We start from the raw sequence: 140,537 nt of genomic DNA, 5'->3' as shown, positions 1-140,537 counted from the left end.
CCCGTGTACAGCCCTGAGCCTGCGGTGGAAACTCCACGTTCCTGTGGCACGAGAGAGAGAGAGAGAGTCCTAATCTTGGGACAACGATTGTTCGACTTCCCCACAACGTGGTACGCATTTGTATCGATCCTGGAGGAATTGTGGGCTGAGCCGACCCCCATCCACCTGGGGTTGTGGGATTCACATCGGGCCTTGTTCCCTGCCCGGAACTTTGCTTGAATAAAATGAAAATAAAATAAAATGAAAGTGTCGTTTTACACAACATTTCGATACTTTGCTAGGTTATTTAATTTTAGTGTGTCTCTTTCTCCCCCTAAGCCTGCTCACTCCTTTTTGTTGTACTCATTGACATGTAAATTTTGTCTCTACCCCTCCCTCTCTCTGCCTCCGCCCCCCTCTGTCTATTTAAGGCCACCCCACAGAGACGATCACCCCTCTCTGTACCTGTGTTGCCCGCTGTGTGTATCTTGGTGATATCTGTCTGCTTATATGTCTGTCTATAATTTTTTCTGGTTAGATTTTATGTCGCTATTTCATTATACCTGATGATGATTGCTTGTGTTGCAATCGAAACGTCGTATGCTATTATTTTATTTATTATTTTTTCTTTATACGTGACTTTACCGAAAGAACCAAAGAATAAAATGAAAATAGCCGACGTGAAAATAAATAAGTAGCGTCAACACGAATTGACTTTTTAGTGAACTCGATTGGAATCTCCAGAGATTTTGTGATCTGAAAACAAAAATGTCAGGACAAATATTTTATATTTCGATTTTATTTTCTATAATGTTTATTCCGAACTTATGCGCAACGGTGAATGTAGCTATTCCAAAATGTGCTTCTGTATGTTACTCAACGATATACGGGAGAATGATTGCATATTTACTGTCCATAAGTCTTAACTCTAGACTTACAATAATAGCTGCTGTCACAGTGATTATGAAGGAGACGTCAGAGAAATATTAAATTCTCCAAAATGCAGTAGCAGAACACGCGTGCCAACAAGGACACTCAATTGATTGTGATAATGTTGAAGTTTCGTGCAAAACTAGCTACTACTGGCCATCACTAATGAGATAATCTATCGAAATTAAAATAAATCAAAATAACTTTCACCATTCGGATAGCTACCGCCTTAGTGCTGCGTGGAAGCGAATCATCAAACAATACATTATATACATACATGCCTACAAAGGGCAGCGTACTTCAATAGGGATTACCGTTGGTAGGGCTATTTTAACAAACACAATAGACAGGAAGGACAAGTTCAAAGGGCTCGCATGATGCACATGCATAATGTACGTTGACTCATTAATCCCCCCCACCCCACATTGTGCAAGAGCGCAGAAGGGTGGTCAACACATTTACGACTCTATATAAGGAACTAACCAGGAAGACTTCTCCACAAATCTGGCTGTCGCCTGATGAAGCTGGTTGTAATTACTGGCTAAACGTCGTACTCAGATTGTAAATGTTGTGGCTTGGCTGTCCAACACATCGGTTAGTGCTGTACTAGTATACTACAATATACACTACTATACACTACACTATACACTACACTATACACTACTATACACTACACTATACTATACACTACACTATACACTAGTGCTGTACTAGTGACGACTTGGCCACGTTCTGTTTACGTGACAACCCTAATAGTTGGCTGTGTCGGGTGGTGGCGGGTTTTTTCCACACATTTATATATTTACGCGATCTAACCCAAAAAAACCTCTATTATGGCCAAATTGCCATCAGGCGCCAGGGTCGGGATCGAGCCCCCGACCTCCTGCACACCAGGCGAGGAAGCTAACATCTCACCACCGTGACACCAGCTACATTGCGTATCGCGTGTGAGTCATGTCGCGAAGCATCAACATAAGCGTAACACTTTGCGAGGAACCCAATGGGGTGGTTAACAGAGTCGCCAACATGGGTTTTCTACTTGCTGTGAGTCGCTCGCCCCAATAAGCACGTGCAGGAGTAACGTTGCTTCTGCTGCACCATTCATTCACTTACGTTGAGTCCCATGCTCACGAAGCGTGCACGTACAAAACGCCCGCCCTCGTGTGTTTGTGAGAATCGATGTCCTTGTGTCCGACCGCGTGCGTCGTGATGCGATGGGCACCTGACATACGGCAGCCGTAATTAGCATCTGCGCGTGACGAGAATTTCCCCCTCCTCCCCAATCACGAATAGCGGCAGGCCAGAAAAAAAACCCAGATTTAACAAAACACGCAAAGCCCTCTCCATACACGGGGCCTCCCGGAGATGCGTGACAGCAACTGATGAGCCTTCTCCTTGGTTCTTTCGGTGAAGTCACGTAGAAGGGAAGTAATAAAATAATAAAAATAAAACATAATAAAATAATATAATATATATTATATTATTTTATTTTGTTATTTTATTATGTTTTATTTTTATTATTTTATTACTTCCCTTCTACGTGACTTTACCGAAAGAACCAAGAAGATGAATCCCTGCAGTCACGAAAGCTTTAAATTGATGAGCCCTCGTTAGGAGGAAACTGCCCCACGGTCGAGTTCCGAGTGGTCACCGCTGCCCGAAGTTGTTGGGATGCGGCCACAGGTGTCTCGACTCCTCCTGGGGTGGCCGGCGGCTCCAAACGAACTCCGATCGCCCGCGCCGCTCGCTTCTTGGCGAGGGTGGCGGTCTGCGTGGGGGGCCCGCGAGCTTTCGCGCGTGCAGCCACGCACGCCTTTTGCGTGTTGTGATATTCTTTGGGTTCTAGATTTGAAGCTTTCGTGACTGCAAGGATTCATACTCTTAGGTTTTTTTCGGTAAAGTCACGTAGGTAAAAATAATAATGAAGTCAAATAATAATAAATTAAAATAACTAAATTAAATCACGACGTTTCGGAAGCAACACAAGCCTCCATCATCAGGTGTAACTGCTCCAGTAAAATGACTGTAGCGTGTGGGCAGTCACACCTGATGACGGAGGCTTGTGTTGCTTCCGAAACGTCGTGATTTAATTTATCTATTTGCATTTTTTATTTTATTATTTTATTATTATTATTATTTCCTACGTGACTTTACCAAAACAACCGAAGCGAGTTTATTATTTGGGTCTTTCGATAAAGTCACGCCGAGAGGTGCAAAGAAAATGACAAAACGACGACGTTTCGATCGCAACGTGGTGACTTTACCGACAGACCCAAAGAATAGGAATTCCTGCAGTCACGAAAGTTTTGAGTCAAGATTTGCGTTGTTAATTATACCCCCCTTCCCCCCACGAGCCACTTGATTGAACGCAGCAAGATGCCTCGGCTCGTCTGGTACGCAGCGCCGGATGAAACTAGTGCGGGGCCTTTGGCACATGTTATAAAGGGGCCCTAAATAAAAAAAATGTACAGTGGTACCTCGGTATACGTCGTTAATTCGTTCCAGAAGGTAGGACTTATACCGAAAATGACGTATACCAAACGAATTTTTCCCATAATAAATCAAGGGAAAGTAAATAAGAAATGATATTTTATATGGCAGATTATACGTTAATGGGGTTGTATAAAATAATTTAGACACTACTTATTATTAAAATGCATACATAAATTAAAATACAATTTACGTCACTTTAACTTGCTGAGAGGAATTGAATGAATTCGCAAAAAATTCACGTTAAAATTACACAAAACTCGTGAAAATTCACAGAGAGTTATAGCAAGGGTTGTGCACTGAACGAGATCTACAGGCAGACTGAGGAGCAGCGCTTTGTTTCAGTCGTGAACGGGATATACGCGGGTACGCGGTGACTCATCCCGACCCATACAAGTTCTAGCAAGCGCGTCGTATCCCAAGCAAGGCGTCGTATCACAAGACATTTTTTTCTCGTCAAAACACGACGTGTACCAAATTCGACGTATTCCAAAGCAGTCGTATACCGAGGTATGACTATATTAAAACACATACGTTTTTAACTTGCATAGTAGAGTACTTGTATTTTTTTCATTTGCTATACAGCCAGATAATACGACACATCGCTAACCTTAAACACCCAGTCGTTTGTAAAAGTCGAAGGCGGTATAGTACTATTGTAATAGAGCAAGTGCAGAATCACTGAACCGGAATTGATAGCTTGAAAGCTTTTAGCGTGGGGTCCTTGCAAGTGCGGGTAGCTACTATACGTGTAGCCACTACTTATGTAGCTATTACTTATGTAGTTACTACTTATATAGCTACTACTCGTGCAGCTACTACACATGCAGCTACTACATATGTAGCTACTACTTATGTAGCTACTACTTATGTAGCTACTACACATGTAGCTACTACATGTGTAGCTACTACTTATGCAGCTACCACATGTGTACCTACTACTTGTGTAGCTACTACTTATTTAGCTACTACTTATGTACCTACTACACGTGTAGCTACTACTTATTTAGCTACTTCATGTGTAGCTACTACACGTGTAGCTACTACTTATGTAGCTACTACTTATGTAGCTACTACTTATGTACCTACTACTTGTGTAGCTACTACATGTGTAGCTACTACTTATTTAGCTACTTCATGTGTAGCTACTACACGTGTAGCTACTACACTACACATGTAGCTGCTACTACACTACATGTGTAGTAGCTACTACACGTGTTGTAGCTACTTTTGCTCTTAGGACAATCCGGCACTGCTGGCACTGCATTTTTTAGCTATCCCAAAGGCCAGGGACCAAAACCTGGGGAGAAGCGGCTGAAAGTGTCTCAGTCTTCGCCTGTGGAACAGCCTGCCAGGGGGTCTGAGGGCTTCAGAACCATTGAGCACTTTTAAAGAAATCTTAAAAACTTTTCATTAGGATTCTCTTGTGTTCTTTTTACGATGCCTTTGCTAGACATTTATTACGTGATTTGATTTAGCCTAGAATTTCATTTTTATTGTTCATGCCTGTAAAGCACTATGTATTGCAATTGATTGATTTCAATATCGTTGAAATGGCCACGGACCGAGCGAATCATTCACCTCCACTGCACGGATGCTCGTGGAATTGCCGCGTTAAGAACAATTGGTGTGCGGAAAAAAAACCGAAACTGTAAAACTAAACTATTTAAAAAAAATCAGTGGCTGACGGTGCAAGGCGCCCCTTGTGAGGATTGATCCACGTTAGAGTGATCTGTGCTGTGCGTGTGTTGAACTTCTTTCGCACCGTACGAAGCCAACCTCGCTAATCGGAGGTGCTGCGGTGTTCATTGCTTTGAGGGCACAGCAAGGCTGCAGGGGTCTCTATCGGAAGTAAAATTGTTTTTCTGCCACGTGTCATTTTTGTTGTTGTTGTGTACATAAATGTTATTTAAGAACAAAGCTCCCTTTGTGCGGTCGTTTTAATGTTTGTTTCAATTTAGAGTCAGCTCGTCATCTCGTGCACACACAGGGGCTGAGGCCAGATGCTCGAAAATGTTATCCGAGATATAATAAGATATACCTGGCCAGTTTTTGTATCTCAAATACTCAAATCAATTCATCTGGAAGTTGTATCTTGACACGAGGAACCACACACGTTGGGCGCAGTGGTCGTTGCGGTTCAATTGACATTGTGCATTGCGCTTGCCCCAAGGTCACTCCAACATTTGGGGTCGGTGAAGAGTTGGCGGAGGTGATTTGAGAGAGGATCTGGTCATTCGTGTGCTTTTTTTTAAAGTTAGAAATTTTTGCTTTTACGGAAGAATTTTTTTTCCCATCGGGTGACATTTCTGAGTGAGCGAAAATTCTCAAATCTTCAGTTGTTGGTGAAAATTTAGCCGGCAGTCAGAACGGATGTGGCGTAATTCCACCACATCAGACGCGGCAGTCAAATCAGCAGCTGGGGGAGGGATATTTACCGCGGGCCTCTCAAAGTCACCAACCCTCCTCGTCACCTCGCCCACAGACGGAGTCAACCAGTCAGGCTCTGATCGGTGTCACGCATGTGTCCATACGTGTGCAGTGCGTGAATTAGACGCAGACTTGTAGTTGGAGGCAACACTTTTATTTAACACAACGGGTAAATCTTTAACAGGTTTGTAACATAGGGTGGTGACCACCACGGCTAACTACACTAATACTTGCGGCTATTCTATAACTGGACCCGGACAGCCAACGGGCTTCCTGGCCCACACGTGGAGACTGAAGATCGAGGATGGAGGATGGCGACTTCATTCCCAGGGCTGACCCCGCCTCTATCTCCCCTGGCCTGGCTGGCTCCGTCCCTCGCCACGCCTCCCTTCCAGAACCCTCGTGGGGAGTCTGGATCCCCACCACGTGATCCTCTCACCCCCGACTGGGGCCCCCCTGCTCCCTCTTGTCCGGTCACGTGTCCCCTCGGGTTCACCTCCCGGTCACGTCCTGGTGCGACCCCCTTCACGGCAACACCACACACACGTGTATGTATGCATTGCTCCAACCAGAACTGGGAAGTGGAATAAGTTAAAACTGAAAGAAAACTATAGGTACGCATCTACTTACAAACACCCAACTTACGAAATTTCAGAGATACGAACAAGCATCTACATCTGCAGAACGCGAAGAACCAGTGGCATCTACAGAACGTGAAGACCCAGTGCCATCTACATCTGCAGAACGTGAAGAACCAGTGGCATCTAAATCTGTAGAACGTGAAGAACCAGTGGCATCTACATCTGCAGAACGTGAAGAGCCAGTGGCATCTACATCTGCAGAACGTGAAGAACCAGTGGCATCTACATCTGCAGAACGTGAAGAACCAGTGGCATCTACATCTGCAGAACGTGAAGAACCAGTGGCATCTACATCTGCAGAACGTGAAGAACCAATGGCATCTACATCTACAGAACGTGACGAACCAGTGGCATCTACATCTACGGAACGTGACGAATCCGTGGCATCTACATCTGCAGAACGTGAAGAACCAGTGGCATCTACATCTGCAGAACGTGAAGAACCAGTGGCATCTACATCTGCAGAACGTGAAGAACCAGTGGCATCTACATCTGCAAAACGTGAAGAACCAATGGCATCTACATCTGCAGAACGTGAAGAACCAGTGGCATCTACATCTGCAGAACGTGAAGAACCAGTGGCATCTACATCTGCAGAACGTGAAGAACCAGTGGCATCTACATCTGCAAAACGTGAAGAATCAGTGGCATCTACGTCTACAGAACATGAAGAACCAGTGGCATCTACATCTGCAGAACGTGAGAACCAGTGACATCTACATCTGCAGAACATGAAGTACCAGTGGCATCTACGTCTACAGAACATGAAGAACCAGTGGCATCTACATCTGCAGAACATGAAGGACCAGTGGCATCTACATCTGCAGAACGTGAAGAACCAGTGGCATTTACATCTGCAGAACGTGAAGAACCAGTGGCATCTACATCTGCAAAACGTGAAGAACCAATGGCATCTACATCTGCAGAACGTGAAGAACCAGTGGCATCTACATCTGCAGAACGTGAAGAACCAGTGGCATCTACATCTGCAGAACGTGAAGAACCAGTGGCATCTACAATCTGCAAAACGTGAAGAATCAGTGGCATCTACGTCTACAGAACATGAAGAACCAGTGGCATCTACATCTGCAGAACGTGAAGAACCAGTGACATCTACATCTGCAGAACATGAAGTACCAGTGGCATCTACGTCTACAGAACATGAAGAACCAGTGGCATCTACATCTGCAGAACATGAAGGACCAGTGGCATCTACATCTGCAGAACGTGAAGAACCAGTGGCATTTACATCTGCAGAACGTGAAGAACCAGTGGCATCTACATCTGCAGAACGCGAAGAACCAGTGACATCTACATCTGCAGAACGTGAAGAACCAGTGACACCTATACCTACAGAACGTGAAGAACCAGTGGCATCTACATCTACAGAACGTGAAGAACCAGTGGCATCTACATCTACAGAACGTGACGAACCAGTGGCATCTACATCTGCAGAACGTGAAGAACCAATGGCATCTACATCTGCAGAACGTGAAGAACCAGTGGCATCTACATCTGCAGAACGTGAAGAACCAGTGGCATCTACATCTGCAGAACGTGAAGAACTAGTGGCATCTACATCTGCAAAACGCGAAGAACCAGTGGTATCTACGTCTGCAGAACGTGAAGAACCAGTGGCATCTACATCTGCAAAACGTGAAGAACCAGTGGTATCTACGTCTACAGAACATGAAGAACCAGTGGCATCTACATCTGCAGAACGTGAAGAACCAGTGACATCTACATCTGCAGAACATGAAGAACCAGTGGCATCTACGTCTACAGAGATTATTTAAGTTGTATAATAATTATAGAACGTTTGAAGTCATTCCCCGTGTTTAGTGTGACATGGCCGTAAAACGTGTTTGGAATCGACAGGAGTAAAGTTGTATGTAGGAACAAATCAAATTACTAACAAACATCTGGAATCTAACTCGTTCGTAAGTAGAGGATCCATGTATATAATATATTTTTACGCAAAAAAGGCCCACTGAGCTATGTAGCTTTTTTTCAGAAGCGATCTGGCCACAAATGATAGCCAAACTAAGTGGCTTATCCTGTAGAAATGTAATTTAACATAATTATTTGACAGCCCCAAATCCACTGCTGGTTGAGGGCCTTGCCCACGCATGCACGCTATAAGCCAGATTTCGAATTTGTGTCCGGACCCCATCATTGTTGGAAATAAAATATTTAAAAATACTTTAAAAAACACGCTTTAATAAAATGTACTGTCCGAGCTGCCCCTCCCCCTGCCCCCTTCCCCCATCGCCCCTCCCCTCCTTCCACACCCCCCGCCCCTCGGCGTGGCTCCCCGAGGCTTGCCGTGACGTCAGGGACCACGTGGTGATTTACAGGCAACGTGAGTTGAACGTGGACAATTTGAGCCGTACAAAATATTGTTTAAGAATATTTATTTTTAATTTTCAATGATAGAATATAGCATTGTCATCAGTATGACAAAGCTATACCAAGTTTGCAGTCGATACGGCATTGGGAATACGGTTGAAATTGAGTTACAAGATTTTTGGATTACAACACACACAGTAAGTTAAATAAAAGCGTGTAAAAAGTTTAAAAATATATACTCTTAGGTTTTTTATTTTTTACCTACGTGACTTTATCGAAAAAACCTAAGAGTATGAATCGTTGCAGTCACGAAAGCTTCAAATCTAGAATTTTTAAATATGTTTTGGATCTTTTTATGATAGAATATCGTGTTGTCATCAGTTTAACATACCTATACGAAGTTTGCAGTCGATATCACATTGGGAAGTGTGTAAAAATTGAGTTACAATATTTATTGTTTGAGGATACAACAGACGAAATGAGTTAAATAAAAGTGTGTAATAATAAAAAATAATAAACAAAATATCGAAATCGATCCACGCAGCCTCCAGCGCCATCTCGAGGCTGCCGCTGCTGCTGCTGCTGCAGTGCCCCGCTGGGCCGTCACGTGGCTCTGCAGCGTCACAATCTGGCCTCCCAATATTTGGGGCCGTCCATAAATGACGTCACGCACCTGGGGGGGGGGGGGGGGGGTGAGACATTTGTGACGATGTGTGACGAGGGGGGGTGGGGGGGGGTTGAGAAATGTGACGTCACATCAAAATGCGCGACTTTAAATAAATATAGACAACACGTTCTATTTAATTCAATGCACTTTTTAATAAATGTTTTCTTCTACAACATCAGAGTGCAGCGCCACATTAACTACGCACTACAGTGACAATAGTTTAAAGCGATTTGAAGCATTTTTTTTTATATTTTTTTGGGGGGGGGGGGGGGCAGAGCTTTGTGACGTCATATTTGAGGGGGGGGTCTGACTTTTTGTGACGCCGTGTGACGAGGGGGGGGGTCAAAAATCGTCCAAAATCGCGTGACGTCATTTATGGACGGCCCCTTAGCCGGACCAAGTGCTGGCCCCTATGGTTTCGGCTATTCGCGGTTTGCACTGGGATTTTTGCACACAGCGTTGGTGTAAAGTGCTTTTTCTGCAATATTTTGCCGTCTTTTCTTGGATTTTCTGATTGCACTCAGTCACTTAGTCGCTTTAAGATGTTTTCTTGTTCATGTTTTAGTTTTTTGTTTGTTGCGGTTGCACCCGGTTCAAGAGCCGAATGGCTCACAGGGCGAAACCAAATAAATGAAACTGGATAACTGGTCCAGCTCAGAGGTAAAACCTCCAACTTGGCATCCCCGCTAGACCCCCCCATCCCCTGCCGCTTCGGGTCAAACCAACTCCTCTTTGGAGGGTGGGGAAATCTTAAGTAAATAAAACCACTTTGTACAACATTCCGCGAAAGAATTACATACGATGCTCGTTTTATACCGTATATTAATACTTAACACCGCGTTCAACTTAGCGTTTTACGGTGTTTAAAGTCTATTCGGTAATTATTTTTGCGGCTAAGTTAAATCTCTTTGATCGCCTCCCCCCCCCCCTAGTTATCGAGTGGTGTCGCCCGAGGTTTTAAAAAGCGGCGCCGAGTTCCTGCAAAGAGACAAAACTAAATCCCCGTCGCGTCAAAACGTTTGAAGGTAACAAAAAAACGTCGCTGAAGTTTCGTTTGCAACGAGCGGGTGTCTATTTTGTCTCTCTCTCTCTGCCAGCTCTTTTGTTACAAAAAAACCACAAAGTTGCGTTTGTGCGCGTTTTTGTGTGGTGTCACGTCCAAAGATCTGGACAAAGTCCCATCGGTGAGCTCCTCCGGCAGGCGAGGCTGCGCTGGCTGGGTCATGTAGCCCGCATGCCCAGCCACCGCATGCCGGGCTGGAGAAGAGATGGAGTGATGTGGTGCAGGAGGCACGGGCTGGAGAAGAGATGGAGTGATGTGGTACAGGAGGCACGGGCTAGAGAAGAGATGGAGTGATGTGGTGCAAGAGGCACGGGCTGGAGAAGAGATGGAGTGATGTGGTACAGGAGGCACGGGCTGGAGAAGAGATGGAGTGATGTGGTACAGGAGGCACGGGATAGAAAAGAGATGGAGTGATGTGGTGCAGGAGGCACGGGCTAGAGAAGAGATGGAGTGATGTGGTGCAGGAGGCACGGGCTGGAGAAGAGATGGAGTGATGTGGTACAGGAGGCACGGGCTAGAGAAGAGATGGAGTGATGTGGTGCAGGAGGCACGGGCTGGAGAGAGATGGAGTGATGTGGTACAGGAGGCACGGGCTGGAGAAGAGATGGAGTGATGTGGTACAGGAGGCACGGGCTGGAGAAGAGATGGAGTGATGTGGTACAGGAGGCACGGGCTAGAGAAGAGATGGAGTGATGTGGTGCAGGAGGCACGGGCTGGAGAGAGATGGAGTGATGTGGTACAGGAGGCACGGGCTAGAGAAGAGATGGAGTGATGTGGTGCAGGAGGCACGGGCTAGAGAAGAGATGGAGTGATGTGGTACAGGAGGCACGGGCTAGAGAAGAGATGGAGTGATGTGGTGCAGGAGGCACGGGCTAGAGAGGAGATGGAGTGATGTGGTACAGGAGGCACGGGCTGGAGAGAGATGGAGTGATGTGGTGCAGGAGGCACGGGCTGGAGAGAGATGGAGTGATGTGGTATAGGAGGCACGGGATAGAAAAGAGATGGAGTGATGTGGTACAGGAGGCACGGGCTAGAGAGGAGATGGAGTGATGTGGTACAGGAGGCACGGGATAGAAAAGAGATGGAGTGATGTGGTGCAGGAGGCACGGGCTAGAGAGGAGATGGAGTGATGTGGTACAGGAGGCACGGGATAGAAAAGAGATGGAGTGATGTGGTACAGGAGGCACGGGCTAGAGAGGAGATGGAGTGATGTGGTGCAGGAGGCACGGGCTGGAGAGAGATGGAGTGATGTGGTGCAGGAGGCACGGGCTGGAGAGAGATGGAGTGATGTGGTACGGGAGGCACGGGCTGGAGAGAGATGGAGTGATGTGGTATAGGAGGCACGGGCTGGAGAGAGATGGAGTGATGTGGTGCAGGAGGCACGGGCTGGAGAGAGATGGAGTGATGTGGTATAGGAGGCACGGGCTGGAGAGAGATGGAGTGATGTGGTGCAGGAGGCACGGGCTGGAGAGAGATGAGTGTGGTTGGAGGCACGGGCTGGAGAGATGGAGTGATGTTGCAGTAGGCACGGGCTGGAGAAGATGGAGTGATGTGGTATAGGAGGCACGGGCTGGAGAGAGATGGAGTGATGTGGTGCAGGAGACACGGCTGGAGAGAGAGTGATTTGTGGTGCAGGAGGCACGGGCTGAGAAAGATGGAGTGATTTGGTGCAGGCACGGGCTAGAGAAGAGAGGAGTGATGTGTTGCAGGAGGCACGGGCTGGAGAAGATGGAGTGATGTGGTTGCAGGAGGCACGGGGAGAAAAGAGATGGAGTGATGTTGGTGCAGGAGGCACGGGCTGGAGAGAGATGGAGTGATGTGGTACAGGAGGCACGGCTAGAGAGGATGGAGTGATGTGGTGCAGGAGGCACGGGCTAGAGAGAGATGGAGTGATGTGCAGGAGGCACGGGCTGGAGAGAGATGGAGTGATGTGGTACAGGAGGCACGGGCTAGAGAGGAGATGGAGTGATGTGGTGCAGGAGGCACGGGCTGGAGAAGAGATGGAGTGATGTGGTACAGGAGGCACGGGCTAGAGAAGAGATGGAGTGATGTGGTATAGGAGGCACGGGCTGGAGAGAGATGGAGTGATGTGGTGCAGGAGGCACGGGCTGGAGAAGAGATGGAGTGATGTGGTGCAGGAGGCACGGGCTAGAGAAAAGATGGAGTGATGTGGTGCAGGAGGCACGGGCTGGAGAGAGATGGAGTGATGTGGTGCAGGAGGCACGGGCTGGAGAGAGATGGAGTGATGTGGTGCAGGAGGCACGGGCTGGAGAGAGATGGAGTGATGTGGTGCAGGAGGCACGGGCTGGAGAGATGTGGTGCAGGAGGCACGGGCTGGAGAGAGATGGAGTGATGTGGTACAGGAGGCACGGGCTAGAGAAAAGATGGAGTGATGTGGTGCAGGAGGCACGGGCTGGAGAGATGTGGTGCAGGAGGCACGGGCTGGAGAGAGATGGAGTGATGTGGTGCAGGAGGCACGGGCTGGAGAGATGTGGTGCAGGAGGCACGGGCTGGAGAGAGATGGAGTGATGTGGTACAGGAGGCACGGGCTGGAGAGAGATGGAGTGATGTGGTACAGGAGGCACGGGCTGGAGAGAGATGGAGTGATGTGGTACAGGAGGCACGGGCTGGAGAGAGATGGAGTGATGTGGTACAGGAGGCACGGGCTGGAGAGAGATGGAGTGATGTGGTACAGGAGGCACGGGCTGGAGAGAGATGGAGTGATGGGGTACAGGAGGCACGGGCTGGAGAGAGATGGAGTGATGTGGTACAGGAGGCACGGGCTGGAGAGAGATGGAGTGATGGGGTACAGGAGGCACGGGCTGGAGAGAGATGGAGTGATGTGGTGCAGGAGGACGTGGAGCTGAGTGGACTTGCCGATGACTGGTGCCAGCGGTGTCAAGATCGGCCTCTGTGGAGGAGGCTCGTGAAGGACGCTACTGGGCAGTGCCAGGCTAGGTGCACCTTGATGCTACTGGGCAGTGCCAGGCTAGGTGCACTGCGAGGCTACTGGGCAATCGGAGGCAGTCGCCCTCCAGCAACAACGGAGGGCGGAGGAGCGATGCTCACAACAACGAGCGGAGCGCCGGGTGGCTAAAGCACAGCAAGTTGGCACAGTAGGGGGCACAGGTGGTGCATGAGCCAGTCATCTCGGTCATCTCAGTCAGTCGACCCGTGGCACCTGCTGGGTCTGCCCTGTGACCTCCTGCCAGCGGGCGATCGACACTTCACGTGGCCTCAAGGTGCACCTAGCCTGGCACAAGCGTCGTGGTGACGTCACCGCCACTTAGTGGCGAATGGCGCTTGTTGTTGGCACGTCCAAAGTGGAGATGGAGCGGCAGTGTAGCCGCGGTGAGCCGCTACGAACCCGCTCACCGGGTCCCAGGGCTCGTCCCCTAGGTCGACTCAGCCTCGAATAAGTAGCCTGGGCGGTGTGTAGTAAACACTGGGGGAGACAAAGGCGGCCGAGCGTGGTTGCCGCAGTGCCCCAAGGCCGTAATTATAATAGATATTGGGGGGGACATCCCCACCCAATATTCAAATATGCTCAAAATGTCCCCCCCAATATATTGCTAAAAAATGTTTTTTTAATAATAAATGCTATGCTATGTAAATAAAAACAATTTGCTAAACCTTGGCCACAATATCTGGTCTTGTCTTCATATAACAATGAATCGATTTCTGTTTCTATGATTGTGGTTATGGTTGTACTTTATTAATCCCTAATCTCTGCCATTACATACAATGAATCAAGAAAATGTAAAAAAGAAAAAACAGCAATGTAATACAATACACTATTAGACATTATTGTAAAAAATAAATAAAAAGTCCATCCCATGTGTTAGTGAATTTTTTAAATATTTTAGGCAGGAAATGAATTTTCAAATTTAGAATTTTTTTCTGGGGGGTGACCCCAGACCCCCTGGAAGATTTGGTCCCCCCAATGTTGACTCCATGGCTACGGCCTTGGTATATGATATGATAAGGTATTGGGCCTCCCCTAGGTCGACTCAGCCTCAAATGAGAACCCAGTGCGGTGTGTAGTAAGCATCGTCACTTGGGGAGACAAAGGCGGCCGAGCGTGGTGCTGGCCACCCACCCCCTCGTGTGCCACAGTGCCGCCCTTCATAGGTGCTGCTACTCGCTAACAGCACTTGCCCCGACAGTCTGTTGAGGCTACACAGGGGGATCTTCGTCTTTGTTTTGCATCGGCCAAAGTGGAGATGGAGCGTTGAAATCGGCTCGCGTGCAGCCGCATGCATGTGGATCGTTAGAATCGCGGGATTGGTGATCGTCATAATCGATGGCTGGAGGACTCCGATGAGTTGTAAAGCTCTTTTTGTTTTTCGATTTAAAGCTTTCGTGGCTGCAGGGATTCATATTCTTGGTTCTTTCGGTAAAGTCACGTAGAAGTGAAATAATAAAATAATAAAAATAAAACATAACATTTTATTCTCACCACGTTTCAGCCACAACGCAAGCAGCCGTCCTCAGGTGAAGAACAGGTCTGTCGGAAAGAAAGACGCTGACCTGTTCTTCACCTGAGGACGGCTGCTTGCGTTGTGGCCGAAACGTCGTGAGAATTGTATTTTATTATGTTTTATTTTATTATTTCCCTTCTACGTGACTTTACCGAAAGAACCAAGAATATCTTTTTGTTTTTTTCAACAAAATGTCCAGTTAGGGGAGGGTCAGGAAGTTACTGCAAACAAACGCACGCACACACGATAGGAGCTAAAAATAAACTCATTTGTTAGTTTCATTTGATCAGGTAAAGCCTACTGAGCCGTGTAGCTTCTTATTCATGGCCACCACAAATGACAGCTCAACCAAGAGCCTTTACGATGACGAGGATTTATTTGACACTATAGCCTATAGCCCGTCCAAGGACGGGTGTATTGCAGTAAATCTGACACATTCAAGCGAAAAGCAGTGAAATCATATTCAGTGCATCCATTGGTGTGCCATCTGTAAGGCCGGTAACACAGACTTTGTTTTTATCTCACGGCTATATCCCATGTTCATCAAGACGCCCTTTTTCCTTCACGTCTCAATAGGATTGCAGAGTTCAAGTGGCATGAGGGTTCTGGCTTTTTAATGAGGGTTAAGTTCTCGGTAAAGAGCCCCCCCCCCCACCCATGTTGAGGGACGTCAACCGATCACGATTATTAATGACGGCGTTACGGAGTGAGCGTGATATCAAGGCTCTGGCTTTTTATACATTAATGATTTCTTTATTCGCTTTACTTTCCATAAAGAAAGGACAAAATGAAAGCTCATTTGCGTAAACAAATGTTGGTTTCCGCTCCACCTTCATGCGTAGTGACGTCACCCGTTCATGATTATTAATGAGGGGGGGGGGTCCTTGTGGAGGACCCCACCTGTTCATCATCATTCATTAGGGGGGCTGGTCGACTTGGAGTGACGTCACGCGCGTTACACACAGACATTCTTGGCTCATGATGTTAGTGATTGCACTGATGCGAGGAAGGGGGGGGGGGTGCCTATTGCGCACGGCGCTATTGACCAGAGTGGTGAAGAATGGTCATATAACACACCGCCCCACCACCACCACCCAGGGATTTGAGAGGCTCTCATCCAGCAGTGGATGAGCAACTGTACGTGGACACACGCGCGGGTGAAGCCCCAATTGAATAGGTTGTGGAGAGTGGCTTGCAAGTTAAAACTGAGTTAAAGAAAAAAACTTGCGTTATCTGTTCTTGATTTAAGCTGAAAGTGCCATTCATCATCGACGCGATTCGCAACAAACAAAAACAAACTCAAACTCCCCAACCACACTGGGTGAGAGTGTGGCCTATAGCCAAGCATGTGCTGAGCATTACAGCGTTTGCAACGCGCGGAATTTTCCAGCGCTTGCCATGAGATTTGATGATGATGACATTTCATCATTGCCCCTTCCGCCTCGCTGCTGTGTAAAGTGGACTGACTGCCAGGGGCCGCGTTATCCAATCGGCCACAGTGGGCACTGTGCCTTGGGCCTACTCACCCACTCACCCACCCACCCACCCACTCACCCACCCACCCACCTACCCAGCCACTCACCCACCCACCCACTCACCCACTCACCCACCCAGCCACCCACTCACCCACCCACCCACTCACCTACCCACCCACTCACCCACCCACCCACTCACCCATCCACCCACCCACTCACCCACCCACTCACCCATCCACCCACCCACCTACCCTGCCACTCACCCACCCACTCACTTACCCACTCACCCACCCACTCACCCACCCACTCACACATCCACCCACCCACTCACCAACCCACCCACTCACCCACCCACTCACCCACTCACCCACGCACCCACTCACCCACCCACCAGGGCCGCATTATCCAATAGGTTACAGTAGGCACTGTGCCTTGGGCAAAATTAAAGGGCTTTTAAAAACAACATTTGACCATTATTGTCTGTATGATAAAAAATCTAACCAAGATATATTCTTGAATAAATATAGTTATACATAGCAAGGCAGTTTTTATACAAAGAGGCAGAGTCATGTAAATGTCAGTAGTTTTTTTTTCATGAGGTGAGAGAGAAATGAACACCGGAGATGAACTTTTCGAGATTTTTTTCATTGCAAAAATAGCGAATAACATCTTGAAATGGTGTCTTTCGCACAATCTCATTCTCAATAGAGAGCGCTGCAAGGAAAGACAAGGCGGCGTTGTTCTGCTACGCGTGAAACGAGCAGAGTGACAGCGGCAGTAGTACCAACTTTAGAAAGTTATCACTGAAGGCCTACGAAACAAATTGCCTCGGGCCTACAGGAACATTAATTCGGGCCCTGCTGACTGCATGTTGTTAGGTTGCGCTATTGCCACGCAAACCCAACCCGGATATCGCCGTGGCCAGAGATGTTGAGATGCCGCCACCACCACACCTCTGCTTTGTGCCAGAACCTGCAGCTGTTATGTGTATGTATGTATGTTTATGTATGTTGAACTTTTTACTGGTAGGAACCTCCTGGTTACACCAGCCCACAGGGGATTATTGTGTCTGTCCGTCGTGCATCCAAAAATAGGAGGGGTGGGGCTGGGTGGAGAGGGGAGGGTGGGGAGGGGCTGGCTGGGGAGGGGCTGGGTGGGAAGGGTGGGGCTGGGTGGGGGGTGGGAGGGGTGGGGCTGGGTGGGGAGGGGCTGGTCACCCCGTGGTGCCCTGATAAAACTCAACGTTTAACCTACTCACGCCGGCTTGTGCCCGCCCTCACAGTCGGGCATATTTGCGGAATACACCACGCCGCCGTTGACCCTGGCCATTGACCGAGCAACCCAACGTTCCTACCAGCTACCTTTGCAGGAATGTGTTCTTCGCGCCGTACGTAGCCAACCGTGCATATCGGAGGTGTGGGGGAGGACAGCAGACTAAGCCCAACAAGAAGCAGTTCTGAAGAAATCAATTTTCAATATAGATGTAAAAGTGCATAAGCTCCAGTGCCTTCCTAATATTGGAAGGAAGAGTGTTTCAGATGGCCGCAGAAGCGCATCTCGAAGCGCTGCGCGATGCGGTGACCACCGTCTTTGTCCGATGGCCAGCCAAAAGCCGCCTGTGCTGCCAGGATGACGACCAGATTTCGCGTGATGGTGGTTTATGCTCCTAGACGAGATCGGCAAGGCATTGTGGTTCATTGCTAGCAAGCGCTTTGTGCGTGTAATGAGTGCGACCTTATGACGCGTTCCTTCGGCTACTGAAAGCCCATGCAGCTCGGCGAGTACCGGACGGACACGCTCAGATCTTGCAGCACCCCCGTCATGGCACGCGCCAGAGGGTGTTGTAACATGCTGCAGCAGTTTCTTGCTTTAGCCCAGGGGTCGGCAACCTACGGCTCCGGAGCCGCATGCGGCTCTTTACGGGCTGCTTCTTGACGATATGTACGTATATACAGTATGTACATAGATGCATTGCGGCTCTTGAAATACTGAATTTTGTACCGAATTGGAAAGAAATGGCTCTTCTTGTTATTTTGGTTGCCGACCCTTGCTTTAGCCAGACACGCTGCGACCTCCACGATCTGCCCTTAGAGTCTCCCACGATCTGCCCTCACTTTTATACTCTGTGACCGTTGAGACCGCTGTTTTCAACTCTCATATAGCCAAGCCAAAGGACGTCTGTCCCGAGCAAATCGGCCTTCCTCCTCCTCCACCATCCTCCTCCATCCTGCACAGAGGCCCTCCCACCACAGCGCAACCGCTGTTGTTTCATTTACCAAACAATATCTACGACGCTCACAACCTGCCCCGTCTTCCCTTGCGGTCTTCTGCACGACGGATTCTGTTCTCACCACGACGTTTCCCAGCGACCGTTTCAGACACCTCTGCTCCGATTCGCTTGTACAGTTTAGGGAGGAGATAGATTCATTGAGAGGTACCTGTCAATGGAGATCTGGGGTCAACTATGAGCACGTACTCATAAGCGATGACAATTATTTATTCGGGAAAGTCTCAAGATTATCTTTCCAGGAGGGTCCTGCATCGGGATGTTTGCCAATGTCAACATTCGCATCTGGGGGGAGGGGGGGAACCAGAGTTACCGAAGAAAACACGTGCAGGGAGATAACACACCACATCGCCTGGCAACTTCTCAGCCCCACACTTAAAACACCTGGCAAGCCCTGGTGATCCACCCATCCTAAGTCCAGTAGAACCCCTCTTGGCAGTCGGTGTCTATTTGGCATGTGAACATCTTAACACCTTCTGTGTTATTGCCGGCAAAGATGAAGCCGATTCTTACAGCGTTGGTGTACGGTGCTTTTTGCTGGAATTTTTGCAGTTTTTTTCCCTGGATTTTCAGTTTGCACATAGTCACTTTAAGATGTTTTCTTGTTCATGTTTTTTGTTTGTTGCGGTTGCACCCGATTCAAGAGCCGAATGGCTCACAGGGCTCTATCAAATAAATTAACTTAAACTTATTAAATACAACCTATAAACCACCTACACATTGTCCCAAAACCGGCTCGTGAGTGTGGTTGGTTTTTCTCAGATGATTCTATTTACAAATTAGATTCACAATCAGCAGTACGTGCATGTGATAAGACACTGAATAAAGTAACGGCCGAGGCACTATCCTATGATTGAGGCATTCCATGTAAGCATCGAGTAAAGAATAATAATTCCGACAATTTTGCGCGTTTCATCCAGGATCTCAGAGCGCTGTACTGGACACAGTAGCAGACGCTCAGCATGAAAATAATTATATTATAAACACATTTCAAGAATCCATTTGCTAAATGAACTAAAAGTTTAACAAGCGGAAGCGTATATAAATAGGCTTTAAGACGCATTTTAAAAACGTCCACATACTCAAAGATCCATGATATCTCATGGAAGAGCATTCCCTTCGCCAATTCGGTCTCGACTAAATAGGTCTCTGCCAATTCTGTATGGAGTAAATAGGTCTCTGCCAATTCTCATCCAGCGGCTGGTCCTGCTTCTCTGACAATGTCCACCGTTGCCATCTGCTGTCAGAGCTTCCTCTCTTTCACGCACCGTGGAGGACGCTGTTTCCTACGTGTGGCATCTTGAACTCCCTCTTCACCCGAAAAGCAGTTTTCATTCCTGGCTTTTATTTGTACTCATCCTTCGAAGATCTGCATAGAGTCGCCTAATATTTCTCATGTTTGTTTTGTGTATCGCGAGTTCTGTTTCACATCTCCCAGGTTAAACTCATCCCTGTGATGGGCCACCACCACCACCACCCACCCACCACCCGCTCACCCTCGTGGAGAGAGACATCACTGGAGGCACGAGGAACCACAGACCCAGCGGCAACGTAGCAGCCAGGCGGTGAGCTGGCATAAAATTCCCCTCCCCCCGAGATCTGTGGTCCTCTATATATAAAGGTGTTCCTGGCCAATTAATGAGTGTTTATCTGTGGGGTTTGTGAATTTCCTCTTCACGCTCTCCCATTGCTTTGGTGCTGCGACGTCTCCAGCTTTCTCCAGGCAGCGTTCCCGATTCCTTAATCTCATTTCCTCGTCGTGTGTCCAGGCCAACGTGCAGCTGCCGCCGCTCCGCTGAGCCCGCGCGCTTCCGGTCTTGCGTCCCCTGCCGCCCGCCCCCCCTCCACACGCTCCCACTCCCCGTGCTCCCATTCACTCGATTTCGTTTTTTGCTGTCGCCGGAACGAACGTCGGGGGTGAGGACGCTCCCCGGGCCGGGCGCGGTTGCCCCGACTCTCGGAGAGGCTTGGGATGCGTAGAGAACTACGAGCAGATTCAGCCGCCCGCAGCTCTCCCTCCCACCCGGAGCGGCCGCTGACCTCTCAAGCTTAAAAAAAAAGGATATTTTGTCGATTGGATTTTCTCCCCAAACAAGAAGTGAAAAAAAAACCCCGAGCGTCCCCACCGTTTGTCCGGATGGGCTCTCAAGTGCGGCGATTCCCACGGCTTGGGACGGTTTTAAACTCGTCCACTCGCCTCCTGAGGGGAGCGGTCGGAGATTGATGCGCGTGCGTGGGATGGGCAAGGAGAGGGGGCCCCACCATGGAGGTGGTGAGGTGCGGTGAGTGCCGGCGCGACGAGGATTTGCCGTCTCAAACGGGGGAGGAGTGGCGCGGGCTGATGCGTGGGGTAGAGAGGCGCGCCCTGGCTCACAGTGCGACGAGAAGGCCATTGCCTCGATTTGAGTTCTGCACTCACCCGTTGAGTTCTGGCTCGGCACCTGTTGATGGTCCACCTCCCGCGTGATTGGCCGCGTCCGCCGCTTTATTCCTTTTTTGTCCACGGCGGGGGAGTTGGATCGTCCGGTGTGTCGACGCGCTCGTGTTGAGGTTGGGGCGAACCGCGGTGAACGGCTTCAATGGTGTCCGGCGAGCGATGGCAGCGGACGACGACGTTACGATGCTGCCCACTAATTGCGATTGTTGTGGCCCCAGTCGCACTGTGGTCTGTTATGAAACTGGCATCAGCATACGATCAACAATGTGCCCTATTAAATACCCTTTTCTGCCGGCACAACTGAGCCGAGCTGAGCTGGGACTATTTTCTGTGCCAGGCTGGAACCAAACCCGAGGTGCTTTGGCCTCGAGATATCAGCATCTGGCTCTGGGCCAAGCTGTGTGACCTCACAGCTTAACAGTCATTGCCCCTTTGTTTAACCATGGCGGTAGTCATTGAAATTACTTTCATTTCCTCTGGAGCATTTGTATAACTTGTGGCCGGTTTCACAAAATACCCTAAGTGAAGTTACTCTACATGATGCACTCGTTACACACAAAGCCACTGCCACAAATGAACCGCAATACCGCCTCGCTGATCTCGTCAAGGAGCACAAACCACCATCGCGTGAACTCCGGTCGTCATCCTCGCAGCAGCAGCAGCAGCGGCTTCTGGCTGGCCGTCGAGCAAAGACGGCGGTCACCGCATCGAGCTGCGCTATCAGATGCGCCTCTGCGGCCGTCTGGAACGCTCTTCCCTTCCGATGTTAGGAAGCTACTGGAGCTTCGCACTTTTAAATCATCATCTCGATTGACAAACTCATTTCTTACGACTGCTTTCTGTGTCTGGCTTGTTGTCCTTCCCCACACCTCCGACTGGCACGGTTGGCTATGTACGGTGCGAGAGAAGTTCAACATACATTGGTCCATCTTGGATACATTAAATGTCCTCTCTTCCCTCAGATTTTCATTTAACTCGGTATAAATCCAAGGGAGCCTCGGAACACGTTCACCCGGAATGCACGGAGGAGCCTGCATAGTGCTTGGATGAGCGACAGCTATCCATAACAGGCGCTATAGGTAGCGATATGATGCGTGGTCGGCAGTGGAGAGCAGTGCAAGCTGAGTGCATCTCAATGCTGTTGATTCAATCACTGGTGGAGCCAGTGGGGGGGGGGGGGGGGGGGCACGTGCCCCCCAAATGATCCGATCGAAATCCCTAATTTCAATCGGATCATTGGGGTTTATTAGTAATAAATCGGCATTTTGCGACCCCCACTGCCACTGTGTAGCATATTATTACGTGCCAGGGACTGTATGAGATGATAGGACAATAGTCTGAGTCCATAATTGGCAATAATTAACAGCAAAGCAGTTATAAGTGACTCAGAATTGTGCGCAGCTGCGTACACAGCACACGACTTCCCTGAAGGCATCAACACCTTCAGCGAGCGCGATGCCTATCACACAACGCGGTTCGAATTCGACACTCGATCGATGGCTGCATCATCGCCGCACACGCGTCGAATAAAAAGCAAGGGACAAGTCTTTACTTACTAACAACTCCGATATAATTTTTCATTGCTGGAGGGGTTGCCCTCCTTACCTGAAAATCCTGGCTCCACCATTGGATTCAATGCTGCTCCTACTTCTGCGTCGCCCAATTTCGCCAACGCGCGCCTGAACGGCGTGGTGAAGTATGGTCAAACGACCCCCACACCCCCCCCCCTCCCCCCCGTCGAGACGCATACGACGTGGGTGTGGGGGGGCGGAGCCCCCTCCTCGTCCGGATGAACACGAATGGCTCCATGCAAACCGACACTCGCCGCCGGGCTATTGATTTCACGACGCGTCCCTTCACCGTAATCGTCCGGCACGGATCTCGCGGCGCCGTTTGGGAACGCTCGGCCCGTTGCTCTCCCCGCGAAGAAAAAAGCCGACGGACGAATGGGTTTCAGTTGGCTTTCGGCATGCCGAGTCGGCACTTTCACATTTTCTCATGGGGGTTTTATTATTTTTTATTTTCTCACGTGAGTGGGCTGCCACAAAAAAATCGAATGTAAAGGTAAAACGAGTTTACCATTAACTCGCCCCGTTTAATGATCGCAGTCCGATGATCGGTTTTGCCCGACTTGGAACTTTAAATTACGCTCGAATAGCAAAGAGGCAATCTCCTTGGCAGACTCTGAACTCGTGACTGACACTCCAAAAGCCTGTACGCCTTTGCACTTTTTTCGATCGTCGTCGTTTATATCCTCGTGCAGTCATCTGTTCATTGATGATTGGTTTCGAGCAGCAGTTGGAAAGCCTTCCGCGGGTGGCACAGGGTTGTGATGTTGTGCCGGGAATATCGACGTCACATTTCGGCGCAAAACAACACCGAGCACACAACGTGAAATGCGTGCGTGACGAACACAAAACGCCAATACACAACATGAAGCACATGCCTTACCAATACATCAATACACAACATGAAGCTATTGCCTTACTCATACAAAACACACTAATACACAACATGAAACGCATGCCTTACTCATACAAAACACACTAATACACAACATGAAGCACATGCCTTACCAATACAAAACACACCAATAAACAACATGAAGCTCTTGCCTTACTCATACAAAACACACCAATAAACAACATGAAGCTCTTGCCTTACTCATACAAAACACACCGATACACAACATGAATCACATGCCTTACTCATACAAAACACACCAATAAACAACATGAAGCTCTTGCCTTACTCATACAAAACACACCAATAAACAACATGAAGCTCTTGCCTTACTCATACAAAACACACCAATACACAACATTAAACACATGCCTTACTGACACAAAACACACCGATACACAACATGAAACCCTTGCGCGTCGCTGACACAATGATATCCCCAACACGTGCCTTAAATCCACCGTGTTGACTGGAGGGCGTGGACTTTTGACCTTGGTGAGCTGTGGAGCCAGTGGTCTGGACTGGGGTGTGGGTCACCATCCCTGAGAGGTTGAGACGGAGCGGTTAAGTGCCAGTGCCGGGTGGTTGAAGAACTCCCCTTACGTTCCACTTATTACCTGTCCTGGACTTAATGAAACTGTGAAGAAACGCTTTATTATTACCCATTCTGGACATACAACAGGAGGTGTGTTCAGATGTTCAACCACCAAATAAGATGCCTTTTGCAAGGCATCAAGTCTGCATTAACCACACACACAAACATGCAAACACACGTGCTCTGATAATTAATTGTTGTGTGATCCAGTCCTCTTCCCGTGATGTATCCCAGTTTCATATTGTAGAGGTGGTAACCGTAGTTGGACCTGACATATGTACATGTTATCAGAGTTTCTTGGCATGTTCACCACATGTACTCTGTGTGTGGTTAACGCAGACTTGACTCCTTGCAAAAAGGTTTCTATTTGGTGTTAATAATGAATCATACAAAAAGCAACATGGTTTTTTTCTGAAAAAATAATAATAGGTTTTAATCTTTCTGGCAATAACACAGGAGTTGTGGTCATGTGTTCGAAATAACAAATAGATGCCTTTTGCAAGGCACTAACCACACTTGATGCAAAAACATGCCAACACACGTGCTCTGTGTTGTCTCTCTAGTAATTCCTGCAGTCACGAAAGCTCCAAATCTTTCATTGACATGCAAATTTCTCTACCCCCCCCCCCCCTCTCTCTGCCCCCCTCTCTCTCTATTTAAGGCCTCGACACAGAGGCGTTGTTTCTCTGTGTGCCTATGTGTGTACCTCTCTGTCTGTGTGAGTCTCTCTCTGCTTGTGTGTCTGTGTTTTGTGTCTCTCTCAAATTTAGCAATCTCTGAAAGAACGTAATCAACCAGGTGGGGTGTTGACTGTTATGTTAGCCGACTCTCTGTGTTGTATTGCATTATATTTTCAAGTTTACTCGGTTTGTTTTCTCATTCATTCGTACCTGAAGACGATTGCTTGTGTTGCAATCGAAACGTCGTATGCTATTATGTAATTTACTTTCTTTCTACGTGACTTCACCGAAAGAACCAAAAAGTAATGCTCTGATCATTAAAGATGTCTGCATTGTCTTTGAAACTGATTGGCCTACACCAGAGACAGCAGCCTTCTTCATGGCCTCGTCTCACCACCAGTGGTAGAACAGAGAACGCCACCAGCACAGAGGCAGTTGCACGTGTCAGAGCACTTATAGCTCGGGCCGAGCAGTTATATCCATGGGAACTTTCTATCAGTATCCAAGATGAATAAAAAATTATAATGGGTTTGTACCCTTTCTGGCAATAAAACAGGAGTCGTGTTAAGATATTCAAACACCAAATGGAAACCTTTTGCACGGCATCAAGTCTGCATCGACGTCACTGACGCGTCCATAACTCCAGCGGGGTCCCCCGCTCCGTATGGACTACACGAGTCAACGGAGCGACCGTCCTGAGTGGTCGTCACTGGCGCGTCCATAACTCCAGTGGGCCCCCCTCTAAATATGGACTACGCTGGTCAACGGAGCGACCGTCTTGAGTGGTCATCACTGGCGCGTCCATAACTCCAGCGGGGTCCCCCGCTCCGTATGGACTACACGGGTCAACGGAGCGACCGTCTTGAGTGGTCATCACTGGCGCGTCCATAACTCCAGCGGGGTCCCCCGCTCCGTATGGACTACACGGGTCAACGGAGCGACCGTCTTGAGTGGTCGTCACTGACGCGTCCATAACTCCAGCGGGGTCCCCCACTCCGTATGGACTACACGGGTCAACGGAGCGACCGTCTTGAGTGGTCGTCACTGACGCGTCCATAACTCCAGCGGGGTCTCCCGCTCCGTATGGACTACACGGGTCAACGGAGCGACCGTCTTGAGTGGTTGTCACTGACGCGTCCATAACTCCAGCGGGGTCCCCCGCTCTGTATGGACTACACGGGTCAACGGAGCGACCGTCTTGAGTGGTCGTCACTGACGCGTCCATAACTCCAGCGTGGTCCCCCGCTCCGTATGGACTACACGGGTCAACGGAGCGACCGTCTTGAGTGGTCGTCCGTAACTCCAGCGGCCCCCCCCCGCGCGCGCGAGCACGGGCGCGAGGGTTCCCAGAAAACATTAGCATGGGGGTGAAAGGTTGACACTGGGTGATTTAATTGCGTGCAGGGTAGTGATTAATGTAATAATTAACTTAATTAATAATGGGAAGAGAGACTCCAGTATAAAATGGTTCATGTCTGTTTTCCTCTCTCCCCAGATTCTGCTGAAAACTTCGTTGGGTTTGAGTCGCCAGACCACCGCCGGGGCGTCCTGCGTTGCTGGCTCGCGCTCGTTATTGACCAAGGTGAGACCTCAATAAACTCGTTCACTTTCATTGTTCTACGTGGCCATCGGTGGTGTGGCTCTTGAGTGTGCAGGAGGTGCACCAGCCGTGTGTGCGACGTCCCCCCCTCACTCACCCACCGTGTGTGCGACGTCCCCCCCTCACCCACCGTGTGTGCGACGTCCCCTCCTCACTCACCCACCGTGTGTGCGACGTCCCCCCCCTCACTCACCCACCGTGTGTGCGACGTCCCCTCCTCACTCACCCACCGTGTGTGCGACGTCCCCTCCTCCCCCCACTCACCAGCCGTGTGTGCGACGTCCCCCCCTCACTCACCCACCGTGTGTGCGACGTCCCCCCCTCACTCACCCACCGTGTGTGCGACGTCCCCCCTTCACTCACCAACCGTGTGTGCGACGTCCCCCCCTCACTCACCCACCGTGTGTGCGACGTCCCCTCCTCACTCACCCACCGTGTGTGCGACGTCCCCTCCTCACTCACCCGCCGTGTGTGCGACGTCCCCTCCTCACTCACCAACCGTGTGTGCGACGTCCCCCCCTCACTCACCCACCGTGTGTGCGACGTCCCCCCTTCACTCACCAACCGTGTGTGCGACGTCCCCCCTTCACTCACCCGCCGTGTGTGCGACGTCCCCTCCTCACTCACCCACCGTGTGTGCGACGTCCCCCCCTCACTCACCAACCGTGTGTGCGACGTCCCCCCCTCACTCACCCGCCGTGTGTGCGACGTCCCCCCCCCTCACTCACCCACTGTGTGTGCGACGTCCCCCCCTCACTCACCCACCGTGTGTGCGACGTCCCCTCCTCACTCACCCACCGTGTGTGCGACGTCCCCCCCTCACCCACCCGCCGTGTGTGCGACGTCCCCCCCCTCACTCACCCACCGTGTGTGCGACGTCCCCTCCTCACTCACCCACCGTGTGTGCGACGTCCCCTCCTCACTCACCCACCGTGTGTGCGACGTCCCCCCCTCACCCACCGTGTGTGCGACGTCCCCCCCTCACTCACCCGCCGTGTGTGCGACGTCTCCCCCTCACTCACCCGCCCGTGTGTGCGACGTCCCCCCCCTCACTCACCCACTGTGTGTGCGACGTCCCCCCCTCACTCACCCGCCGTGTGTGCGGACGTCCCCCCCCTCACTCACCCGCCGTGTGTGCGACGTCCCCCCCTCACTCACCCACCGTAGGTGTGCGACGTCCCCCCCTCAACTCACCCGCCCGTGTGTGCGACGTCCCCCCCCCTCACTCACCCACCGTGTGTGCGACGTCCCACCCCTCACTCACACCACCGTGTGGTGCGACGTCCCCCCCTCACTCACTCCACCGTGTGTGCGACGTTCCCCCCTCACTCACCCGACCGTGTGTGCAACGTCCCCCCCTCACTCACACACCTGTGTGGCGAACGTCCCCCCACTCACTCAACCCACCGTGTGTGCGGACGGTCCCCTCCTCACTCACCACGGCTGGACGTCCCCCCCTCACCCACCCGGTGGTGCGACGTCCCCCCCCTCACTCACCCAGCCGTGGTTGCGACGTCCCCCACCCCTCACTCACCCACCGGTGTGGCGACGTCCCCCTCCTCACTCCCACCCACCGTGTGTGCGACGTCCCCCCCTCACTCACCCACCGTGTGTGCGACGTCCCCCCCTCACTCACCCACCGTGTGTGCGACGTCCCCCCCTCACTCACCCACCAGTGTGTGCGACGTCCCCCCCTCACTCACCCACCGTGTGTGCGACGTCCCCCCCTCACTCACCCACCGTGAGTGCGACGTCCCCCCCTCACTCACCAGCCGTGTGTGCGACGTCCCCCCCTCACTCACCCACCATGTGTGCGACGTCCCCTCCCCCCTCACTCACCCACCGTGTGGTGCGACGTCCCCCCCCCTCACTCACCCACCGTGAGTGCGACGTCCCCCCCTCACTCACCCACCGTGAGTGCGACGTCCCCCCCTCACTCACCCACCGTGTGTGCGACGTCCCCCCCTCACTCACCCACCGTGTGTGCGACGTCCCCCCCCTCACTCACCCGCCATGTGTGCGACGTCCCCCCCTCACTCACCCACCGTGTGTGCGACGTCCCCCCCTCACTCACCCACCGTGAGTGCGACGTCCCCCCCTCACTCACCCACCGTGTGTGCGACGTCCCCCCCTCACTCACCCACCGTGTGTGCGACGTCCCCCCCTCACTCACCCACCGTGTGTGCGACGTCCCCCCCTCACTCACCCACCGTGTGTGCGACGTCCCCCCCTCACTCACCCACCGTGTGTGCGACGTCCCCTCCTCACTCACCCACCGTGTGTGCGACGTCCCCCCCTCACTCACCAACCGTGTGTGCGACGTCTCCCCCTCACTCACCCGCCGTGTGTGCGACGTCCCCCCCTCACTCACCCGCCGTGTGTGCGACGTCCCCCCCTCACTCACCCGCCGTGTGTGCGACGTCCCCCCCTCACTCACCCGCCGTGTGTGCGACGTCCCCCCCCTCACTCACCCACCGTGTGTGCGACGTCCCCCCCTCACTCACCCACCGTGTGTGCGACGTCCCCCCCTCACTCACCCACCGTGTGTGCGACGTCCCCCCCCTCACTCACCAGCCGTGTGTGCGACGTCCCCTTCCCACTCACCATCCGTGTGTGTGACGTCCCCTTCCCACTCACCAGCCGTGTGTGCGACGTCCCCTCCCCACTCACCAACCGGGTGCGTGCGGCGTATTTTAAAGCTCACGTATTGATTCAAGGTGACCCCGTGGCGTGCGGTGCCCAGGCGGCATGTCAGGGGGTGCAGGTGCAGAGCGTGGTGGGCGAGGCGTGCCGCGTGGGCGAGGGCCCCGTGTGGGAGGGCGCGACGGGCACGCTGCTCTACGTGGACGTGCTGGCGCAGGACGTGTGCAGGTGGCACCCGCATACGGGCACCGTGGAGAAGGTGCACCTGGGTAGGCGGCTGATCGCACGCTACAACGCACCCCGCACGCACGCCTGTACGTGCACGCACGTGCCTGTACGTCTGTGCAGACATGCACACACGCCCGTTTACACACGTACCCACACACCTGTATTTGTACGCGCGCACACGCATGCTGATTCGTGTACACACACATGCCTCTATGTGTTCGCTTACATTAAGAGATGTTCCAACTCACGCGTAACACCGTGGGCATTCTCAGCATCGCCAAAGGCAGACGTTTCTCCTGTAGTGACAATGACATCACGGCAGGGCATTGTGGGTAATGTAGAGGGGTCTCCTGTAGAGACATTGACATCACCACAGGGCATTGTGGGTAATGTAGAGGGGTCTCCTGTAGTGACAATGACATCACCGCAGGGCACTGTGGGTAATGCAGCTGAGTTTCCTGTAGAGACAATGACATCACCACAGGGCATTGTGGGTAATGTAGAGGGGTCTCCTGTAGTGACAATGACATCACCGCATGGCATTGTGGGTAAGGCTCCATGAGCACTGGAAGGGGAGAGGCTACCGCTCGGTGTGCTCTCAGTCACCTACAAAGACAAAGATCCCCCGTATAACCTCGGGGCAACTGCTGTTAGGGAGCACCTGTGAAGGCCGGCACGGGACACGCAGACACACGCAGACGTGCGCAGATGCGCAGTCACCGCACTACGCACGCACGGTGAGTTATATCCGCTCACCGCTGCTGTTGACGCTTCTCGTGCCGCCGGCGCGGGGCCGAAGACGAGACGGTGGGGTGCGCGGTGCCGCGGCGCGGCCGGGCGGGCTACGCGGTGGCGTGCGGCACCACGTTCGGCCTGCTGGACTGGGACGAGCGGCGCTTCACCCCGGTGGTAACCGTCGACAAGGACCGCCCCAACAACCGCTTCAACGACGGCAAGGTGGACCCAGCGGGGCGCTTCTTTGCCGGTGAGAAGCGGGGTCGCTAAGCGCCCTTACACCCCCCTCCCGAGTTGAATCGCCATCATCGCCATCAGCGTCACATCATCATCATCATCGTCGTCACATCATCGTCGTCGTTGTCATCAAAGGTAATAAAATAAAATAAAACGTAATCTATGGGACCGATTTTTGCCAGTATTAAGAAACACGCCCTTTGGCGTTCTCTGGTCTGACACTGGTGAGACTGGGCCATGAAGAAGGCTGCTGTCTCTGGTGTAGGCCAATGAGTTTCTAAGACAATGCAGACATCATTAATGATGTGTGGTTAGTGCCTTGCAAAAGGTATCTATTTGTTATTTCGAACACAGCACAACTCCTGTTTAACACCTATTGTTATTTTTTCAGAAAAAAAACACGTTTTTTGTATGATTCATTATTAACACCAAATAGAAACCTTTTGTAAGGGATCAAGTCTGCGTTAACCACACACAGAGTACATGCGGTGAACATGCCAACAAACTCTGATAACATGTACATATGTCAGGTCCAACTACGGTTACCACCTCTACATCACGGGAAGAGGACTGTATCACACAACTAGGAGCACAGAGAGCCACACGCACCTCCGATTAGCTCATTTGGGCTGCGTAACGGTGATAAAGAAGTCCAAAGTGCCTAATTGCATTGCCCCTCCCTCGGGATGCGAGGAGCTGGTGAGGGGCTCTCTGTGCTTTGTATGTTGTATGTATGTTGTATGTATGTTGTATGTATGTTGTATGTATGTTGTATGTATGTTGTTTGCATGTTGTGTGTATGTTGTATGTCCAGGGACTCCTCTACTTACGAACGAGTTAGGTTCCAGAGGTCCGTTCGTAAGTCGATTTGTTCGCGAGTTCAACTTTACTCCTGTCGATTCCAAACACGTTGTACGGCGTGTACACTAAACACGGGGAATGGCTTTAAAAGTAGCATGATGACCTGCAGATGTAGATGCCACTGGCTCTTCACATTCTGCAGATGTAGATGCCACTGGTTCTTCACGTTCTGTATACGTAGATGCCACTGGTTCTTCACGTTCTGTAGACGTAGATGCCACTGGTTCTTCACGTTCTGTATATGTAGATGCCACTGGTTCTTTACGTTCTGCAGATGTAGATGCCACTGGTTCTTCACGTTCTGCAGATGTAGATGCCACTGGTTCTTCACGTTCTGCAGATGTAGATGCCACTGGTTTTTCACGTTCTGTAGATGTAGAAGCCACTGGTTCTTCACGTTCTGCAGATGTAGATGCCACTGGTTCTTCACGTTCTGTAGACGTAGATGCCACTGGTTCTTCACGTTCTGCAGATGTAGATGCCACTGGCTCTTCACGTTCTGCAGATGTAGATGCCACTGTGTCTTCACGTTCTGCAGATGTAGATGCCACTGGTTCTTCACCTTCTGCAGATGTAGATGCCACTGGTTCTTCACGTTCTGTATACGTAGATGCCACTGGTTCTTCACGTTCTGTAGACGTAGATGCCACTGGTTCTTCACGTTCTGTATATGTAGATGCCACTGGTTCTTCACGTTCTGCAGATGTAGATGCCACTGGTTCTTCACGTTCTGCAGATGTAGATGCCACTGGTTCTTCACGTTCTGCAGATGTAGAAGCCACTGGTTCTTCACGTTCTGTATATGTAGATGCCACTGGTTCTTCACGTTCTGTATATGTAGATGCCACTGGCTCTTCAAGTTCTGCAGATGTAGATGCCACTGGTTCTTCACATTCTGCAGATGTAAATGCCACTGGTTCTTCACGTTCTGTAGATGTAGATGCCACTGGTTCTTCACGTTCTGCAGATGTAGATGCCACTGGTTTTTCACGTTCTGTAGATGTAGAAGCCACTGGTTCTTCACGTTCTGCAGATGTAGATGCCACTGGTTCTTCACGTTCTGTAGACGTAGATGCCACTGGTTCTTCACGTTCTGCAGATGTAGATGCCACTGGCTCTTCACGTTCTGCAGATGTAGATGCCACTGTGTCTTCACGTTCTGCAGATGTAGATGCCACTGGTTCTTCACCTTCTGCAGATGTAGATGCCACAACCGCCATCTATTGCGCAGCGGTTGAACTTACAGCTGTCGGTCCGAACAGCTGTAACTGGACGTACAGACAGGTTTGTTCGTATCTCTGAAAGTTGGTAAATAGAGGAGTCCCTGTATACTCTTTGGTTCTTTCGGTAAAGTCACGTAGGTAGAAAAAAAAATCACGACGTTTCGAACGCAACACCAAAGAGTATGGATTCCTGCAGTCATGAAATCTTCAAATCGAGATTGAGTCCCTGTATGTTGTATGTATGTTGTATGTATGAGGAGCGGTAGTGTAGCAGTTAGCGCGCTGTGCTACGAACCTGGCGAACTGGGTTCGATTCCCTCTAGGCCGACACCAGTGACGATTATCTGAACCCATTCTGGGCCTGCCCTAGGTCGACTCAGCCTCAAATGAGTACCTGGTGCGGTGTGTAAACATCATCATTGGGGAGACAAAGGCGGCCGGGCGTGGTGTTGGCCACCCACCCCCTCATGTGCCGTGCCGGCCTTCATAGTTGCTCGCGAACAGCACTTGCCCCAACAATCTGTTGAGGCTATACGGGGGATCTTTGTCTCTCTTTGTATGTTGAACTTCTGCCATTTCGCAGCGGACATAGCCATCCGTGCTAATGAGAGGTGCGGGAAGGATGTGCACATTAAAGTCACAGTGACTCGGCAGGGTCCGAGTGTGGTGGGTTAGAGTGTGGGTAACCCTCCCCCCCCCCCCCCCCCCACGTCTCCCAAGAATTCTGTCTGGCGTGGGAAGCATTGGCCAGACGTTCTCTTCTAGAGCAGCGGTGGCCGACCGGCGTCTCTGGAGCTGCTTGTGGCTCTTTAAATCCTCTGCACGTGGCTCTATCCAAGGGGGATGACGAACACACGGTCACAGTCGTGGCAAAGAGAAAATGAATGTCTCCCGTGCTGTGCCGAAAACCGTCAATACATATATACACTTATGTGTATGAATTGACAGTTATGTGTATATATATATTATATACACTTGGCTCTTCCAAGATGTCTGGCCAGCGTGGAAGAGTAGGCCAAAGTAACCTGCTAAGGAGGACGTGAGGAAACAATTAAAACTAAACAATTTCTTTTATTTTACCAGGTAAGGCCCACTGAGCCATACAGCAGGCATCGTCAGGGTCGGGATCGAACCCACGACCTCCTGCACACCAGGCGAGGTAGTTAACGTCTTGCAGGGCTGCACCTTGATTTTGACTCTCGCTTTATCACCCCGGGCATCTCTCTTCCCCCGCCACCCGCCTCCCGCAAAGGCACCATGGGCCACGAGACGGCACCGGCCGTGCTGGAGCGGAAGCAGGGCTCGCTCTACAGCCTGCACGCCGCGGGCAGCGACGGCAGCGACGCCACCGCCACGCGCCACTTCCGCGACGTCGACATCTCCAATGGCCTCGACTGGTCGCTCGACAACGCCACCTTCTTCTACATCGACAGCCTCGCCTACAGCGTGTTCGCCTTCAAGTACGACGTCACCACCGGCGCCCTCTGTGAGCCTCCCGCGCGCATCCCCCCTCCCCCCGTGTGGCCCCCCCCCCGCGTGGCCCCCCCCGCCCACCCCTGACGGTTGCCGATGCCACTGCCGATTTTACGGAGCCGGCCTGCGTGCGTGTGCCGGCTCCCTAGCATTTGCCGCGCCGCCAAGGCCGGAGCCAAAACCGCGGTGCTGCTGGCCTAAAAACTATTCAAATAATTTACTCGATTTTAATTTAACCAGGCGAGGCCCCACTGAGCTACGTGGCTCTTTTTCAGCAGCGAGTCGCCTACCGCAAATGATAGCTCAGCGAAGTGGCTCATCACGTGGTGAGAATGTACCGGATGTGTGTTGAACTTCTTTCGCACCGTACGTAGCCAACCGCGCCAATCGCCGCCGAGTGGCGGACACCCGGAGTTTCCTCTTCTAGGCCTCAGGATCTCAATTAGCTAAGAGGATTTTTGCGTCTTAATGAGTTGTCGCACGGTTCCACAAAAGGACATTAAGTGAAAGAAAAAAGAAAGAAAAAAAGAAAGAAAGAAGAAAGGAAAAGGAATAAAAAAAGACAAAAGAAAGAAAAAAGAACGACAAGTGAAAGACATAAAAAAATCCAAAGTGCTCGGTGCAGATGCAAGCGCCACAATCCTCCATTCCTTCATCCATCCGTCCGTCCGTTTTTTCGCCACGACGTTCGAGGCCCCCTTTTGTGAGACTCTCCCCCACCGGCGAGGCGTCTTTGATCTCCGTGGGCCCACAGTAATCGCTGCTGGCACCCCGGGGGGGGGGGGATCGGGGGGTGAGCGGGGGGCGGGAGGCGGGAGCTGCCCCAGAATGTCCTTTTTCTGCTCATGGAGAACAACTCAAAAGGGGAGCCGTTAATCTACTTGGTTTGCTTTGCGAGCCGAGGGGCGTTGTTCGTAGAACCTTTTCATGGCCGACCCGCTGCTACCCGCAGGCGCCGTTCGTGGCGCTACGCGGAACGGCTTGGGGGCGACGGGCCTCAGAGTCCTGTTGCCGCTCATGAATTTCCACGCGGGCTTTGGCCTCCTTCCTCTTCGTCTCTGTCGGTCTCTCTCCCATCCATTCCTGTCCGTGAACACCAGAAGCAAGTGTGCGTGTTGTTAGTAGGGAGTCAATGCCCTCCGTATTGCTGCGCCCATTCATTATCGTCTGCGGTGTCTCGTCTTGTCTGTCTGTCCTCCCATTCATCCGCGGACGCTCTGATTGGCCGGATGGGGATCTTGCTTTGATCTGCCAATCGCTACCGCTGTGTCCAATGTTACGTGCAGGAACGTTGCTCCGTTTCACTTCCAGCTTAGGGCCTCCGTCTGCCTCCTGCTTCACTCAGCCACGCTCTGACTGAACACCAAAGACAAAGATCCCCCGTGTAGCCTTAACAGGCTGAATGCCGTCCCACGCTCTCGGGGCAGCAGACGAGAATGAGGGACCTCCCACTGATTATAATCAGTGGGAGGTCAGTAATTATTGTTTATTGTTTAATCGTAATGAGCAATTCAGCATTTTTATGCAGCGCCGTTTCTGCGAATTGCATCTCAATTGTAAGGCACAGAGTTTTAGGGGGATTTTTGTTCTGTGTGTGTGTGTCCCAGCAGACTGCAGGGCAGTGTACCGCTGTGTGTGTGTGTGTCCCATCAGGGCAGTGTACCGCTGTGTGTGTGTATGTCCTGCTCTGTGTGTGTCCCAGCAGGGCGGTGTACCGCTGTGTGTGTGTGTGTGTCCCAGCAGGGCGGTGTACCGCTGTGTGTGTGCGTGTGTCCAGCAGGGCAGTGTACCGCTGTGTGTGTGCGTGTGTCCAGCAGGGCGGTGTACCGCTGTGTGTGTGTGTCCCAGCAGGGCGGTGTACCGCTGTGTGTGTGTGTGTCCCAGCAGGGCAGTGTACCGCTGTGTGTGTGTGTGTCCCAGCAGGACAGTGTACCGCTGTGTGTGTGTGTACTGCTCTGTGTGTGTCCAGCAGGGCAGTGTACCGCTGTGTGTGTGTGTCCCAGCAGGGCGGTGTACCGCTGTGTGTGTGTGTGTCCCAGCAGGGCAGTGTACCGCTGTGTGTGTGTCCCAGCAGGGCGGTGTACCGCTGTGTGTGTGTGTGTTCCAGCAGGGCAGTGTACCGCTGTGTGTGTGTGTGTCCCAGCAGGGCGGTGTACCGCTGTGTGTGTGTGTCCCATCAGGGCAGTGTACCGCTGTGTGTGTGCGTGTGTCCCAGCAGGGCGGTGTACCGCTGTGTGTGTGTCCCATCAGGGCAGTGTACCGCTGTGTGTGTGCGTGTGTCCAGCAGGGCAGTGTACCGCTGTGTGTGTGTCCCAGCAGGGCAGTGTACTGCTGTGTGTGTGTCCAGCAGGGCGGTGTACCGCTGTGTGTGTGTGTCCCAGCAGGGTTATGTACCACTGTGTGTGTGTGTGTGTGTCCCAGCAGGCTGCAGGGTAGTGTACCGCTGTGTGTGTGTACCGCTGTGTGTGTGTCCCCCAGCGGATCGCAGGGTGGTGTACCGCTTTGAGCCAGGATGAGGCGATCCCTGATGGGCAGTGCCTGGATGCGGAGGGCCGCCTCTGGGTGGCCTGCTACAACGGGGGCCGTGTCATTCGCATCGATCCCGAAACCGGTCAGCGGCGTCGGCGTCGGCGTCACGATCGTGATCATCAGCAGCATCGACGTCATCAGCATTGACGTCATCAGCATCATCGACGTCACCAGTACTGACGTCATCACCAGCATGACGTCATCAGCATCATCAACGTCATCAGCAGCATCGTCGTCATCAGCAGCATCGTCGTCATCAGCATCATTGTCGTCACCAGCATCATCGACGTCACCGGCATTGACGTCATCAGCATCATCGACATCACCAGCATCATCGTCGTCACCAGCATCGCCAGCATGGTGATCGTAGAAATTCCGTCGTGCCTAGAGTCCTAGTCGTCGGAGTAATAGTCTTCAGCAGCACCCACATCAGCATCATTGTCATCAGCATCATTGACATCATCATCGTCATCGTTATCATCATGTTTCCTGCAGCAGCGCCATCACATCATCCTCAGCGTCATCGTCATTAGCATCCTCGTCGGTAACAGCGTGGAAACGGCAAGCCTCCTATGGCCGCGTGTGGTGTGGATGTTGACGTTATTCTGTCAATGATATTGATCATTCTAGATTTGAAGCTGATATTGATCATGCCTTGACGATGATGACAATGATGATTCTGACATTGATGCTCATGGTAGTGACCTTGACACTGATCATAACTATGATTCTGTCGACCTTGACACTGGCGGTGGTGATGGTGAGGATGCTGATAATTCCGCTCTTCTTGATGGTGGTGATGGTGGTGATGATGACGCTGGTTGTGATGATGATGATGATGACGATGTTATGCCGATCTTGACGCTCGTGCTGGTGGTGATGACAACGACGATGGTTCTGCTAACCTTGACACTGGTGGTGATGATGACGACGCTGGTGATGATGATGGTGATGATGACGATGCTGGTGATGATGATGGTGATGGTGGTGATGATGATGGTGATGATGATGATGACGATGATGGTGGTGATGATGACGATGATGATGGTGGTGATGATGGTGGTGATGATGGTGGAGATGATGGTGGTGATGATGGTGGAGATGATGATGGTGATGATGATGGTGGTGATGATGACGATGATGATGATGGTGATGATGGTGGAGATGATGGTAGTGATGATGATGGTGATGATGATGATGGTGGTGATGATGGTGATGATGATTGTGATGATGATGGTGATGATGATGGTGATGATGATGATGGTGGTGATGATGGTGATGATAATGATGGTGATGATGATAATGATGATGACGATGCTGGTGATGATGATGACGATGCTGATGCTGTTGGCGGTGCACAGGCAAGCGCCTGCAGGTGGTGAAGCTGCCCGTGTCCAAGACGACCTCCTGCTGCTTCGGGGGCCCCGACTACGCGGAGCTCTTCGTCACGTCGGCCTGCGAGGGGCTGGACGCCGCCGGGCTGGCGCGCGAGCCCCAGGCCGGGAACGTCTTCAAGGTGCCGCTACCGCCACCGCTGCTGCTCTCTCTCTCTCGATGCCGTGTGAACGTACCGGCGTGGGAAAATGTGTAAATGCTTAATCATTTATTTCCCCTTTCGCAACCCCGGTTAGAAAATCGTGCGGATTGGTGGTGGTGGTAAATGTATAAACGTGTGTCGTTAAACCCGCCACCGCCCGACACGGCCAACTAGTAAGGTTTGTCAGGTAAACAGAACGTGGCCAATTCGTTACTAGTACAGCACTAGTGTGTAGTGTATAGTGTAGTGTATAGTGTAGTAGTGTATAGTGTAGTGTATAGTAGCGTATAGTGTAGTAGTGTATAGTGTAGTGTATAGTAGTGTAGTGTATAGTAGTATATAGTGTAGTGTATAGTGTAGTGTATAGTAGTGTAGTGTATAGTAGTGTAGTGTATAGTAGTGTATAGTGTAGTGTATAATAGTGTGTAGTGTAGTGTATAGTGTAGTGTATAGTGTCGTGTATAGTGTCGTGTATAGTGTAGTATACTAGTACAGCACACCGGTGTGTCGGAGAGCAAAGCCACAACATTTACAATCGGAGTACGACGTTTCGCCGGTAATTACAACCAGCTTCATCAGGCGACAGCCAGATTTGTGGAGAAATCCTCCTCCTGTTTCGTTCCTTAAATAGAGGCGTAGATGTGATTCTGTCACTTGCGTATTATGGATGATATCGGTCGCGAACGCCTACTGTTAAACTGGTGGTTCTGGTGGTGCGAGTCAAAATCAGTTGTCGTGATGTCGGAGCAGTCTACAGAGACGAACGTTGATACGAGCGGTCTGTTGCCGTACAACAGCACCCAGCCCTGTTGGCGATGGGCTGGCTCCGTTATTCCAGAGGCAAGATTTCACTACTTGTGCCCTACCTCGACTTGGTCGGGCAGTTCCTCGATTCAACAAACTGAATAAACCTTCGAATTGCGTCAAACTTGGCGACAGGGTCAATTAAAGACTGATAGACAGATTTCGTTTTAAAGCTTTCGTGACTGCAGGGATTCATATGCTTGGTTCTTTCGGTAAAGTCACGTAGAAGGAAAATAATAAAATAAAACAATAAAATAAAACAACACAAGCAATCACCATCATCAGGTGTGATGATGATTGCTTGTGTTGCAATCGAAACGTCGTGAGAATTTTATTGTTTTATTTTTATTTTTTTATTACTTCCCTTCTACGTGACTTTACCGAAAGAACCAAGAATACTGATAGACAGATTTGCCGATTCAAATTTTAGATTTTTGACTGTTTTACGAGGACCGGTGTGTTATGCTGCACCGGTTTGTACCACCAATATGTCCATTTGCTACTTTTTTGTTTACCAGTTGAGGCCCCACCGAGCTACATAGCTCTTTTTCAGGAGCGTCCTGGCTATCACAAATGACAGCTCAACGAAGTGGCTTATCGTCATCGTGCGGAAATGTATAAGCAGCCAAATACTCTAGGGGAACACCGAACACGGGAAGAGAGACACGCAAACTCCAAATATACAGCAGGCGGCGTCAGGGTCAGGATCGAACCCACGACTTCCTGTGTATCAGGCGAGTTAGTTACATCTCCTAGCTACCGTGATGATGATGAGAGAGAGAAAGACGCAGATTCCACATATACAGCAGGCGTCGTCAGGGTTGGGATAGAACTCACGACCTCCTGCACACCAGGCGAGGTAGTTAACATCTCATCGCCGCGTAAGTCCTCTCGATGTCCACAACACCCGACTTATCGGCTGCCTACGCAAGAGAGCCCATCCGTCCTTGAGACCTCCGCGAGCCAAGCGTCGGGGAAAACGTGGACCCGGGTGACGCCGACGACGATCCATCCGTCATCAAGTCACGATCAATCTGCTGACGATGTTGGAGGCATCCACCTTCCCACGGCCCTGCGTTGACACGACCAAACGCGCGGCCAAACACAATCCGATTCCACCGCTCCGTCTCCGTCCGTGTGCGGTGGACGCCGTCTCTTCCGAGACCACGCCCGTCGGTGTGGCCTCCACCGCTCGGCCAGCGTTCCTTCGGCACCTCTGCGCTGCCCGTCGTGTTTTTTTGTTGTTGTAACGTCCTGACCCCGTGCCCCTCACTGGACGACGTCTGTGAATAAAGAGCTGTGTGGCTCATCGGATTCCTCCTGCAGTATAAATACAACATTCTGATTCTAGAAGCCCACTTTGTTTAATGGTCGCTCCGATGTTCCCTCACATCCGTAATGCCGTCCAACGCATCCGTGTCCTCTTTCCGCCTCTGGTCGCGATTCCAGTTATCCCAGGCGTGCATCTCTCCCCACTTCTTTGCGCACCGTTTCAGCACTTGTTCTTGCAAGACGGCTCGGATTGGGGGGGTAAGGGGGGGGGGGTCATCCAGCAGTGGATTGGTCGAAGTGATGATGACGATGATTATGTGGAGATGATTCATTTGTTTCGCCCCCCCCCCCCCCCGTGTTCTTTTTGCAGATCACCGGACTGGGTGTCAAAGGTCGCGCGCCCTTTGAGTACGCGGGTTGACGCCCATCTCCTGGCGTCTTGCGATGGGATGGCAGCAGTGATGATTCGCATGAATAATGATTATTTATGATTATTATAATAATGATAAACCTCGATCCGTGACGATTGTAGCACTACATATTTTAATTAGGATTAAAGCAATGATGGCTTACGATGATGACTGGTGTAATGATGTGTGATTTATATATACATACAATGGCGGGGAAGTAAAAATTTACGTAAAAAAATAGTTGCGTCCTTCGTGTTTATTGCAACCAGTTACAACCTTGCCCTACCCGGGCCGGTGAAGGAGAGAGCATAGAAGTACAGAACAATATTTGATTTGGCAGCAATGCCCTGTGCTCCGCACAACCTAGCTCTGAATGGTTCGTGTAGTTCGTATGGTCGCAGGAAGTGGTAGTGCAGTGATTAGCGTGCTACGCTACGAACCCGCAAACCTGAGTTTGATTCCCGCTCACGGCCAAGGCCAGTGACGATTATCTGAACCGGTCTTGGGCCTCCTCTAGGCAACTCGACCTTAAATGAGAACCTGGTGCGGTGTGTAAACAATAGCATTGGAAGAGACAAACACGAGTGGGAGTGGTACTGGCCACCCACCCCCTCGTGTGCCGTTCCAGCCTTCACGGGGGTTCGCTAACAACACTTGCCCCAACAGGCTGTTAAAGCCTTTACAGGGGATCTTTGTAGGTGACTGATAGCACACTGAGCGGTAGCCTCTCCAGTGCTCGTGGAGCCGTGGCTCTTTAGAAGACCCCTCTACATTACCCACAATGCCTTGCGGTGATGTCATTGTCACTACAGGAGACTCTACATTACCCACAATGCCCTGCGGTGATGTCATTGTCACTACAGGAGACTCTACATTACCCACAATGCCCTGCGGTGATGTCATTGTCACTACAGGAGACTCTACATTACCCACAATGCCCTGCGGTGATGTCATTGTCACTACAGGAGACTCTACATTACCCACAATGCCCTGTGGTGAAGTCATTGTCACTACAGCAGACTGCTCTACATTACCACTTCCGTCCGCGCTTGTCTCAGTCACAGTGTTGGTAAGCCTACGAGTAAAAAAAAAGCTTTGAAAAGGGGGAAAGACCCAATGATGACCCCCCCCCCCCCGTCCGTGAAAACATTGTCTTCCACGAAACCGGTCTCTGGTGCCAAAAAGGTTGTGGACTGCTGTTCAGTCGTGGTGGTGCCACAGTGGCACCACCACGACTGGAGAGTTTGTTACAATTTGTCCGTTCGCGCAGCAGCTATCACCTGCATTTACTGCCCACGGTTCGTGTAGTGGATGCGGTTGAGGGTCGACCCTTGATGAGCCAAAAATCGCATCCGCTGCACAAACCCCTGGCAGGTGGCGCGGATACCCCAGGGCACAGACTGAGAAAGCGCCGCGGTCTGCGGCTACAGCGGAGTCGTGATGATGAACAACACTCCACTTGACACCCGTCGACTTTAAAGAGTCATTAGAATCGTCGCGCAGAATGTAAATAACAACATACATCAGCCGACAGTGTGTGTCATTTGCATATCTCCGACTCGGCACACGTATGTTGAACTTCTTTCGTACCGTATGTAGCCAACCGTGCTCATCGGAGGCGCAGTGTTGAGTCTATGGGCAGTGTTGAGTCTATGGGCAGTGTTAGTCTATGGGCAGTGTTGAGTCTATGGGCAGTGTTGAGTCTATGGGCAGTGTTAGTCTACGGGCAGTGTTAGTCTATGGGCAGTGTTGAGTCTATGGGCAGTGTTAGTCTACGGGCAGTGTTAGTCTATGGGCAGTGTTGAGTCTATGGGCAGTGTTGAGTCTATGGGCAGTGTTAGTCTATGGGCAGTGTTGAGTCTATGGGCAGTGTTAGTCTATGGGCAGTGTTGAGTCTATGGGCAGTGTTAGTCTATGGGCAGTGTTAGTCTACGGGCAGTGTTAGTCTATGGGCAGTGTTGAGTCTATGGGCAGTGTTAGTCTATGGGCAGTGTTGAGTCTATGGGCAGTGTTAGTCTACGGGCAGTGTTAGTCTATGGGCAGTGTTGAGTCTATGGGCAGTGTTGAGTCTATGGGCAGTGTTGAGTCTATGGGCAGTGTTAGTCTATGGGCAGTGTTGAGTCTATGGGCAGTGTTAGTCTATGGGCAGTGTTGAGTCTATGGGCAGTGTTGAGTCTATGGGCAGTGTTAGTCTACGGGCAGTGTTAGTCTATGGGCAGTGTTGAGTCTATGGGCAGTGTTGAGTCTATGGGCAGTGTTAGTCTATGGGCAGTGTTGAGTCTATGGGCAGTGTTAGTCTATGGGCAGTGTTAGTCTATGGGCAGTGTTAGTCTATGGGCAGTGTTAGTCTATGGGCAGTGTTAGTCTATGGGCAGTGTTGAGTCTATGGGCAGTGTTGAGTCTATGGGCAGTGTTGAGTCTATGGGCAGTGTTGAGTCTATGGGCAGTGTTAGTCTACGGGCAGTGTTAGTCTATGGGCAGTGTTGAGTCTATGGGCAGTGTTGAGTCTATGGGCAGTGTTAGTCTATGGGCAGTGTTGAGTCTATGGGCAGTGTTAGTCTATGGGCAGTGTTAGTCTATGGGCAGTGTTAGTCTATGGGCAGTGTTAGTCTATGGGCAGTGTTAGTCTACGGGCAGTGTTAGTCTATGGGCAGTGTTGAGTCTATGGGCAGTGTTAGTCTATGGGCAGTGTTGAGTCTATGGGCAGTGTTAGTCTATGGGCAGTGTTGAGTCTATGGGCAGTGTTGAGTCTATGGGCAGTGTTGAGTCTATGGGCAGTGTTGAGTCTATGGGCAGTGTTGAGTCTATGGGCAGTGTTGAGTCTATGGGTAGTGTTGAGTCTATGGGCAGTGTTGAGTCTATGGGCAGTGTTGAGTCTATGGTTCAGTGTTGAGTCTATGGGCAGTGTTAGTCTATGGGCAGTGTTGAGTCTATGGGCAGTGTTGAGTCTACGGGCAGTGTTGAGTCTATGGGCAGTGTTGAGTCTATGGGCAGTGTGTATGTTGAAGTTCTTTCGCACGTTACGTAGCCCACCGTGCTAACTGGAGCCGCAGGTGGCCCTGCGAGCTGCGGGAAGCCCCCGTGTTTCAAGGGAGCATTCCCAGCGTTGTTCTGTCTCTGGGTTGCGATGTTGCTACTCCGCTAGGGGTCTCCCCATCGCCGTGGTGGTGGTGACCCCGTTAACGACGATGGGTGGCGGCGGCGGTGGTGGTGAATGAAGACCCGGTTCAGTGCTGCCCTGCGACCTTGCCACTGGAGATTCTTCAAAGCAGCGGTTCTTCTTCTTATATAACCTCTACTGCAGCCTTGCACCCCTTTGGTTCTCAATAGTTATACAAAATGTACAATGTTGACACAGACGTATAGGGCAGTGTCGGATCGAGCTCGTGCGGGACCTGTAGCATATGTTACAAAGGGTCCCTAAATAAATAAAAAACTCGTAATTTTTTTAGTTGAATAGTGAAGTAATTGTATTTTTTCATTTGCTATACAGCCAGATAATACGACAAATCGCTAACCTTAAACACGCAGTCGTTCATCAAAGTTGAAGGCGGTGTAGTACTATAGTAATAGAGCAAGTGCAGAGTCACTGAACCGGAATTTATAGCTTGAAAGCATTTTTAGCGCGGGGTTCTTGAAAGTTCGGGGCTCGTATCTACTACTTATGTAGCTACTACTTATGTAGCTACTACTTTTGTAGCTACTACCTATGTAGCTACTACTTATGTAGCTACTACTTTTGTAGCTACTACTTTTGTAGCTACTACTTATGTAGCTACTACTTATGTAGCTACTACTTATGTAGCTACTACACGTGCAGCTACTACTTTTGTAGCTACTACACGTGCAGCTACTACACGTGTAGTTACTAGTTACGTGTAGCTACTTTTGCTCCTAGGATATTCCGGCACTGGTATAGGTTTTGATGAAACCAAGTAGTTGTTGCACTTCACGTGCCCGTACTTAATTTGCGATTGAATAACAAAAAAATTGTAAAAAAGAAAACTATTTTTGCAATGCGCACACTTTTATTTGCACTCGAAAGTTGAAAATAAATTACTGTGACCCCAGGATGTATTACATTTTATGTGCTGAATACAAGTGGGTGGCTTCCAATCGATGTCGTTAATTTCCATTAATGCAAGCCCCCCCCCCCCCCCACTTTAAACAGCACATCAAACGCGATTAATTCTGGAGTGAAAATAATTCATTTTCTACTTTTGAGTGGTAATAAAAGTGTGTGCATTGACAAAACTTGGTGTGGATCACGTATTTATTTTAATTAATTGTTAATCTTGTAAAGAAATAAATTGTATACATACATATTAATTCTAAGATCTCAATCCCGACAACGACACTTGTTCATTATTGTGTGGATAGTTGTAATATATTCCACATAGTGCAACACAAAATGAGTTTTAAAAAAAGCATCGGCCCAGGATCGGCGGTATCTGGACCGGTTCTTTAAACGCAATCTTGAATCGCCACGTGAGACGAAGATATGAAGCGTCAAAGAGTTAAAAAATAAATAATAAATAAACCCCAGCAGAGAACAGGGCAAGTTAAATAAAGTGTGTCATTAATATCGAAATAAAATCCAAGCCAACTCCCGCTCGCGCTATTGTTGTGTGCGTGCGCGCTGGGGGATGGTGAATAGCGGGCAGTGTTGCCAGGAGACCAGCACCACCACCACCCCTTGCTCCTGCCTGAGTTTGTGTGCGTGAGTGACAGAGTGGGGGCAGAGAGGGAGCGGAGGGGAGGGAGGGGGGACGTAGACATGGAGTAGAGAGAGAGGGGGTAGAGAGAGAGGGGGTAGAATAGAGAGAGGGGTTAGAGAAAGGGGGTAGAGAGAGGGGGTAGAGAGAGGGGGTAGAGAGAGGGGGTAGAGAGAGAGAGGGGGTAGAGAGAGAGAGAGGGGTTAGAGAAAGGGGGTAGAGAGAGGGGGTAGACAGAGGGGGGTAGAGAAGAGAGAGGGGGGTAGAGAGAGATGGCGTAGAGAGAGGGGGTAGAGAGAGAGAGGGGGGTAGAGAGAGAGAGGGGGTAGAGAGAGAGAGAGGGGGTAGAGAGAGATGGCGTAGAGAGAGGGGGTAGAGAGAGAGAGGGGGTAGAGAGAGAGAGGGGGTAGAGAGAGAGAGGGGGTAGAGAGAGAGAGGGGGTAGAGAGAGGGGGAAGGGGTAAGAAGGAGGAGGAGAGAAGAGCGTGAAATATTTCGTGAAATATTTCATTTAAAATGGGGGGGGGGGGGGGCACATAAAGCAAAGCATTGAAAAAAAAACTAACGAAGCAAAGTGCCGACTACACCGAGCATCTTCTTGTTTCCACTGATCGTAAAAAAAAGAGAGAGGGAGAGAAGGAAGGGAGAGGGAGGGAGGGAGAGGGTGCAGAGCGAGGGAGGTTGCTCACTACGGAGAAAGAACCGCGCGGGCTGGATGCTGATGCACCAACCCCGAGCCATTCGATCTCCCCCCGTCCCCTCCCCGTGAGCGGTGACGGGGCCAGGTGGCCTCCCCTGTAAGCGATAGCCGCAGCCGCAGCCGCCGTCGTTTCCCTGCGTTCAGGCTTCGCCGCTCTCGCTCCGTCTCCCCAGCGCAGCCCCCCTCGTGGAAGACCCCCGGGAGGAGGAGGTGGGTGGGGTGGGGTGTTGGGGGTGTTACGCAGTCTTGCTCCTCTCCCAACGAGGAGCGCATCGTCATCAGCACCACCACCACCGCCACCACCGCCATCCCGTGCCCTCTCTCGCACCGGCAAGGGTCACCACCAACAACAAGAAGTAGAAGAAGCGCGCTCACTCCCCTCCCCGGCGGCCTCTCTCTTTTGCGCGCGTCAAGTTGCTTTGAACTCCACCTCGCTCGCAGCTTTACCCACGGCGCACTTGGAACGGATTGACCCCCCCCCCCCCCGGTCTGGCCCGCTTTGGCATTTTGTTTGTTTGTCGGTGTTGTTCAGTGTCTTCGCGCGGGTTACGCTCTCTTGCGATCGATTTAAATTAATCAACAACAACAACGACACAAATAGTTGGCGTCTCGATGAATGAATGGACGGTGGCGGTCACAAGAGGCTCGTTTGAGGAGTTCCACAGCGAACCTCGTCGCCTCTCGCTCGCCACGCCGATGGGGAGCCGCTCGCCGCTCACCTGGCTCGCCGCTCTGCTGCTGATGCCGCTGCTGCTGGTGGTGAGTTCTCACCCAGCCACTCGCTCACTCATTCACCCACTCGCTCACCCAGCCAGCCAGCCACCCACTGATTCATTCACCCACTCACTCACCCAGCCAGCCAGCCACCCACTCATTCATTCACCCACTCACTCACCCAGCCAGTCACCCACTCCCTCATTCACCCACTCGCTCACCCAGCCAGCCAGCTACCCACTCATTCATTCATTCACCCACCCACTCATTCTTTCACCCACTCACTCACCCAGCCAGCCACTCGTTCTCTTACCCAGTCACCCGCTCACTCAGCCAGCCACTCGCTCACTCACCCAGTCACCCGCTCACTCATTCACCCACTCGCTCACTCACCCAGTCACCCGCTCATTCATTCACCCACTCACTCACCCAGTCACCCGCTCACTCACCCAGCCACCCGCTCATTCATTCACCCACTCACTCAGCCAGCCACTCGCTCACCCAGCCAGCCACCCGCTCATTCATTCACCCACTCACTCAGCCAGCCACTCGCTCACCCAGCCAGCCACCCGCTCATTCATTCACCCACTCACTCAGCCAGCCACTCGCTCACTCACCCAGTCACCCGCTCACTCACCCAGCCACTCGCTCACTCACCCAGTCACCCGCTCACTCACCCAGCCACCCGCTCATTCATTCACCCACTCACTCAGCCAGCCACTCGCTCACCCAGCCAGCCACCCGCTCATTCATTCACCCACTCACTCAGCCAGCCACTCGCTCACTCACCCAGTCACCCGCTCACTCATTCACCCACTCGCTCAGCCAGCCACTCGCTCACCCAGCCAGCCACCCGCTCATTCATTCACCCACTCACTCACCCAGTCACCCGCTCACTCACCCAGCCACCCGCTCATTCATTCACCCACTCACTCAGCCAGCCACTCGCTCACCCAGCCAGCCACCCGCGCATTCATTCACCCACTCACTCAGCCAGCCACTCGCTCACCCAGCCAGCCACCCGCTCATTCATTCACCCACTCACTCAGCCAGCCACTCGCTCACTCACCCAGTCACCCGCTCACTTACCCAGCCACTCGCTCACTCACCCAGTCACCCGCTCACTCACCCAGCCACCCGCTCATTCATTCACCCACTCACTCAGCCAGCCACTCGCTCACCCAGCCAGCCACCCGCTCATTCATTCACCCACTCACTCAGCCAGCCACTCGCTCACTCACCCAGTCACCCGCTCACTCATTCACCCACTCGCTCAGCCAGCCACTCGCTCACCCAGCCAGCCACCCGCTCATTCATTCACCCACTCGCTCACCCAGTCACCCGCTCACCCAGCCAGCCATCCGCTCATTCATTCACCCACTCACTCAGCCAGCCATTCGCCCACCCAGTCAGTCACCCGCTCACTCACCCAGCCACCCGCTCACCCATTCACCCACTCGCTCAGCCAGCCACCCGCTCACTCAGCCAGCCACTCGCTCACTCATTCACACACTCGCTCACCCAGTCACCCGCTCATTCATTCACCCACCCACTCACTCACTCACCCAGTCATCCACTTACTCATTCACCCACCCACCCACTCACTCACCCAGCCACCCATTCTTTCATTCACCCACTCACTCACCCAGCCACTCGCTCACTCACTCAGTCACCGACTCACTCATTCACCCACCCACCCACTCACTCACCCAGCCACCCACTTTTTCATTCACCCACTCATGTACTCACACACTCACCCAGCCACCCACTCACTCATTTACCCACTCATTCACCCACCCACTCACTCATTCACCCACTCACCCAGCCAGTCACCCACTCACCCTCTCACCCACCCACCAGGGCCGTTATCTAATAGGCCACATAGTGCACTGTGCCTAGGGCCTGCGGAAACTAAAGGGCCTACGAATGTTTTTAACCACGTTTTTTTTTTTTAATTATATAAAAATAAACAAACTATCGTCTTAAATGCATACATTTATATATGGCAAGGATTGGCACAGTCTAGATACAAAGAGGCAGCGTCACATGAATCTTTTTTTTCATGAGGTGAAGTTGAACATCGGAGATTGACCTTTTGAGATCATCACCAACTCGCTCCAAAGAAAGCTGTCTCTGGTGTGGACCAATCAGTTTCAAACACAATGCATACATTATCAGAGTATGGTTTTTGTTTGCATTCTGACCACAAGCATTGTGGTCAATGCAGACATGATTCCTTGTAAAAGGTTTCAGTTTGGTGTTTTAACATCTTAACACCTGTTTTGTTGCCAGAAAAAGGGGGAAAGCCCTATTATCATTTTTGGAGATCAGTTTGTTTATTGCCAAATTATCAAATAACATCTTCAAACAGTGTCTTTCGCACAGTCTCATTCTCGAGAGAGAGAGAGAGCAGTACAAGGGAAGACACGGCGGCGTCGTCGTTGCTTACGCGTGAAACAAGCGGTGACAGCGGCGGTTACCCAGATGGTGTCATCGGGGTAACTGATGACTTGTACACAGACATATGTAGACTCGTATAGACCCAGTTGAGATTAAAGTGGGTTCTCATGTGCGGAGAGTTGATGGTGTCATCTGGGTAACTGATGACTTGTACACAGACATATGTAGACTCGCACAGACCGAGTTAAGATTAAAGTGGGTTCCCATGCGCAGAGAGTTGATCATTTTAGCCAGGATACCAGTGGCTGCACCAACATAAACCCGTAATTAAATGTTTTTTTTCTCACTCAATTTGTTATAATCCATGTCTGGGGGATAAAAAAAGTTTACGTTTTGTAACCGTGTGACACAACACAGGGTCGCGACGGTGGCTGGGAGATGTTAACTACCTCGCCTGGTATGCAGGAGGACGTGGGTTCGATCCTGACCCAGACGCCTGTTGTATATTTGGAGTTTGCATGTCTCTCTCCCCGGGGTTGCGTGGATTTTTCTCCGGGTCCTCTGGTCTTTCCCCACATTTAGAGTGAACGTGCCTTTAGAGTATTTAGATTTCCACGTGATGAGCCACTTCGTTGAGCTATCATTTTTATAGCAAGTTTGCTTTTGATAAAAGAGCTACAGAGCATCTCACTGGGCCTTACCTGCTAGAATTTACAAAAAATGTTCATGCAAAAAAAAATATTTTTAGGTTATCTGCAGCAGGGCGTGTGGCAAGGTGCCCTTGATCACCGTGGCTCAGAGGGCAACGAATGGACCCCAGAAGTAGTTCTCTGAGGTCAACTGTGTCATCAACCACCTGGCATTCTGTCACTCAAGGAGATGCACTGCTCGCAGCCAGAGTTCTCAATGAGATGAAATTCCCATGAGGATGAAATTCCCACTGAGAACTCAGCGACTGAGCTTCGAGGAGTGTTTTTTAGGAGCGCCCTGGAACGTTCTGGATGTATGTATGCGCGGAACTTCTTTCGCACCGTACGTAGCCAACCGCGCTAATCGTAGTTGCGGGACGAGGACAAGAAACAAAGCATAACAAGCAGTTCTAGAGAAGTTCGTTTTTAATCTAGAGGATTTACAAATGGATAGCTCCAGTGACAACGAATATCGGAAGGGAAGAGCGTTCCAGACGGCCGCAGAAGCGCATCTGAAAGCTCCGCGCGATGATGCGGTGACCGCCGTCTTTCTTCGACGGTTCAGCCAAAAGCCGCTAACTGCGACAGTGGCCGGAGTTCGCGCGGTGGTGGTTTAGGCTCCTTGACGAAATCGGCGAGGTCTTGTGGTTCCTTTGTGGCGAGCGCTTTGTGTGGAACGAGCGCGACCGTCGTCGTGGTATTTGTTCAGCAACCGGAAGCCAGATGCAGCTCGACGAGTACTGGACGGACGTGGCCAGACCTTGCAGTACAACTAAACAATGTGTTTTATGTTACCGGGCAAGGCTCACTCAGCCATACGTAGCTCTGTTTGAGAAGCGACCTGGTGGGAATGATAGCTCGCCCAAGTGGCTGATCGCGTGGACATTCATCGCAGCCAAATACTCTAAACACGTGATGTTGATTCTAAATGTGGAGGAGAAAAACCGGAGGACGCCGGAGAAAAATCCACGCGACCACGGAGAGAGAGAGACACACAAACTCCAAATATACAACAGGAGTCAAGGGTCGGGATCGAACCCAAGACCTCCTGTATACCAGGTGAGGCAGTTAACATCTCCGAGCCACCGCGTTACCCACTTTACATGTCACGACGCGCGCCTGGACACGTGGGGGAGGGTGGAGGCATCTGGCAGCTGCGGGAGCAACGGGAGCTCAGCAACGAGACGTCGTGCAGGCGGGCGGGCGGGCGAGGGGGGACGATGACGCTCGGAGCCGCGGGCACGGCGACCTGGTGGGCTGCTCGTGCCGTGCCATGCCGTGCCGTGCCGTGCCACTTTACAGCGCTGCCCGTGGGGGAATCTCGCGCTCTTGCGCTCTCTCGTTGGGCCACTGCTCGTCGACTCCGATGACGCCAACGGATCTAAGACTCTCGTTATATCCAGAGTGTTCTCATTGGTCGATTGAAACACCCAAGGCAGAAGATCCTCTGGGGTTTGATCTTCCACGAAGCTGCACACGGCATGATGGATGCGAATACCTGGTGCACAAACGGAACGTTGGAAATTCTCCAGTAGGCGTGGTACGACTGTGGTCACATCCTGGACAGACCGAAGTGCAACGCACGACGACGCAATGCCCCGATCCACACATTCGAAGGAGACATCGCAGCGGTGATCTGGGTTTGGCCACCGGAATGTGAAATTGTCATCTACATCAGCAGCCGTACAAAAGAAGAAGAGGTTCACGAAAAACACTGCAACTTGAAGGAATATGCCAAGAGCGGGAGCGGTGGCGCGGTGGTTACTGCCCTTGACTCTGAAAGCGGTGGCCCCAGTTCAAGGCCAGGCCACGCGGTTAACGTCAGTCAGTAGTGGGAGATGTCTGATCTTCGTGCTTTCACGGCGTAGTGCTCAAACACCCCACCCCCCCCGCTCCCCCATGACCGACGCGGTTTGGGAGAGGGCCCAGCAGCTGATTGACGGATGACCGAATCAGATTTCAAATAATTCACGTTTCATCTCCACCTGCCGTCTGGCAGTCCAACCAAAAGCCATCGGGTGTGTGCCAGTGACTGTGAGTGTCTTGTCTTCAGCCATCCTCGAGCCGAGCGGTTGGCCGCTCCGTGGGCAATCCTTCGCCCCTGACTATCCTCGCTGTCTGTTCCAGAGCCTCGAAGATGCTTTGATGTTGTCCCATCCATTGTCGCCCGTTGGTCCTCCTCGCGCACGGCACGAAGTCGTGCGTCGGCAGCTGGACTTGTTTGTCAAGAACAACAACAACAACTAAAAACCCCTTTGCCGTCTCCACGGTTATATTTTCAATGTGTTGGGTTATTGTGACGACAACAAAGACATTCACACTTGAGTTTGCGCTTTCGTGACTGCAGGAATTACTCTTGGGTTCTTTCGGTAAAGTCACGTAGAAAGAGAAAATAACAAATTAAATAATAGCATACGACGTTTCGATTGATGATGATTGCTTGTGTTGCAATCGAAACATCTGTGCTCGCATAATGCACATCATGTACGTTGCCTCAGTAATCCCCCCCCCCCCCCACATTGTGCAAGAGCGCAGAAGGGTGGTCAACACATCTACGTCTCTATATGAGGAACGAAACGGTAAGACTTCTCCACAAATCTGGCTGTCGCCTAAGGAAGCTGGTTGTAATTACTGGCGAAACGTCACGGCCCTCAGATTGTAAATGTTGTGGCTTGGCTCTCCAACACACCGGTGTGCTGTACTAGTATACTGCACTATACACTACTATACACTACATTATATACTACACTACCATACACTACAGTATAGACTACACTATACACTACACTACTATACACTACACTATACACTACACTATACACTACTATACACTACACTATACACTACTGTACACTACACTCTACACGACACTATACACTACACGATACACTACTATACACTACACTATACACTACACTATACACTAGTGCTGTACTAGTGACGAATTGGCATGTTCTGTTTACGTGACAACCCTTACTAGTTGGCTGTGTCGGGTGGTGGCGGGTTTTAACGACACATTTAAATATTTACGCGATCTAACCCAAAAAACCTGTATTTGCTTCTGAAATGTTGTCTTGTTCAAGGGGCTTCACCTTTAATACACCAACATTGTTAAGTATCAGGGCTGAAATGTATCTACGTTCAGCAATTTTATTTGATGTTGGGTTTAATTATAGTGGTGACCAGGTTGCCATCATCAACTCGCTACACTGGGAACGCAGTTTAATGATGGGCCGCTTCCCAGGATTCGAACCCAGGATCTTTGCGGTGGCTGCCAAGCACTCTGGCCCGTGTGGCGTCTGGAAACGTCTCGGTTTGAGCGTTTTGCGGGTTCCATAATCTATCGTCGACAGGCAATATTTTTGGACGTTGAGAACGTGGATTCATTTGAATGAAATCTCGCTTGATCTTTGAGAACCTGGTTTGAAAATCTGGTTTAATCACGCGGCGCGACCTCAAGCCCGGCTTCAAACCCACAGTCGTCGATGCAACGCTCATTTTATAAATTGAGTTGTACAAAGTGTAATGTGTTAGAGTGTTGTCGTACCGGTAAAAATACAAAAATTTTGAATAAAAAACAACAACCCATATCTGGTCAAAGTAATGAAATGCAAATGTGGGATTGGTTGAGCGGCATCTTGCCTTCTTCCCCACCGCCAATGTCCGCTCCCCACGCGCCACATAAATCGACTCCTTCTCCTCCTCCAAGCCCGCCGAGTGTTTGCCGTGCGCGCCGCTCCGTCCCCGTTGCGCGAGCGATGGAGGGGGGGGGGGGCAGTGGGGCTGTGGAAGGCCCGCTGAGCAAACAGAAAAAGCCCCGCACGGTCACTAACCCCCCCCCCCCCCCCCCGGGCGAGCCCTGCGTGGCCACACCAACAGGGCCCGTCGACATCGATCTCGAGAGGTCTCCGCGGCTGTTGAGGCGTAAAGATTCCGCCACCATGGCTGAGCCCACATCCCACCGCCGCATCCCCCCCCCCCCTTCCCACCCTCCACCTCCAAGCGGCTTCTTAACTCTCAGCCGGATCTCGAATCTCGTTTACCGGCGGGTTGCCAATCTGTGGGTCGCCAGGCAGTCCGCAAGGCCGCGGGAGACGGAGCAGGCCGGTGTGGGGTGGACAGTTAGGCCACGGTGGGTCCGCTAGGTGGAGCAGGCCAGGGTGGAATCAACAGGTCGCTTGGGCCACGAGGGGTCCGCTAGGTGGAGCAGGCCAGGGTGGAATCAACAGGTCGCTTGGGCCACGAGGGGTCCGCTAGGTGGAGCAGGCCAGGGTGGAATCAACTGGTCGCGTGGGCCACGAGGGGTCCGCTAAGTGGAGCAGGCTAGTGTGGAATCAACAGGTCGCTTGGGCAGCAGAGGGTGGAGTGGGCCAGTGTGGGGTAGACAGCGTGGACAGGGAGGGAACGCGAGGACGCGTATGGCTCCCCGTGTACTTTGAAGAAGGGTCATTGCTTGAAACGTCGCCTATTAAGGCCACATTGTCATTGAGGTTTTGTTGTTGTTTGTGGTTGCGCACTACTGCCAACACAGCAGCAACATCACTGCCACCAAACTCAGTTGCCCCAACAATCTGTTAAAGGCTACACGGGGGAAACGTGTGTGTATGTGTCTGTCTGTCGTGTGTGTGTGTGTATATACAGGGTGGCCCAAAAGTCAGGACACAGGGTTATTATATTTATTTGACGAAATCATGAAGGGTTATTTTCATTTATTTTCGCAAACACTGACTTCCGTGGACATTAATATGTGCGTGAATTCTCCCTTACGGGTAGAATAATGTTTGAATGTTCACGAATTATTTTGATGAACTGTCTTTACATTCTTAAACGTCATCTGAATAGGAAGAAGGAAAAAAATATTTAAAAAATTTAACAGATAAAAAATATATGAACTTAAAGACCAAACTATTAAAATGTATTCATGTTGAACTTCTTTCGCACCGTACGTAGCCAACGGTGCTAATCGGAGGTGCGGGGGGAGAACGAAAAACTCAACGCACGCAATCTTTTTTTAATGCCAGTGTTAAATAAATATAATAACGCTGTGTGTCCTCACTATTGACCCACTAAGTTTCTATGAGATGCTAAGCCAAGCTTTCCGTATCTTGAACCGGTGGCCTCGTGTATGCTTGTGCGTGCCTCTGCGTGTGTGCGACCCTGTGGGGAGCGGCAGTGTAGTAGCGGTGAGCGCTGCGCTGCGAACCCGGCCACCCGAGTTCGACTCCCGCTCACGGCCACCACCAATACCGGTGACGATTATCTGAACCGGTCACGGGCCTTCCCTAGGTCGACTCAGCCTCAAACGAGGACCCGGTGCGGTGTGCGGTAAACATCGCCACCGGGGAGACAAAGGCGGCCGGGCGTGGTTGCTGGCCACCCTACCTTCTCGTGCGCCGTGCCGGCCTTCATAGGTGCTACTCGCTAACAGCACTTGCCCCTGCAGTCTGTTACAGGCTACACGGGGGGCACCTTTGTCTGTGTCTTTTTGTCAAGCCTCTCGAAGCCGTTTGTTTTTCCTCCCACTCCTCGCCTCTTGACCTGCTCGCTCCGCCGGTGCGCGTTCTGCCGCCGCTCGACTCGAGGGGCGATGAACACCATCACTTTGTCTCCACCGGTCCCGTTCCTGCCATCTCTCTCTCTCCCAAAGGGGCGGTCACAAAGCGACCGCGGCACATGCTTCGCGATTACAACGGATTAGGGGCGAAGTTTGATCACTTGGCACGCGAACCGGACTTTGTAATCGGCGTGTGTGTGTGTGCAGGCAGTCCCCGGGTTACGGAAGGGTTAGGTTCTCCAGAATGATCCGTAACCCGAATTTTCAGTATGTCGGAAACTGAACAAAATTTCCCCCCCAAAAATCAAGATAAAATCCCATAGCCGGAAATAGTCGTAGCCTTCCCTAGCCGATTGCGAGTTGCTTTTCTCTCAGTACCGCATCATATGGTATTGCAGCATACAGTCCTGTACGATACGAAAGTAAAATAATTAGGTAACGCTACAAAAAAATAAATTTACTTTAACTCTAGTGGTGAAGCTCAGGCTTGGTCAAGGCGGCGTTCTGGCGGTGTTCGTGCGCAACATCGCCGCGCCACACTCACCTCGCGCTTACGTAACTCGCGCGTACATTTCCGTACGTTTTCCGTGAGGTCCTACTTCCGTAAGCCAGGTCTTCCGCAACCCGGGGACATGCTGTATGCTCAACTTTTTTCGCACCGTACGTAGCAAACCGTGCTAATCAGAGGTGCGGTGATGAGTCTATGAGCAGTGTTAGTCTATGAGCAGTATGTATGTTGAACTTCTTTCGCACCCCACGTAGCCAAACGTGCTCATTGGAGGCGCGGGGGAAGGACGACAAGAATCCGATGAGATACGAAGTTTTTTTTTCCCCCACAGACACGATAGGAGCGCTAAACGCAAATTGCATGACTGCTGAAACGATAGGGCAAGTTTCTGCAATACTCTTCCCCAACCGCTCACCACTCAGCGGCATCGTGAGTGAGTAGACCACGGAGTGAGTCGACTGGCAGCGCCACGTGTGCTTGGGGCAAAGTGCGGGTAACCCCCCACGTCTTCCAAGAAGTCTGTCCGGCGTGGAAGGAATCGGCCAAACGCTCCTTTCGAGAGCAGCGGTTCTTCAATTTTGCTGCTAATAAATACATAGGGTTTGATGAAACAAAGTAAGTTCAACTTAAGTGCCCATGCTTAAATTTCGATTTAAAGCTTTCGTGACTGCAGGGATTCATCTTCTTGGTTCTTTCGGCAAAGTCAGGTAGAAGGGAAATAATAAAAAATATATAATAAAATACAATTCTCACGACGTTTCGGCCTCAACGCAAGCAGCCGTCTTCAGGTGAAGAACAGGTCTGTCGGAAAGACAGCGTCTGCTGCTTCTTCTGTCGGAAAGACAGCGTCAGACGCTTCTTCGTCAGACGCTGTCTTTCCGACAGACCTGTTCTTCACCTGAAGACGGCTGCTTGCGTTGTGGCCGAAACGTCGTGAGAATTGTATTTTGTTATGTTTAATTTTTATTATTTTATTATTTCCCTTCCACGTGACTTTACCGAAAGAACCAAGAAGATGCGCATGCTTAATTTGTGTTTTCGACGATTTACCTTCGAAAAGAAATCTGTCCATGTCTCGCTACGCCCCAGAAAGGGCATCTCGCTTCCCCAGGGGGCTCAGTGTGCACCCAGGTGAAGAATCACTGCCCCAGAGCAGCGGTGGCCAAGCGGCATCTCCCGATTCGAGTGCGGATCTTTAAATCCACAATGCGCGCCTCTACCCAAGGGGCATAACGTAGAACGCGCGATCACAGCAGTAGCAACAAGAGATCATGGAGGTCTCCCGTGCTGTGCTGTGCTGTGCCTCTACTTATGAACGAGTTCGGTTCCAGAGGTCTGTTCATAAGTCGATCTATTCGTAAATCCAACTTTACTCCCTTCGATTCCAAACATGTTGTAATGCATGCACACTAAGCACGGGGGATGGATTTAAAGGTTGTATAATCTCCTGTAGATGTAGATGCCACTGGTTCATCGCGTTCTGCAGATGTAGATGCCACCACCACCATCTATTGATTATCTTGAGGCGCCACGGTGGCTAGGAGATGTTAACTCTCTCGCCTGGTATGCAGGAGGTTGTGGGGTTCAATCATGACCCTGACGCCTGCTGTATATTTGTAGTTTGCGTGTCTCTCTCTCTCCCTGTGGTCGTGTGGGTTTTTCTCCGGGTCCTCCGGTTTTCCTCCCCACATTCAGAATCAACATCACGCGCTTAGAGTCTTTGGCTGCGGTACATTTCCACGCGACGACGATGACGTGAAGCCACTTCGTTGGGCGATCATTTGTGGCCAGGTCGCTTCTGAACAAGAGCTACGTAGCAGCTCACTGGGCCTTACCTGGTAAAATAAAATGAAAAAATGTAATAAAAATAATATAAATGTTTATTTTTCTACCTACGTGACTTTACCGAAAGAACCAAAGAGTATGGATTCCTGCAGTCACGAAAGCCTCAAATCAAGATTTTAAAAATAAGTTTTAGTTTATTTTCTAACATCACGGAACTGTGATAGATGGGGACAGCTTGGGAAGGGCTTCTTCCAGCAGTGGATAGAACATGGCTGATTCGTTTAAAATTTAGTTTAGTTTTAGTTAATGCGAGGAACGACTTTTGCATTTAAATCTGTGACCTGCGTATCGCAATGCGTGTCGAAGTGTGCTCAGCGCGCATGTGTGCGTGTGTGTGTGTGCGTGGCCGTGTGTGCGTCCGTGTGTGCGTGTGTGTGCGTGTGTGCGTGCGTGTGTGAGCGCGTGTGTGCTTGCGTTCGTGTGTGCGTGCGTGTGCGAGCGCGTGCGTGCGTGTGTGTGCGTGTGTGTGCGTGTGTGCGTGTGTGCGTGCCTGTGTGAGCGCGTGTGTGCGTGCGTTCGTGATGTGCGTGCATGCGTGTGCGTGCGCGTGCGTGCGTGTGTGCTTGTGTGCGTGCGTGTGTGCGTGCGTTTGTGCAAGTGTGCGTGTGTGCAAGTGTGTGCAAGTGTGCGTGCATGTGTGTGTGTGCGTCCGTGTGTGTGTGCGTGCGTGCGTGTGTGTGCGTCGTTGTCATTGTGACGCTTGATTTGTTGTCCTTCCCCTGCACCTCCGATTTGCACGGTTGCCTATGTACGGTGCGAAAGAAGTTAAACGTACATATTGCCCATTGACTAACACTGCCCATAGACTCAACACTACCCATAGACTCAACACTGCCCATAGACTCAACACTACCCATAGACTCAACATTACCCATAGACTCAACACTGCCCGTAGACTCAACACTACCCATAGACTCACACTGCCCATAGACTAAAAACTGCCCATAGACTCAACACTGCCCATAGACGTAACACTGCCCATAGACTCAACACTACCCATAGACTCACACTGCCCATAGACTCAAAACTGCCCATAGACTCAACACTGCCCATAGACTTAACACTGCCCATAGACTCAACACTACCCATAGACTCAACACTACCCATAGACTCAACACTGCCCATAGACTCAACACTGCCCATAGACTCAACACTGCACCATAGACTCAACACTACCCATAGACTCAACACTGCCCATAGACTCAACACTGCCCATAGACTCAACACTGCCCATAGACTCAACACTGCCCATAGACTCAACACTGCCCATAGACTCAACACTGCCCATAGACTCAACACTACCCATAGACTCAACACTACCCATAGACTCAACACTACCCATAGACTCAACACTGCCCATAGACTCAACACTACCCATAGACTCAACACTGCCCATAGACTCAACACTACCCATAGACTCAACACTACCCATAGACTCAACACTGCCCATAGACTCAACACTGCCCATAGACTCAACACTGCCCATAGACTCAACACTGCCCATAGACTCAACACTGCCCATAGACTCAACACTGCCCATAGACTCAACACTGCCCATAGACTCAACACTACCCATAGACTCAACACTGCCCATAGACTCAACACTGCCCATAGACTCAACACTGCCCATAGACTCAACACTGCCCATAGACTCAACACTACCCATAGACTCAACACTACCCATAGACTCAACACTGCCCATAGACTCAACACTGCCCATAGACTCAACACTGCCCATAGACTCAACACTGCCCATAGACTCAACACTGCCCATAGACTCAACACTGCCCATAGACTCAACACTGCCCATAGACTCAACACTGCCCATAGACTCAACACTGCCCATAGACTCAACACTGCCCATAGACTCAACACTGCCCATAGACTCAACACTGCACCTCCAATGAGCACGGTAGGCTACGTACGATGCGAAAGAAGTTCAACGTAAAGTGCATACCACCCGCTGAGTCTCCTTGCCAAGTCTGTTTTCGCAACAGAGGGCAATAATCCCTACTACGTACGTCCCAACTGAGTAAGTTGACGGTGTAATTTTGAAAAATTCGGGGGCCATGACGCTGGCGCCCCTTGCGAATTATGTCACGGGAACTTTAAAAATTCACTGCGAATTATGCAAAAAAAAACAATCAATCGTTCTTGAAGAACTGCATCGCGGTTTTAAAGAAAGGTTTTTAAATGAATATTTTGATGACGATTTCCTGAATATTCACTTGTTTATGCTTGTATTTGTTGTTTGCTTATTTGCAGTGCCGGATTAAGGTAGTGCGGGGCCTGGAGAATATGTTATAAATAAACCCTTAAATTAAAACAAAAATGCAAAAATATAAAAACACACATTTTTTTTACTTTCATAGTAAAGAAATTGTATTCTTTTTTACTTGCTATACAGCCAGATAATACAACAAATCGCTAACATTAAACGCCCAGTCGTTCGTAAAAGTTTAATGCGGTATAGTACTGTAGTAATAGAGTAAGTGCAGAATAGCTTGAAAGCATTTAGCGCGGGGCCCGTAGCATATGCAGCTACTTTTGCTACGAGGATAATAATCCGGCACTGCTTGTTTGTTGGACCAGGCAGCGCCTTGGGCACTGTGTCAGCCATGCCATCAAAATCTAAGTTGTCTTGTGGTTGTTGTTGTTGTTTGACTTGCATCCCACTGGGATTTTTGCACACAGCGTTGGTGTACGGTGTTTTTTCTGCAATATTTTGCTGTCTTTTCTTGGATTTTCTGTTTGCACTTAGTCACATAGTCACTTTAAGATGTTTTCTTTATCATGTTTTTGTTTGTTGTGGTTGCACCCGATTCAAGAGCCGAATGGCTCACAGGGCTCTACCTAATAAATGAACTTGAACTTGAATTTGAAGAGAATGTGGACCGCTTTGAAACTCACGTGTTTTTTTTTACCGGCCTGCACTAATCCGTCACGACGCATTTTCTCCGAAAGAGACGGACGCGTAAGTGTTTGACCGTATTCTTCATCAGGGGCAGCCGCCGGATAATCCGAACCCATGAAACCTCTGTAGTGGCCCGGCGGCGCATCACCCCGGCGCTGTCGCCCCGCCTTTGGCGTCACCGCCGTGTTTCCGTTTTGCTCTCCGTGGCAGTGCCGCTGCGCGTGCCAGACGGGCGGAGGCGATGGGCGGGCGGCCGTGTCCCTGGCGCGGTTCGAGCGGCGGGCGTTCGTCTTCACGGTGCCCGAGGACTCGGCCCCAGGTACCAGCAGCAGCAGCAGCGGCGGCAGCAGGATAAGGAAATGCCTCCCTGATGTCGTCGAGATCACCGATTCTGGTCTTCAGGCCTTCAAATGCCCCGAGCTCACACACGAGATGTCTCCTAACTTCACCACGTGCCTTGTAGGTGGCTGAGTTTTTGAGTTGCAGTGAACCCAATGATGATGCAGATTCGATGTACTCATGTCTGATATGGCTCTTATTCACAATTGCACCCAAGTAACAAACAAAAAATACCGGTAACCACATGAATATCTGTGAAAAAACAATTGGAACAAAAATCTGTGAAAAAATTGCTGCATGGCACATCGGGTTTCTCCAGTATAAATACATACTCTGATTCTGAAAACAATAAATGTCCAGAGTCAAAATAAACACTATGTGTTTGGCTTTTTTACTGAAAAACAAAGACAGCTGCCACACACAATGCTGTCACAATCAGCAGCACACCACCGGACCTCCAATCCAGCTGTTCGCCAGTTCGATTTCATCTCTGGCACGGCAGTTGAATGAATGCATGGGGGTTGTTTGACCATACTTCACCACGCTGGTCAGTGCAGGTTGGTGAACGGCAGGCACAGGACAGGTTCAGATATCACTCGCTGCTGATGTGACCCGTGGCCATGAATTGAACTCAGGTCGCCAAGTTCCGTGCACTCCGAGCCACTGCTCCACCTCTGCATCACACCCTCCCGAAACCCCACCTCCGATTAGCACGGATGGCTACGTACGGTGCAAAAACAGGTCCCTGCGGGGTGGGCTGGTAGGAACGAATAACTAAAGAATATAAACATAATGTATTATTACACTTGTTTAGCCAGGAAAGCCTCACTGAGTCTAAAGGTTTTTGTAGGGTCCTTGCAGTAGGGGGCGATGTTGCTACACCTAATCGGACGATACGAACGGAGAGTTTGAGGCCTAGTTCTAGGCTTTAGGCCTAGCTGTAGGCTTTAGGCCGTTGTGAGTTAATTTGTAATTTAAATGTTTTAATTATTTATGTAAACGCTTTAAATGTAAATGTTTCTATTTAAAAACATTAGGGAATGTAACATTGTTAAACATTAACTCCCTTTCACACACGCGGGGGTACGATACGAAGGGAGAGTTTGAGGAGTAGGGTCCTGCCAAGTGTTTGCAGTAGGGGGCGATGTTGCTACACCTAATCGGACATCGGACGGACGGACGGACGATATAATCTATTGTAGGCTGGTTCACTTCGTTCCTACCAGTATAAGTTCAACGTACCTTAGCTGCGTACTACTGGAAAATTGCATTCGTGTGTCAAACATTACCCTGAGTTGTTGTTAATCGCTGTTCAGTGCTTTATGTGGAAGGGTTGAATATGTGTCATCTGCGGATCATTGCAATTGGAAAACAAAACTTTCAGTCTCGGCAGTCCCAATGCCTGGCTCTGAATAAAGATTTAAATACGACCTGCCGAGTATAATTGAGTTAATTCTGCGTATTGTTTGTGTCGTTATCTGTTTGACCAGGCAGCACTGTGGGCACTGTGTCAGCCGCGTCGCCAGAGCCGGGGCTTCTCGCGGATTTCTCGCTCGCGGATGACGACGACGCGGGGGGGGACACGTTCCTCGTGGACCGGCGCAGCGGCGCCATCCGCCTGCTCCGCTCGCTCGACCGCGAGGCTCGCCCCTTTTACGCGCTCACGCTCAGCGTCACCGCCGTTCCCGCCGGGGACTCGCGGAACCCCCCGAGCGGCGGCGGCGATGGCGGCGAATCGGGGGTCGCTTCCGGGAGCTCGGCACCGCTGGGGAATCCGCCCGACGCTTCTGCCGGCGACGGAGACACCCCCCGAGTCGTCGGCAACGCTGGGAATTCCGACGGCAGCGGGACGCTCGCGCGGGTCTACGTCAGCGTGCTCGACGTCAACGATAACGCGCCGGCGTTCGCGAGCTCGCGGCTGGAGGTGGAAGTGTGCGAGGACGTGGCGCTGGGAGCCGCCGTCGTCAGCCTCAACGCCAGCGACCCAGACGAAGGTGAGGACTCGCGGGTTCCCCTCGTCCACGGGAGCTCCCCCCGCCTAGGCGCCCCCCTCCCCTAGGCGCCCCCCCCCCCAAGCCGGGTCCGCCGCGTGAAGTCATTGCGATGGTGATGCGGAGTGGGTTCAGGTGGGTAAGGACTCAGTGTGTGCGGCTAAGGCTTCCAAATGTCTTGACTGGCTAAAGCCAGGACTCGCGTGCGGCTGGCAGCCCATTCCTCCGTGAGCGCCGCCCACTTTGTACATGGCCACACCCACTACACCGCTAGCCCCGCCTACTTCTGAGGTAGCTCCGCCTATTTCCTCGCATCATCTACAACTAAACTATATTTTAAATGAATCAGCCATTGTCTATCCACTGCTGGAAGAAGCCCTCCCCAAGCTGAGCTACATATATATTTGTCAGAAGCGACCTGGCTATCACAAATGATAGCTCAACAAAGTGGCCAAAAGCTGCCTCTGCAAGCATGACCGGAGTTCGCATGATGATGGTTTATGGTCCTTGATGAGATCAGCCAAGATATCGTGGTTAATCTGTGGAAAGCACTCTGTGTGTAATGAGTGCCACCTTAGAATGTATTCGTTTGGCAACTGGAAGCCAATGCAGCTCGGCGAGCACTGGACGGACACGGTGGGACCTTGTAGTAAAACTAAACTATGTTTTATTTTACCAAGTAAGGCCCTCTGAGCTGCATAGATCGTTTTCAGACGCCACCTGGCAACAAATGATAGCTCAGCAAAGTGGTCGTTCACGTGGAAAGGGAATGTGGCCAAATACTCTAAAGGCGTGATGTTGATTCTAAATGTGGAGGGAAAAACCGGAGGACCCGGAGAAAAATCCACACGGGGAGAGAGGGAGACACGCAAACTCCAAATATACAGCAGGCGTCAGGGTGGGGATCGAACCCACAATCTCCTGCATACCAGGCGAGGTAGTTAACATCTCGCCCATCGAGCATGAGGCCAGGAAACTTGAGACCTGGCGCCGAGACCCCTCCCCGACTGGTGCCAGGCTGCAGGGCACGAGGTGGCACGCTCACTTCAGCGCCTGCTCCCCGTACTTCCATGAGCCCAGTCCTGATATTCACGAATGCTGTGGGACATCCATTCTGAGACTTGCACCACACCGGAGGAAACAAAGAAACTCTGGTAGCATTACTCCCAGGGCCTGAGTTGGACTTGAGCTGCCATAGTGAGATTAAGATTCCTCCCCAGGACTTGCTGGGGTCATGCCACGCTGGGGTCATGCCACGCTGGGGTCATGCCACGCTGAGAGCAGAATTAATTACGTGATCGCCCTTTGGGGTTTTCCATGCAGCTTTTTAAGGGTGTACGCCGGTGGTGCTGAGGCCCTCTCCCAATCTGCTAGCGCTGGGGTTGTCCTATGGCTCCTAAAAGACGCGGTCCACGTGCGCCGTGGGAATCACCGTGAGCGCCGTGGGTCCCTTTTTTTGTCCCGTCACTGCTCGACTTGCTGAGCCCGTTTCCTGGCTAGTGCTTGGATGTTGTTATTTTTTTATACTTTACATTCATTGCCTCTCCCCCACCCCCACGCTTATCCTGTTATCCTGATTGTGCTATCGGCGTCGGGTCATGAGAAACATAATCCATTCATCCATAACAGTGGTTTGTTTGGGTTAGATGGCGGAAATATAAATGTGCCGTTAAACCCGCCACCACCCGACACAGCCAATTAGTAGGGTTTGTCTCGTAAACAAAACGTATCAATTCGTTATTAGTTCAGCACTACAGCGGTTGTGTGTTGGAGAGTAAACCCACCACAACATTTACAATTCGAGTGCCGATAATTACAACAACTAGTATCATCAGGCGACAGACAGAGTTGTGGAGAAATCCTCCTCCTCCTGTTTCGGTCTTAAATAATATTCATAATAATACATTCAGACCTCGCACTGAACATTGCAACCCTTGGTGTTCATAGAACGGGCCCACAGAAATGGATATCACAGAGCTACCTCCGAGATCTCTTCAGGCAACCTCTGTTGCGCACAAAAGGGGGCAGAACTTGCCCAAATGCTCTGCTTCAGAGACAAATCATAATCTTTAACACTTTCAAAATGAGAATATTTTATTCATAATGGAGAAATTCGATGAGCTATAAAGCTATTTTAACTGGGTAAGAACGTCACAACAACAAACACAAAAACACGATCGGAGTCTAAAGTACAAGAAAGGTAAACAAATCACCCAAACACAGGCAACAAAAAAACATCCTCATCCTGCCAGGCAAAGCCCACCGAGGTATGAACTTGTTTTTCAGAAGCGACCTGCCCACAAAACATAGCTCAACAAAGTGGACCATCGTTCGGACATTTACAAAGAGCTAGAATTAATCAAACTGAGGTGTAAATGTAATGTTTTTGATATTAAAAAAATGCGGTCATTCGTCGCTGGGCTGAGACCACCAACTCACTGCGCTTGAGTACGCGGTTTAGCCACGGGCAGGATTCGAACCCAGGCTCTCGGCTACCCGGCCCACTCCACCCACGTGTAGCCCATCGTAACTGCGCGACTGCCCTTTTGTGGGATCTGCGGAAGGTTGTGGGATTGGTGGCGCATGTGCACGCGCGTGTATTGCTTTGTGTGCACGTTGAACTTCTTTGGCACCGTACGTAGCCGACCGTGCTCGTCGGAGGTGCGGGGGAAGGACAACAAACTAAACACAAAAAGCAGCTCTAAGGGAATGAGTTTCCAATTTAGTATGGTAGTGTTGTGTATCGTAGTGAAGTGTATAGTATTGCAAGATATCGTAGTGTAGTGTGTGTAGTGTAGTATATAGTCGTATTGTAATATATTGTAGTGTATAGTGTAGTGTGTGTAGTGTAGTGTATGGTAGTGTAGTGTATAGTATTGCAGTGTATAGTGTAGTGTGTGTAGTGTATTGTATGGTAGTGTAGTGTATAGTATTGTAGTGTATAGTGTAGTGTATGGTAGTGTAGTGTATAGTATTGTAATATATTGTAGTGTATAGTGTAGTTGTGTAGTGTATAGTATTGTAGTGTATAATAGTGTAGCGTATAGTGTAGTATACAGTAGTGTAGTGTGTAGTGTATAATAGTGTAGTAAGTATTCAGGAGGCTTTGACGACGGGGTCTGAGGCACACTTATTTATTAACACCAACTTGTGCACAGTAACGGGTACACACAGTACTTAAGAGGGTATCGTCCCCTTCACTCGGCTACAGGGAGACACAACATCTAACCCCGCTAACCTGCGCCCAAGTCCTCCACTACGGAGCTAGGGGAGGCTACCTATCCCAGCCCTGGTCAAGCTGGGATCCCGGCACCCTGAGTCTCCAGACCGGCTCTTACAAGAACGTCAGTCTGGGCTCTCGAGGCCACGCCACCGGCTTGCCCTGGTCGGCCCTGACAAGGACAGCGAGCCAGGGGAGTTCCGGGGCCTATTCTAGCTGGTCTTCACTCTTCGCTGGTTTAAGCTAATACTCGACCTCGAGCCCTCCGGCTCACCACCTTTTATAGTACTCGGCCCCCGGGAGGGGCCCGTGGGGGATGCAGGTGCGGACGTCGGTGTGAGCACCTCCTCTGTGTACGGCTCTAACCACGCCCCTTGTGTTTGTTAGCTATCCGTGCCCATGCACAAATACACCTCTACAATAGTGTAGTGTATAGTGTAGTATAAAGTAGTGTGCAGTGTATTGTAGTGTGTATGTATGTATGTTGAACTTCTTTCGCACCGTACATAGCCAACCATGCCAATCGGAGGTGCGGGGGAATGACAATTAAACGGACACCACCTAAAGGCGCTCTAAATAAAAGAGTGATCGGCGTTGCCTGAGGTGCTCCGTGGTCTCGGACCGACACTTCGATTTGCTGTCTGTGCCGCGCTCTTCCCACGAGCCCGTCGCTGCGTTCCGCTGGTGGCTTGGGAGACGGCGATTGAGCCTCTGAGCAGGGCGTTTTTCTTCCACAGCTACCCCACGTCTCCCCCACATCTACCCCACACCTCCCCCACGTCTACCCCACATCTCCCCCACATCTCCCCCACGTCTACCCCACATCTCCCCCACATCTACCCCACGTCTCCCCCACATCTACCCCACACCTCCCCCACATCTCCCCCACATCTCTCCCACATCTCCCCCACATCTCCCCCACATCTCCCCCACATCTCCCCCACATCTACCCCACACCTCCCCCACATCTCCCCCACATCTCCCCCACATCTCCCCCACGTCTCCCCCACATCTCCCCCACATCTCCCCCACGTCTCCCCCACGTCTACCCCACGTCTCCCCCACATCTCCCCCACATCTCCCCCACGTCTCCCCCACATCTCCCCCACATCTCCCCCACGTCTCCCCCACGTCTACCCCACACCTCCCCCACATCTCCCCCACATCTCTCCAACATCTCTCCCACATCTCTCCCCCCCATCTCCCTCCAAAGCAATTATTCCTCTGCCGATATTCTTATTACTTCTGCAGCATTTTGTCGAAGTACTTTTGGGTGCGGGGCGAAAGTTGCATGTGAGTGCTAAATACATGCAAATCTCTTTTTTCGTATTCAGACCAGTGATTCACTCCGTCAGCCCGAGGAGTCTTGGCAGGGCTATAGAAGCATCGGGACACAACAGAGCAACGTGATGTGACTTTCTGCGATGATAATAATAACAATGCCATTTATGTACCCACAATGTCCTTCCCAAGTCTCAAAACCCCGTTTTGGGAGGCTTATGCTTGGTGATGCGTCGACCAATTCCATGTATGAACGTTTAGAGAATCTCCACACATACGAGGCAGTGATATTTAAAGATCCGCACAGATGAATTCACCAATCGCTGTATCGCCACCGCTTGGCCAGTTCCTAGCCCAAGCCTACAACACCTGGTGTACTCCCAGCCCACCAATGGTTACTCAGGCTCCAACGCGAACTTAGCTTCCAACATTTGATGAGTTTTGGGTGCCGAGGCAACGTGCTGTGATGTAACTTTCCGTCGCGGGCTTGCCGATTCAATGAGCCCATCGCTGAGGGGATAGGATGTTGAGCCAGAGATGACTTTGTAAGATGCCATTTTATTCTTCTCAATCACACCGTTAGCCTTTGAGTGCTGAACGCAGCCTCATGCTAAACGATGCTGTCATGCACTACAGCTGTTGACATTGCAGTTGGTTTTCCAATGTCTTCTGCCACGTGCTAAATAACGGCGCAACGCAGACCAAGGCTCTTTTGCAAAGGCCCACTGAGCTACGGCCTACGGAGCGATCAGAATCGCAACCTTTGTTTCGACTGCAGGAGGAATCCGATGAGCTAGGAAGCTCTTGTTCGCAGATGTCCAGTCGGGGCAGAGATGCAGCCCAAAGAGAGACGTCAACAGAGGAAGCCGACGAGCGAGATAAGAGATGGAGACGAGAGAGAGAGAGACTTTTGACTTTTAAACAACTTTTATTGCCGCCAGCAGCAAAAGCACTGGAGGCGATTCCGATATGAAATACACAAAATCACCAGCAAACAAATTAAATTTAAAGCTACAAATCCACGCGCTGTGGCGCTAAAAGCACCGCGCACAACACGAAAGAAAAGTCACGTGGTTGTGGTGGTCATCGCGCACGCCACGGTGACGAGCGAGCGCTTCAGAAGGTGAACACGAGGGTGCCATCCACGCTGGTACAGAGGGCTTGTCCGGCTCCCCAGCGTTCGAAGAATACGGAGAGAGAGAGATATGTACAGACGGCAAAAGCTATCAACAAAAGCCAATCCACTCTGACTTTCAACTCGTCGACCCCGTGGTTCAATAACCTCCACAGAGCCACCCGGCCCATGCTGAGGGCCTCCATTGCCCGGTGCGTTTAGCACGAGGAGTCAATTGGTGCCATATTTTTCCCCGACGGCCGACAGAGTGGGCGGTGTTCAGAGCCCCCTGGTCGCACGGCACAAGAGCCCCAGACCCATGCCTTCCCTGACCCTCTGTTGTCATTAAAGAAAAAGCACAGCATTTTATAATTGTTATGATACAAATGTGCAAAATAAAAAATAAAAATTCTAAATTGAAGATAACTGCTTGTAAACAATAAACCAATTATCATACAAGTTGCTTGGCAGTATGGAACCTCTGACCTGGCCGCCCAGCCTCACAGACCACAACAAGCAAAATCAGCAGTGGCTTTAACCGAGTGCATAAAAAGAAACCGCGGTGCACAAAACAAAGATCCCTCGTGTAGCCTTAACTGATTGTAGGGGCAAGTGCTGTTAGCGAGCACCTATGAAGGCCGGCACGGCACACGAAGGGGTGGGTGGTCAACACCACGCCCGGCCACCTTTGTTTCCCTAGTGACGATGTTTACACATCACACCAAGTACTCATTTGAGGCTGAGTCGACCTAGGGGAGGCCCAGGACCGGTTTTAGATACTCGTGAGGCCATGTGACTCATCAGCACACTCCAGTTTTAAATGTGAAGCACGCATGCCTATCCGGATTACAAGTAGCGGCTTAAGAAGATAAAACACAATTATACACGTAAGATCTTGCAGATCTACACTCGATCTTTAGTGGAGCGATTCCATTAGGAACTGATTCTAAATGAAAGGAAAACAACCGAACGAAAATTACTTAAATTAGTACCTTGTGTAAGTTATTTTTGACTTAAATGTTTATTTTTTTAAACTACATTGTCTGGAAATTATTGTTACAATATTCAGCAGATACTTAAGTAGGGCAGCGCCCCAACTCCCCAAACAGAATCAAAATATGTATTTATTCTGGAGTAATCCGATGAGCTATGAAGTTCTATTTCACGGATGTCCAGTAGAGGCACTGGGTAAGAACGCTACAACGACAAACACAATGCAATTGTCCACCCAATCACTGGCTTTGTACCAACAGTGTCAGACCAGAGAACGCCAAAAGGCGAAGAGCACACAGACAATGCAAGGATCAGAACACGTATAGCTCGGGTCGAGCAGCTATATCTTTGGAAACTTTTTGCCAGTATCCAAAATGATGAAAAATAATTAATATTTAAAAATATTTATTTTTAAACACACTTTCATGAAATGTACTCGTAATGGCAAACCTTCACGACTCCAGGAAGTGGCCCCGAAGTTTGCCATCACATAAGGGGTCCTGGTGATTTACAGAACAACGTCAGTTGACCGTGGACAATTAGAGCCAAGCCGAAACATAACATAGAAAAATTAATGTTTACAATTTTTTTTTAAATAAAATATAGTACAGTATTGTCATCAGTATGACATAAGTATACCAAGTTTGCAGTCGATACCACATTGGGAAGTGGGTTAAAATTGAGTTACAAGATTTGAGGATACGACAACAACAGCAACAGACAGAGTGAGTTAATAGAAAGCGTGAAATAAGAATGGGTTTGTACCCTTTCTGGCAATAAAACAGGAGTCGTGTTAAGATATTCAGACACCAAATGGATACCTTTTTGCACGGCATCAAGTCTGCATTAACCACGCACACTTGTGGCGAACATGCTCTGATAATTAATCATTATAATTAATATCTACAATGTCCTTGAAACTGGTCTAACACTGGTGGTGAGGGGGCCAGAAGAGGCCTCTGTACCAGCGTGGAACGCCACCCTCCTTGTCACCTTCTCACGTGCTCCGTCGCCGGGCGTGACGAGCACCACCACGTGACTTTTTTGCGTTGCGCGTAGCGCGCCAATCGCCACGGCGCGTGTTTTTATAGTGTTTGTGTTATTTGTCACTGGTGACTTTGTATTTCGCATCGAAATCGCCCCCAGTGCTGTTGCTGCTAGCGGCAATAAAAGTAGTTTGAAAGTCAAAAGTATCTCACCATCATCACGGTGGCCAGGAGATGTTAACTACCTCGCCTGGTATACAGGAGGTCGTGGGTTCCATCCCGACCCTGACGCCTGCTGTAAAGAAGGTTGCTGTCTCTGTTATAGGCCAATCGGCTTCAAAGACAATGCGTGTATCATCATCAGAGCATGTTCGTTTGCATGTTTTGCCACAAGCACGTGTGGTTCATGCGAGCGTGATGCCTTGCAAAAGGGTTCTATTTGGTGTTTGAACAGCTTAACACCTCCTGCTTTATTGCCTGAAAGGGTAAAACATATTCTTGTTTTTCATCATTTCCCATACTGCCAAAAAGGTCCCGTAGATGTAACCACGGTCGGTCGCTCGGCATGCCGCGTGCGGTCGTGGTGGCGGGGTAAAGTACGGGTACTCTCAACTCTCCCAAGACGTCTGGCCAGGCGTGGGAAGAGTAGGCCAAATTCACATTTTTGAGGAGCCTAAAAAGTGGCGCTCCCCAGAGCTCGCCCTTCCGCCAGCACGCAATCGCAGGGCTGCGCTTTTACCGACGTTAAAGGCCAGCGAAAGTTTGTCGAAACTTAAATGTTGAAAAATATAAATCATTGCGACCCTTAGGGGTCACGAGTTGCACTTTTTCTTCTTCTCTTTCTTGTCGCCGAGCGAGGCTTTGTGCTGCCGCCACCGCATGGCACCACCCGTAAGCCCTGGGTGGAGGGAAGAGGGCACAGGGGTCAAAGATGGGGGCAGGTGCCAGGCCTCTGACCCCGCGCTCCGCATGACGAGTTCAGCGGGAAGCCCTCGTGAAGGCCCCCCGGTGGTGGTGGGCGGGGGGCACTACTACGGTCACCACAACCACGGTCACCACCACCACCGCCTTGGAGTGCGTGGATCGTGGGGCCTCGCCTGCCATGGGAGAGGCATTGATCTTCATTATTCGAGGTTGTTGCTGCTGCTGCTGTTGTTATTAGTGGTATGCATTTATATGCATTCATTAATCTCCTCCCCTTCCCACCACTTCGCTCAAGGGTACACAAGTGACGCCACCACATCTACGCCTATATTTAAGGAACGCAACAGGAGGATTTCTTCAAAAATCTGGCCGTCGCCTGATGAAGCTATGTGTAATTACCGACGAAACGTCGTGCTAAGATTGTAAATGTGGCGGCTTTGCTCTCGTACTGTACTAGTGACGAATTGGCATGTTCTGTCTACGTGACAAACCATACTAATTGGCTGTGTGGGGTGGTGGCGGGTTTATCGACACATTTATATATTTACGCGATCTAACCCAAAAAACCCTCTTATGGATACTGTTGTTATATCACCGGTAACCGAATGAAAACCACCGGTGTAAAAACTTGTAACCGTATTTATTTTGCGGCAGGCATAGATAGACTTCTTCTTTCGTTCGCTCGTTCGTACGTACGGCTGATGATGATGATGATGTAGATGCGGAGCAACAACTAACAGTATCACATTCAGCTGGTTCAAGCCCAGACAGTGGCGTGGGGCATCGCTGCGATTATCGGGGGGCATTGAGTCATTACAAGGCCGTAGCCATGGAGTCAACATTGGGGGGGACCAAATCGTCCAGGGGGTCTGGGGGTCCCCCCCCCCAGAAAAAAGTCTAAATTTGAAACTTATTTCTTGCCATTTCCTCCCTAAAATATAAATACATTCACTAACACATCGGATGTACTTTTTTTGTACAATAATATCTAATAGTGTATTGTATTACATTGCTCTGTTTTTCTTTTTTACCTTTTCTTGTTTCATTGTATGTAATGGCAGAGATTAGGGATTAATAAAGTACAACCATAACCACAATCATATATATTCTTAGGTTTTTTCGGTAAAGTCACGTAGGTAAAACATCAAAATTAATGAAAATAAAATAAAATAAAACAAAAATCACGACGTTTCGGAGGCCTCCGAAACCTAAGAATATGAATCATTGCAGTCACGAAAGCTTCAAATCTACACAATCATATAAACAGAATTCTATTTTATAGCAATATATTGGGGGGGACAGTTTGAGCATATTTGAATATTGGGGGGGGGGATGTGCCCCCCCCCCCCAATATATATTATAATTTCGGCCTTGAGTCTATGGGTAGTGTTGAGTCTATGGGTAGTGTTGAGTCTATGGGTAGTGTTGAGTCTATGGGCAGTGTTGAGTCTATGGGTAGTGATAGTTAATGGGCAGTGTTGAGTCTATGGGCAGTGTTGAGTCTATGAGCAGTGTTGAGTCTATGGGTAGTGTTGAGTCTATGAGCAGTGTTGAGTCTATGGCTAGTGATAGTTAATGGGCAGTGTTGAGTCTATGGGCAGTGTTGAGTCTATGAGCAGTGTTGAGTCTATGGGTAGTGTTGAGTCTATGGGTAGTGATAGTTAATGGGCAGTGTTGAGTCTAGGGGTAGTGTTAGTCTATGGGCAGTGCTGAGTCTATGGGCAGTGTTGAGTCTATGGGCAGTGTTGAGTCTATGGGTAGTGTTGAGTCTATGAGCAGTGTTGAGTCTATGGGCAGTGTTGAGTCTATGGGTAGTGATAGTTAATGGGCAGTGTTGAGTCTAGGGGTAGTGTTAGTCTATGGGCAGTGCTGAGTCTATGGGCAGTGTTGAGTCTATGGGCAGTGTTGAGTCTATGGGTAGTGTTGAGTCTATGAGCAGTGTTGAGTCTATGGGCAGTGTTGAGTCTATGGGTAGTGATAGTCAATGGGCAGTGTTGAGTCTAGGGGTAGTGTTAGTCTATGGGCAGTGCTGAGTCTATGGGCAGTGTTGAGTCTATGGGTAGTGTTGAGTCTATGGGCAGTGTTGAGTCTATGGGCAGTGTTGAGTCTATGGGCAGTGTTGAGTCTATGGGTAGTGTTGAGTCTATGGGTAATGTTAGTCTATGGGCAGTGTTGAGTCTATGGGCAGTGTTGAGTCTATGGGTAGTGTTGAGTCTATGGGTAGTGATAGTTAATGGGCAGTGTTGAGTCTAGGGGTAGTGTTAGTCTATGGACAGTGCTGAGTCTATGGGCAGTGTTGAGTCTATGGGCAGTGTTGAGTCTATGGGTAGTGTTGAGTCTATGAGCAGTGTTGAGTCTATGGGCAGTGTTGAGTCTATGGGTAGTGATAGTTAATGGGCAGTGTTGAGTCTAGGGGCAGTGTTAGTCTATGGGCAGTGCTGAGTCTATGGGCAGTGTTGAGTCTATGGGCAGTGTTGAGTCTATGGGTAGTGTTGAGTCTATGAGCAGTGTTGAGTCTATGGGCAGTGTTGAGTCTATGGGTAGTGATAGTCAATGGGCAGTGTTGAGTCTAGGGGTAGTGTTAGTCTATGGGCAGTGCTGAGTCAATGGGCAGTGTTGAGTCTAGGGGTAGTGTTAGTCTATGGGCAGTGCTGAGTCTATGGGCAGTGTTGAGTCTATGGGTAGTGTTGAGTCTATGGGCAGTGTTGAGTCTATGAGCAGTGTTGAGTCTATGGGCAGTGTTGAGTCTATGGGTAGTGATAGTCAATGGGCAGTGTTGAGTCTAGGGGTAGTGTTAGTCTATGGGCAGTGCTGAGTCTATGGGCAGTGTTGAGTCTATGGGTAGTGTTGAGTCTATGGGTAGTGTTGAGTCTATGGGCAGTGTTGAGTCTATGGACAGTGTTGAGTCTATGGGCAGTGTTGAGTCTATGGGCAGTGTTGAGTCTATGGGCAGTGTTGAGTCTATGGACAGTGTTGAGTCTATGGGCAGTGTTGAGTCTATGGGCAGTGTTGAGTCTATGGGTAATGTTACTCTATGGGCAGTATGAATGTATGTATATGTTGAACTTCTTTTGCACCGTTCGTATTCAACCGTGCGAATCGAAGGTGCGGGGGGGGGGGTGAAGGACAACAAATTAAACACAAAAATCAGTTTTAAAGAAATTAGTTTGTCAATCGAGATGATTAAAAGTGCATGGCTCCAATCGGCTTCCTAATATTGGAAAGGAAGAGCGTTCCAGACGGCCGCAGAAGCGCGTCTGAAAGCGCCTCGCGATGCGGTGACCACCGTCTCTGTCCGACGGTGAGCCAAAAGCCGCTGCTGACCCGCATAACAAAAGTATCTTCTTCAAACAACCCACCGGGCCTCACAGCAAGCCCGACTGCTGATGAGACACTGGTACGTCAAAGCCTGTTTCTCCCCAGTGCTGATGTTTTCGTTCCAGATGACCGCTGCAAAGTATGATCTTGTGTTTTGATTTAGTGTGCTGATCTAAAAGGTGCATTGAAAAATGTTGATACTCCTACTGATGCTCCTGCTGTTGTGGAATGACTCATGCAGCCAGCTATGGCTACAGGGTTTTGGTGGCACATGTTGTTTATGTCGTTCATTGTGAAAATTCGGTCATAGTTCCTATGATCACTGTTACATTGCTTATGGCTTTATTTTGGTGATTTCGAAAAGTTTTTTGGTTTGGCCATGTTTGTTTGTTGTAGTAGGGAGTTTTACTGATGGCTTGAATTTAAGTTGTTTTGTGGTTGTTGTTGTTTGACTTGCATCCCACTGGGATTTTTGCACACAGCATTGATATACGGTGCTTTTTCTGGAAGACTTTGCAGTTTTTTTCTGGATTTTTCTGTCACTTTAAGTTGTTTTCTTGTTCATGTTTTAATTTTTAGTTTGTTGCGGTTGCACCCGATTCAAGAGCCGAATGGCTCACAGGGCTATACCTAATGAATTAAACTGAAAACTGAAATTGTTACACGCGGCGCCAGATGTTGGCTGTGACCAGGAATGAAACTGGGTTCACCAGGTTCCTAGCGTAGTTCGCTCACCACCACGCCTCACCTCCCCCACACAAAGATGCCCCGTGTAGCCTTTACAGACTGTCGGAGCAAGTGCTGTTAGCGAGCACCTATGAAGGCCGCCACGGCGCACAGTAGGTGGGTGGCCAGCACCACGCCCGGCCGCCTTTGTCTCCCTAGTTGCGATGTTTACACGCCGCACCAGGTACTCATTTGAGGCTGAGTCGACCTCGGGGAGGCCCAGGACCCAGTTCAGATAATCGTCACCGGCGTTGGCCGAACTCGGATCGCCGGGTTCGTAGCACGGCATGCTAACCGCTACACCACCGCTCCCCCACACATGCATGCACGCGCACACACACACACAACTATAAGCACACTGTGTATGTAGAAGCATTTTATTATTTCATTAACGCGTGATATTTTTTTCCGAGTAATTTTATGCTCCGGCGACTGCACGGAATTTCTTTTGTGGGGTCAAAGCTCTAGAGAATGCTGTGTTTTCCCAAGCAAAAAAAATATGGGCACGGTATTGGCCAAATTAGGTTTGAAGAGACGCTCATGTAGTTGTTTTAGTCCCGGACGATTTTACACTGTGCGTCCGCGTAAGCTGAGCTGAATGTGCGAGTCACAATTTTGACCAAAACATCGCAACTGTGGACTCATATTTGACCCTCCATCACTCGGGCGTGTTGCGTGCCTCCGATCAGCGCGGTGGGCCACGTGCGGTTGCGAAAGAAGTTCAGCACACGGACAGACGTACGTAGCGAGGTCCACAACCGCTGGGTTATGCTGCCCCCCCCCCCTTTCAGTGAGATAATAGAGGGTTTTTTGGGTTAGAGTGCATAAACATATGTGTCGTTAAAACCCGCCACCACCCGACACAGCCAACTAGTAAGGGTTGTCACGTAAAAAGAACATGCCAATTCGTCACTAGTACAGCACTAGTGTATAGTGTAGTGTATAGTGTAGTCTATAGTATAGTGTAGTGTATAGTGTAGTGTATAGTAGTGTATAGTGTAGTATACTAGTACAGCACACCTGTGTGTGTTGGAGAGCCAAGCCACAACATTTACAATCTGAGTACGACGTTTCGCCAGTAATTACAGCTAGCTTCATCAGGCGACAGCCAGATTTTTTCCCCTTATATTACAGAAGAAATGTGAACAAGAGATGCAGTGAGATAAGGGATGTAGCAGCCAAGGAAACGAATTGTTTGGTGATGCCGCTGCTGCTGCATTGGCAGAGGTAAAAAATAAAATAAATATTCGTCATTTGAAAAATGTGCTGCCGTAAAATTAAAAGGATACAGTGACCGACGTTTTGGGCAACGAACCTTTGTGTTGTAGCGCGTAAAAAGGTGTGTAAAGCATCACTCATCATAAACTTTTCCTTCCCAAAGGCCACGGTGTGATCGACTAACGTGTGGAGAATTAATTTTGTTTAACAGAAGGGGTAGCAGCGATATCTCGAGACAGATTCAGGCAGAGAAGACTGAAGCAGGCGAGATAGAAATGAGATTAAAATGTTCTGAGCTCCAAATCTCTCAATGTAGAGATTTGACACCTTGACAGCGTAAAATCAATCAGCTTCCTAACTCTGTCATTTTTGGGGTGGCTCAATTTTTTGTTATTCAGGAGTGCTGGAAAAATACACAAATCTACTACTTGTAGATTAGAAAAGGCGCGATCTTGACCGTTTGATGAATCCTCCCATCGTGCCGTGCATGTCACGTGACAGTCGCCATTCTGAGCGGGCAGAGAAAAGGTGTTTGGATATTTTGAGCCGTAAGCTGAGACTTGGCCATAATTGTGCCGAATGATATGACAGTATGTGCAAAATAGTGCAGCAAACTCGTCCTTTTATTGAAGCAACGTTTGAAAAATAACATGTTTTACCCTTTCTGGCAAAATAACAACAACAGGTGTTAAGATCTTCTTGGTTCTTTCGGTAAAGTCACGTAGAAGGGATGTTTTATTTTTATTATTTTATTACTTCCCTTCTACGTGACTTTACCGAAAGAACCAAGAAGATGAATCCCTGCAGTCACGAAAGCTTTAAATCGAAAGGTGTTAAGATGTTCAAACACCAAAATGGATGCCTTTTGTGAGGCATCGTGTACTGCATTAACCACACACCGTACTTGTGAACATGCAAACAAACACGCTCTGATAAGATATGCGTTGTCTTTGAAACCGATTGGCCAGAAAGGCTAAACGCCTGTTATTATATTTCACACTTTGATGCTGGTAACAAGTTCCCGTGGTGCCGTCCCCGTTTGTCAAGAGTCACTCACGGACGGTGGTCGACACGCAGCGGGCACGCGGGGGGACCACGCTCCTGACCCCAACGAGTCACATTCTCCATGGGACCTCTCTTGCCACGATCAAAATATTATAATATCTGGCAATAAAACAGCTGTGTTAAGATCTTGATTTGAAGCTTTCGTGACTGCAGGAATTCATACTCTTTGGTTCTTTTGGTAAAGTCACGTAGGTTTTTAATAATTTTTGCGATATGAAATATTTTTTTATTTTATACCTACGTGACTTTACCGAAAGAACCAAAGAGTATAGGTGTTAAGATGTTAAAACACCAAACTGAAACCCTTTGCAAGAAATCATGCACCCCATTAACCACACATACTTGTGGTGAACATGCAAACAAAACAAACATACTCTGATAATATACGCATCGTCTTTTAATCTGATTGGTCCACACCAGAGACAGCTTTCTTTAGAGCTGAGTCTCAAACAGTGTTAGACCAGAGGACGCCAAAAGGCGAACAGCACAAAGACAACGCACTATCAGGACATTGAGAGCTCGGGGTGAGCAGCTACATCACGGGACCTCCCTTGCCACTATCAAAGTATAAGAAGATGTTTTACCCTTTCTGGCAATAAAACAGCTGTGTGAAGATTTTAAAACACCAAACTGAAACCTTTTGCAAGGAATCATGTTACCGCATGAACCACATATACTTGTGGTGAACATGCAAACAAAACACGTGCTCTGGTACAGTCTCAAATCTTCAATCGGGGGCCCAGAGTCACGAGACCCATATGAACAGAATTGGGGGTACGTCGGTTGTTACCCGGTATATAAAGAAATAAAAAAATAAAAATAAATTTCCGCGATTATTATTTCCGTCCTCGCGATTCGCAACCCCGGTCAGAAAATTATTGCGGGGTGCGAGCGCAGAATTAAGTTGTAAGCAAGAGATGAGCGTTTGTTTAGTGTCGAGATGAACGTGTGCCCGTGTAGAGGAGGAGTAAGCAGGACACAATCTCGCCCTCGTTCAAGAATGCCTTGCCCAGTCTCACGAGACTCGTTTTCAGGAGAGTCCTGCGGTAGGATATTTGAACGTGTCGGGCAGTACACTGGTGATGCTCGGCATATAAAAAAGTCACACAAACGTTTGCGATAATTATTCACGTTCCCGCGATTTGCTACCCCGGTCAGAAAATCTTGCGGGTGGTGGTGGTGCGAGTTAAAATCAGTTGCGATGTCGAAGCGGTCGCAAGACGGAACGTTGCTACGAGCGGCTGAACGCGAAGCTTCGCGTTCTGTTGCCGTACAGCAGCACCCGGCCCTGATGGCGATTGGCTGGCTCCGTGTTCCAGAGGCAAGATGTGACTGCTCGTGCCCTACCCAGACTTGGTCGGACGGTTCCTCGATTCGTTTCCGCAATTGTTTCTTAGCGGGACGGTGGCATCACAAAGATTATGACTCGTGGTGGTGTCACCACCGCACGTTCGAATGGGAAAGCGGCCGCCGAATCTAAGTGGCAACTTTTGATGGACAGTTCTGCAGCTCCACTCAACAAGGGGGGCAACAGCGACATCGTTGGACTGTTTCACGAGGACCCGGTGTGTTGTTGTCACGCTGCACCAGTGTGGTGCCGCCTATACGCCCGAATTCAACTGGGCCAGCCACGCGGAGTGGTCACACGGCGCGGTCACGTGACCACTTCGCTCGCAGCTTGTCGGCTTGCGGATTCTGGAAATTTTGGAATTTCGTGGGAGTGCCGCGTGGGTGGGTTTTAGGGGGGGCCAGGGGTTACTCGTGTCAGGGCCGTCCCCGCGTTGCCAAAGATACTTTCCTGTTTCAAGGGAACTTTAATGAAACGCTAAAACGTTTCGCTGGCGTCTCCGTCGAGCCGCCCTCGCACTGTGCGGCGAGCTCCGCACCCCGGACCCCGCGAGCGGCGATTTGGCCGCTTGCTCGCCAATTGGTTGGTTTGTGCACATGGAGGATGGGCTCATGAGAGAGAGACAGAGACAGAGAGAGAGGGACTTTTGACTTTTAAACAACTTTTATTGCCGCCAGCAGCAAAACCACTGGAGGCGATTTCAATATGAAATACACAAAGTCACCAGCAACAAATAACACAAACACTATAAATCCACGCGCTGTGGCGCTAAATGCGCCGCGCACAACACAAAAAAGCCACGTGGTTGTGGTGGTCATCGCGCACGCCATGCCGACGAGCGAGCACTTCAGAAGGTGAACACGAGGGTGCCGTCCACGCTGGTACAGAGGGCCCTTCCGGCCCCCCAGCGTTCGAAGAAGACGCGCTGCACATCACCGACATGTGTGTGGTACGCGTGCTGCAGCCGGAGCCACACTTAGAGCAGGCCCCTGAACACTGGAAGCACAGAGCAGCCGTCAGTGTCACCTAGCAGCATATTTTTCCTCGTCTTGTACACCGCCAACTTCGCCTGAGCACAGGCGAAGTTGGCGAGGTCATGGCGCTTGTTAGCCAGGTAAGGCACCATCCCATATACGAAGCTGCTGTTGTAGAAGGGCACCCCCAGTTTCCTGAAGATGTTCCCCAAAAGGTGGAACATTGGGTTGAGCCGCTGGCAGCCTAAGTACTGGTGGGGCAGATCCTAGACAGAGACAGAGACGGAGAGAGACAGACGGAGAGAGACAGACGGAGAGAGACAGAGATGGGGAGAGAGAGTCACTCTTCCACTCAAGAATAACTCATTTGTGTTCTCAGGGCAACGACCGTTCATTGGCTCGAGGCGAACGAAAACAGTTTCGGTAACATTCGTGTGGGCAACTTTCAAATAATATTTCTATAAACGAGAAAAGCCCCCCCCTCCCCCCTCCTCTCCCTGCCAATGCTGGAACTGAACTAATCCTTGAGAGGGTGGGCTCATGAGAGAGCGACAGAGGGATAGAGAGTCACTCATCCGCTCAAGAGTAACTCATTTGTATTCTCAGAGCCACGGTCCATTCGATTGGCTCGAGGCGAATGAAAACAGTTTCGGTAACAGTCGCGTGGGCACTTTAAAAGAATATTTCTATAAACGAGAACGTCCGCCTGCCAATACTGGAACTGAAGTAATCCTTGAGAGGGGTGGGCTTCGCGACCAGTGAAGTGAATCATCCCACCACGTTGCCATTGGCTGGGAAAGTTTCGATGTTGTTTTTGCTTTCTCCCTTTCTCTCTCTCCCCCTCGGGGCCGCGTTTCGCCTTTTCATTCGCAACGCTTCGCCGCTAATGGAGCGGGACTGGACGGTGGCAGCGTGTTTACTGGAAGCGCCGACGGGGGCGTTCGTGCGTTCGTGCGTTCGTGCGTTCGTGCGTTCGTGCGTTCGTGCGTTCGTGCGTTCGTGCGTTCGTGCGTTCGTGCGTTCGTGCGTTCGTGCGTTCGTGCGTTCGTGCGTTCGTGCGTTCGTGCGTTCGTGCGAGCCCCGGCCACCCGGGTTCGATTCCCTCTCAAGGGCCCCCAACACCGGCGACGATTATCTGAACCGGCCTCACATGAGCACCTGGTGCGGTGCGTAAACATCGTCACTGGGGGAGACAAAGGCGGCCGGGCGTGGTTGCTGGCCACCCACTCCCTCGTGTGCCACAGTGCCGGCCATCATAGGTGATGCTCGCTAGCAGCACTTGCCCCAACAGTCTGTTAAGGCTACACGGGGGAGCTTTGATCTTCGTCTTTGTGTGCCCTTCACACCACCGACTCCTTAGAACTGTACTCTTTGGTTCTTTCGGTAAAGTCACGTAGGTAGAAAAAACAATAGATCACGACGTTTCGATCGCAACACAAGCAATCGTCATCAGGTGGGACAACCATAGCAAGAAAATACTGCTGAAGTAGGCGAGTGATCTGCCGTGGCACGAGGTTATATAAGCCTCGGCAGTTGCTGAGGATTGTACGCTCCTTAATTGTTTGACTAAAAGGGCATTTGTGTGCGTGTCTGCATGTCTTGCTTGCCTACTCGGCGGCATTTCTGTCTGCCAAATCGTACGTTTTGCCTCTCCGTCTGCATATCCGTCTGTCTGTCTGACTGTTGGTCTGTCTCTGCACAGCTGTCACATGGAGGCTGTGCCTGCCTCCTGTGTACATGCTCATTTAGTAGATAGTCTACCTGTGTGTATGTCTGTCTGACTGTTTATTTGTTTGACCGTCAAGTGTTCAAGTGCTGCTGTGTCAGTCCGACTGTTTGTTGGGCTGTCTGTCTGCCTGACTCAAGAAAACGACTACCCCTACGATCATTATTATTTTTATGAGTTGGCTCCTTTCACAATAACATCACCAAAGTGAATGCACAGAAAACGACACAAGCAATAAACAACACATCATGGACACAGCAACTTTACGGATTAACTATATTTAAAAAAAAGTGCAAAATTAAAATGTGGAAAAATAGTTTCATTTTTTTTATTCTTAAACTTTTTTCTCCCCCAGGAAAGCCCCGACGAGCCACGAGACTTTTTCAGGAGGTTGCTGCCAAAGTTTTTTTTCTGTGTCACAGCAGGTTGGCGATGTTGCAGCCGCGTGATCCCAGATTTAGCAAATTGCGAGTGGTCTCTCTCGGCCATTGGGATGCGTGGCCAATACCAGTCACGTTGTGTTGAGTGGTTTATTTTTTAAATCCTTTATATTAAGTTCGCTTGCTTGCTTGCGTGCTTGCTTGCTTGCTTACGACCGTGCAAATCTTTCGGTCGTTTTTTAACCCACTTCCCGTGATCCAATCGAGCTGACATTTTGCACACAGACTCGTTGTGCGAGACAATTAATGTTCGTGAAAAATTTTTTCCGAAATTTTACACTGTTTAGGGAATTTTTGTAAAATATTTAATTACCAATTGCTTAATGCTGGCAGACAATCATCTGACCCATAGGTGGCAGCCATCTCAAGCCAGAGGACGAGACGACTCTAGCCGCCACGCATATAAAGGATTTCGAATGAAAAACTTTGTTTTTACGGGTTAATTTTTATTTCTTGGCCTGACACAGGAAATCAGAGCACCTTGCGGAGACCCACGCAGAACAGGCGCAGAACACACGGACTCTGCACAGAAAGGCGCCCGAGTTGGGAATTGAACTCAGGCCCTTCATGCTGCGAGGCACGAGTGTGTTATCGCTGGTGACACCCTACTCTGCCACAATAGCTACACATGCAGCAACTGGGTCGATCGTACAGACGTCGTTCAATTCCCTTTCCCCGGAGCGTCGAGGTGCCATATCCTGGCTCGCCAGCAGAAGGCAGTACAGCAAGTGGACCAATCGCAATCTGTCGACATTTTGTGCGGGGATTGAGTGTTGCCCCCTCGCACGTGTTAGGTTTTCTCTGGGTGCTCTGGTTTCCTCCCACTTGCAAAAGCGCTCATCATCTCATCATCAATTGATGGCAAGACATTTTAAAATGAAATACCAAAGCAAGACCCTCCTGATTTTAGAGTTCTAGACTCATTGTGACTTTCCTCGATAGATAATTACAATTTTACGTAACTTAAAGAAACAGGATCGGAAACATCTGAAAGCACTGCACAAACATTAAATTGACGTAGTACGTAGCATATACTCTTTGGTTATTTCGGTAAAGTCACGTAGATGATTTAAAAAAAAAGAACTAAATTAAATCACGACGTTTCGGAGGTAACACAAGCCTCCGTCATCAGGTGGAACAGCCACAGCAAAAATACTATTTTCATTTTATTATTTTTTATTAATATTTTTATTTTTCATCTACGTGACTTTACCTAAAGAACCAAAGAGTATGGATCCTTGCTGTCACGAAAACTTAAGATCTAGATTGACATAGTACGTAGCACATTACAAACGCCGTTGGTGCCTCTCTCGGTATTCTTGGTCGTGTCGGTATTTGTTGGTTTGTCTGTATTCTGAGTTTGGAGCAACCTTGACATCCCATAGTTGTACTCTACCCTAGTGTCAAACAAATCTGTCTCTCTGTGCCTGTCGGTATGTCTGTCTCTGTGTCTGTCTGCCTGTCTTCCTGCCTGTCTGCTTATCTGCGCGTCTGCGCATTTGAAGGCACCGACGCTTCCCGGAGCACGAAGGTTACCCCAATAAGCGGCTGTACAGGGACGCTTCGTCGCCGCTCGCTCGCTCGCTCGCCGAGCACAGCGTGGCACTTGTCGCTCGGCAGGAAAACTTTGGCAAATTGTGGACCCCCTGCCAGAAGCTTTGGCATCTCCGAGACCCCTATTAATAATAATGCCAGCAGCTCCGTATGGGTCCCTGGGACCCCTCCTGGTGAATCCTCTGCTCAGCCGTCGCATGGCCCCTGATTAACGAACAAAGTTCCTCGGACTCGGCGTCCCGTGGTCTCCCGTGTTTCACCCGCGGCGTTATTTTTCATTAAGCGGGGCTTTAAGAGCCGGCCCCTCGCTGCTGCGTGACCGCTCCGCACCGCGTCGCATCGCATTCTTTGACTTTTACAATCACCGTATTCTACAGATTATGAGAGTTATTTACCCCCCTCGCCCCTTCCCCCCGTATTATAAAGAAAAAGTTGCGGGGGGTGCATCTTAAAAGGGCGCCAGGGTGGCGAGATGTTAACTACCTCGCGTGGGTTCGATCCCGACCCTTACGACGCCTGCTGCTGCTGTATATTTGGAGTCTGCGTTTCTCCTTCTCTCATCATCACCACAGTGGCTAGGAAATGTCGACTACCTCGCCTGGTTTACAGGAGGTCGTGGGTTTTATCCCGACGCTGACGCCTTCTGTATCTTTGGAGTTGGCGTGTCTTTCTCCCCGTGCGTGTGTGTGTGTGAGCGGTAGCGTAGCGGTTCGCGCGCGCTGCGCTACGAACCCGGCGACCCGAGTTAGATTCCCGCTCACGGCCAACACCGGTGACGATTATCTCTGAGCCGGTCCCGGGCCTCCTCTAGGTCGACTCAGCTTCAAATGAGTAACTGGTGCGGTGTATAGTAAACATCGCCACTGGGGAGTCTAAGGCGGTCGGGCGTGGTGCTGGCCACCCACCCCCTCGTGTACCGTGCCGGCCTTCATAGGTGCTACTCGCTAACAGCATTTGCCCCTTCAGTCTGTTAAGGCTATACAGGGGATCCTTGTGAGACTAGATTTGTGAACACCAACCAGGTGGCTCAGTGGTGGGAGTGAGTGGCTCGCAATCGCCAAGGTTGCGAGTTCAACTCCTGGTTGGGAGCTTTACTCAGCCCACCATCTCATCATCCCCCAGGGTCGATAAAAATGAGAACGAATTTGCGGGGAAGTCAAGAGCGGGCCCGCGGAGAGAGACTTGGCCTCGCCATCAGAATATGGAATTTCCACCACTGGCTGTGCGCAGGAGATGATTCTGTCTTCAATGCGGAATTCAACAGAAAGTCACTCTCTACTTTTTATTTCACTTTAAAAAGTTCCGGGGGTGCGCCCTGTCCTTCCCCGTCGTGCCCTTAGCAAGTACGTTGCGAAAGAAGTTCAAGATGCGTACATACGTACGTACGTAATTCGGTGGCTGCGTGCGTGCGACCAGATGTGTGCAACTTTATTGACACCAGGCACAAGTTTGCGATGCGTCTCATAATTAGTTGAACACGTTTTAACACGTTGGTTTTCCATAATATAGTTTTTTTTTGGGTTAGATCCCGTAAATATAAATGTGTCGTTCAACCCGTCACCACCCGACACAGCCAACTAGTAAGATTTGTCACGTAAACAGAACGTGGCCAATTCGTTACTAGTACAGCACTAGTGTGTAGTGTATAGTGTAGTGTATAGTAGTGTATAGTGTAGTGTATAGTAGTGTATAGTGTAGTGTATAGTGTAGTATACTAGTACAGCACGCCGGTGTGTTGGAGAGCGAATCCACAACATTTGCAAACTGAGTACGATATTTCGCCAGTAATCACAACAAGCATCATCAGGCGGAGAGCACGATTTGTGGAGAAATCCTCCTCGTGTTTCGTTCTTTAAATAAAAGGGTAGATGTGATGTCGTTACTTGTGAGCACTTCACGTGCGAAGAGGTGGGGGGATTTCGCGAACCAATATTACAATTGTAAATTGTAAACGTTGTAGTCGGTTTACTTTCCAACACACCGGTGTGCTGAACTAGTCACGAATTGGCACGTTTTGTTCACGTGATGCAACATTACTGAATTGGCTGTGTCGGGTGGTGGCGGGTTTAACAACACATATTTTCGCGAGGTAACCCAACAAAACCTCTATTATTGATTGTTAAACGCGGTGCGCGAAAATATAGACACACACGCAAACATGTAATGTCTTTTTTTGTTGCAGGGTTTAAAGTCAAACTAATTCGCACGGATTAGTGAAGAGTGAAGGGATATTATTTTTTTTATCTGTATCCCATTTAATTGTATTCATTTTTCTGGCTTTTGCCACCAAATCCCACTGTGGCCAGCGTGGTGAAGGAGAGACAAGAGGACTCGGCTAGGTTTGAGGTTTGAGAGCCTGGACAAATGTTGAGAGTGCTGGCTGCCTTCCCGCTTATCTGTGGCCTCATGTGCCTCGAAATAATTATCTCTCTCTCTTTTTTTTACGATCAGAGGAAACAAGAAGATGCTCGGTGTAGTCGGCACTTTGCTTCGTTCACCATTTCGGTTTTTTTTCAATGCTTTGCTTTATGTGCTCCACCCCCCCCCCCCCTTTTAAATGAAACATTTAACAAAATATTTTACGCTCTTCTTACTCCTTTCCTCTCTCTGTACCCCCTCTCTCTACCCCCCTCCCCCTCTTTCTCCCGGAGAGTGAGAGCGAAAACTGACCGTGTGCGCGTTCCGAATTATAAAATGACTATTGTCGTCATGATTATGATCATCACGACTCTCATAATTCTGTGAGACACAAGCGGACGTCGTCTGGTTGACATTTCACGGTCGTGGTCATCGCTGTGGGAGAGCCGGTGGGAGCTTCGAGCAGCGGAGGCAACGGACGCGCGACGACGACGTCGACGTCGCGTGTCGCGCCGGAGCGGCATCGCTCGCAAAAAAAAAAGAACCGCGGGAAAGGAAGGGGGAGATCGGCGGAGGAATGCCGGGGTCCACGCGTTAACAATCCCCGCCATTGATGGGGCAGGTGATTCTGGCCCGCTTGTGCCTCGGGTAAAGTGACTGCTAAGTATCCCGTCTCTCGGCGGAGGCGTTTGCGGCCCGCTTTGCCCGTCGTATTTGTGTCGAGCGCTCGCTCAATCGCCCAGTGTTTGTCGCACAATGCCGCCAACATTTCTCGGGCTCCTGCTCTGCGCCGGAGGAGCGTGACCCCGAGGCGTCTCGGCTTTCGGCCTTGATTGCGACGATACGATTCCGAGTTAACAGCGCAGTTTGTATTGCTTATTTTATTTATTTAGCACAACACGCGTGCATTTATATATTACGTATATATGTTTTAAAATGTGAGTTTGTTACCCTAAACTCATTCTGGATCGCGTTGCGTCGTACCGGCGTTCATTTCGCGAACGAAACCGGTGACGAGGAACTTTCGCCAACGCAAGCGAGTTTCCGTTTTCCATCGGTCCAACGGGTGATAGAAGAAGAATAATAATGATAATTTTAATTCGTAAAGCGCCCTCAAACAATCGCTCTCAGGGCTACGATGAGCGCACGAGAATCATCGAGCGCCGGCCGGAGGGCGAAGCGAGAGACCCGTCCGTGATGACGCGAGACGGATTCGGGTCTGAACACGGACACGTACACACCGAGGTGTCCGTGCAGTACGTTGAATTTCCTTCGCGCCGTACGTAGCCGACCATGCTAATCGGAGGTGCACTACTCTGGAATGCGAATTGGTTGGATACGTAAGTCTTTTTTTTTTACTTAGTTCACCGATTGGCTGAGCTTATAATATTATGAGGATGGGCAGGGAGGATTTCGCACCTCCAATTAGCACGGTTGGCTATGTACAGTGCGAAAGAAGTTCAACATACATTTTGTCCATAGACTCAACACTACTCCTAGACTCAACACTGCCCATAGACTCAACACTACCCATAGACTCAACACTGCCCATAGACTCAACACTGCCCATAGACTAACATTACCCATAGACTCAACACTGCCCATAGACTCAACACTGCCCATAGACTCAACATTACCCATAGACTCAACACTACCCATAGACTCAACACTGCCCATAGACTCAACACTACCCATAGACTCAACATTACCCATAGACTCAACACTACCCATAGACTCAACACTGCCCATAGACTCAACACTGCCCATAGACTAACATTACCCATAGACTCAACACTGCCCATAGACTCAACACTGCCCATAGACTCAACACTACCCATAGACTCAACACTACCCATAGACTCAACACTACCCATAGACTCAACACTGCCCATAGACTCAACACTACCCATAGACTCAACACTACCCATAGACTCAACACTGCACCATAGACTCAACACTACCCATAGACTCAACACTGCCCATAGACTCAACACTGCCCATAGACTCAACACTACCCATAGACTCAACACTGCCCATAGACTCAACACTACCCATAGACTCAACACTACCCATAGACTCAACACTACCCATAGACTCAACACTGCACATAGACTCAACACTACCCATAGACTCAACACTACCCATAGAATCAACACTACCCATAGACTCAACACTACCCATAGACTCAACACTGCCCATAGACTCAACACTGCCCATAGACTCAACACTACCCATAGACTCAACACTACCCATAGACTCAACACTGCCCATAGACTCAACACTGCCCATAGACTCAACACTATCCATAGACTCAACACTACCCATAGACTCAACACTACCCATAGACTCAACACTGCCCATAGACTCAACACTGCCCATAGACTCAACACTACCCATAGACTCAACACTGCCCATAGACTCAACACTACCCATAGACTCAACACTGCCCATAGACGCAACACTGCCCATAGACTCAACACTGCCCATAGACTCAACACTGCCCATAGACTCAACACTACCCATAGACTCAACACTGCCCATAGACTCAACACTACCCATAGACTCAACACTACCCATAGACTCAACACTGCCCATAGACTCAACACTACCCATAGACTCAACACTGCACCTCCGATTCCGCAGTTGGCTACGTATGGTGCGAAAGAAGTTCAACATATATACACACTACCCAGAGACTAACACTACCCATAGACTCAATCTTTGTATTTAAAGTCAGCTCGTCATCCCGTGTACATACAAAAAGCAGTTGGAAAGAAATTCGTTTTCAATTTAGTATGGTTGTGAAGTGTATAGTAGTGATAGTGTAGTGTATAGCGTAGTGTGTGCAGTGTAGTGTATAGCGTAGTGGATAATAGTGTAGTGTATAGTGCGGTATGTATGCTGAACTTCTTTCGCATTGTACGTAGCCAACCGTGCTAAGTGAAGGGAGAAAGGACAACAAACTAAACACAACAACAACAACAACAAGCAGTTCTAAAGAAATTCTTTTCAAGTGAGCCCATTTTTTCTCTCCACCGCCAGGCGTCGGCCCTTTCCCACACGCCCTCCACTGCGTTTGCGACGGACACTTTAGATTTCAATGTGTCGTTTAACCCGCCACCCCCAGACACAGCCAACTAGTAAGAGTTGTCACGTACACAGAACGTGCCAAATCGTCACTAGAACAGCACACCTGTGTGTGTTGGAGAGCCAAGCCACAACATTTACAATCGGAGTACGACGTTTCGCCAGTAATTACAACAATCAGGCGACGGCCAGATTTGTGGAGAAATCCTTCTGTAAATAGAGGTAGATGTGATGACGTCACTTGTGTGCTCTTCTTGCACGAAGTGGGGGAGGGATTAATGAATGCATATAAATGACTATCGGTATCCATTGCCGTTTGGGTTATTGAATTGGTAATCAACTCACGTTATGCATATGCATGTTGTAAGCCCATTGTTCTTATACTTCCTGTCGATTGTGCATACTAATATACATAGCTGTACCAATGCTAATCCCTATTGAAGTATGTTGAGGTGTATAGGCATGCATTTAAACAATGTATTATTTGATAATTCGCTTCCAAGCAGCACGAAGTCTGCAGCTATCCGAATGGTTAAAATCACTCTTTACATTTTGTCCGCGCAGGGGAAAACGCGGCGCTGGATTTCGAGATCACGTCGGGCGACCCCGAGCGCCGTTTCTCCGTGGACGCCCGCGGGGTCCTCCGTGTGGCCCGGCCGCTGGACCGCGAGTCGCGGCCCTCCCACGATCTCCTCGTGACGGCCGCGGACCGAGCGGCCCCCCCAGCCCCCCGTTTCACCGCCACGGCCGCCGTCCTCGTCCGGGTCCTCGACGCCAACGACAACGGGCCGGCCATCGTGGCCCTGCGGGTGTCCGGCCGCGGATTGGTCCCACGGGAGGAGCCGGCGGAAGGCGGGGCCTGGCCGGCCTTCACGCTGACCGTGCCGGAGGACGTGGCCCCTGGGTCCACGGTGGCCACCGTCGTCGCATTGGACCCAGACGAAGGAGAGAATGCGGAGGTGGAGTTCTCCCTGTCGTGGTCGCGGCCGGAGGTGAGGCTCGGTGTTGTAGCGTTCTTATTTACGTGGACTTGCGGGAAATGTTAAAGCCCGGCATGCGACGTTGCTGCGAGGTCGCGAGTCGTTCTGTGCTCTCGCCCCCGATCTTCTTGTTTCGTATCAATTAATAGCAGCGAGAATGAAAGATATAATTTTAGATGTTATTTTATCAAAGGCGTTTCTATTCTTCGTTTTGCTATATTTTATCGAATCTTATTCCTCACTCTCGATGCACTATTTTTCAATATGTTTCTGTAATCTTAATGTTCAGTTTAGTTAAATATTAAATTTATAATTAAGTAATATATTGTAAAAAAAATAATTTGTTGACTTTTTTCATTGCTGTATTTATTGTGTTTATAATTTTTATGCGACCTGCAAACGTTTCACTTCACGTGCCAGAAGCTTCTTCGAGAATCCACTTCCTGTAGCTCACAGCAAACAATCGCCGGTATCACCTGAAATCACACCAGCGAGCTGTACAACACAATCGAATAACTATTCAGAGTCGCATCCTTTTCACCTTTTCGGTGTTCCCAGTTCCTCCTCCCCGCCACCCCCTCCTCATCGATCAATCAAACAGGAATCCCCTCTTCTCACCCCCCCCACCCCGGCCCCAAGGGATCACGACCGCCGCCGCCGTTCACGATCGGCAGCTCGCGACGGCGTCATCCGCACGTCGGCTGACCTCGACCGGGAGTCGAACCTGACGTCGGCGGCGTCCTCGGGGCGCTACGAGCTGATGGTGCTCGCGAGCGACCGGGCGGGCACGCAGGCGGCGGCGACGCCGCAGCCGCCACCGGTAGGCGCGGCGACGGTACTCGTCATCGCCGAGGACGTGAACGACAACCGGCCGCGCTTCGCCGCGCCGGCGTACCGCGTCCGTGTCCCGGAGGACGCCCGTGTCGGCGCCGTCGTGGCGCACCTGTCGGCCGCGGACTGCGGACGCGGGTCCTCAACGGACGGGTCCGATACCGGATCGTGCCGCGTCGACAGCGACACGAGGTAGCTCCGCGGCGGGGGCGTGAGGTTTATTGGCGAATATCGCGTTGTCGAAATTCATATGTTTATATTTTTGTTTTTAAATCTCCCCACGCCCTGTCCACCCGATAGTGTAAATGGCCACGCCACAGTTAGTTGATCAGCAAAACATTGTGTGGCGGTAGGGCAAAGCGTGGGAACTCTCACGGAGTGGTGGCGTAGCAGTTAGCGCTTCTCTGCGCTACGAACCCGGTGGCCCGAGTTTGATTCCCGCTCACGGCCAACGCCGGTGACGATTCTCTGAACCGGTCCCGGGCTTCCCCTAGGTCGACTCAGCCTCAAATAAGTTCCTGGTGCGGTGCGTTAACATTATCACTGGTGAGACAAAGGTGGCTGGGCGTGGTACTGACCACCGACCCCCTCGTGTGCCGTGCCAGCCTACGTAAGTGCTTGCTAACAGCACTTGCCCCAACAGTCTGTTACAGGCTGTAGGGAGTCTTTGTCTGAGACATCTGGCCAGTGTTGAGGGAGCAGCAGCAGGCCCTCGCGGTCGCGCTGCCGCGTGTTTTGTGGGTCGTGCCCCGCGCCATACGGCGTCGCGCTCCGCGTGCCGGTTTTGGCGTTCGGTATGGCCGGGAAGCGGCGACAACACCGATGACAACTCGAGGCCGTGTGACCGGCGGCAGCTCTGTGCGCGCGACGACTGCGCCGGGACCGGAGCGGAGGGCTCACGCCGCGGGGACACGGAAGAGAACGACGACGACGAAGAGGAGGAGCGGGACGACGACGCCGCGTTCCGTATCGACCCGGTGACGGGAGAGCTGCGAGTCGCTCGCGGCCTGGACCGCGAGCGCAGGGACGCGTACCGCCTCGTCGTGGAGGCGCGCGACGGGGGCTCGCCGGCGCCGCTCGCTTCCGCCGTCGCCGTGGCGGTCTCCGTCACTGACGTCAACGACCGCGTCCCGTCGTTCGGGAGCGACGGCGTCGTGGCCGGGGTCCCGGAGGGCCTTGGCGGGCCCGCGGGCGGCCGCTCCAGATCGCCCAGGTGAGAGCCCTTTCCCCCCGACCGTCGACCGCTCGCGGGGCAACGGCGACGACGCCAGCTGATATTGAATCCCTCCGCCCGCGTTTTCCTGCCCCCCCCCCCCCCGTCTACAGCTGTCGGCGCGCGACGACGACCTGGGCCCGGCGGGCGTGGTGTCGTACGCCGTGGTAGGGGGAGACTACGAGCGCGACGCATTCTCACTGTCGGCCTCGGGGAGGCTCGACCTGCTGCGCCCGCTCGATCGCGAGGCACGGCCCCGCCACCTGCTGCTCGTCACGGCCACCGACGCCGGTACATGAGAGCGGATGCCTCGGTTCACGAGCCAGGCGATCGCCGGCCTCGCCGACTCCGAGTGGGCCGTGTGGCCCACTCGTTAAAATTTTTTACTTTTTTTTACCAGTGAAAGGCCCATTGAGCTGCTATGTGTCTCTTTTTCAGAAGCGACCTGACTACCACAAATAATAGTTCAACGAACTGGGCTTATCAGGTGGAAATTTACAGTAGCTGAATACTCTAAACATACGACGTTGATTCTAAATGTGGAGGAAAAACCCGAAGGACCCGGAGAGAAATCCACACGACCACAGGGAGAGAGATAGACAAACTCCAAATATACAGCAGGCGTGAGGGTCGGGATTGAACCCACGACCTCCTGCATACCAAGCGAGGTAGTTAACATCTCCTAGCCACCGTGATGTTGATGAGACAGAGAGAGACATGCAGACTCCAAATATACAGCAGGCATCATCACGGCCGGGATCGTACCCATGACCCCCTGTATACCAGGCGAGGTAGTTAACATCTCACTATTGTGGTGCCCTCTTTAAGCTGAGCCACCTGCCCTAGGTCGACTCGGCCTAAACGGACCACCCGGTGCCGCTTGGAAATGTCGGCTGGCGAGACCAAGGTGACCAGGCGCGGCACTGGCCATGCCACCCCTAACGTGTGCCGTGCCGGCCCTGGTAGGCGCCACTCGCTCACGGCACTCATGCCCCCGGCAGAGCCGAGTAGGCTGCACGGGGGAACTTAGTAGGCGACTGGCAGCACGCTGAGCGAGTCGCTTTGCGTTTCATTTTCATCAGCTCCGTCTCTCCGCACCGCAGGCTCCCCGCCTCTCACCGGCACCGCCACGCTCACTGTGCTCGTGGGCGATGCCAACGACAATGCTCCGCGCTTCCCGGGCCGCGACGTGCGCCTGCAGGTGGAGGAGGGTGCCGCGGCCGGCACCGTGCTGTGGACGGCGCGAGCGGAGGACCCGGACGAGGGCCCTAACGGCACCGTCACGTACGCTCACTCGCCCGCCCGCTCGCACAGCCACTCGCTCGCTCACCCGCTCACTCACTCACTCACTCGCTCACTCAATCACTCATGCACTCACCTGCCTGCTCACTCGCCCGCTCACTCACCCGCTGTCTCGCCCGCCCGCCCACTCACTCACTCGCTCACCCGCTCACGCACTTGCACGCTCACTGACCCGCTCACTCACCAGCTCGGTCACCCGCTCACTCGCCCGCTCATTCACTCATTCACTCACTCACCCGCTCACTCACAGCTCCCCAACGTTTGTGTCTATGACATCCGTTTGATATCTGCCGTGAGGTTCCTGAGACAGAGAGATGACAACAGGGAGACAGGGAGACAGAAGGACACGGAGAGAGATAGAGAGGCACTTACAGAGACAGCTGCATTACACAAACCCACCTTGTGTTACTTCTCCTTCGCCCGTTCGAGCCTTCGCGTGTCTCCGAGTCAACGTCCGTGTGTCTCCCGCGACCGACGGCGTCGTCACAGGTACCGCCTGGAAGGGGGTGAGGGGGCCCTCGAGATCGATGCCGCGACGGGCGAGCTGCGGACGCTCGCGCCACTCGACCGCGAGTCGCGCGACGGCTACCCGCTGCTCGTGTGGGCCACGGACGGGGGTGCCCGCACCGGCGGCGCCCTCTCCACGTCCGTCTCCGTGCTCGTCACCGTCACGGACGTCAACGACAATGGGCCGGCGTTCCTCAACGCGCCGTACGTGGCGAGCGTCCCCACGCCAACGCCGAGCGGTAAGCGGGCGGGCGGACGGGTGGACGGGCGGCTGCTCGTGAGAATAAATGCTGCCGAGCCTGGTTCCGAGACCCGGTGTTGCAGACCGCAGTGGTGGTGCAGTGCCGTGGTACGAAATGAACGCCACTGCTCAGAAGGGTATTGCCGCTGCAGCCAGCCGCTCTCCTTGCGTGCGGCGAGATGGATGGTGAACTCGTAAGTCCGTGTCCAGATTCCAGGTATTTGTGCAGCAACACACCCAGTGTTTTACAGCAACACACCCAGTGCTTTACAGCAACACACCCAGTGCTTTACAGCAACACACCCAGTGCTTTACAGCAACACACCCAGTGCTTTACAGCAACACACCCAGTGCTTTACAGCAACACACCCAGTGCTTTACAGCAACACACCCAGTGCTTTACAGCAACACACCCAGTGCTTTACAGCAACACACCCAGTGCTTTACAGCAACACACCCAGTGCTTCACAGCAACACACCCACTGCTTTACAGCAACACACCCAGTGCTTTACAGCAACACACCCACTGCTTTACAGCAACACACCCAGTGCTTTACAGCAACACACCCAGTGCTTTACAGCAACACACCCAGTGCTTTACAGCAACACACCCAGTGCTTTACAGCAACACACCCAGTGCTTTACAGCAACACACCCACTGCTTTACAGCAACACACCCAGTGCTTTACAGCAACACACCCAGTGCTTTACAGCAACACACCCAGTGCTTTACAGCAACACACCCAGTGCTTCACAGCAACACACCCAGTGCTTTACAGCAACACACCCAGTGCTTTACAGCAACACACCCAGTGCTTTACAGCAACACACCCAGTGCTTTACAGCAACACACCCAGTGCTTTACAGCAACACACCCAGTGCTTTACAGCAACACACCCAGTGCTTTACAGCAACACACCCAGTGCTTTACAGCAACACACCCAGTGCTTTACAGCAACACACCCAGTGCTTTACAGCAACACACCCAGTGCTTTACAGCAACACACCCACTGCTTTACAGCAACACACCCAGTGCTTTACAGCAACACACCCAGTGCTTTACAGCAACACACCCAGTGCTTCACAGCAACACACCCAGTGCTTTACAGCAACACACCCAGTGCTTCACAGCAACACACCCAGTGCTTCACAGCAACACACCCAGTGCTTCACAGCAACACACCCAGTGCTTTACAGCAACACACCCAGTGCTTCACAGCAACACACCCAGTGCTTTACAGCAACACACCCAGTGCTTTACAGCAACACACCCAGTGCTTCACAGCAACACACCCACTGCTTTACAGCAACACACCCAGTGCTTCACAGCAACACACCCAGTGTTTTACAGCAACACACCCAGTGCTTTACAGCAACACACCCAGTGCTTTACAGCAACACACCCAGTGCTTACAGCAACACACCCAGTGCTTTACAGCAACACACCCAGTGCTTTACAGCAACACACCCAGTGCTTTACAGCAACACACCCAGTGCTTTACAGCAACACACCCAGTGCTTTACAGCAACACACCCAGTGCTTCACAGCAACACACCCAGTGCTTTACAGCAACACACCCAGTGCTTTACAGCAACACACCCAGTGCTTTACAGCAACACACCCAGTGCTTACAGCAACACACCCAGTGCTTCACAGCAACACACCCAGTGCTTTACAGCAACACCCCCAGTGCTTTACAGCAACACACCCAGTGCTTCACAGCAACACACCCAGTGCTTACAGCAACACACCCAGTGCTTCACAGCAACACACCCAGTGCTTTCACAGCAACACACCCAGTGCTTCACAGCAACACACCCAGTGCTTTACAGCAACACACCCAGTGCTTCACAGCAACACACCCAGTGCTTTACAGCAACACACCCAGTGCTTTACAGCAACACACCCAGTGCTTCACAGCAACACACCCAGTGCTTCACAGCAACACACCCAGTGCTTTACAGCAACACACCCAGTGCTTTACAGCAACACACCCAGTGCTTTACAGCAACACACCCAGTGCTTTACAGCAACACACCCAGTGCTTCACAGCAACACACCCAGTGCTTCACAGCAACACACCCAGTGCTTTACAGCAACACCCCCAGTGCTTTACAGCAACACCCCCAGTGCTTCACAGCAACACACCCAGTGCTTTACAGCAACACACCCAGTGCTTTACAGCAACACACCCAGTGCTTCACAGCAACACACCCAGTGCTTCACAGCAACACACCCAGTGCTTCACAGCAACACACCCAGTGCTTTACAGCAACACACCCAGTGCTTTACAGCAACACACCCAGTGCTTTACAGCAACACACCCAGTGCTTTACAGCAACACACCCAGTGCTTCACAGCAACACACCCAGTGCTTTACAGCAACACACCCAGTGCTTTACAGCAACACACCCACTGCTTTACAGCAACACACCCAGTGCTTCACGTCGGGGATGCGTCCCCGAAGGGTGCAACGACGAATATCGAAACGACGTCAATCAAAGCGATTCACACGGTAATCGTAGTAGGTGCTGGTAGTGGTGGTGGAGGAGGGGGAGGCGAAGGCTAAGAGGCGACAGATAACAAGACAGGACGGACGACGACGATGCTGTGAGTGGGGTTGAGGTGACGCTACTCGGGGTAGCCGCGTTGATAATAACGTGACGAGAGTATTTGCGAAATGACGTTAAAGGGAAAGACGTAATTCGGGGTGTTACTGGTTACGTATAAAACCTGAAAGGCGAAATTCAGATTTGGTTTAACACGTAGTAAGGCTTCCGCGACCAATATAGAGGTTTGGATTAGATCGCGTAAATATAAATGTCATTAAACCAGCCACCATCCGACACAGCCAATCAGTAAGGTTTGTCAACGTGAACAAAAACGTGCCAATTCGTTACCGGTACAGCGCACCGGTGGTGTGTTTGGGAGTAAATCCACAACATTTACAATTCGAGTGCTGTGACGTTTCGCCAGTGATTACAACCAGCATCGTCAGGTGACAGCCAGCGTTGTGGAAAAATCCTCCTGTTTCAGTCTTAAATGGAGGGATAAATGTGATGTCATTACCTGTGAGCCAATCAGGTGCAAAGGCCGGAGGGGGTGGGGGGGGGGGTTTAATGCTTCATATAAATTGTTAGCCAGGACGTGGCTTCAGTTGAAGTTCGTTTGGAGGGCTTCGAGTTCACAGTGCGGTCACACACAACGTGTCTCATCGACTTACATCGCACAGAAACCCATAGACTCGCATAGAGACCTTTAAACTCGCACATAAACCCGTAGACTCGCATAGAGACCTTTAGACTCGCACATAAACCCGTAGACTCGTATAGAGACCCCTAGACTCGCACATAAACCCGTAGATTCGTATAGAAACTTGCATAATGGTTCACTGCTGTGTGGTCAGTGTTCCCACGTTCACACTCTGATTGTGACGGTCGCTGTGGGTGGATCTGTCGAGAGACGCACGGATTCCATTGAGTGCGTTGAACGTGTGTGTGTATATGTACGTTGAACTTCTTTCGCGCTGTACGTAGCCAACCGTGCTAATCAGAGGTGCGGGGAAGGACAACAAACTAACGCACAAAAATTTGTTCTAAAGAGAGTCGTTTTCAATATAGGTGATTTAATAGCGCACAGCCCCAGTGGCTTCCTGATATCCGAAGGAAGATCATTGCAGACGTCCGCAGAAGCGCATCTGAAAGCGTCACACTATGCGGCGTTGGTCTTTGTTCGACGGCCGAGCCAAAAAAGCCGCCGCTGCGAGGGTGACCATAGGAGTCCACGTGATGGTCGCGCGTACGGTAGAGATTCACCCCCGGCGGTTCTATTTCGTGAAGCCGCGGAAGCCCCAATTTGCCAGGCGACCTTGCTGTGCCAAAGAGCAATCTGCACGACTAATAGGCGGTGGCGGTTGATTTAATTGGTCGTGGTGTATGAGCCAATGGGGTGAGGATGTGACAATCGTCACTGCCGGTGACACCTGGCGGTCACCTGTCCCAGGCCTCACCTGGCTCACCAACCAACCCTGGCTGGCTGGCGATGCGACGGTGTGCATTTACTACGGGGAAAAAAACAACTTGTTAAAAAAACGATGGTGAGTGATGCGAGACCCATGCATCCTCTCCAGCGTGACCTCTGCCTGCCGGCCATGACCTCTTCTCCTGTGATCAGGGTCAACGGACAAAGAGGCCAGGCACGCGTGGCTGCCGCACCGCCACCTCCCCGCGTGCCGGGCCGGGTCCTTTCATTGTCGCTCATTAAACGTACTTGCCCTCGCTCGCTTTCCGTGGCCTTCACGGTGAAACTGGGTCTGGTGGGGGTGAGTGCGTGTGTGTGTGCAGAGCGGTAGTGTAGTAGCGGTTAGCGCGCTGCGCTACGAATCTGGCGACCCGGGTTTGATTCCCACTCACGGCCAACATCAGTAACGATTATCTGAACTGGTCCTGGGCCTCCCCTAGGTCGACTCAGCCTGAAATGAGTACCGAGTGAGGTGTGTAAACATCGCCACTAGGGAGACAAAGGCGGCCGGGCGTGGTGCTGGCCACCCACCCACCCCCGCGTGTGCCACAGTGCTGGCCTTCATAGGTGCTGCTACTCGCTCACAGCACTTGCCCCAACACTATATTACAGACTATACAGGGGATCTTTGTCTGTACATGTGTGTGCCTGTCTGTCCATGTGTGTGTAAGTGCGAGTCTGTGGCCGTGTGCCCATATGTCTCTTGTCTATGTGCTGTTCGAATCTGGCAGGCTGCCCTGGTTATCACGGTGGCGTGCATTCACTCTAAAATACCGCGCACCGTCACAGTCGACGCGAGACATCCGGTGACGTCATTCACAAAACCAGCAGGACACCGTGTGCCGACGTCATCGTCCACATTTCACCAAATAAACAAAAAAGTTACCGGCAACTTGCTCGATTTTAATTGCACGGAATGACGTCGCCCCCGACGGGGCAAATGACCGCAGATCGCGTCTAACCTTTGTGACGATCGCCCGATGTGACGAGAACAGCACGGACACCAAACGTACTCAGTTATTACGACCGCGGTGGCTAGGAGATGTTAACTACCTCGCCTGGTATACAGAAGGTCGGGGGTTCAATCCTGACCCTCACGCCTGCTGTATATTTGGAGTTTGCGTGTCTCTCATCATCATCACAGGTGGCTAGAGATGTTAACTACCTCGCCTGGTATACAGAAGGTCGGGGGTTCAATCCTGACCCTCACGCCTGCTGTATATTTGAAGTTTGCGTGTCTCTCATCATCATCACGGTGGCTAGGAGATGTTAACTACCTCGCCTGGTATACAGAAGGTCGTGGGTTCAATCCTGACCCTCACGCCTGCTGTATATTTGGAGTTTGCGTGTCTCTCATCATCATCACGGTGGCTAGATGTTAACTACCTCGCCTGGTATACAGAAGGTCGTGGGTTCAATCCTGACCCTCACGCCTGCTGTATATTTGGAGTTTGCGTGTCTCTCATCATCATCACGGTGGCTAGGAGATGTTAACTACCTCGCCTGGTATACAGAAGGTCGTGGGTTCAATCCTGACCCTCACGCCTGCTGTATATTTGGAGTTTGCGTGTCTCTCATCATCATCACGGTGGCTAGGAGATGTTAACTACCTCGCCTGGTATACAGAAGGTCGTGGGTTCAATCCTGACCCTCACGCCTGCTGTATATTTGGAGTCTGCGTGTCTCTCTCCCTGTGGTCGCGTAAATTTTTCTCCGGTTCCACTTTTTTCCTCCACTTTTTTCTTCCACGTTCAAATCAACATCATGCTTCTCGAGTATTTGGCTGCTTATAAATTTCGTTGAGCTATCATTTGGCAGATCGCTTCTAAAAAATAGCTACATACCTTAGACGGACCTCACCTGCTAAACCAAAAAATACTAAATGGACGTATTGGCAGTCCACCAGTGCAGCATAAAACACCGGTCCTCATAAAACCGTCTAAAATCTATATTTGAATCAGCAAATCTGTTTATCAGTGTTTAATGGACCCTGTTACCAATTTTGATGCAATTATAATGTCTAATCAGTCTTCTGAGACTTCAAAATAAAGGTGATCAGTCATGGGACCTCCTTTGCCAGTACCAAAATATGATAATAGGTTTTCCCCTTTTTTCTGGCAACAAAACAGGTGTTAAGATGTTAAAACACCAAACTGAAACTTTTTACAAGGAATCATGTCTGCATTAACCACAATACTTGCAGACATGATTCCTTGTAAAAGGTTTCAGTTTGGTGTTTTAACATCTTAACACATCTGTTTGAATTCCTGCCGTGACCTGCTTTGTTGCCAGAAAAAAGGGGAAAACCTCTTCTCATATTTTGGTACTGGCAAAGGAGGTCCCATGATATAGCTGCTCACCCCTGATAGTGCGTTGTCATTGTGCTGTACGCCTTTTGGCGTTCTCTAGTCTAACACCGTTTGAGACGAGGCTCCAAAGAAAGCTGTCTCTGGTGTGGACCAGTCCGTTTCAAAGACAATTCATATATTATCAGAGTATGTTTTTTGTTTGTATTCTGACCACCAAGTATTGTGGTTAATGCAGACATGATTCCTTGTAAAAGGTTTCAGTTTGGTGTTTTAACATCTTAACACAGCTGTTTTGTTGCCAGAAAAAAGTGGAAAACCTATTCTCAAGGTGATCAGTATTGACAATATTGATTTGGGTCCGTCGCAGCCATCCATTTCCACACAATGAAGTGCCGCTTTGTTTGCCTATCGCTTGCTGTCCAGGCCTACAGCAACCTGTTGGTACAATCCAAGCGCTATCCAGAATAAAATTTGCTTAGCTTCCGAGAACTAACGGGTTCGCAAGCGTGACATCTTGGATTATGTTGCTGCTATACATTTACCCGTTATCATCTACTTTGTTGAACTATCGTTCGCTGTCCAGATTGCTTCAGAAAAAGAGCTACGTAGCTCAGTGGGCCTTACCTGGTAACAAAGAGTTGATGGTAAATGGTTCAACCGAGTGTGCCGTAATTGCGTGCGTGCGCTCACCTCTCCAGGCGCCCTCATCTTCGTCCCCACCGCCGTCGACGCCGACTATGGCGCCAACGCGTCCCTGCGCTTCTCGCTGTCGGGCGACGATGCTCACCTCCTGGCGCTCGATCCCTCGCTGGGCTCGCTGAGCGCCGCCGCACCGCTCCGCGGCCCCGCCGACTTCACCGTGCACCTCGCGGCCACCGAGCTCGCCCCTCCGCACCGCAGCGCCGCCACCACCATCACGGTCCGCTTCCGGGACGCGGCCTCGTTCCCGCGTCCCCGCGTGCGCCTTCGGTCGCCGCCGCCCATCGCGCTGCCGGAAGACGCGCCGGCGGGGACGACCGTGGCCGGGGTGGAGGCCGAGACATCCCGGCCCGGCGCGGCCCCCGTGTGGTTCTACGCGGCGGGCGGAGGGGACGGCCCGTTCGAGGTGGAGCGGGCGAGCGGGGCCGTGTCGCTGGCTAGGCCGCTGGACTTCGAGGAGCGGGCGAGCGTGGCCGTGTTCGTGGAGTGCCGCGACGCGGGCTTCCCGCCGTTCTCCAGCTACGTGAGGGTGGACGTGGCCGTCACGGACGTCAACGACAACGTGCCGCGCTTCGAGCGCGACCCCGTCACGTGCCAGGTGACGAGCGGAGAGATGCGCCGCTGATATTAGGAGAAGGTGGTACAGCGGTGGTTTCGTTTTTATTTTCCACCCCAAAGTGTTATTCTCGTCGTGTTATTGTTATTGGGTGGAAAAGTCACGTTTATGAGATGCACGGTTACATTTTTCATGCCGTGAGACACATAATCTGTCCGTAACTTGTCTGTTTGAAAACGGCCTGCAGAAGTGGCTATTTCAAAGTCCACGCAAAATGAGTCGATGCGTTCACACCCACTCCACCACCATCATCAGGCACATGACAAGTCAAACGGAAATTTGTTAATGTTAAGAGCTGGATTTTGCCCACGTTCAGTGCACAATGCAATGAATGCGGTGTTTTTGTGCGCACGGTCATTTGCGCCCAGGCTGAGACAATCAACTCGCTGCACTCAAGAAGCCAGTTTTAATGCCTTCAAGTGAAGATACTTATCATCGTCAATCAACAACCCTTGGTGTGTTGGTGGTGGTGGCGGCATAGACACAACGTACATTACAACGTGTAAACGAGTTTTTCTGCACGTGTGTGGACCAGGTCCCGGAGAACTCTCCCGCGGGCCCCATCCCGGGCTGTGTCCTGCAAGCGTCCGACGCTGACGCCGGCCCCGGCGGCGCCGTGCGCTACTCGCTCACGCCGCCCCCGGGCGGCCTCCCGGCCTTCGCCGTCGACCCCGCCAGCGGGCAGCTCAGCACCCTGCACCCACTGGACCGCGAGACGGGCGCCACGCACGAGCTGCTGGCGCTGGCGGAGGACGGCGACGGCGTCACCGCCGCCGCCGTCATCGCGGTGACGGTGCTCGATGCGGACGACAACCCCCCGCGCTTCCCGCGCATCTTCACCGGCGCGGTGCCGGAGGACGCCGCCCCGGGGACGGTCGTGCTGCGCACATGGGCCGAGGACGAGGACGAGGGTGACAATGCCGCCATGTCCTACTCCCTGGTGCCGACGGCGACGCCGGCGCCGTTCTCCGTCGAGCCGGAAACCGGCGTGGTGCGGGTGGCCGCGCCGCTCGACCGGGAGGCTGCGGGGGGCAGGCGGCACGCGCTGCGCCTGCTGGCGCGCGGCGCCGCGTTCGCGGTCAACACGGACGTGGTGGTGGTCGTGACGGACGTCAACGACAATGCGCCGGCGTTCGTCGGGGTGCCGTCATCACCGCTGGCAGTGCCCGAGTGCCTGCTGGAGGGTGGCTGCCTGGTGGCGCGCGTGGCCGCGGCGGACCCCGACGATGGGGAGAACGGGGAGGTGTTTTACTCGCTCGGCGGCGACAACGACATCCTGGAGGTGAGTGAACATCGGCGGGGAGAATTTGTTGGAGCCGCGTGGTCCAGCAAGCGCCGACGCGTCCTCCGTCACTCGCGAATGATTCTCCTGCATCTGACCTGAAATGCCGACCGCCCCTTTCAGGAATTCTGCGTCGATGCCTCCACGGGCGAGATCTCGACGCGCGGCCGCCTCCTCCTGCCGCGACCCCCGACCTCGGCCCTCCTCGGCCACCGTGTCCTCCTGACGCTCGTGGCCTCGGACCGCGGCCGCCCCGAGCCGCTCACCTCCGAGACGACGCTCGCCGTGGACCTCGTCTACGCCAACGAGCACCCGCCCGTCTTCTCGGCACCGCTCTACGTCACCACCGTGGCGACCTCAGCACCCGTCGGCTCCCGCGTGCTCCGCGTCTCAGCTTCTGACGACCGCGACCTCGGCCCCGCCGCCGAAGTCGTTTTCTCCATCGTCGACGGAAATGGCAGCGCCGGGCCTACGCTGTTCACGGTGGACCCTGCCGGCGGGTGGCTGACGCTCCGCTCTGCGTTGCGCGGTCGCGCTGGCACCACCCTCTCGCTCGCCGTGCGGGCGCAGGACCGCGGCCTGCCGCGGCCGCTCTCCGCTGAGGCAGCGGTGCTCATGAGGGTCGTCGAGGATGGCTGGGCAGCCCGGGGGCCGGCGTTCGCGAGAGCCGAGTTCGTTGCCACCGTGCCCGAGTGCACACCGCTCGGCTCCGCGGTGCTGCTCGCGGTGGCGGAGGCGGCGGAGGACGCGGCCGGGCCGCCGCTGGTCTACTCGCTGTTGGGCGCCGGCGCGGCGCCCTTCTCGGTGGATGCCGGCGTCGTGCGCCTGGCCGCGCCGCTCGACTTCGAGATGACCCGCTCCTATCGGTACGTCGTGTCGGCGCGCGACGGCTGGGGGAGCGCCGCCGCCACGGCCGCAGTTACCGTGACCGTCGCCGACTGCAACGACAACACGCCGGCATTCGAACGTGCTGAGTACCGCGCCGAGCTGAGCGAGGCCGCGCCGGCGGGGACGTTCGTGGCAGAGGTGCACGCACGCGACGCCGACGGCGATGGTGACGGCACCCCGCGCTACTCGCTGGCCGACCCCGCGCTGCCGTTCGCCGTCGACGCGGACACCGGCGTCGTCGTCACGGCGGGGCGGCTCGACTACGAGGCGCGGCCTCGCTACCGCTTCGCGGTGATCGCTGCGGATGGGCTGCCCGGTGCAGCGGCGCGGCTGAGCGGCACGGCGCTGGTGCGCGTCGAGTTGCTCGACGAGAATGAGTTCCCGCCGAGGTTTTCCACCGCCGGCTTCGTGCACCGCGTCTCCGAGACGGCCGCACCGGGCACTCACGTCGGCGCCGTCTCAGCCACCGACCGTGACGCCGGGCGCGCCGGGCGGGTGGAGTTCCACCTCGTGGGCGCCGAGTCGGCGGCGCGGAGGCACGGCCTGGGGTTGGACTCGCTCTCGGGCGAGGTGGTCGTGGTGGGGAGGCTCGCGTCCGGCTCGGCACCCTCTTCCGCCGTCCCAGACTCCCCACTGGACACCGTGGCTCGCGTGACTCTGACCGTGGTCGCCAAAAACCCCGGCGCCGTGACGAGCGCCGAGCGGCTGGACGAGGCGACGGTGACGGTGATCATTACGGATGCCAACGAGGCGCCCCGCTTCTCGCGCGATGTCTACCGGGCGCGAGTGCGCGAGGACGCCCCCCCGGGGACGCCCGTGATCGCCGTGATGGCTCACGATCCCGACCGCGTCCCGCAATTCGCTCGCTTCTCCTTCCGGCTCGGCGACGATCCGGCGCCGGCGGCGGTGCCGGCGTCGCGCCCGGCGTTCGCCATCGACGCGGCCTCGGGCCTCGTGACGTCGGCGTCGCCGCTCGACCGGGAGACGCGGGACGCCTACGCGCTGCTCGTCCTCGCCGTGGACGAGGGGAGCCCCGCGGCCACGGGCACGGCGCTCCTGCGGGTCGACGTCGACGACGCCAACGACAACGCGCCCGCGCTGACGTCCGTCCGGTGGCGCGTCGACGAGGGCCGTCCGCCCGGCACGCCCGTGGCCCGGCTGAGCGGCCGCGACGCCGACGCCGAGGAGAACGGGCCGCCTTTTTCCTACCGCCTGGCGCGGCCGTCGCGGTTCTTCACCCTGAGCGGCGACGGGGTGTTGCGCACGACCGCCAAGCTGGACCGCGAGGAGACGGGGGAGGTGGCGCTCGCGGTGGCGGTGTCCGACTCGGGGACGCCCCGGCTCACGTCGGTGGTGGAGATCACGGTGGAGGTGGGCGACGTGAACGACAACGCGCCTTCACCGCGCCGCCTCGACATCCTCGTCAGCTTCTTTGGTACGACCTTCCCCGGTGGTTTCCTCGGAGACGTGCGGCCGATCGACCTTGACTCGGATGACGAATTCACGTGCCGGATCGTGGGGACCGCAGAGGGCACCGATCCATCGTCGGCGCCGCCGCCGTGGCCATCCACGTCCTTGGTTCAGTCGCCGCCGTCGTCCGCATCGTCGCAATCGCGGTCACCATCTCATTTGTCGCCGTCGTCATCCGGAGCTTTCAGCATCACGCCAGGTACGTGCGACCTGCTGTCTGAGCCGCTCGACTGCCACGGCACGCCGGCGATGGTCGTGCTGTGGGTGGAGGCGAGCGACGGCCTCCACGCGCCCGTGCTGAACGCCGCGCGCCTGCGCTTTGCGCCCTACGACGGCGCCTCCCTCGCTGGCGCCGCGCTCCTCTCGCTCGGCTGCACGGAGCTCGGCCGCTTTCTCGACACCGGCCTCGCACCGCTCCTTGCCTCCGCCTCGGCGCTGCTGAGTTCCGTCGGAGCGGACCTGCGCATGCTCCACGCGTTTCGCCACGGGAACGCCTCCTACGCCTGGGCGGCGCTCGCCAGAACCGACGGCGGCGACGGCAGCGACGGACGCGGCTTTTGCGCCCGCGACGCTCGGAGGTTCCTGCAGGCCTTGTCGGCCCGGGACCCAAAGCCGGACCCAAACGCCAGGCTCGGGGGCTCGTTCGAGGTGGTGGCCGACGCGTGCCGCCTGTCGGACTGCGTGGCGCCGGCGCGCTGCACGAGCCGGGGTCCGGCCGTGGGCCCCGGCCTCCTCGCCGTCGCCGAGAGCGAGACGTTCGTCCTAGTGTCGGACGGCGCCGCCGGCCCTCCGTGGACGTGCGAGTGCCCGCCGGGGGCCGCCGCGGCTCCCGAGTGCGACGGGGAGACGCGGGGGGCGGGCGCGGGCGCCGCGACACTGACAACGGGGGCGCCCGTGGAGAATGGGGCGGCTGCGGAGGGGGCGGCCGCAGACGGAGCGGCCGTAGGGGAGACGGTTGTGGAGGAGGAGGGGAGCGGAGCGACCTGCGAGGAGCAGGGGTTCGGCTTCCAGGGCTCCTCATTCATGGAATTCCCGGCGCGGATTCTGGACCCGGAGAGGAATGAGATTCGGCTGGAGGTGGCAACGACGCGGACAAGTGCACAGCTGCTCCTGCTCGCCCGCGACGACGGTGTGCGCCATGGAGAGAGTTGTCGCCATTATCATCACGAGCATCAACATCGTTGTCATCATCATCATCACGAGCATCAACATCGCCCACCATCATCATCATTACGAGCATTATAGTCATCACCATCATCATCACGAGCATCAACGTCGTCGTCATCATCATCATCACGAGCATCAACGTCATCACCATCATCACGAGCATCAACATTGTCATCACCATCATCATCACGAGCATCAACATCGTCACCATCATCATCACGAGCATCAACACCGTCATCATCATCATCATCACGAGCATCAACATCGTCGCCATCATCATCACGAGCATCAACGTCATTGCCATTATCATCTTCATCATCATCATCATCACAAGCATCAATGTCGTCTCCATCATCGTCATCACGAGATCGATGTTGTCGCCATTGTCATCACGAACATCAACAACGTTGTGTCACCACTGTAATTTTCACAACCGTCCGCATTCCATTGTCATCACATCACTACAAACATCATCGCCGTCCCCTTCATCGTCATTGCAAAGCCGAGTGTAATAGTTGTCAGACGGGACTCCCAATGTGGCAGCTGAAGCAACGGGGACAGTTATTTGAATGCCCCCATCTCTGGCCACCCAGCAGCATAAGCGGTCGCAGCCCCAGTCGATGTGCAGGCAGTTTGTGAGTGGTGGGGTAAAGTGTGGGTAACTCTCCCACCTCTTCCAAGACGTCTGGTAAGGACGCCACGATGGCTGGGAGATGTCAACTACCTGGCCTGGTATACAGGAGGTCGTGGGTTCGATCCCAACCATGACGCCTGCTGTTTGCATGGAGTTTGAGTGTCTCTCTCCCCCGTGGTCGTGTGGATTTTCTCCGGGTTCTCCGGTTTTTCCCTCCACATTTAGAATCAACATCATGCGCTTGGAATATTTGGCTGTGATACATTTTCGCATGATAAACCACTTTCTTGAGCCATCATTTGCGGCCAGGTCGCTTCTGAAAAATAGCTACGTAGCTCAGTGGGTCTCACCTGGTAAAATGAAAAATAGTTTAGTTTAACGCCCCTTTGTGTGCGTCGACAGGAGGACGTTGGTGTCTGTCCATGTGGCTCATGGGAGGTCGCGCTTCCGTCTCGCTTGACCTCGGTGGAGAGGTCATCACCGTGGAGGCAGGGCAAGGCCTAAGCGACGGAAACTACCACACCATTGCTGCCCTGCGTCGTGGAAAGGTCTTATGCCACTGTTGTTTTGTTTGGTTGATGGCACCAGCGGTCACTCATGGCAGAAACCGGGCGAACGAGCCACTTGCGTAGCGGAGGTTTGTGATTGGGGCCCCCCCAGCTGCCGCCTTCATTTAACCCCTTTCCCGTTCCGAGACATAATGCACATTGCGGGGTATCGGTGTGGGGGTGTGTCTCGTTCACCCGCTGAATCTCGCCAACGCGCGAGGGCCTCCTCGATAATTTTGTTTATAGAGAGGGCGTAGCACCGCTGTTTTTAATGAAGACATTGTATTGTTATCACCGCAGAGAACCGTAGCGACACGACCGCACCCTACGATGGCTGGCGCCAAACTTTGCTGCATGCCCTCCGGCGTAGATTAATAACTTGTGACGTATGCACGTACATCATCGGAACGGGAAAGGGTTAGTAGTGGTTGTGTTAACCATAAATTACGCATTGGATGTTGAAGATCGCATAAGGTTATTTGATAAAAAGTTGGACTTACGTGCTGGCGGCAACGGTCCGAATTTCATGCTCCCACGTCTATTCTCCTAACCTTCAACCAACCAGCAATTACCGGCGCACTGAAATGTAATCATATAACCTCCATGACCTGCACTGCATGAGGCTGCCCTCCAGCTAAGCTGGCTTTCCCGTTCCGATGATGTACGTGTACACATCATCGGTTTTTATTCCGATTCCGTGAGCGTCATTGGAACGGAACCGGAAGAAAAACTTCTATAAAATTACTTTATCGGTACTGAGGCTTCCACAAGGCCGCACGGGAGGGCGTGTGGCACAGTTGGGCGCCAGCTATTGTGGAGTGCGGTCGTGTCGCTACGGTTCTCTGCTGTGAGCACGATGTCTTTAAAAACAAAGGCGCTATGACGCCTCTCTAAATTAAATTAAAGCTGAGCCGCTTGCGCGTTCCGAGAATCAGCGGTGAACCGGGACACCCACCCTGCAATGCAACTTGCAGTGCATCTCGGAATGGGAAAAAGGTTCATGTGCATTTGGCAAAACATCCCAAAGACATTCCATGAGGCTGTCCTGGGCAAACCGAAGCCGCTGTGGATATTTATTCTTGAGTCTTGTTCCAATGCCTGGTCTCTGGTTCCCCGTTCACAGACCCTGAGTGTGCACGTAGATGACTGTGAACATTCAGGCGAGGTGCAGGATGTGGACCACTGCCAGGCCGCAGGGACCATCGCGGGCAACTCCAGGCAAGACAAATTAACAGCACGTACAGACGTCACTTACTGACATATGCAGCCATTTATTTCTCACTCAGATATGTTATGGAAAGCTGCTAGACTCGCTTGGAGTAGGGATTATCAGCATAAGGCACTACCACTAGAGTAATAGGTATTGCCTTTCTTTAATAATCCTATATTATTGTACCTTATATACCTGTATTCCCCTGAACAGGTTTATAGCAACATGTATGAAAATATTTTTAACTTCTTTCGCACCGTTCGTAGCCAACCGTGCTAATCGGCGGTGCAGTGTTGAGTCTATGGGTAGTGTAAGTCTATGGACAGTATGTATGTACGTTGAACTTCTTTCGCACTGTACATAACCAAACGTGCTAATTGGAGGTGTGGCGTATACAGTAGGGTACAGTGAGGTGAATGTGGCATGCCAAAATAATTATCGGAAAAGTGTTGTGGACCGTTCCGGCTGAAATTAAGCACAGGGTATGCAAGCAAAAATTGTTTATTCAAATAATGTTTTTGGTTTTGTTCCCAGCATCATCTGGCCGCTTAGCAATGGCTCAGTGAGCGTTGGGGGGGTGGACTCCACGGCGACGCTGCCCGGGGCCCTCGGCAAGCGCCAGGGGCGTCCGCGGGGCCTGGACGGGTGCCTGCGCGGAGTCAGCGTGGACGCGCTGCCTCTTGCACCGTGGGGGGCTCGCAGAACCACGGCCGTCGCTGACACGTGCGTCCGAATGGCACGACCGCCCGCCGCGATAGTAACCATGAATTGGCCTGTGAGATTTCATAGATTTGTAAATGTATGTATGTATGGTGAACTTCTTACGCGTCCTACGTAGCCAATTGTGCTGCCAATCGGAGGTGCGTCCCGATTTGGCCGGAACAGCCGTGGGGTGGTTTCAGGGAGGCTGTCCCGGTGTTCCGTAGAAATTGGTAAAAATCGGGATTTTGTTTCGCTTTAGAAGGGCGGCACTACCTGAGTAGTGGGCGGGGACAAACGTCAGGAAAATCGAGGAAGCAGCTCTCTGACTGTGTGGGCAAGGCTAGTGACTGCGTGGGTGCGCCTAGGTATAAGTCACACTACTGGAATGTTCCATTCGTGCATCATCAGATATCCACATCTACTGCCATGGTCTGTGCGAGTGGATGCGGTTTAGGGGTGGGAACCATGAGCAGCTTCGTGGAAGATCAAATCCCCAGGTATCTTTTGCTTTAGGTCCTTCGCAACAACGTAGTGTTTGTCTGCGAGTTCTCTTGAACTCAATTCAGCTCTCTGAGCTTCGTGCTTATTGGTTGATAATCTTAATCACAAAATAACAACAACTTGTTCCCCGCACGCCAGGTGTCCGCTTGCGGGCCGTGACCTCCTCCCTGCGGAGAGCGGTCCCGGAGATGGCGGCCCGGCGCCGTGGCTGCTGGCGACCGTCACCGCCGTGCCGCTGCTCTCTGCTCTCCTGGCGGCTGCAGCGGTGGGTGCGGCGCTGGCGCTGCTTGCCCGGCGCCGCCGCCATCCCAAGGCTCCGGGCTCCGCAGCGGTGGCGTCGGCGGCCGGCCCGGCAGAGTCGGCGGCGGAACGCCTGGCGTGCGAAAAGCCGGCGCCGAAGGGCGGCAGCGTGAACGAGGCGTTCGTGCATGACGGCGGGACGGTGCGCCTGAGCCGGCCCGACATCATCGTGGAGCAGACCGAGAGCCGGCCTTACGCCATCGTCGACGAGCGGGCCCTACGCCCTGCCGCTCCCCGGCAGCTTCAGCACGGGAGAATGTTCGCCGTGGGGCGGCAGCTGGATGAGGAGGACGATGAGGATGAGGAGGATGGGACGGTGAGAAGGGGCGGCCACCACGTCCGGCCCGAGCACTACGACCTGGAGAACGCGAGCAGCATCGCCGCGTCCGACGCGGACGTGGAGATGCACTACCGGACGCTGCGTGCGCGTGGGGCAGACACCACGATGGGCCGTCGTCCACAACATCGTCATCCACCTCTGCATCATCATCATCATCAGCAGCAGCAGCAGCTGGATAAAGAAGAGCTTTATCACAGGCACTGTCTTTATTGCTCTCAGGATTGCCTCAGTCAGAAACCCGACACCTGTCACTCTATCTGTCAGTGTCACCATCGCCCTCTTCATCCTCCTCTTCCCCATCTCGAGAAGCAGTGCACTGACGACAGTCTGCATCGTCGACGGACGAACCACAACCTCGTCGGCCAGGAACCACCCCTTGCCAAGCGACCAGGTGCCACTTCGTCCCAGAGCCACGCTGGTGACACCTCTTCCTCCTCCTCTCTCTGCCGCTGCAACCGTGACTCGTGGCCACGGTCGCCCATAAACGGCGCGTCACTCCTTTCGGACCGCTTGGACGTCCTCGCCGGTTTGGCCAGCGCGGGGGATCTGTCGCGACACAGGGCGGCCGGCCGCCAGCTGGCGACACCCTGCGGCGGGGTCGCCGGCGCGAGACGCTCGGAGGAGTTTCCCTTGCGGGCCACGGCGGCGACGACGACGGCGACATTTGGCCAGCGGCGCCCCTCCCCGGATGCCGTGGCCTCGTTCGCGCCGCCCTCGCGACTCTCCCGCGAGGAGGTGGCGCGGCTCGGCGTGCGACCCCCACCGCCACCGAGCCCGCCCGGAGAGGGGGGAGACGGCGAGGGCGGCGAGAGCCCCGGCCGCGCGCGGGAGCGGCGGCGCGTGGAAGCGGAGGAATCGGGCTCGGAGGCGCGCACCGACAGCCCGTCCCCCGATGGATCCTTCACCGGATCCGAGATGGAGTTCGAGTTCAGGCACCGCCCGAGCGAAAGTTGAGCTCGGCTAGGCGCGTCGATCCATGGATGGACGGCGCCGAAGTTCCGGGACGTGATCCCGAGGGGGCCCCCCCTGGGCGCCCCGGCCATCTCGCGAACGTGTCGCCGAGTAATTGGAAATGGAGTCAGCGGTGGCGGCCGGTGGCTCAACGATTTTTTGGTGCCGGCGCCGGGGCCGGGTGAGAGGATGACACTTTGCCCTGCGTGCTATAAAGTCATGGGCTGCGGCTCTATTGATGAACTTGAATATGACGATATAATTTATTTACGATATCCTGACATCCTTAATTTTAGGAGCAAGGCCTTGTGTGCTTTGTTTAGTAGTGAAATGCTTCTGTGGGGAAAAAAAACTGGAAAAAGATTCGGCCTGAATGCGATCATTTTTTAATCGCACATCTTCAGTAAAACCATCGCAATTTTTTATAACGAGCAGAAATTTTAAAAAAAATGTTGTATTAATCTAGAAGATGACGTTATGGGTGTTTGCCTACCTCTGCTAACATGAGATCACAGGTACCTTCCTGCAAAGGATGAATCACGTTTGTTGGACTCTGAAGCTTTTCTTTTTTGTTTGTTAAAATTTGTATCGAAAAGAAATTGTCTATCAACGTTGTCGCGTTGGTTACTTGACTATACTTCACCGTGCTGGTCTGTACCTGTTGGTGAAGGGGAGTGGGGGGGTGGGGGGACATCAAAGACCTGGACCACAAATGATAGCTCAAAGAAGTGGCTTGTTATCGCGTGGAAATTTATAGCAGCCAAATACTCTAAATGGATGATGTTGATCCTAAATATGGAGGGAAAAACCAGAGGACCCAGAGAAAACTCCACACACTTCAAATACACAACAGGCATCAGGTGTTGGGATTGAACCCACGACCTCCTGTATCACACGCTACTGATGCTAGCCGAGGCTGGGAATTAAACTCAGGTTGCCAGGTTCGTAGTGCAGTGCGCTAACAACCACTGCATCAATGCCCACGCCCCAAATCAAGTGAACCGGGCACGGGATTGATTTCCGTTGGACTTCTGAGCCGCTGTTTCATAATCGTTTAAAATGACGTTTAAATGTGCAGTGTTTGCAAGTATTGCTGTCTCTGCAACAACTGTGAAACGCGATGTTTACAATACAAGTTACTCTGCTGCATGCAAGTCATGGGTGCCTGTGTCGTGTGTATTTACGCGCGCTTGAATGCGAGCATAGCAGGCCGCATGTACCATCGAGTAAGGGGCCGTCCATAAATGACGTCACGCACCTAGGGGGGGGGGGAGGTCAGACATTTGTGACGATGTGTGACGAGGGGGGGGGGGGGTTGAGAAATGTGACGTTACATCAAAATGCGCAACTTATATAGACAACACTTAATTAAATATACTTTTTTAAATAAATGTTTTCTCCTACAACATCAGAGTGCAGCGCTACATTAAATACGCACTACAATGACAATAGCTTAACGCGATTTTAAGCATTTTTATTTGGTGGGGGGGGGGGGGGCAGAGCTTTGTGACGTCATATTTGAGGGGGGGTCTGACTTTTTGTGACCCCGTGTGACGAAGGGGGGGGGGGGGGTCAAAAATCGTCCAAAATCGCGTGACGTCATTTATGGACGGCCCATTTACATTTTACGCGATCGAACCCAAAAAACGTTATCATGAATAATATTGGTCGCGAAAGACCACGTCTACTACTACTACGGCCACCACTACGTGTTGAAGAGTAAAGATCACAGCCGGAGACACGAGATGAAGAGCGATGAGGTGAGAGAGAGAGATAAACGAGAGATAGCGAGACGAAGAAGCTGCTCGTTAGCGGGCACGCGAACGGCCGTGTCGATGCTACCTTGGCCCACCAGAATCCCGGTCCACAGCTTCCACCGTTGCCCCTTCACCGTAAAGAGAGGAGGGCCCTTGCCTAAGATCGGCAAGTACTCCGAGCATTGATTCAAACACAAGCAAGGCTGACTGTCGAGATGAAGTGTGTCGAAACCGGGCCTTGAACAATAAAAGCTACAAGGCGTTTCGTTTTTGCCATGAAAACGAAACACAACGTGCACGTGGCCCGGTATCTTCTCACACACGTGCGATGTCTCACGTGTTCACTTCAAGCGCGCGCACAGCCCAATTGTCACCCCGCCACTCGATGAGGGCCCTCTCCCCCGTGCCACGTGTGGATCGTTGGGGTTTTGTGACCGTACTTCGCTATGCTGGTCAGTACGGGTTTGAAGGTGGGGGAGCAGATACGTTGGTGCTCTCTTACCTACATAGCCTCTTGTTACAGCAGCCCTTTTGCCCACTTCAGCCGCTGTTTCTTGCTGTGATGACGGACGCTTGTGTTGCGGCCGAAACGTCGTGATTTAATTTATTTTATACCTACGTGACTTTACCGAAAGAACCAAAGAGAATGGATCCCTGCAGTCACGAAAACTTCAAATCGAGATTAAAATAATGGACTTTGCTGCACTGCCGTCTGCTGTTCGCTGCCTAGCACGGCAGTAGCCTATGGCACCTGTTATGCATGGTGGTCGCCACCCATCCAAGCACCATCTACGCTCAGCTCTGACCAACCACGGCTGCACTGCAACCACCGCCTAATGTATTTCCAATTTGGCTTCTGTGATTTGACAAAACATTTTGCGAGACACACTTTGTACAAATGACAAAATAAATCGAAATGTAACAAGCACATGTTTATTTCCATACATATATATAATCTTATACGCAATGAAGCTTCATGTACAATATAGAGTTATTTTGGTCCGACTAAATAAATCACGGTTGTGCTGTCATCGTGGGGGAATAAGGCCTTGTAAAATCATTGGCTGCTGCTACATCATCTGACAATTCACCCCCCCCCCCCCCGCTGTCCTGCCCAGTAATTTTATGTGTCACGATCCGTAGAGTCACATTCCAATTAATCCATTCTGTTTTAATCTCATTTGTATCATTGGATTCCTCTACGGCGCACCTCCGATTAGCACGGTTGGCTTTGTACGGTGCAAATGAACCGATGGGCTTGCGACTTCACTTCATAACACATCCCAAGGCCCACACGAACCCTTGCCGCCCCAACATTTTTCTTGCGGACAATATTAATTCCAAGTTTCATTTCGTGTAACCCAGGCGAGGACGAAAAGAGAAGGGGACAGTCTCCCTGGGAAAAGTATCTTTAGCCCCACACTAATCGGGCATGAGAGGGGAGGGAATGGTGCCGGATTATCCGAGGACCAAAAATAGCTACAAAAGTAGCTACATAAGTAGTAGCTACGGGCCCCGCACTTTTAAGGGCCCCGCGCTAAATGCTTTCAAGCTATCAATTTCGGTTCAGTGATTCTGAACTTGCTCTATTACTATAGTACTATACCGCCTTCAACTTTTATGAACGACTGGGTGTTTTAGGTTCGCGATTTGTCGTATTATCTGGCTGTACAGGAAATGAAAAATACAATTAGTTTACTATACAAGTTAAAAATGAGTGTTTTAATAATTATGTTTGAAATGATATTTAGGGCCCTTTTATAACAAATGCAAGAGGTCCCGCACTCGCTTCATCCGGCACCAGGAGGGAACGTTTTCGAGGTGAAAATATCGTCTCCGATTTGGCATGCTCGGTCGCCTCCGTCACGGTCCAACTCTGCCAGATTCGAAATTGACTCCGCGTTGACTAAATTGCGACTACAAGCAAAGACAAATTTCCCCCGTGGAGCCTGTAAACGGGCTGTTGGGGGGTAATTGCTGTTCGCGAGGAGCATCTTTGCAGGCCGGCACTGTGGCACACGAGGGTATGGGTTTCCAGCACCACGCCCGACCGCCTTTGTCTCCCCAGTGGCGATGACTTTACACACCGCACCAGGTACTCAATAAGGAAAAATCATTTCACGATTCCTGCTTTAGCCTAAACATATACAATGTTCGCATACAAGATATTTAAATAAGAATAATTCATTGATATTTAAATGCACGATTCGAATCGTGTCATAAATCTATTTCAATCCGTGAATCATCGCACGTGCGGTGAAGAAATGAAATGCAAACTGGACAATCGTTACGAACATCACTACGTGGATCAACTTCAAATGAAACACCCCATAAGTAAATCGTACAAAGCATTAATATAACAACATGGCTACTGCATGACCTGCGCGATAAAAAAGTCAAGTGCAGGGACTCCTCCACTTACGAACTATTTAGGTTCCAGATGTCTGTTCGTAAGTCGATTTGTTCGTAAGTCCAACTTTACTCCTGTCGATTTCAAACGTGTTGTACGGCATGTGCACTAAACATGGGGAATGGCTTTAAAAGTTCTATTATCTCCTGCATATGTAGATGCCACTGGTTCTTCACGTTCTGCCAATGTAGATGCCACTGGTTCTTCACGTTCTGCAGATATAGGTGCCACTGGTTCTTCACGTTCTGCCAATGTAGATGCCACTGGTTCTTCACGTTCTGCAGATATAGGTGCCACTGGTTCTTCACGTTCTGCAGATGTAGATGCCACTGGTTCTTCATGTTCTGTAGATGTAGATGCCACTGGTTCTTCACGGTCTGTGGATGTAGATGCCACTAGTTCTTCACGTTCTGCAGATGTAGATGCCACTGGTTCTTCACGTTCTGTAGACGTAGATGCCACCGCTGCCATCTACGACTCTCGGTCCGGACAGACAATTGTACATACGGGCAAGTTTGTTCGTATCTCTGAGAGTACTTAAGTCGAATGTTCGTAAGTAGAGGAGTCCCTGTCATTATTTACTCATCCATCCCGGAAAGACACAATGACTCATTGTACACATTTTCAGGAGGGTCCTACATTATTTTTTTACATTTTCAGTCAATGAACGATGAGTCATGTGTATTTCTGTGTGGGAGAAAAAACCGGAGTGCCCGGAGAAAACCCACGCACGCGAGGGGGCAACACTCTATCCCCCCGTAAAGATGGGGACAGATGCTGATAGGTCAACTTGCCACCACACGACACAGTCAATTAGTAAGGTTTGTCACGTGAACAAAGATGCCAATTAGTTACTTGTTGTGGGTTTACTCTCCAACACACAGCCGGTGTGTGCTGTACTAGTAGCGAATTGGCACGTTTTGTTTACATGACAAACCTTCCTAATTGGCTGTGTCGGGTGGTGGCTGGTTTATCGACACTGACATTTACGCGATCCAATCTAAAAAAACAGTTATATTATGGACAACTTTCTGCACTGCCTTCTGCTGGCGAGCCAGGGGTATGATACCTCGGGAAAGGAGTTTCACGACGGTTGTGCGATCGATCGACCAACCCTCGCCTCCACTGTTGGCACCTCTCGATTATCACGGTTGGGCCACGTACGGTGCCAAAGAAGTTCAACATTCGTTGATGCTTGAAAGATTTTCAAGAAGGTATCCGGCGCCGATTTTCCATCTGCAGCCTCTCTCCGGCACACAGTGGAATTTTCGCGTCGAATCTCAAGTTCAACGTGCGTACACCAAGGCCGTAGCCACGGAGTCAACATTGGGGGGGGACCAAATCTTCCAGGGTGTCTGGGGGTCCCAACCCAGAAAAAAAATCTAAATTTGAAAACTAATTTCCTACCTAAAATATTAAAAAATTCACTAACACATAGGATGGACTTTTTATTTATTTATTACAATAATGCCTAATAGTGCTCTGTTTTTACATTTCTTGTTTCATTGTATGTAATGGCAGAGATTAGGGATTAATAAAATACAACCATAACCACAATCATAGAAACATAAATCTATGCATTGTTATATGAAGACAAGTCCAGATATTGTGGTCAAGGTTTAGCAAATTGTTGTTTTTATTTACATAGCATAGCAATTTTTTTATAGCAATATATTGGGGGGGGGGGGGGACATTTTGAGCATATTTGAATATTGGGGGGGATGTGTCCTCCCCAATATATATTATAATTACGGCCTTGGCGTACACACACCATGCTAGAGTGGCAGGCACGGTGGCGGCTGAACTTGAATGTGGACGACGCGTTTAGTCGAGTCGGCTTTCCGGGGAGGATGGAGGTGATGGGAGAGGGACGGAGGGGAGGGGGGGGAAATTAAACATCGCGTGGTATCGTTTCAAACTGCCGCGCCGGGAGATAGGATCGAACCGGCGACCTCCCCGTTGCAAGTCCGTTGACGCTCCCCATGACGTCACTGTGGCAGCGCCCCCTGGGCAATTTTTTTTTATATAAAAACAATGATAATTATAATAATCTCTATTGACAAGAAAGAACACTTATATAATACAGTACAGCACTGAGTTGAGCACAAATATCGTATGCGATTACAATACTGGCAAAATAGACAGTTTTTAAGAATATAGAATAGATGGGAGGAGCAGTGGTGCAGTGTTCTATGAACCCAGCGAACTGTTTGCTTCCAGGCCGTGTCTCCCATTAGAGATGAGTGGAATCTGAACCAGTTATGGGCCCACCCACTCACCCCGCCACCACTTCACCAACCTGCGCTGACCTGCATCGTGAAGCATCGTCCAACAAATCCCCATGAACTCGAAGAGGGGGGAGTCTCACACAGACCATCGTCGTCGTCACTGTCATCATCACCATCACGACTCTCAAGACAAAACAGTCTCACAACTCTCGTCTCGACGCGATCCACGAACCCACCCTCAGTCATTGGCCTCTACAAAACGCACGAGGATAGCAAAGGGGACACTCTAATAGCCCCTTTCCACTTGCACGTGTGAGCCGTGCCAGCAGGGGGTCAGCACGGTATGGGTGGTTTTCCACTGCGCATTACCGACCCACGCTACACCGGCCTCACAGGACCACGTGTGAGTCTGGCTCAGGCCCAAGCCGCGCTAGGGGTGGGGCTAGTGACATGTGCAGGCACGACGCCTGTCAGTGTACAACTCCGCGTTGGCTACATGCGTCTCGACGTCGCGAATTGGGGGTGACGTAAGCGGCACGGCTCGGCTTGCGCGGTGGAATAGCAGCCCACGCTCCCTGACCCGGCGCCAGCACGGCTCGGATACGCAAGTGGAAAAAGAGATAGAAATACTGCAAAGACGATGGGCTAGGGTGCCGAGTGGACTTGCTCGATGTATTCTCTGTGCAGGGGTGAACGCGTCTAGGCTTCGCTGGGGGGTACTCGGGACAAAAACCAGACGCCCATGGGTTCCTTGCGCCCCTTCATGGGCACGGGGCCCCGGTGCTGGAGCAGGAAGTCGGGGTCGCTGTTTTCTGGGGTCATGAGGCAGCTGCGGAAGGCAACAGCGGCGGCAGCGATGAGCGACGTAAGCGAATGTGAGCTTCATGTGAGTGCCATTGTGATGATTGCAGCAGTGAATGCGCGATCACGATGTGTGTAATTCTAATGTCAGCGGGTGAGTATTTGAAACTGCTTTTTGTGTGTTTAGTTTGTCGTCCTTCCCCGCACCACCGATTGCCATGGTTGGTTACGTACAGTGCGAAATAAGTTTTAACATACATACGTGCATGATGCCAGTCGGTGAGTGTGATAACAGTGGTGAGTGTGATGTCTGTGGTGAGTGTGCTGTCTGTGGTGTGATGTGCATGCGATGCCGATGTCGGTGGGTGAGCATGATGGTGCAGTTGAGAGTGATGACGATGTGGTGGTGGCGAGTGTGACGTCGGTGATGAGCGTCATGGTGGAGGTGACGAGTGCGACGTGGGGGGGGGATGAGAATGTCTACATGCACGCGTAATCGTGGCGGCAGCTATGACCGCCGAGTCAATGGCAAAAGCGACGCTGCTCGTGGACACGACGTCGGCCGTGGCGGCAGATGCCGACCGTGAGTTCGGTTGTCGGTGGCGAGAGTCGCAAAAGCGGCGACTGTCTCGTGCGCGTCACGGGCGCGACACGAGCAGCGACAACGGCGACAGCGCTGCCAAGTCCAAATGGCGCCATGCCGAGAGCGTTCAGCACGTACGTTGAACTTCTCGTGCACCGTACGTAGCCAACCATGCTTATCGGAGACATTGCGGCTATCGCGATTTTCACCTGAAGACGATGGCTTGTGTTGCTATCGAAACGTCGTGATTTATTTAGTTTTATTTCTACCTACGTGACTTTACCGAAAGAACCAAAGAGTATGGATCCCTGCAGTCACGAAAGCTTCAAATCAAGGTTAAAGACTGATTGATGATGGAAGGATGTTCAGGAGGGGATGACGGTGATTTCTCAAGGGTGATGTATTTGCTGCTGCTGTGGTCGAGGAGGAGGAAGTGTTGGTGGTGGTAGTGGTGGTGGTGCTGTTGCTGGTGTCGGCGGTGAGCGATGGTGAGTGGTGCTGGTGGTGGTAAGTCCGCTACCGGTAAGTGTCCTCGGACACGTTGATTTTCCCCGGCCGTCCCGTCGTCTCGGTCCTGCTCGTCAGGTTCACCGTGTTGCCGAAGAGGCAGTACCGGGGCATCCTCTGTCCGATCACCCCGGCCACCACCTCGCCGGAGTGAACGCCAATCGTTATCTGTCACGCGAGCCCCACCACACACGTCACCGCCACCGCAGAAGCATTCGTACACTCGTTGAACCCCAGCGCGGGCTGGCGACATTGCCGGACGCCCTGGTTACTACTGCAGGTACTCTATGTTAACGCGGTGGACATTGAGAAAACTGGTGACGTTATTCGAACAAAGGGTAGGCCGTTAAACTAAACTATAAAACTAAACTAACAAACCATTTTTATTTTACCAGGTGAGGCCCACTGAGTAGCTCGTTTTCGGAAGTGGCCAGGCTTTCATAAATGATAGCTCAACAAAGTGGCTCATCATCACGTGGAAATGTATATCAATCAAATACTTTAAAACGCGTGATGTTGATTATAAATGTGTAGGGAGAAAACCGGATGATCTGGATAAAAATCCACGCGAGCACGGGGAGAGAGACATGTAAACCTCAAATATACAGGCGTCAGGGGTCGGGATCGAACCCTTGGCTTCCTGCATGCCAGTTAAGGGAGTTAAGATCTCACCACCGTGAGCTCTCTCCTCTCCCATGCCTTATATCCTCTTTCAGGACCCCTCCTAGCAGCTTCTCTCAACAGTTAACAACTTAAACCAAACTCCCGCCCATCAAACGCTCGTTCGCTAGACCAACAGACCCATCGATCATCAGTCGCTGTTTCGCCTGACCAGTCAGGATCTTCCCGAGAAAAACACTCAGCCAAAGGGCAATGACTGACATTTCTACAGTACCGTCTTTAACGTCTTGTTACACAAGCGCTGTCTAGGCACCAACCTGCTTAGCTTGTGAGGCCCGACGGGATCCACATTGGCCTCACCCAGTAAATGAGAAGAATCGGGATCTTCACTCAGCCTGAATAAATCCGATGAGCTACGGCGCTATTTTCTCACAGATGCCCAGTTGGGGCACGGGGTCAGAAAGTGACAACGAACAAACAGAACACAAACACGACAGGAGTGCAAAGTATAGGAAAGATAAGCAGATCACTAAAAATTAGGAACTAAAATAGATTTAAGTTTTTCAGTTCAAATCGCATAAATACACCGATTCCTAAGCTTGCACAAGGCAGCACAACAACGTCAAGAACAGTCCCAGACCACACGAAGACAACACAGCAGTAGTCCCTCAATACAATTGCACATTGACATTGGACAATCGGTACTTACACGGGTAAGGATGAGAGTTACAATTCACATTGACAAACGCGGTTGTGTCCGGCACTAATCCACTGCTTCAGGATACTTTTCGAAGGAAGATGTTACGATGTTCAGGGAGAAAGGAAACAGCGGTTGTTTCAAGACGTTGGCTCTGAAATGGCAAAGGCTTAGTCACCTCCTCCTACTAAATAGGGAACACCCCTCTCTCCATTTCTCTTTCTCTCTCGCTTTCTCTCTCCATTTCTCTTTCTCTCTCTGTTTCTCCCCGGCACCACCCAGACCCCCGCGCGGCTCACCTGCACGGCCTTCCCGTCCACCGTCACGCGGCCCGCGCTGTCGATCATGTCGAGCGCCAGGCGGCACACGGAGCGAGCGTGGTGCGGGCACGGCTCCGGCAGTCCGCTCACCGTCATGTACTTGTCTCCCACCGTCTCCACCTGCCACGCAGAATCCACCACCACAGTCGTCGTCAATGGCAGCAACAGCAGGATCTGGCTTTAGGAGACATAGGGGAAGCTTTGAGATTTCTCTTCGGTGGCCAAAGCACTTTTAAATCTGGATGGAAATCTCATTTCTTTGGGGCTGAGCTTTGTGTTTAGTTTGTTGTCCTTGCCCGCGCCTCCGATTAGCACGGTTGGCTACGTACGGTGCGAATCAAGTTCAAAATCCACACTGTCCATAGACTAACAATACCCATAGACTCAACACTACCCATAGACTAACACTGCCCATAGACTAACACTACCCATAGACTAACACTACCCATAGACTAACACTGCCCATAGACTAACACTGCCCATAGACTAACACTACCCATAGACTCAACACTGTCCATAGACTCAACACTACCTATAGACTAACACTACCCATAGACTAACACTACCCATAGACTAATACTGCCCATAGACTAACACTGCCCATAGACTAACACTACCCATAGACTCAACACTGCCCATAGACTAACACTGCCCATAGACTAACACTACCCATAGACTAATACTGCCCATAGACTAACACTTTCCATAGACTAACAATACCCATAGACTCAACACTGCCCATAGACTAACACTACCCATAGACTAACACTACCCATAGACTAACACTGCCCATAGACTCAACACTGTTCATAGACTCAACACTGCCCATAGACTCAAAACTGTCCATAGACTCAACACTGCTCATAGACTCAACACTGCCCATAGACTCAACACTGCCCATAGACTCAACACTGCTCATAGACTCAACACTGCCCATAGACTCAACACTGCCCATATACTCAACACTGCCCATAGACTCAACACTGCCCATAGACTCAACACTGCCCATAGACTCAACACTGCTCATAGACTCAACACTACCCATAGACTCAACACTGCCCATAGACTCAACACTGCCCATAGACTCAACACTGCCCATAGACTCAACACTGCCCATAGACTCAACACTGCTCATAGACTCAACACTGCCCATAGACTCAACACTGCCCATAGACTCAACACTACCCATAGACTAACACTACCCATAGACTCAACACTGCCCATAGACTAACACTACCCATAGACACTGCACCTCAAATTATCACGGTTGGCTATGTACAATGCAAAACGAATTTCAACGTAATTCCATATAAAGCCTTCGTCTTAAATTCTGGACAATTATCACCTTGTAGACCTGAAGATGAGGGTTTGGGCCAGGGTCAGGGTCTCGCCTTGTAAACATCAGGGTCAGGGTCTCGCCTTGTAGACGTGAGAATGAGGGTTCGATCTGGAGTCAGAGTCAGGGCCTTGCTTTGTAGATGTGAGGGTTCAAGCCGGGGTCAGGGTCAGAGTCTCGCATTATAGATGTGAGTGTGAGGGTTTGAGCCGGGATCAGGGTCAGGGTCTCGCCTTGTAGACATGAGTGTGAGGGTTTGATCTGGGGTCAGGGCCTTGCCTTGTAGATGTGAGGGTTCGAGCCGGGATCAGGGTCAGGGTCTCGCCTTGTAGACATGAGTGTGAGGGTTCGATCTGGGGTCAGGGCCTTGCCTTGTAGATGTGAGGGTTCGAGCTGGGATCAGGGTCAGGGTCTTGTAGTTGTGAGTGTGAGGGTTCGAGCTGGGATCAGTGTCAGGGTCTCGCCTTGTAGACGTGAGGGTTGCGACGAGGGTCGGTGAGGCAGTCGAAGCGCGTGTAGAGGTCGTTGAGGAGCCTCACGATCACCATGGCCCCCGTGGCGGTGGCGTGATGTGAGCACACCTCCTGGAAGCGCACGATGCCGCTGAACAGCACGGTCACCTGCACGCGGGTAGAAACGACAAATGTCTCCCCACGTGTGACCTGCACAGGCTGCGGGAGCAAGTGCTGTTAGCGAGTGCCTATTAAGGCCGGTATGGCACACGAGCGGGCGGTGTGTGCCCGGCCTCCGCCTTTGTCAACAGAGATGTTCACGCACTGTACCAGGTACTCATTTAAGGCTGACCCAAAATAGCGATCGCCCCGATACCATCTCAGATTTCGATCGCAGCTGTGTATTAGCCTTAGCCTCGGCGTGGTAGTTAGCGCACGGCGCTACAGATCTGGTGGCCTGAGTTTGATTCCTGGCCGCAGTTAACAGTAGTGGTGAGTGATATCTGAACTGATCCTGGGACACCGACACTCACCAGTGTGGTCAAGTATTGCCAAACAGCTGGCATGGAGAGGCTTTCACCCATGAATGGATTGACAAAGAGTAATACATGTACACAACACCAACATCAATCTTACATTTTTCTTGAGCTGAAAATGCAATTCAACAACAGTAAAACCTGTGTGCAGGCCGGAAATAAATTATATTACACTCAGATAAAAATAAACTAAGGTTTTTTAAACAGTAAAGCACAACAGGAATTCTAGCATAATTTGCAAGTTGAGATTAATCATCAATCTTGGGTATATTCTGCATGTGGTGGCAAGATTTTAAATACCTTTCCGGGTATACGGGAGGTCGTGGGTTCAATCTCAACCCTGACGCCTGTATATTTGGAGTTTGCATATTCGTGTTGATTTTTCTCCGGGTCCTCCGGTTTTTCTCTCAACATTTAGAATCAACATCACGCGTTTACAGTATCTGGCTGCTATACATTTCCACGTAAAAAGCCACTTCGTTGCAAGTTCATTTGTAATAGCTAGGTCGCTTCTGAAAAATAGCTATATTGCTCGGTGGGCCTTACCTGGTAAAATAAAAAAGAGTTTAGTTTAAAATTTCACAAAAACAGGACTATCCTGGCCGCGTCGGAACGTCTTGGTAGCGTCAAAGTCCAACCTGCCAGCTGCCTTGCTAATTCGCGTAAGGCACCGCAGTGCCGAGGAGATCTAAACTACCTCGCCTGTATGCAGGAGGTCGTGGTTTCGATGCCGACCCTGACAGTTACTGTATATCTGGAGTTTGCGTGTCTCTCTCTCCCTGTGGTCGCGTGGATTTTTTCTACGGGTCTCTAGTTTTTCCCTTCACATTTAGAAACAAGTGTTTAGAGTATTTGGCTGCTATACATTTTCACGCGATAAGCCACTTCCTTGAGGAATCATTTGTGGCCAGGTTGCTTCTGAAAAAGAGCTACATAGCTGAGGGGGCCTTACCAGTTAAAATAAAAAATAGTTTAGCATGAACTAGTTTAGGATGTTTACTCCTGACATGCTTGGATTTCAATTAAAATTTATTCCCATATGCAATAACAGCGCTTACAGGTACCCCTTAATACATCACGCATCAACATTAGAGGTGTATAGACAACATATTTGTTATTTAATTGTCACTTTTACATAATTCCGTTCACAAATTGTTATTTTTTATAATTGTGATGCAACAAATTAAAACCATACATCAATGAATGCAGCGTGAAGCTAAGGGATCAATGCAAATACCTGTAGATCAATTGTGGCAGCTGCTATACATTTCCACATTTTAGAAACAACGTGCGCTTAAGAGTATTCGGCTGCTATAAGTTTCCACATGATGATGAGCCCACTTGGTTGAGCTATCATTTAAAGTGGCCAGGTCACTTCTGACTAAAGAGTAACTGCATAGCAGCTCAGAGGGGCCTTCTTGCCTGGTACAATAAAAACATAGTTTTTATCGTTTAGTAAAAAAAAATTCTATTGAGGCAATGTGCGGGCCCGATACATCACGTTATGATGCACGCACACACACACCGCCAACATTAAGCCAAACCGGTTGTGAAAAGCAGATAGGGAATGGGCTCGCTGCCCCAAACCATACTGGCTCTCACCGAAACGGGACAGGGTAACTTTACTTTTTAAGTAAGAGGGAAGGGATGACAAGGGGGGGAGAGAGAGAGGGATATAACCAAAGCACGCCTGATATAAAGAAATAAAAACACAAGAGGCGACCCAAACGAGAATGGTTTCTTTCCACCTCTCCGATTCCGACTCCCGTATAATTTCCAGTGGCTATGCCCCTTATCCTCGGTCAATGTCTCCCGACCCCTCCATCCTGCTTAACTTATTTCAGCTGTTGTATAAGGGAGGACCATCTGGCCTCGAATTTCCCCCTCCTTTCCCCGAGAGCTTATATAGTTTTGTTTGTGTGTGTGTATGCGGAGAGTGGAGTCCGCGCGCTGCAGAGCTCACCTGTGTGTACCTGCGCGCCGGCACGGGCCGCTTGTGACGCAGCTCGTTTGCCACGGATGGAGGCAGCACGGAGTAGAGGAGCCTGCGACCAGCCACCCAGAGTGCGACGCGGGGGTTTAACGCAGCGCAACGTGGCCACAGGGTACAGCGACCAAATCGCTCGGAACAGAATCAGCAAAATATATAATCTATTTTTTCCTGCAGTCACGAAAGTTTCAAATCAATCTATTTGGTGTTTGAACATCTTAACACGCATCCTGTTTAATTTTTATTGTTTTCATACTTTGATAATGGAAAAAAGGTCCCATGATATAGCTGCTCACCCCGAGCTATAAATGCTCTGATACGCCCATTATATTTGTGCTGTTCGCCTTTTGGCGTTCTCTGGTCTGACACTGGTGGTGAGACTAGGCCATAAAGAAAACTCTCTTTGGAGTAGGCCAATCAGTTTCAAAGACAATGCGTACATTATTATCCGAGCACGTTTGTTTGCATGTTATTGCCACAAGTATGTATGGTTAATGCATAGATTATTCTTCGCAAAAGGTATAATCTATTTGGTGTTTGAACATATTAACACGCCTCCTGTTTTACTGCCAGAAGGGGTAAACCTACTCTAATTTTTCATACTTTGATGCTGGCAAAAGGTCCCATGATTTAAAATCAGAATCATCGGAATATTTACTTATACTGGGGGAGGAATCCGGTGAGCTACAAAAATCTATTTGAACAGATGTCCAGTAAGGGTCACGGGGTCAGAACGTTACAACAACAAACAATTCGGAAGGCCATAAAACCTCGGTGGTCTAGCAGCCGAAGGTTTTAGAGAGAGCTGCTTGGTCAGTTCGACTAGAGAAGTCGAATTAGTGATGATATTGTTGGTTTTCGTGGCTAGGTGGTTGGTGGGATCTGGTACAGCTGCCATCATTAAGAAGGTCCTGCATTTTGTTGTTGTAAGTGGTTTTATCCATGATGACAGTGGCATTGCCCTTGTCGGCTGAGAGGATGACAATGTCATCTCTCTTTTTTAATTGAGCGAGTTTTAAACGCTCGTCCTTGCTGATGTTTCTAATGGGTTTCTTAGCGTTTTTGAAAAAAGTATCGATTTCAGATCTTGCAACGTCTGCCGGGATGTGTCCCAAACCTTTGAGGGCTACGTCGACCTGGGCAATGATACCATCTTACCAGGTAACCCCACTGAGCTATCAGCTTCTTTTGTAGAAGCGACCTGGCCACAAGTGATAGCTTGACGAAGTGGCTTACCACGTGGAAATTTATAGCAGCAAAATAATCTAGATGAGATAACGCTTGCGAACCTGTGAGATCTCGGAAGCTAATCAAGGATAATCCTATTCTTTGGTTCTTTTGGTAAAGTCACGTAGAGAGAGAAAATAAAAGTAAATAAAAGAAAAAACTATGACAGTTCGATCACAATATAAGCGATCGTCATCAAGAGGAAACAAAAAAATGATGATCGCTTATGTTGTGATTGGAACGTCGTAGTTTTTATTTGATTTACTATCATTTTTTCTATCTACGTGAATTTACCGAAAGAACCAAGGAATATGAATTCCTGCAGTCACGAAAGTTTTAAGTCGACATTTAAGGATGATCCTGGATAATAAACGAATGTGTAACCACCACCACGCACAAACAGGATGCTATAGGCTGTGGGACACTATGTTACGGGCAACAGAGGGCAGTGCAGCATATCCCTCATTGTGCTGTACCTCTAAGCTCCCCGCATTCAACAACCTGCGCCGAGTGCCGCAGTCACCTCAATGGGGCGTTTACCTCCTGGGTCGATTGCTGGCCACGGCCATCATCAGCGGTGATATATTTAACGCAATCTAACCCCCAAAAAAATCAACTTTACTATGGATAATCTGAACCAGCTCCCGGGGTCTCTTTCCAAGTCGACTCGGCCTTAGAGGAGTCTCCGGCGAATTTTGTTTGACATCGGCGGTGGGTGGGAGAGACAAAGGCGGCCTTCGGCCCCCGACGCTGGCCACAACACCCTCCGTCCGTGGCTCGTGCCGGGCTTCGTAGGCGCTCGCTAACAGCCGTGTGGGGAGGGGGGGGGGGACTTGTGTCTCCTTGTCTCCGCGTGCGTGTGTGCGTCCGAGTGGACGTCTCGCACCGGTCGGTCTTTTTCTTCTCGTCGTCGAGGGCGCGCAGAGCGTGCTGCAGCCGGTCGGTGAGCTCCTCCAGGGCGGCCGTCAGCCGGTACTCCTCGCGGAAGTGCTCGCCCAGCAGCACCAGCTCGCGGCTCGCATCGTGCAGCGGCAGGTCGCTCAGGCACAGCCCGCGGCGGAGCAGCGCGCTCAGGTTCATCACGCTGGCGCCCGCCACCGGCAGGAGGAGCGCCACCGTCGCAAAGGGGGGGGGGCATCGGAGGGCGGCAGACGTGGTCGCATTACAGACACCGCCGGTGCCGCCACCAGTAACTACGGTCACCGCCAACGCCACCACCATCATCGCTGCTAACATTATGACCACCACATTCGGCCACAACCGCCACCACCAGCAGCAGCACTATCACAACCAGCAGCACAGGTTGAAGAATTAGAGCCACCACCACCGACGATGATGGTGCTGATGACTACGATGGTGGCCATGAGGATGATGTCGTTGTTATAACCCGCTCACCTAGGTGAGCAAAGGAAGAGCAGGTTCTGAGCCTCGGGCAGGTGCACCATCTGCCCCTTGAGTCTCAGGCTCCCCACTTCATCCTCGGACAGCTCACTGTCATCAGGGCCCACGGACAGAACCCCTTCCTGTGGGCGACGACCACACACAGCCCCAGTGACCACACGCAGCCCCAGTGACCACACCTGGCCCACGCATAGACGTGAACATTCATTGCGTGCAAGACACCCACTTTTAATGTCATTACAGCAAAGCACAAATCGCGACCGAGCGATCTAACGTTCTGGATTAAGGCTCCAGTATTTTTGGAGGCGTGGGTTTCAATCCCACCGCTGCGTGGAGTTTTGAGTTTATCGAACATAACTTGGATATACGAAATTGGGCGGGGTTTACCGAGGGAGGGGATGCCAGCTCACTGTGTGTCCTGGTTGAGCCTCCGATAAATGTTGCAGCTCTAATTATGTAATTGACAACCCTAGATCGATAATGGAGTTGCTGACAATTTGATTTCAACTCTTGAAAGCGTCTCAAGAACAATTTTGCATCGGATTGAGTGACAGATCTCGGTAACGGTCTCTTTCGGCCTGCCAACATTGCTCCGGCTCCACGTCCCCAGCGGCCTGAACGACCGCCTCTTGGGTTCATCGCTGTTACAATGAAACGTCAATAAGAGAGCAGTGGGCATTATCGCTTGGGTTGGCGGTACCGACCTTGGTGCGCAGCACGAAGACGGTGTTGATGTGGGAGAGGATCCCGTTGAAGGTGAACTCCATGTGCGGTCGAACGAGCGAGAACACGGACAACAGATTACAGCTGCCGGGCTGCAACTGCACTGACACACAGAGACAAAGATCCCCCGCATAGCCTTAACATATGGTTGGGGCAAGTGCTGTTAGCTGAGCACCTATGAAGGATTGCATGGCACACGAGGAGGTGGGTAGCCAACACCATTCCCGGCCGCCTTTGTCTCCCTAGTGGCGATGTTTATATACCGCACCAGATACTCATTTGAGACTGAGTAAAACTAGGGAAGGCCCAGGACCGATTCAGATAATCGTCACCGATGTTGGCCGTGAGCGAGGATCGAACCCGGGTCGCCGGGTTCGTAGCACAGCCCGCTAACCGCTACGCTATCGCACTGACACATGCGTGCACACGTACACACACATGGAAAACCAACGATGCCCCCATATAGCCATAGAGACTGTTGGGGCAATTTCAATGTGGCGGTCGAACGCAAGTAAGGGTGAGACGATCAACAACCCTTGCATGGGCGAGGGAATGCACGCGCGAAGATCTTGGGACCAGTCGCCACACCTGCCGAGCATTCGTTATGCGATCAGTGGCGCCACGGTGGCGAGATGTTAACTACCTCGTCTGGTTTACAGGAGGTCGTGGGTTCGATCCTGACCCTGACGCATGCCAGTATATTTGGAGTTTGTGTGTCTTTCTTGCGTGCCTCTCTTCCTGTGGTCGCGTGAATTTTTCTCTGGGTCCTCAGGTTTTTCCCTCCATATTTAGAATCAACATCACGCTTTTTCAGTATTTGGCGACTATACAATTCCAAGTGATGATAATCCACTTCGTTGAGCTATCATTTGTGGCCAGGTGGCTTCTGACAAAGAGCTACACAGCTCAGTGGGCCTTACCTGGTAAAATAAAACAAGTTTAGTTTTCGGTGAGGGGCAAGTCGAGAGCGGCGCTACTAACGCCGGCTGTCCTGACCTGCGGCAGCGCACGTGCGATCGCGTGTCCACACTGCGTGAGCACGAGCTCCGGATCGAACATCAGGTGGAAGGGGAAGGCGTCGCAGAAGGTGCTGGGCCCCAAGCGTGGCTGGCGCCTGGGGCCACGGGCCTGAGGTCCCTCCTCGGCCTCCTCGATCGACACCGCCCCTCCAATTCCACCGCTGCCGCCACCGCTGGCACCTCCGCCGCTGCTGCTGCCACTTTCCCGGATCATGAACTGCACGTGGTCTGAGTCTTCGCCCTTCTGGGTGACCACCTGGTGGATAGCGAGGAGAGCGAGAGAGCAAGACGGGACGAGCGGTGGTGTCAACCTATGGCGAAAAAAACCCACCAATGACCAAGCGAAATGGACCATCGTTTTTATTGTCGTAGCGTGAATTGTTCACGCAGTTCACTCGTTATTCAACATCGTTATCGTGATTAATTGTCCGGGCATATCAATTTAAATTGTCCTGTAATATTACTTTAAATCCAAAACCTGTAAAATTATGAGAAAGCCCATCACAACAAGAATAGGCGCGAGGCTAGAAACAAATATATTTTAGGTAACACTCGGCATGATGGGAGTTGTGCCTTCCTGCTGTTTGTGAGCAACACCTTTGTGTGTTGTTAAATCTACCCGCGTATTTCCACATTCCCATCATCTTGTTTTCTTCCCGTTATCATTATCATCGGCAAAGTCAATGTAATCGTCATCATCATCCTGAGCAACATCTAGAATCTAGATTTTAAACTAATTTCTTTATAACTGCTTTTTGTGTTTAGTTTGTTGTCCTTCCCCCAGACCACCAGTGAGCCGCGGTTGGCTACGTACGGTACGAATACAAAGCACACATTCGGCGTAGGTTGGAATCCTGCTGTTGTCGTATCCGGTGTACAGCTGCCAGTCCCCAGCTCACCGCACTCGATATAATGAATTGTGAAGCAGCCAGGGTGATTAATGATCCAGGAACTCGCCGATAGTTGGGGTTCAACATCCTGTACATCAAGGCCGCAATTATAATATATATTGGGGGACACACATCCCCCCCAATATTCAAATGTGCTCAAAATGTCCCCCTCAATATATTGCTATAAAATAGATTTCTGTTTATATGATTGTGGTTATGGTTGTACTTTATTAATCCCTAATATCTGCATTATTGTAAAAAATGCATTAAAAGTCTATGCTATATGTTAGTGATTTTGTTTTGTTTATTTTAGGCAGGAAATGAGTTTTTAAATGTAGATTTTGGGGGGGGGGGGGTGGGACCCCCAGACCCCCTGGAAGATTTGGTCCCCCCCAATGTTGACTCCATGGCTACGGCCTTGCTGTACACACAATCAAACCGACACTCGGCAGAGCAATCGGTCGCCTCGCCAATTGAATTAAAGCTCAGCTGGAGAGACGACCACGACCACTACGACGGTGCCATTCGTGGCCGCGACGACGCCCGCCCCCAGCCCCCCTCCCCTGCCGACCTCCATGTCGACGCTGGTCCCGAGCAGGCGGCTCGCGACGGTGCGCACGATGCCGATGACGATGTCCTCCAGCCCCTGGCGCTCCGAGTAATAGTGCAGCAGCAGAGCGCGCTCGCCCGGCACGTCCGAGCAGCGGAACGACGGCGCCCGCATGCCCGGGTACACCGTCGCCAGGTGGTCGTGCAGCGCGTCCAGGTTCTGCCCGATGGTCGGGATTGAAGGAAACGAGAGGCATCTCTGGTTTTCGTTCGGTTTAAGCAAAGCTTACAGCAGAATCAATTCAACGATGGAATTAAAAACTCAACAATGTTATTCACAGTAAAGGTGTATTTTTTGGGAGGGTTAAATCGCGTAAGTATAAATGTGTCGTTGAACCCTGCCACCACCCAACACGGCCAATTAGGCACGTAGACAATACGTGCCAGTTAGTTACAACATTAATATTTACGAAATCTAACCCCAAAAAATTGCTTTATTACGGATAATAATGCTCACGAAAGCCTACATGTCAAGAATATTTATTTACACAGGAAAGCCTCGCTGAGCCTCAAGACTCCTCTTCAAGAGGGTTCTGCCAAGTCTTCAAAGTAGAGGCGGCGATGATGCTCTGCGTTTCCCAATTGAGTAATTCTCCTGGGGTAATGGCACATTTTTTGCAACTTTGGACTATGTCACAGCATCTGCAACGTCCGCTACGAAGCAGCGTGCCTTGATTGTACCAACCTGCAGGAAGTCCCGGACGTTGGAGCCCAGCACTCGGAGGATGGTGTCGTACCCCGACTCCTGGCAGAACTCGACGAACATTTGCCCGAACGTGCGCAGGATCTCGCTAGATTCCACGCCTGCGGTACAGCGCACTCTGGGTCAACTCGGCCGCGAGAAAATGTGTTACTGGTGCCAGTGTTGATGGGCTGGGACTAAAAAAATAATCGGCACCAGGCATTTGTAAACACACACCGGCCAAAATTCGGGTTATGAAGTGAGATGGATTTGCGATGTAGCATATTCGCGTGATTTTGCCTTGTGACACTTATTGGCGCATTTGGGCTGGTCCAAAAAATCAAATGGAGGGCCGGTGTGGAATAATCTTTGGGGCAGCCGAATATGGGGACTCAATGCCAACTGGGAACATAAATAAGCAGTGAAGCGTATACGTTAGAGGTAATAAAATATTTTAATAATAAAAAAAAATTTTTTACTCTGATCACATTTTCAATTTGTTCACACAGACCGGGTCCATCGGCCCTCAGAATGGATCGGCCCACCAGGTATTTGCCCCATGGTGCTGCTGCCATATGGCCAGTTTGGCCGACCTGGTGCCCCGTGTGAACATCGACAGTCGGTCGGCAAAAGTGGCCAGGCCTGGTTCTGGCCGCACCGCCTCAGAGTGCGCCGTGCTCTCCTTCGTAGGTTCACCGCGAACAGCACTTGCCACAACTGTTTTTGTCTAGGCTAGTCTCTGCTGAGGTTTCAGTTATACTATGGGAACCTCATTTGCCAGTAAAAATATGATAATTGTTTTTTTACCCTTCTATCTGGCAACAAAACTGACACCTTTTTACAAGGAGTCATGTTTGCATAGACCGCAATACCTGCAGTCATAATACAAACAAAAGACATAACTCTGATAATGTGCACTGTCCTTGAAGTTGATTGGTCCACACCCGAGACAGCTTTCCTTAGAGCCTAGTCTCACATGGGTTGGACCAGATGACGCCAAAAGGCGCACAACTCAAAGACAATGCACCATCAGAGTATGAGAGCTCGGGGCAAGCATCTACACTATCCAACCCATGTGAGACTAGGCTCTTAGGAAAGCTGTCTCGGGTGTGGACCAATCAACTTCAAGGACAGTGCACATGATCAGTTATGTTTTTTGTTTGTATTATGACTGCAGGTATTGCGGTCTATGCAAACATGACTCCTTGTAAAAAGGTGTCAGCAGTTTTGTTGCCAGATAGAAGGGTAAAAAACCAATTATCATATTTTTACTGGCAAATGAGGTTCCCATAGTGTAGATGCTTGCCCCGAGCTCTCATACTCTGATGGTGCATCGTCTTTGAGTTGTGCGCCTTTTGGTGTCATCTGGTCCAACACCATGTGAGACTAGGCTCTAAGGAAAGCTGTCTGGGGTGTGGACCAATCAACTTCAAGGACAGTGCACATTATCAGAGTTATGTCTTTTGTTTGCATTATGACTGCAGGTATTGTGGTCTATGCAAACATGACTCCTTGTAAAAAGGTGTCAGTTTTGTTGCCAGATAGAAGGGTAAAAAACCAATTATCGAGGTTTCAGTTTCTAATGTGTGTCCACAATAGCTAGTCCCGGCGAGAGAAACTTGTGGGTCCCGTTACATAACAACAACGACGATACAGTACGAATGCTGACTGGTGGTCCCATCTCTTCGCATCCTCTGGCACCGCTATAAAAGGGAGCAGCCGTCCCCACGACGAGCTTGCACCCAGTGGTATAACCTTCACTAAGCGCATGCCTTGGCACATTTTTTATTTGGGCCACAGCTTATATCGATTTTTTTTCATAAAAAAATGGGCAGCTGAGATATTCACGAGAAAATGAATCGCCACTTTCATACGTTTCGTGTTCATCATAGGAACCAGTTCGATTTCCATGAGATTTATCCATTATTTATCACCGTGCATGATTCGCCGTCTGCATCGTGAGCGATGGAATTAATTTCACTCGAGAGCACATAAAGCAATTACCATCTGTGTGCATTGTGGCAGGAAAGATGTATTGTATCTGCACAGAGGCCAGTATAAGTAATGACCGACATTCAAATCTGTAAAAAGTCTAGAAACCCCATCTATAACAGATGAATATTACAGGCTGGGAAACTATAATCTTCAAACAACACACGCAGGAACGTGTACAAAGAGCACTCAGCCTTTGCGCGTGCAGTTCTTCAGGAACTGTTGATTGGTTATTGCATAACGCACAAAGGCTGAGTGCTTTTTGTTGCAGTAATCTGGTGTCAGCTTGTGAACGCCCCACATGCAGCTGTAAAAAACGAAACCTAGTTTTTATTTTACCAGGTAAGGCCCACTGAGCTGCCATGTAGCTCTAAACGCTTGATGTTGGTTATAAACGTGGAAGTAAAAAACTGGACGATGCGGATAAATATCCACACTTCAAACAGTTGTCAGGGTCGGGCTCGAACCCACGACCTCGTGTATACCAGGCGAGGTAGTTAACATCCCACCATCACTGCGCCCCTATAGAGAATTGGTGGTAGCATACGCAGCGTTGTGAACCGCAGCATACCGAGAACCTTGCTGGCTGCGGAGATGAGGTCGTACGTCTGGGAATCGTCGTAGATGAATCTGACGAGGAACTGCCCCTCCAGGTCCAACTGGGCTTCCTTCCTAAAGAGGCAAAGGCGACAATCTCTCACACTCGGTCCGGATTATGGTCGCCGCGGTGCCATTCGTTTTCACGATGCAATAATTATCGCGATAAAAGTTTTTTGTACAGTTTGTTCTCCTATAACGCGTAGTTTTCACGACGCGAATTGGATATGGATGTATTCGGGAACACATTTTTTTATAACCTCGGATGCGAATTTGATATAACGCGATCGAGTGAACGGAACTACGTCGCACGAGTAGGAATATGCGGTCGTATGGCTGCCTCGGCGTAGCATCACACAAGGCGTTGGGATGCTGCTGGATTCTTCTAGATGCTACCCACGCACCTCAGTCTTTGATCGGTCTGCATAAGCATCTCACGCGTTATCGTGAACTGCGCTTGACCTCTATATTACATATTATTTATTACATTATTATTCCATAATGCGGTGTTCTTCAGAAACGCAACTACCGCGTTATAGGAGAACAGACTGTACCTTCATAAATTGTATATATCGCAGTATGAGTTTTGCTGCACTGCAAGTACGAATACAAAAAACAGTCCTTTAGCTGGAGTTCGCTCAACACGTCCCTGCTGTAGGTATCTTAATCAGTGCAATTTACAAGCAGTTAGGCATGGCTCATTGTACACATGCTGTCAGTCACATGAGAAATCGCTACATAAACTAAAGACGTACCAGGTCACGTAACCAACTATGTTTGTCAATTACTTTGTAAGACGTTTTGCAAAGCAATGCTTTAACGGGAGTCCATCCAACAGCAAGTTCCTTAACGCTTTCCAACTCAGATTGCAATTCTTGAATGCATTTGCTCTGTCCGTCCGTCCGTTCATAACAGGGGTCCCACAATAAGTCCCGTGAAGATGATCCGATATAAACGACGGTGATTCTGCTGCTGCGTTGGCAGTGGGAGCCCACAAGCACAGTGTAACAACACAAACTCAACGCCTTCGTCGGTGACGTTTTAGGCAATGGCCCTTTCTTGTGCCACAAAGAAGAAGGGACATTGCTTCAAACATCGCCGATGACGTAATTTTATTTTTTGTAAGGCCACATTGTTATTTACGAATGTGTTGGGCTATTTATTTTTTTCCCGCCCCATCAACAATGAAGAATTCGTTTAAAATTGTGTTGCTTTTAGCCGAGGAGGGAAATTTAAAAAGAAACGGCAATATTGATGAAAGGCATGTTGTCGAAACCTTGGCGACGAATATATATAAACAACAACAAAGAGCACTAAAATAATTAGCGCTGCCATTGTGACAGGTGACATGGCGAGATGACAACACGCAAAGCCATCTCGTTGTGCAGGCCTGGAACCACGGTCGATCAGATGCCGTCAAAGTCACTGAAGGGCGATCGAAGTGGTGGATTACTTTATTTCCTCCCAGACGTCCTCTCCATACGTCCTCAGGATGAGCAGCTCCAGTGCGTGGTTCACAAACCCGTACTGCGAAAACAAGCGCGGCCGCGCTCCCATGTTACGCGGCCAAGTGGTTAAACACATTAAAACACACAAACACGTGAGGGAAGGGAGACAACCACGTAGGCGTCAAAACCACATTTCCATTTTGAATATAAAACATGCTTTAAATCCCTTTAAACTATTGTCATAAATATGCTAAATTCCTCTTGATATGCAAATTCCTTTGTCAATGCACCCTTCCCCCTCCAACCCAGCTTAAATATACGCTGCCAAGCGTGGTGGTGTTTCATTCAGACGCTGTCTTTCCGACAGACCTGTTCTTCGCCTGAGGACGGCTGCTTGCGTTGTGGCCGAAACGTCGTGAGAATTGTATTTTATTATGTTTTATTTTTATTATTTTGTTATTTCCCTTCTACGCCACTTTACCGAAAGAACCAAGAATATATTGTCATTGTAGTGCGTATTTAATGCGGTGCTGCACTCTGACGTTGTAGGTGTGTTGTTATAACAATTCTATATTTATTTAAAGTTGCGCATTTTGACGTGACGTCACATTTCTCAACCCGCCCCCTCGTCACACATCGTCACAAATGTCTGACCCCCCCCCCCCCCCCAGGTGCGTGACGTCATTTATGGACGGCCCCTAAAAACAGCGGAGCGTAAAGATGTCTTATCAGATATTAATACCAAAATTCCCCGCGACCACGACTGAACGACCAACCCCCCCGGATGCTTCGCGACATTGAAGGATAACCGAGAGCCATAACCACACACGGGAGCTGTTTAGTGTCATCGAGTAAGGGGGCGTCCATAAATGACGTCACGCACCTGGGGGAGGGGGGTCAGACATTTGTGACGATGTGTGACGAGGAGGGGGGGGGTGAGAAATGTGACGTCACTTAAAAATGCGCAACTTTAAATAAATATAGACAACACGTTCTACTTAATTAAATAGACTTTTTAATAAATGTTTTCTCCTACAACATCAGAGTGCAGCGCCACATTAACTACGCACTATAATGACAATAGTTTAAAGCGATTTGAAGCATGTTTTTTTTGGGGGGGGGGCAGAGCCTTGTGACGTCATATTTGAGGGGGGTCTGACTTTTTGTGACGCCGTGTGACGATGGGGGGGGGGGGGGTAAAAAATCGTCCAAAATCGCGTGACGTCATTTATGGACGGCCCCTAACGCAATATCGGCAACAGCGCCACGACTGCGGCTATCCGCGGGCATTGGAGACGCGCTCCCTTCAAGCATCGCATGCCTGTTGCAGCCACAGTGGTGGGAATTAACTCTCGGACATCTTTCCGTATCCTTTAACGTAATTCATGGAGCGCTTCAGAATGGTTCCATGGTGTGCGAATGAAATTGTGGAGATGAGGTGAATGAAATAGACGAGGGGGAACGATGTGGGGAGGGCGAGTCTGTGATGATGCGAGAATTTAATGAAAGCGAAAATTGATGACGGTAAATGACGATGGTGGACGGATTGAATGAATGGGGGTTAATGAGTGATAGCCACGCCATGGCAATATGAAGAGGGAGCAGTAACGGTGGTTGTGGTGGTGGTGGTTACGAGGGGGAGATTAAGGGGGTCGTGGGGTGAGCAACAGAACAATAAGTGAGGAGCGGAAAACTTGTGAATATCCAGCCTCGGAAACAATCATCTAGATATTCACAGCATAAGTGTCCGCATGCAGGGACGGATTACGTTTGATGGGGGTTCGTGTTCTGATAGCCTTGGGAGTCTGGAAAGGCATCTATTTGTGCAAATTCCATCCCGTTGCAATGTTACCACCACACATGCCCGATGATGACGAACACTGCACCGTTATTCCACCTCGGTTCACAGTATTCGTTATGTATTTTGTGTGTGATGCGTATGAATTGCAAAGCCAAATTAAATTTTAAAAAATGAACACAAGTTGTTACATTTTGGGCACGTAACCGGGTAGCAATAGGCATTGTGATGGTTTGGGTTGAAAAGAACAAATTGCCTAGGGCATGTATCACTATGGTATAGTATTGCAATTTAAAACCATTATTAAACTGGATGTGTGGATTTTGGTGGGCCCTCAAATTCCAAGGCCTCCGGGTTGCAGCCTCTCAAGCCCTTGTGTTCACCCAGCCTTGTCCGTGTCACCCTACCCTGTAGCAAACCCTCAATGCAGTGTAACAACAATAATTAATACTCTTTATTTAGCTGTATAATCGTCACTGAGCCTCAAGACTCATTTCACGATAGTCCTCCATTGTGGATAAATGGCCAATTCCTTTGCTCTAGACTGTTTTCCGTCTTATTATATTGTTTTATGGCTGGCTCGGCGTAGATCAGCGACCGCGCAAAATCAATCGAGGCTGGGCACATTTACATTTTTCGCATTCATTGAATATTCTCCGGTAGCTTGTCACTGTCAGCCTCTGACTGCAATTGGGGCCAAGCAGAACGCAGCACAAGGTAATCACGATTCACGTTAATCCATCGACGGTGTATGCGTAGCAGGATTCTGGCTCACCATGATTTGCTCCGCTGTCGTCGGTTCACGTTGCCGGAGAGAGCAGAGGACGGACGATGTCGCTTCTTGCTTCGCCTGGAGGCTGCTGCCACTGACCTCGGGATGGGGAGATTGTGGAGCAACGGGATCACGGAATGGGAACAACCACAGCCTCTGTATGAGATTCAGACACATGCTTGTGTTTTTTTTAATGCAGCCGTTGCCAAAATGCCAGGGACTGCAATACCGGCTCTGACAGATGGATTCGTATATTCTACACACGCCTTCATTATTATTAAACCCTTGTGTATAATAACGAATTGTAAAGTCAAATGAACATTTAAATGAGCACAAGTTGTTTAATTTTGGCACGTAACCGGTAGCAATATACATTGTGATGGTTTGGGTTCAAATAATTACATCGCCTAGTTGATGTATCACAAAGCTGTAGTCTTGCAATTAAACCAAATTCCAAGCCTCTGGGTTGCAGCCTCTAAAGCCCTCGTGTAAAATCCATTATTATACACGTTATTATACACTTGTGTATAAGAATAATTATTATACACTTGTATATAATAATGATATTATAAGTGGTTGTTCTGTGGAACTGATGGACCTGTCCTCACAATGGGAATGTAGAATGAGCAAATTTGGCTTAGGACCACCTCTTCTTGTTTCTTTCGGTAAAGTCACGTAGAAGGGAAGTAATGAGAGAATTGTTTTATTATGTTTTATTTTATTTTTATTATTTTATTACTTCCCTTCTACGTGACTTTACCGAAAGAAACAAGAAGATGAATCCCTGCAGTCACGAAAGCTTTAAATCGAAATTTAGGACCACCTATGAAGACAACTGCCGCACGATACTAATTTTGTTTTTCGAGATGAGCCGTGGTTTTATTTAACCAAAGAAAGCTGAAGACGAGTCTGATGACTCTTCCACAAGAGCGCGCTATCCTTCAAATGTTTAGGAGAGACGCCACGATTGATCCATAATTATTTACTTTATTCCCTTAGCTCGCGCTACATTGATTGATGTGTTGCTTTTACTGGTAGGAACCACCTGGTTCCACCAGCCCACATGGGGATTATTGTGTACGTTCATCCGTCGTACATCCAAAAATGGGAGGGGTGGGGCTGGGTGGAGAGGGGAGGAGCTGGGTGGAGAGGGTGGGAAGGGGCTGGGTGGGGAGGGTGGGAAGGGGCTGGGTGGGGAGGGTGGGGAGGG

General features: G+C 51.0%; 3 protein-coding genes across 4 annotated transcripts; 2 read left to right on the top strand and 1 right to left on the bottom strand.

Moving 5' to 3' along the window:
• Positions 1-20,303: 20,303 nt before the first annotated feature.
• RGN (regucalcin) lies at positions 20,304-40,747 on the top strand (the record flags this gene model as incomplete). Its single annotated transcript, XM_061575831.1, is given in 9 exon segments — positions 20,304-20,357; positions 26,463-26,549; positions 29,311-29,479; positions 30,238-30,423; positions 33,747-33,980; positions 36,446-36,474; positions 36,476-36,578; positions 37,858-38,012; positions 40,480-40,747. Coding segments are annotated over 9 exon segments (1,068 nt in total), but the record flags the coding sequence as incomplete, so codon positions are not given.
• Positions 40,748-46,200: 5,453 nt separating this feature from the next.
• LOC133357736 (protocadherin Fat 4-like) lies at positions 46,201-113,080 on the top strand. Its single transcript, XM_061575830.1, has 17 exons — positions 46,201-46,692; positions 60,768-60,876; positions 62,387-62,890; positions 89,784-90,216; positions 90,839-91,023; positions 91,113-91,222; positions 91,885-92,212; positions 92,334-92,534; positions 93,347-93,527; positions 94,035-94,291; positions 101,322-101,920; positions 102,474-103,220; positions 103,344-106,707; positions 107,782-107,927; positions 109,051-109,145; positions 109,672-109,860; positions 110,479-113,080. The coding sequence occupies exons 1-17, from the start codon at positions 46,546-46,548 to the stop codon at positions 111,932-111,934; spliced, it is 9,051 nt and encodes a 3,016-aa protein (XP_061431814.1). The 5' UTR covers positions 46,201-46,545; the 3' UTR covers positions 111,935-113,080.
• A 1,581-nt stretch (positions 113,081-114,661) lies between these two features.
• GUCY1B1 (guanylate cyclase 1 soluble subunit beta 1) lies at positions 114,662-139,466 on the bottom strand. 2 transcript variants are annotated; one of them, XM_061575784.1, is made up of 14 exons: positions 139,331-139,466; positions 136,763-136,836; positions 135,284-135,384; positions 132,724-132,842; positions 132,001-132,198; positions 130,517-130,795; positions 129,502-129,618; positions 128,792-128,919; positions 128,283-128,480; positions 126,143-126,224; positions 123,656-123,811; positions 121,835-121,975; positions 120,231-120,385; positions 114,662-119,155 (listed from the first exon to the last, which is right to left on the bottom strand). In XM_061575784.1, the coding sequence occupies exons 1-14, from the start codon at positions 139,331-139,333 to the stop codon at positions 119,026-119,028; spliced, it is 1,881 nt and encodes a 626-aa protein (XP_061431768.1). In that variant the 5' UTR covers positions 139,334-139,466; the 3' UTR covers positions 114,662-119,025. The 2 variants fall into 2 exon arrangements, with proteins under 2 accessions (XP_061431768.1, XP_061431769.1); XM_061575785.1 differs by lacking the exons at positions 132,724-132,842; positions 135,284-135,384; positions 136,763-136,836; positions 139,331-139,466 and having other exon boundaries at positions 129,502-129,623; positions 132,001-132,715.
• Positions 139,467-140,537: the final 1,071 nt, after the last annotated feature.

This window comes from Lethenteron reissneri, chromosome 59 (assembly GCF_015708825.2).
Source record: "Lethenteron reissneri isolate LAM-NWPU_2019-01 chromosome 59, ASM1570882v1, whole genome shotgun sequence".
NCBI classification, from domain to species: domain Eukaryota; kingdom Metazoa; phylum Chordata; class Hyperoartia; order Petromyzontiformes; family Petromyzontidae; genus Lethenteron; species Lethenteron reissneri.
Note: the sequence above shows the minus strand (reverse complement) of the source record. Positions and strands in the feature narration are given on the sequence as shown.

Excerpts from the sequence above, each read along its gene's own strand:
- GUCY1B1 (XM_061575784.1), bottom strand. Across the intron at positions 123,812-126,142 it reads CGGCGCGCAGGTACACACAG|GTGACCGTGCTGTTCAGCGG; the intron begins GTGAGCTCTGCA and ends ACCCGCGTGCAG. Across the intron at positions 121,976-123,655 it reads GCAACCCTCACGTCTACAAG|GTGGAGACGGTGGGAGACAA; the intron begins GCGAGACCCTGA and ends TCTGCGTGGCAG.
- LOC133357736 (XM_061575830.1), top strand. The coding sequence starts at position 46,546 with ATGAATGAATGGACGGTGGCGGTCACAAGAGGCTCGTTTGAGGAGTTC. Across the intron at positions 101,921-102,473 it reads GCGACCCCGTCACGTGCCAG|GTCCCGGAGAACTCTCCCGC; the intron begins GTGACGAGCGGA and ends TGTGTGGACCAG. Across the intron at positions 107,928-109,050 it reads CTGCCCTGCGTCGTGGAAAG|ACCCTGAGTGTGCACGTAGA; the intron begins GTCTTATGCCAC and ends CCCCGTTCACAG.